A 144,179-nucleotide genomic window follows, 5' to 3' on the forward strand; every position below is an offset into this window, starting at 1 on the left:
AATTGGTTGGACCAGCTCTTATTTAGGGGTTTCATACCTATGCACACTCCAGATTTCTGTTTTTTCATCTTAATTATTGTTTGTCTCACATTAAAAAAAATAATGTGCACCTTTAAAGTGGTAGGCATGTTGTGTAAATCAAATGGTGCTAACCTGCCAAAAATCCATTTTAATTCCAGCTTGTAATGTGACAAAACAGGACAAACACCAAGGAGGATGAATACTTTTGCAAGGCACTGTATAACCTTCCAATAAGTAGCCCAGTGAGCAACCACTTGCCCAGAGAGAAGTTCAGCATGGCCAAATCATGACGAAAGACAGTTTTCTTAATGATCTACAAATGTCCTTCAAATCCACGCATGATGACGTGCTTTGACTTTATCAAATAAGCACTTTTTTTCCCCACAGGCAGAAAGGAGGCTTGCAGAAATCGAAAAGTGCACACTGTGTTACTGTACGTTTCAGTCAAATGCTTCACAGCTGAGCCTTGTTCTGTCCAAACACATAAGATATGAAAAGTATCCACATACGATACACAAATGTTAATTCATTAAAATCGATCCTAGTCCCATCTAATGACCCATAACTGGTGTGTGTGTATACACACACGTACACACACACACACACACACGTACACACGTACGTACACAAGGCTGCTTTTGTTTATCTATAAATAATTAGGGGATACAGTATCTAACATATTTAAACATGAAGATTATTCTTAGCTGTATTTTCCCTAGAACAGTTTTGCAAGTCACCTTGCCGTTTTGTTTGTGCCAGTGTAGCCTTTATAAATAAACCCTAGTGTAAGTCTGGGCCTATTTATAGCCTCCTTGAAACTGCAATCTGTCACACCAGAGCAGAGGCATCTCTCCTGGTTCATCACTCCCTCCCTCCCTCCCTCTCACCTCTCTCGTTCTCTCTCCTCCTTCTCAAATTTCTCTCCGAGGATACGACCACTTAAGACCTCTCATGATTATCTGGAGGCACAGAAAGTGGTATGACATGGCTAGAGAAAGCAGGTTAGCATACACACACACAATTAACAGTCAGCATTTAGAGATAAACAGATCAATGCACATTAAATCCTCCTGTGTTATGGTTTTAAAATAGAAGCCATTTCCTAAACTGGAAAATGCTTGATTATTATGACCACTGTACCAGAAATAACTCTTGGTATGGTTTATATGTGCAAAAGTCTTAGGCACCCTTTTTTTTCATACAAACTTTGTTATAGATTTCTATTTTATATCATCTAGGTCACTGAGTCAGTACAAAAACATTTCAGCGTTCGTTATTTTTCCAGCACAAAATTCAACTTTACAGGGAAAAAAAAAAAGTTTGTATCTGAGCAGCATATTACAGTTGTGGTCAGAAGTTTAGAGACAGTGACATGAATGTCATCTTGGATATGAATGTCATGGCAATATTTGGGCTTTCAGTAATTTCTTCGAACTGTTCTTTTTCTGTGGCAGAATGACTGTACAGCATACATCTTTAAAAAAAACATTAGAATTTGGTGCACAAGTTTTCATTTTCTTTGGGTTTTCTGAAACCAACACAGGGTCAAAAATATACATACAGCACACCTAATATTTGGGTAAAATGTCTCTTCGTAAGAGTCACCTTGACCAAACATTTTTGTTTACCATGAACAAGCTTCTGGCAGAATTTTGGTTGGATATTTCACAACTTTTCATGGTAGAATTGGTAGAGTTCAATTAAATTTGTTTTTTTTTTCTTGGCAATGGACTCGACTTGTAAGTACGGTCCATATATTTTCAATAGGGTTGAAGTCTGGACTTGTTTTAAGCTTAATGTTAGCCTGCTTTATCCTCCACAACCAGCTCTGATGCATGTTTGGGTTCACTGTCCTGTTGTAACTCCCAAGTCATGTTCAAGTTTCTGATGGTTTATGCTGAAGAATTCTGAGGTAGTCCTCGTTCTTCATTACTCCATTCACTTTGTGCAATGAACCAGTTCCACTGGCAGCAAAACAGCCCCAGAGCAGGCCAAACAATGCAATCTTTGTCCCATCTGACCAAACAGCTATCCTCCAGAAGGCTTTTTCTTTGTCTGTGTGGTCAGCTTCAAACTTTACTTAAGCTTGAAAGTGTCAATGTTGGAGCAGTGGGTTATGTCTTGGATAGCAGCCTCTTAGTCCACGGTGATCTGAACTGTAGACCGTGATCCATCAGCTTCCAGTTCATGGCAGGGCTGTGCCATGGTGGTTCCCAGGTTGTTTCTGACCATCCAAACCAATATCCTTTCAGCTGAGGGTGACCGTTTGGGTTTCCTTGAAGCAAAGTGGCTTGGCAAAGTGACTACACCTTACAATAACTTGGATACAAATTGTTTGAACTGATCTTGGAATTTGCAGTTGTTTGGAAATGGCTCCAAGAGACATTCCGGAGTTGTATATATCTGCGATCCTCTTTCTCAGATCTGCACTGAGCTCCTTGGACTTTCCCATTTTACTGTTTGAGTTCAAAGAAATTACTGAAAGCCCAAATATTGCCATGACATTCATATCCAAGATGACATTCATGTCACTGAATGTAAGCTTCTGAACACAACTATACATAAGAGACCACGTTTCAGATTGAAAAATAAAACGCAGTGAAGGCTACTGGGTTTCGGCGCAAAATGAAGAAGTGAGTGTGACAGTCAAAGGGTCCAGAAGAACTGTGGCTGGTTCTGCAAGATGCTCAGTAAAACCTACAGCTCATTTCCTTATAAAACTGTACTCGTTGTACTTGAGACGACTAATTTTTTTTTTAAAGCAAAGGGTCGTCTCACACCAAATATTAACTGTGTTTCATTTATTATGGCTTACTGCTTATAATATTTTTGTAAATGTTGAAACATTTCATTTCATTATTTTTAAGCCATTTTTGGTCAGCATTTCTTTACACGTGCCTAAGACTTTTGCACAGCAGTGTGTGTACGTGTATGTTTTTGTGTATATATAAAATCTGTGATCTGATACCAGCAAGACGATTTATTAATCAATTTTAGTGCAACAATTTATCAGGTGTGCTTTTTCCACAGATATTAAGTATAATGCATGATAAATTCTTCTCTCAGTAGGGAGTCTTGATTAAAACCACTTTTAAATACAAGACCATGTTTACATTTCCAGTACACTCAGGGGGTTAAAAAAAAAAAAAAGAAAAGGGGGTACTAAACTAGACCACTTCTCTATACCTTTTGTATCTTTAGGCGCATATAGTGTCGTGTACCTTTAAAGCTTTACTTTAAAAGGTAATTTTATGGTCCAATTATGTACTTTAAATCTTTTTTAAAGGCACAATATCCACATTTCCACTTGAAAGATATATACAGTGCCCTCCACAATTATTGACCCCCCCCCTTGTAAAGTTTAGTAAAAAGAGTGAGAAAAAAATCCACCTTTTGGTGAAGTCACTTCATCTCACACTGACAAAAATGAGAAAATCCAACTTTTAATTGAAATAAATTTATTCAGAGAAAAACAAATCCCTCAGCAAGAAATAATTATTTTCAACAAAAACACATGTGCCACTATTATTGGCACCCCTGGATTTAATACTTTGTGCAACCTCCCTTTGCCAGTAAAACAGCACTGAGTCTCTCCTGTAACATTTTATAAGGTTGGAGATACAGAACAGGGCATCTGAGACTGTTCCTCGACTTTACACAATCTCTCCAGATCATCCAAGGTCCTCGGCTCTCTTGTCCACTCTCCTCTTCAGCTCACCCCACAGGATTTCAATGGGGTTCAGGTCAGGAGACGGGGATAGCCAGGGCAGAAGCTTGATTCTGTGGTCAGCTAAGCATTTTTGTGTTGATTTGGACATACACTACCATTCAAAAGTTTGGGGTCACTTTGAAATGTCCTTATTTTTGAAAGAAAAGCACTGTTCTTTTCAATGAAGATCACTTTAAACTAATCAGAAATCCACTCTATACATTGCTAATGTGGTAAATGACTATTCTAGCTGCAAATGTCTGGTTTTTGGTGCAATATCTCCATAGGTGTATAGAGGCCCATTTCCAGCAACTCTCACTCCAGTGTTCTAATGGTACAATGTGTTTGCTCATTGCCTCAGAAGGCTAATGGATGATTAGAAAACCCTTGTACAATCATGTTAGCACAGCTGAAAACAGTTGAGCTCTTTAGAGAAGCTATAAAACTGACCTTCCTTTGAGCAGATTGAGTTTCTGGAGCATCACATTAATTTGTGGGGTCGATTAAATGCTCAAAATGGCCAAAAAAATGTCTTGACTATATTTTTCTATTCATTTTACAACTTATGGTGGTAAATAAAAGTGTGGCTTTTCATGGAAAACACAAAATTGTCTGGGTGACCCCAAACTTTTGAACGGTAGTGTATGATTCGGATCATTGTCCTGCTGGAAGATCCAATGAGACCCAGTTTTAGTTTCCTGGCAGAGGAGCCAGATTTTTATTGAAAATGTTCTGGTATTTCATGGAGTCCATGATGCCATGTACCCTAACAAGGTTTCCAGGGGCTTTGGAGGAAAAAGTGCTCCAAAACATCACAGAACCACTATATTTTACAGTCGGGATTGGGTTCTTTTCATTATAGCCATCTTTCTTTTTATGCCAAACCCACCGCGAGTGTTTATCGCCAAAAAGCTCCATTTTTGTTTCATCAGACCACAGAACACAGTTCCAGCAAAAGCTGTCGTAGCATTTCACAAACTTCAGGTGCTTACATTTGTGGTTAACTTGAACAAAAAGGCTTTTTTTCTGCCAAACCTTCCAAATAATCTGTTGGCACTGGGGTTGGTGTCTGATGGTGGTTTTGGAGACTTGGAAACTACAAGATTTTACTTTTTCTCGTAATTCACCAACAGTTATCCTTGGGGATTTTTTTTGCCTCTCTTACCCTCCTCACTGTACATGGGGAAAAATAAACTTCAGTCCTCTTCCAGGCAGGTTTCTAACAGTTCCAGTTGGTGTCCAATTTTTTATTATTGCTCTAACAGTAGAAATGGATATTTTCAGGCAAGTCATTTAAAAAAAAAAAAAAATCACCATTCCCTGACTTATGAAGGTTAACACACTTCTCCCTCATTTGGTTTGTGTGTTCTCTTATCTTTCCCATGTAGATGGATGACTAAGGGAATTTGGCCTCTGTGTCACCTCATATTTGTTCCCCAGTTTATCAGGAAGTCATGGATTACAGCTTGAAAGTTCCTACACACTCCAATCAACTCAAATACTGTACAATTTAAATGGGAAACATTCTTCAGTTACATTGTGTTCACGATCATTTCCGGGGTGCCAATAATAGTGGCACATGTATTTTTGTTGAAAATTATTATTTCTTGATGAGGAATTTTTCTCGAAATAAATTTGTTTCAATTAAAGCTTGGATTTTTCTCATTTTTTACAGTGTGAGACGAAGCGACTTCACCAAAAGGTGGATTTTTTTCTGACCCTTTTTTAGTCATCTTTTCAAGGGGTGCCAATAATTGTGGAGGGTACTGTATTAAGGCTACAAAAGATGAGTACCGCCCCAGCAACAGGGAAAAATCCAGTTTAGTACCCCCCTTTTTTTTTTTTCTTCGAGTGTGGACCATAAATAACGTTAACTTGTTGTACACTGCCGACAGTAAATATATTTTGCTTCACATATGAAAATGTAAAATGTTAAAATTTTACATTTTCATACGTGAAGCAAAATGTATTGACTGTCAGGAGTGTAAAAGAAGTTAACGCTGTGAAAATAAAAATTCATATGCATATAAACCTTCTAAAACCACTGTTTAAAAAAAGGTTTCTTGAAATAAAATCCATATTTTTATTCAAGTTTCAGTTGCTGGGGCACTGTTTGAACTAAATACAGAATGTTGCATAAAATTTTTTTTTTCAGGACATGAGTACTATATCAAAGGCGTCAGAGGGGCATAATAGCAATTTTCATGGTATAGGACATATTTCTTGGCAATGTTGTGCTGTCCTTCAGGATGGAAAATGAGGTCGAGTTGAAATTGAGCTTCATATTATAGAAGAATAAAATTTGAATCCCCTTGTTTGCGAAGGCCCTGGTGAACTCTATTATATGATTCGCTGACCGACTTCCTGCTCTGACATTTCATTTGGGAGTGAAATTAGGACATATTTCATGCCTTGTCGTACAACACGATGTTTCTGAATCGCGCCTGAACAGGTTGGTCCTAACATGGAAGTATCCACTGTGCGTACACATACGTTTATTTGTGCTCGTGTTATTCACCCGTGTGTCTTACAGCCACACAATCAGCCATGATGACAGAAACACACTTTTGCTCAGCCGAACTGGAAGATTCATCAGTGCATCATATGCCCGAGATAAAAAGCAGAACTGGGCTTCTTAAAGCAGTCCCAGCATAAACACATGATTTGCATTTCAGCAACACGATATTAAAGCTGATTTTTGAGACTTCAGTCATTGTTGAGATGTTTCACTCAGCCCGTTTCGTGGACAAGCGGCATCTGGGGATTCCTCTTGGCATCAGAAAGCAGTTTGTGTGAACAGAAGACACATTTCTCCTCAGTGAAACATCCACGACAGGATTCCTTGGCTAGAAGGCAACCCAAGCTCATTATCACAGCTATAGCGAGATTTCTTCTTGAACCAAGTGAGACATCGTGACGAGCTCAGAGCTCACATGAGAGCGCAGCGCTCTCTCCTCAGCGCTCTCTGAAACCGTACAGTAGCGTGCATGTGTTTACAGCGGGCACAGCCTACGCTCCGCAAAGCCTCACCGAACAGCAGCAAAATGTGCCAGTTGAACTTGGCAGAGCACTCCACATAGCCGCACTTCCAGCTCTTACGCACCAAATCGGAGACGTTGTGGCGAGGGATGACCCGGCCTCGCTGAAGATCGCGTTTGTTGCCTACGATCAGGATCGGCGTCTCTGTTGCACCCATCATCCTGTGGAAACCCAAAACAAACACACAGTAATATAATAGAGACTAAAACACAATGAGTGATGTGCAAACAGTTTACACCAGTGTTGTAGTCGAGTCACTAAACCACGAGTCCGAGTCCAGTCTCGAGTCCCCACTGTTCAAGTCATTAAAGAACATTTCGAGCACCATTTGACGGTGGCTGTTGCTGCCTTTATGTGAAACCATCTCTACTACTGTGTTAGACTAACGTTATTGCTCGACTGCCCCATTTTAGTGAACAGGCTACAGATAAAAAGCTTGTTCATTGCTCAGCAAGACCCGCCCACTATCAACAGAGAGAGGGTGAACACTAGCTATTTCAACTCTCAGCAAGCAAGCCCTGCCCACTATCAACAGGGCAATGAACATCGTGCGTCACTTCCTTCTCTGGGTGGAGTCCTGCTAAATGACGATTGAAGCTCGAGGTTGTCCCCGTCATCTCCTCGATAGTTCTTCTATATATGGAACACACAGCAGTGCATTTTTTTCCCACTGCACAAGAAGTCTGTATAAGCAAACCGGACAATCCTAGGGGCTTCTCTCCAGGCATTTTAGCGCTGTTAACGTTAGTTTGTTCCTGAATGTGAATGAATGAATGAATGAATGAATGAATGAATGAACCCTTTATTGTCACTGTTACCAGTGAAATTGACCATCAACCTGTCCTTACAGAGGGGGAACAGGACAGGAAGACAGGGATAAAAGAAAAAGAAAAGAAGGAAAGATGAGGAAAAAAGAACCCCCCCCCCCCACTATGCTCCTATCAGGAGTACAGTGTGGGAACATTTAAAAACCTCCGCAAAGCACACAATAACACAAGTACACTTTGAAACATGGGACTTGAGGGGGGGAAGGGGGGCAATCAGGGGTGGGGGGAAGGGGCTAGGAGGGGAGGGGAGGAGGTAGAGGTAACCCAGCGCAAGCAAGCAGCCGTCCGCTCCTGCAGCCATGCAAACGGCGCTGGTCACGCACCCGCTTGTCACACTGGGGGTGAAAAACGGCGACCTCAGAAAATTGGGGAAGGGCGAGAGTGTCTCCCAGCAGTGACCTTCTGGGGGAATGTTACCCCAGCAATGGCCTTGATCAAGGCCAGTGCTGTTCAGGGAGCCGAATGTCGATAAATGTGACGTATGAATGTGACGTATGAACAGGTGAATGTGCATTCTCTTGCACGAAATTAGCATAAAAATTAATGTGGATATAAATATCTTGCCAAATTATTATGGCATGTTACAAAAAAATACGAGTCCTCGTCTCCAATTTACGAATCCGAATGCAGTTAATGCACAAGTCCAATCCAAGTCATGAGTCCTTAAAATCAGGGCACGAGTCGGACTTGAGTACTACAAGCCTGTGTATTCAATTTAACATTCATACTGTAGGGTAAAACTAAATATGACGCTACCACCACCATGTTTCACTAGTGATAAGCAGTGTTTGGTTTCTGTTCTAACATTACAAAATGTGAAAAGGTTCAAAGGGGTGAATACTTATTCAAGCATTTGTTAAGGTATAATCCTGGAAGAAGAATGAATCATTGCTAGAGTAACTTTTTCTGCGAAATGCGGGGGTTTTTTCATCGTTTTTCAAAGGAGGTGGTTAGCAATGCCGTCTCACAGCAGGAAGGTTCTGGGTTCGAGACCAGTGGCCGACGGGGGCCTTTCTGTGTGGAGTTTGCATGTTCTCCCCGGGTGCTCCGGTTTCCCCAACAGTCCAAAAGCATGCAGGTTAGGTTAACTGGTGGCTCTAAATTGACCGTAGGTGTGACTGCGAGTATGAATGGTTGTTTGTCTCTATGTGTCAGCCCTGTGGTGATCTGGTGACTTGTCCAGGGTGTACCCCGCCTTTCGCCCATAGTCAGCTCGGATAGGCTCCAGCTTGCCAGCAACCCTGCACACGATAAGCGGTTACGGATAATGGATGGATGGGACTAAGAGGCTCAAACTTGTTCCAGCATGACAATGCCCCTGTGCACAAACAAAGTTTATGGTGTGCCAAGTTTGGTGTGGAAGAGCTTGAGTGTCTTGCACACAGCCCTGACCTCAACCCCATGAAATACCTTTTGGGATGAACTGGAATACCGACTGTGCACCAGGCCTCCTCGCCCAACATCAGTGCCTGACCTCACTAATGCTCTTGTTGCTAAATGAGTACAAATCTAGTGGAAAGCCTTCCCAGAAGAGTGGATGTTGCCAGCAACCCTGCACAGGATAAGCGGTTATAGATAATGGATGGATGGATGGATTTTTCAAAGGAGTCTCCAGTGTCCGTACTTTTGTAACCATCAGAGGTCGATCCGTACCTGTAAGTTTTCTGAAAGTCTTCAGAATGGAGGGATTTGTTTCTTTGTAACATGACAAGGTTCATTTTTTTCATCCCAGTGGATGTTTTTTGTTTGTTTTTAGGTGAGTTGGCTGATTTCTGATTTAGAAATTTGCAGACAAACCCAATAGAGTTCTGTCAGAAAACATTACACCCCGGTTGGAAATTTTGTGCAGGATCGAATAAGGCAGTCCAGGTTTTCTAAGGATTACTTCCTGTGCACTACCTCCCTGCAGACTGGGTTAACGGAGTGCTGCAGTGTTGAACTGTGAAAGAGAGAAATGCTAGTAATTGGGGAAGAAATGGCTGACCTGTGAGCAGTCACTGGCGTCTGCCACATAGTGAGAGAACACTCCACTTACGTCTTTCACAGTAAATCACTCTGACAGTTTGTGAGGAAAAGGATTTTCCCTCTCACAGAAACACCAGAGAGATAAAAGAGGACCAAAAGAAAAATAGCTCAAATTAGTGTTTTGTTTTAATTAGAACCTCTGAGTGGAATTTCAATGCTTAGTTTAATTTCGCTTGAGCAAAGATGTTAATTAATAACATGACCCGGTCATCCAAGCTAATTTATCTTAATCTGCGAGTGTGCACTCTGTGAGAGAATGTGTCTAAGGGTGTGTGTGTGTTAAGAAAGCCTGATCTCATTAGACTCGAGCTTCCCTGCTGTCAATCAGCGCAGGGTGTCGGGGTCTTAGTGAGCAAGGTGGCCGAGCTTTGCTCATCCATCACAAGCTGTGACAGTCTGCAGCCTCTGATCTCTACACATCTGCTACGTCTTACCATCTCCGCCACAATGACAAGAGAACAAGTGATCTGGATGTTTGCTGTGTTTATTTACAGCACTTTTGAATTGGTTTACTTGTCTTTACTGTTGCTGTTACTCTGTGACTAATACGACAAAATGTACATTTTTGATGCCAGGAGGCAGAATATTGGTATAATGGACGCATTAAACGTACTTTATATGTTTCTTTTTATATGTTCACTTTATTTGTGATTTATCAGTCAGTAAACAGCTATAAATACAGGCCTTGCATGAACATTAACCCTGTTTGAACTTTTCCCCATTTTGTCCGGTTACAACCTGGAACTGAAAGGGATTTGGGTTATGCATCTACACAAAACAGCCCACAAAATTTGGGGGTGGGGGGTAGGAGTCGTCAATGAACAGCTATGGAGGACATTAGTCAGAGAAGCAACCAAACAGAGATCAAGAGTAAAGCTAAATACGATGCTACCGCCACCATGTTTCACTAGTGATAAGCAGTGTTTGATTTCTGCCAAACATAGCACTTTGTTGGAACACTGCAAAATATTCAATGGAGTGAATATTCAAGTTATTCCACGAAATCAAGTCGTACATGAGCTGATAGCCGACGAGGCGCGTAGCCATGTACGACGAGATTGAGTTCTATTCTATCCACATTCACTGGATTTTGAGAAAGAGCATTTTTATTTTTTGCAAATTCGATGAATAAAAACTTTATACAAAATGTCCGACAAAATCATTTCACCTTTGAATGTGAAAAAGGCTATAATAATAATAATAATAATAATAATAATAATGCTTGAAAAATAAAAAAAAGATATATGTTCTTATCATCAAATACTTTCATTCCATATTTTGTTGCTTTTTTGGGGGGGGGGGGGGGGTTTGTTTTCAAGTAGAGTTTTTATTTCGCCCTCGGTTGGTTCAGCAACATGCTCCGCCATTTTGTTTTTCTCTACTCAACGTATATGAGCTGATATCCTAGTAGTAGAGTAGCCAATCCGAGCATGCGATTGCTCATATCCAGTGAATGTGGATAGAATAATTATACTTATTCAAGGCACTACACTTGTTGAGGTGTAAACCCTGAATTTGAAGGTGTGTACAAAATTTAAGTGAATTATAACAACATTGTAGGTCAAATCACTTTCAGTAAACGAAAAGCAAAAAAAAAAAAAAACCCACGTATTCAAAAGACATACTTGGAATGAGCACAGTGTTTTAAAAAGACGATCCACTGTGTTTTTAAAATACCTTAAAACACAGTGGATCCATGCTGTAGCTATTCAATAGATCATAGTTTTTTTTCTTCATTTGAAGCTTCTACATTTTTTCCAGTCTAGAAATTAGCTTCACTACCAACTGGAACAGAGCTGCTCAGCTCTGACCTTCCTAAAATGCAACCGCTGAGGCATATATAAAAAAAAAAAAAAAAAAAAAGGTTATGAAATCAGTTACTGATGTTTTCAGTGTAATTGACCTTTCATGATGCAGAGGGCTCTAAAAATTACAGCTAAAAATTAATGAGCCCTTCTTTTATGTAGTAACGTACGTGCTTATTAAAGGAACGGGTGAATAAGTAAGTCTAATCTCTGTTCACTCCCTCGGTCAGTAATTTGCTGACCATCATGCTCATGTTATTGGTTGGTTTATTGATGCATTAATCTGTTCAGTAATGCACAAAGTCAGAACATTCATTAGCCCTACCTTAGATATAATTCTACATTTGATTAAGAGTTGTAAAGCATGTACAGTGGATATGAAAAGTGTACACACCCCGTTAAAATGATCGGTTTTTCTGATGTAAAAAAATGAGACCACAATAAATAATTTCAAAACTTTTCCCACCTTTCATGTGACCTATAACCTGTACAATTCAATTGAAAAACAAATCCGTTCGGGGGAAAAACATAAAAAAAAAAAAGAAGTATAATAAGCTGGTTGCACAAGTGTGCACACCCTTAAACTAATACTTTCTTGAAGCACCTTTTGATTTAATTACAGCATTTGGTATTTTTTGGGTCGGAGTCTATCAGCCTGCCGCATCTAAACTTGGCAATATTTGCCCACTCTTCCTTGCAAAAGCACTCCAAATCTGTCTGATTGCGAGGGCATCTCTTGTGCACAGCCCTCTTCAGGTCACCCCACAGATTTTCAATTGGATTTAGGTCTGGGCTCTGGCTGGGCCATTCCAAAACTTTTTTGGGGTCATCGTCATGCTAAAAGATGAAATTCATCTTTTATTCGCAGACACCTGAAGGTTTTGGGCCAAAATTGACTGGTATTTAGAACTGTTCATAATTCCCTCCACCTTGACTAAAGCCCCTGGTTCCAGCTGAAGAAAAACAACCCCAAAACATGATGCTGCCACCACCATGCTTCACCGCGGGTATGGGGTTCTTTTGGTGATGCGCAGTGTTGGTTTTGCGCCAAACATACCTTTTGGAATTGTGGCCAAAAAGTTCAACCTTGGTTTCATCAGACCATAACATATTTTCCCACATGCTTTTGGGTGAGTGGATGTATTTTTTTTTTTTTGCAAAATTTAGCCGGGCCTGGATGTTTTTCTTTGACCCTACCTTATAGTCCAGACATATGGAGAATACGGGAGATTGTTGTCACATGTAGTACACAACCAATACTTGCCAGAAATTCCTGCAGCTCCTTCAGTGTTGCTGTAGGCCTCTCGGCAGCCTCCCTGACCAGTTTTCGTCTCATCTTTTCATCAATTTTGGAGGGACGTCCAGTTCTCGGTAATGTCACCGTTGTCCCATATTTTCTCCACTTCTTGATGACAGTCTTCACTGTGCTCCATGGTACAGTGGTGCTTGAAAGTTTGTGAACCCTTTAGAATTTTCTACATTTCTGCATAAATATGACCTAAAACATAATCAGTTTTTCACACAAGTCCTAAAAGTAGATAAAGAGAACCCAGTTAGGAGTAGAGCCAAAGTTTCTACATTCTACCCTAATGTGGATAACAGATGTATTAGATGTCATATAGAAGTGGCAAATTTGACACATATGTTCTGGTCATGCCATAAACTGGTAGGATATTGGTCAACTGTTTTCGATGTTTTGTCTAATGTTCTTGGAGTGAGTTTAAGGCCTTGTGCTTTAATTGCAATATTTGGTGTACCGGATGACTTGAATCTGACGAAAAAACAGCTCAATGTTATAGCTTTTGTAACTTTACTAGCACGAAGGCAAATTTTACTCCATTGGAAATCAAGTGCCCCACCCACTGCAGCACGGTGGTTACAGGATGTGATGCTCTTTTTACATCTGGAAAAGATCAAATTTAATACAAGAGGTTCAAATAAGTTCATCTCAGTGTGGGAACCTCTATTGTCATACTTTAATGGTCTTCAAGCACTCCCCATATAACAATTGGTTACATAATTTTTATCTAATGTATAATGCACCAAGCTACAACATTAATCATAATGATGTATCATGGTTAATCTTACTGTTCTATTGTTGTAATGTCCCTCAATGAAATGGTATTTCTGTACATTGATTTGGAATGAGAATTTTTTTTTTTTTAATTTAAAAGGTCCAGTCAGGTGGGGTAGGGTGGGATGGGAGGGAGGAGGGGTGGTAGGTTTGTGTTTAAAAACAAAAAAAGTAAGGTCTCTCAATTCATGTCCTTTTTCATGGTCTCTTTTTCAATAAAAAGTTAAAAAAAGAGAACCCAGTTAAGCAAATGAGACAAAAATATTATACTTGGTCATTTATTTATTGAGGAAAATGATCCAGTATTACATATCTGTGAGTGGCAAAAGTATGTGAACCTTTGCTTTCAGTATCTGGTGTGACCCCCTTGTGCAGCAATAACTGCAACTAAACGTTTGCAGTAACTGTTGATCAGTCCTGCACACCGGCTTGGAGGAATTTTAGCCCGTTCCTCCGTACAGAACAGCTTCAACTCTGGGATGTTGGTGGGTTTCCTCACATGAACTGCTCGCTTCAGGTCCTTCCACAACATTTCGATTGGATTAAGGTCAGGACTTTGACTTGGCCATTCCAAAATATTAACTTTATTCTTCTTTAACCATTCTTTGGCAGAACGACTTGTGTGCTTAGGGTCATTGTCTTGCTGCATGACCCACCTTCTCTTGAGATTCAGTTCATGGACAGATGTCCTGACATTTTCCTTTAGAATTCGCTGGTATAATTCAAAATTCATTGTTCCATCAATAATGGCAAGCTGTCCTGGCCCAGATGCAGCAAAACAGGCCCAAACCATGATACTACCACCACCATGTTTCACAGATGGGATAAGGTTCTTATGCTGGAATGCAGTGTTTTCCTTTCTCCAAACATAATATTCTCATTTAAACCAAAAAGTTCTATTTTGGTCTCATCTGTCCACAAGACATTTTTCCAATAGCCTTCTGATTTGTCCACGTGATCTTTAGCAAACTGCAGACAAGCAGCAATGTTCTTTTTGAGAGCAGTGGCTTTCTCCTTGCAACACTGCCATGCAAACCATTGCTGTTCAGTGTTCTCCTGATGGTGGACTCATGAACATTAATGTTAGCCAATGTGAGAGAGGCCTTCAGTTGCTTAGAAGTTAACCATTACACGCCTTGCTCTTGGAGTGATCTTTGTTGGTCGACCACTCCTGGGGAGGATAACAATGGTCTTGAATTTCCTCCATTTGTACACAATCTGTCTGACTGTGGATTGGTGGAGTCCAAACTCTTTAGAGATGGTTTTGTAACCTTTTCCAGCCTGATGAGCATCAACAACGCTTTTTCTGAGGTCCTCAGAAATCTCCTTTGTTCGTGCCATGATGCACTTCCACAAACATGTGTTGTGAAGATCAGACTTTGATAGATCCCTGGTCTTTAAATAAAACAGGGTGCCCACTCACACCTGATTGTCATCCCATTGATTGAAAACACCTGACTCTAATTTCACCTTCAAATTAACTGCTAATCCTAGAGGTTCACATACTTTTGCCACTCACAAATATGTAATATTGGATCATTTTCCTCAATAAATAAATGACCAAGTATAATATCTTTGTCTCATTTGTTTAACTGGGTTCTCTTTGTTTAATTTTAGGACTTGTGTGAAAATCTGATGTTTTAGGTCATAGTTATGCAGAAATATAGAAAATTCTAAAGGGTTCACAAACTTTCAAGCACCATCTAATGGCGTGGAAATGTTTTTGTACTCTTCTCCTGACTGATACCTTTCAACAATGAGATCCCTTTGATGCTTTGTAAGCTCTCTGTGAACACTGGCTTTTGCTGGAGGATGATACTGAGTCAATGTCTGAACTTTATTTGGGGTTAATCAGGGTCGTTTTAACTGATGGCAGGTGTGAACCCAAAAAGACTGAATGCTGTAGTTAAACCAAAAAGTGCTTCAACAAAGTATTAGTTTAAGGGTGTGCACACTTACGTAACCAGCTTATTGTATGTTTAAAAAAAAAAAAAAAAAGTTTTCCCCCCCTAACAGATTTGTTTGTTTTTCTATTAAATTCTACAGGCTATAGGTCACATTAAAGGTGGGAAAAGTTTTGAAATTATTTATCGTGGTCTCGTGTGTGTGTGTGTATATATATATATATATATATATATATATATATATATATATATATATATTTATTTTTTTTTTTTTTACATCAGAAAAACCTATTATTTTAACGGGGTGTGTACACTTTTTATGTCCACTGTATAGTCCAAACAGGGTCATAAATCCAGAAAAATGTGGCACAATATGATGTAGCACTGGCCACTTTATTGGGAACACCCCTACATACACCTGCTGTTTTATGCAGTTCTCTAAATCATCCGATCCCTTGACAGCAGCACAATGCATAAAATCACGCAGATACAAATCAAGAGCTTCAGATAATTAATGTTCAAACATCAGAATGGGAAAAATTGTGATCTCAAAGTGTGACTTTCTTTCTTTCTTTCACTGTGGCATGGGTGTTGGTTTGAGCCAGATGGACTGGTTTGAGGATTTCAGAAACTGCTGATCTCCTGGGGTTTTCGCACCACAGCAGTCTCGAGTTTACACAGAATGGTGCGAAAAACAAAGTGCGCGAGTGACAGTTCTGTGGGTGGAAACAAACACCCTGTTGATAAGAGAGGTCAGAGGAAAATGGACAGATTGGTTTGATTTTTTTTTTGCCAGGAAGGATAGAGCAACTCTTTACAACCGTGCTGATCAGAAAAGCATCTCAGCATGCAACAGCAGAACACCACATTGGGTTCCGCTCCTGCAGCCAAGAACAGGAATCTTAGAATCAAGAACAAGTTCCTATTAAAGTGGCCGGTGAGTGTATATGCTTTATGATGTGAAAACCTTTCCACATAGCCTATGCAAAAACACCATCACCACTATGTTTTAATACTTATTATTTTACCAGCTCAAAATATTTATAAGGGAAAAAAAAAAAAAACATGCTTTTGGCCCTGTTTTGAGTCCATATTGATTTTATCGTGGTGAGAGAGGAGCAGGTGTTGGCACATTGTCTTCCTACAAATCCACACAGCAACCAAACAGGCTTAGACTTAAGAAGTGGGATTTGTGGTAAAAGAACAACTTGGATAAAATTGTTTTTAACTTGAACAATTAATTAAACACCATAATCCCTGAAACAGGAACTGTTCTCTCAGGCGTCCTATCAGCCAACCAGCTGTTGGCTGACTTTGCTAATTCTTTCATCGATAATCATATATTACTCCAGTATGGATGCATGTATATACATGAGAGAGGGAGAGCGAGCAGTTGGCTTGAGAGATTGGAGGAATTGCCAGCAATCCTTTGACGCAATCAAAATGTGACAGCTGATGCCGGCGCTCCCAGTTAATCACCATACCAATGACAGATGCACGCGACCATGTAGACCAAATGTTAACGGTGTTGACAAACACTTGTCAGTCCATTCATAAAAACACCCACGCACAGTCTCATACTTCAGGTTCCACGACCAGGGTGCCATTTGTGGACCACTTTTATGTATGTAAATAAAGATACAAGACACTTCACAACAAACTATCTGTGATTTTTCGTTCAGTAAGTGGATGTAAATACAGTGCCTTGAATTGGTACTCACCATCCTCCACATTATAGAGTGGAACAATTTGGAGCTGATACAGTCATATCTGAGATTATATGTGATTACATTATTACTAGATTGTATTATATATATATTGTGTGTTTGTGTATGGGAGGGGTGGGTCAGTGACAAGATGATGAAGTCAGAGAAGCAACGAAGGCCAAGGATCACTCTAAAACATGATGCTACCACCATCATGTTTCAACCTTTCAGGTTGAAAATCCAATGAAAGCCAAGGGTCCTTTTGTTTTTACTTCTAACTTTAAGCTCAAAACTCACTCATTAAAGAGCAAGATCCCAGAATAAAAACTTATAAAACTGATACTGTTACCGAACATATTTTTGAATGATTAAACACGTTTTCTTAGACTCAGTGTTGAAGTTTAATATTGAAAAGTTACAGGGCTTAAACAACTCGACAATTATTTCATTCTGGAAGTTTAACTATGGTTTATGTTAAATCCCCTCTTTGTTTGGTACAGTAATGCAAGTATTTAATAGGCTTTGTGTGTATATCCCAAACCACACCCACATACGGACACACAACTGTCCGATTCCTGTATTTACATTCAGAAACCTTAAAGTGCAGATCACGGGGAAAATTCAGGAGCAAGATCAATGCAATTCTCCTATTTTATATTAAACTTTGGTCAAATATGTGTCACATTTTGCATTTTGTGCAATTTTTTTTTACGTTGTGCAATACCAGAAAAATTCAGTTGAAATCAAGCCATTTGAGGTGAATTGGTCCGCCTCTGAAAAAACTTGGCATTTGGATTTCCCAGGAAACATTGATTTTCGTGACGTCACGTGCGGGACGCCTCCGTCTGAATCCTACGTCAGCACTGGTTTGTTTATGAGAAAACGACCTGGTGGTTTTCTGCAAATTTCTTCAACGTTATCGCGTAATTATTAAAATGGTTAAACAGATGTATCGTAGGAGGGTGTAGCAACACCAATCTTGATGGGATTAGTACTCATCATTTCCCATGTTGCGCTCAGGTGAAAATTCCATATTTCGATGCAAAATCGCTAGCTGCTAAACTTGGTCTACACGGCCTGTGAACTGAAACCGTGCAAAGCTCTCGCAGCCTGCTGGCGCTTCCGCAGGTGACGTCACGAATCTGGCTCCAGACTCCCTTGGGATTTTTCCAGACGCATTTTATTTTATTTTTTTCTGCTGTAGACAGATGGCCTTGTGCAAAATTACCCTTCTGGATGAGCGTGTAAAGGGACATTCTTTCATATTAAAAAAAATGAATTTGGTCCAGGATATGCACTTTAAGTCATCATGACTTATCAGCGGCTAGCTGCATTTGCACACAAACTGCTATGCTTCCTTAACACTAAGTCGTCTTTGTAGCTGCCTCTGTTTCTCTGTGATTTATTGATCAAAACTAACAAGGCTTGTTGTCTCTGGGTAGCAAATTTTGTCATGGAAGTGTTGCCTCCAGCTCGCAATTAGCACTGAAAGATTTTGGAAAGTTAAATGAAGGCCATTTCAAACTGCATGGCCTGGATCCGAAATCACATCCCCTATTCGGTTACCATTAACCCCTTGCTTTAACCTCCTAAGACCCAAGCTGTTTTTTTTTACGTGCATTTTTTATTTCTTTTTGCTATTTGGGCTTATTAGAACCTGATTAGAATAAAAACTAAGCATCATCTTTGATAAGATGTACTTTTTGGGAAAAAGTATGTCCACATATGTGGATTCTTGTTCTGAATTTCTAAAAAGTGCTGTCCACGTATGTGACCGCTAGGCCCTAGGAGGTTAAAGGTGCAGTCAGTAATTTAAGTGACAGCACCCTTGTAATATTTTTCTTCACATTTTGGCAGCCACGAATACGGTATACAAAGACAGAGAGGAACAATTCTGATCTTCGTGATGAGGCAGGTTGTGTAAACAGAAATGAAACAAACAATGCTAGTCACCAACGTCTAAACAATAAGCATCTCTACATGAAGGTTAATATTGTTATATTGTTAAGTTAAAGCTCCTCCTCTTGCTTTAGCATCCAGGCAAAGCGGTTGTAGCCTTTAAGTCTCAAAAATAAATAAATAAAAACGTATTTAAGGTGACTGTAGATGTGACGGAGGAGCAGTTGAGAATGGCGAACTGACATGAAATGACCATTGTGTGATTACATCTGGAAAACCATTCATTAGAGGACTCGCACAAGATAACGAGAGAAAAAGGCAGCGAGCATGAGATCCTCAGAGTGTCATGAGAATATATAGGACTGCGAGAAAGGGTGTGTTTGTTTATACGTGCAACAGCAAAGACTAGTCGCTACACCTAAAATTACATAATTACACTAATTAGAGCGTAACTGTAGGAGGCTATCTACATTATCTATCTATTTCATTTCATACTACCACGCCAAATAGAAATAACATGCCACTGATGAATTTAAGACATTTGAAGGTGATCAAACTATTACCTAGCGCAATATACATCTTAATATATATATTTTTAAAAAATCTTCATGTTTGTAGCTATTTGTGGTGAAAAATTAGCTGCAACTGGGACATTCACTTTTGGCTATGTTTAAGTTCTCAAAATAGTATAATGGTAGGTTCTACATAGTATGTACCGGGTCTCCAGGATCTGCTGACGCATCGTCTTGACGTACTCGAAGCTGTCGAAGCAGCAGATGTCGTAAACCAAGATGTAGACATGGGCACTGCGAATGCCTCGACAACAAACGTCGGACCATTCCTGAGTGACAAAAGGACATATGGGGTTAAAAGTGAGTGTTACTTTAAATTCTGTGAAAATATGAGAATAGTACATTATTATTTTTCACAATATTCCAACCCAAAGACAATCAGTGAAACCAGGACATGCTTCTATTGACTATTTTCATATAACTATGTTACTGTACAGTGGGGCAAAAAAGTATTTAGTCAGCCACCAATTGTGCAAGTTCTCCCACTTAAAAAGATGAGAGGCGCCTGTAATTTTCATCATAGGTACACTTCAACTATGAGAGAGAGAATGGGGGGAAAGAATCCAGGAAATCACATTGTCTGATTTTTAATGAATTAATTGGTAAATTCCTCGGTAAAATAAGTATTTGGTCACCTACAAACAAGCAAGATTTCTGGCTCTCACAGACCTGTAACAACTTCTTTAAGAGTCTCCTCTGTCCTCCACTCGTTACCTGTATTAATGGCACCTGTTTGAACTCGTTATCAGTATAAAAGACACCTGTCCACAATCTCAAACAGTCACACTCCAAACTCCACTATGGCCAAGACCAAAGAGCTGTCAAAGGACACCAGAAACAAAATTGTAGACCTGCACCAGGCTGGGAAGACTGAATCTGCAATAGGTAAGCAGCTTGGTGTGAAGAAATCAACTGTGGGAGCAATTATTAGAAAATGGAAGACATACAAGACCACTGATAATCTCCCTCGATCTGGGGCTCCATGCAAGATCTCACCCCGTGGGGTCAAAATGATCACAAGAACGGTGAGCAAAAATCCCAGAACCACACGGGGGGACCTAGTGAATGACCTGCAGAGAGCTGGGACCAAAGTAACAAAGGCTACCATCAGCAACACTACGCCGCCAGGAACTCAAATCCTGCAGTGCCAGACGTGTCCCCCTGCTTAAGCCAGTACATATCCAGGCCCGTCTGAAGTTTGCTAAAGAGCATTTGGATGATCCAGAAGAGGACTAGGAGAATGTCATATGGTCAGATGAAACCAAAATAGAACTTTTTGGTAAAAACTCAACTTGTCATGTTTGGAGGAGAAAGAATGCTGAGTTGCATCCAAAGAACACCATACCTACTGTGAAGCATGGGGGTGGAAACATCATGCTTTGGGGCTGTTTTTCTGCAAAGGGACCAGGACGACTGATCCGTGTAAAGGAAAGAATGAATGGGGCCATGTATCGTGAGATTTTGAGTGAAAACCTCCTTCCATCAGCAAGGGCATTGAAGATGAAACGTGGCTGGGTCTTTCAGCATGACAATGATCCCAAACACACCACCCGGGCAACGAAGGAGTGGCTTCGTAAGAAGCATTTCAAGGTCCTGGAGTGGCCTAGCCAGTCTCCAGATCTCAACCCCATAGAAAATCTTTGGAGGGAGTTGAAAGTCCGTGTTGCCCAGCGACAGCCCCAAAACATCACTGCTCTCGAGGAGATCTGCATGGAGGAATGGGCCAAAATACCAGCAACAGTGTGTGAAAACCTTGTGAAGACTTACAGAAAACCTCTGTCATTGCCAACAAAGGGTATATAACAAAGTATTGAGATGAACTTTTGTTATTGACCAAATACTTATTTTCCACCATAATTTGCAAATAAATTCTTTAAAAATCAGACAGACAATGTGATTTTCTGGATTTTTTTTTCTCATTCTGTCTCTCATAGTTGAAGTGTACCTATGATGAAAATTACAGGCCTCTCTCATCTTTTTAAGTGGGAGAACTTGCACAATTGGTGACTGACTAAATACTTTTTTGCCCCACTGTATATGTTTATCCATTTATAGTTACATTTATTTGTCCATGAAATAAGCAAATTCCGGGTACAGCATACAGTGGTGCTTGAAAGTTTGTGAACCCTTTAGAATTTTCTATATTGCTGCATAAATATGACCTGAAACATCATCAGATTTTCACACAAGTCCTAAAAGTAGATAAAGAGAACCCAGTTAAACAAATGAGACAAAAATATTGTACTTCGTTATTTATTTATTAAGGAAAATGATCCATTATTACATATCTGTGAGTGGCAAAAGTATATGAACCTCTAGGATTAGCAGTTAATTTGAAGGCGAAATTAGAGTCAGGTGTTTTCAATCAATGGGATGACAAATCAGGTGTGAGTGGGCACCCTGTTTTATTTAAAGAACAGGGATCTATCAAAGTCTGATCTTCACAACACGTTTGTGGAAGTGTATCATGGCATGAACAAAGGAGGACCCTCCCCAGGAGTGGTCGACCAACAAAGATCACTCCAAGAGCAAGGCGTATAATAGTCGGCAAGGTCACAAAGGACCCCAGGGTAACTTCTAAGCAACTGAAGGCCTCTTTCACATTGGCTAATGTTAATGTTCATGAGTCCACCATCAGGAGAACACTGAACAACAATGGTGTGCATGGCAGACAGGGGTCACACCAGATACTGAAAGCAAAGGTTCACATACTTTTGCCACTCACAGATATGTAATACTGGATCATTTTCCTCAATAAATAAATGACCAAGTATAATATTTTTGTCTCATTTGTTTAACTGGGTTCTCTTTATCTACTTTTAGGACTTGTGTGAAAATCTGATGTTTTAGGTCATATTTATGCAGAAATATAGAAATTTCTAAAGGGTTCACAAACTTTCAAGGGTGATGTGACATTCCCTTATTTAATGACATAGACCTTGTACAAATGTGATGTAATGTATGAGTGATTACCACAAACACAAATTCTCTCTCAGTTATACAGTATGTTGAATATACTGTCAAGTGGAGCTGTGAGTGAATAAAACAATGAACTCTCGGAAACCATTAAAGGGGATATAATATGAAAATCTAATTTTTTCAGTGCTTGTGCTTATACATTTGGGTATCTAGTGCCTACTAACGCACAAACTCTGAAATAAGACAGTCAGTCAGTTTCTTTTGTGCTGCCTATTTCAGAAAACATGAACTGTTCAAATTTGACCCCACTTTCTATGTCATGAGAAAGGAGCTCATTAGAATAATCCCACCCCCTCATCTGAGTAGCTCCACTCATGGCTTGAGAATTGCCATTGAACATGAATATTCATCAGGAAAATGCTACCTGGTTGGCTGAGCAGTGGTTCATTATCATTTAAAGGAGCAGGCACTCAAATTCACTTGTTTTGAACAGGGCATTTAGACAAGGTGAGAAGGGAGCTGTGGGGCTTTGTCTTTGTGGTATTTTGACCAAAGTATGTCACAGACATTTCATTAAGACCTTACGGAACTGGGTTAACTTGTGGAAAAGGGGTGTAATACGTCACCTTTAATACTACTACTTTCAAAGGGGCAAATGTTAGAACCATTACGCCAGTTCTCTCGAGGAAGTGAAACAACATTTATTTACAGTAAAATTAGTCTCTCTCTCTCTAAAAAATAAATGTATTTGTCTGTGGTAATACTTGGTCTATAGAGAAAAGTGTCGGAAAAAAAAAACCGTACAAATATACTCATGCGCTACCATTAATATTCACATTTCACACTTTTTCCTTCCGTTCCTTTCTACATATTCAGCTAATATTCATTGAGGAAAGAAAGCGAGGGCGGTAACAGGAGATGGATGTGCCAAGACCAGCTGAGCCACATCTCTCCTGTCATGCTGGGGTGAGAATGAACTGCCTCTCAGGAAAAAAAACAAACAAAAAAAAACATCATGTCTTTCACCATAAACAGTTGTTTTTAAGATGAGGTTTGTGAACAAGTGTCTGATGAACTTATCTCCACCCTGGAAAAGAGTACACGCTCATTAGCCCTGAGGAACACCGTATTAATGAATATCAATCACGTTTTAGAAATCAGGAGAATGGTATTTTGTTCAGTAACGTCAGTCAGTCAAAACAAATTCGGTTGAAATATCAAGGTAGGAGGATGGGGGAGGGGCGAGTTTACCTCAGAAGCTACCTCAAAAGCCTGCTGATGTAATACAGGACTTTTACTGTGATCCTTGAGAGTACTATCTGTAAGGGTTTGCTATCTGTAAGGGTTTGCTCACTGCAGTAAAACAAACAAAAAGACCTCGTGCAGTATGATGGCGCTGATGGGCTTAAAACACGTCTCGATGAATTCCTTGACACTTTTGTGCTAATCTGAAACTCATTTTGCACAAGTTTTTTTTTTTTTTAATCAGTATAGAAACCAAACCTATAATATTTTTCTAAATGATTGAAATGAACACAGTTCATACATTTGAAATGGCGTCTTCAGAAGCAGATGATTAAAGCGAGGACTGAAATAGCCCTAGTTCAGCCGAAGCAGGATTATATCATATCATATATCTCATCATATCCTGCTTTGCTTGTTAAAAATGACGCCATTGGACCCCCGTTATAAAATTGAATCATGATGATCACAGAGATGACACAACCTCAGTCTTACAGCAATTTTGTTGTGTTGGGCAGTCAATAAACATAAATGTGAAATAAGTATTTGTATACTTTCACAGATTTTTTTCATGATCATGCTCTAAAGCTGTATTCAGAGACTGGGCTACATTTCCAGAAGGAAGAATTTGGGGTTACAAACCTATTCAATGGAACTCAAAGTAAATACAAACCTATGTAATTTCCACTTGAATGTGAGCAGATATTGGAAAAAAAAATGTTCAAGGTTATAGTTTTGAATTTGAACATTTATTGATGGAACTCAACATTATAAGTGAATTTTGAGCAAACAACTAAGTTTATGTTCTGAATCAGTTCAGGAAAACATGTCGGAGATGGTCGATAGGGGTGAGGTTGTTGGAGTATTCCTTTAGTAGAGCATTATAAATAAATACATTTCAAAATACTCCCCACACTCAAAGCCCCAAACAGCTATGGCCATACCTGGAGAGAGCTACCAGGGAAGCTGCTGATGGCCGGGTAATCGGTGATCTGCAGGTCATGCACGTGGCCATTGAGCACAGCGGCGGACAGATGCACCCGGCGTGTGCAGCTTGACGAGGCCGTGTCACTGTAGTCATCGTGGAGGAAGCGCTGCACAATGGCCGTCTTGCCCACACCCTGTGCGCCCAGCACCGCTATCCGGAACGGAGGGGGCATAGCACCACGTCCTCCTCGGCCTCGGTGGGCCCCACCGCCCTCCCTGCTCTCGCAAACCATTGGCCAGTGCATTCAGGAGGGTACCAGGGCCCTGCATAGTCCTGACCAGGGCACGGGTCGCTGAGCTGGGCACAGCACAGCCCCATTCATAGGACGACTAAACCGGGGACCCTAAAGATGAAGGGCAAGTGAGTGTGCTGTGCTTTGTGAGATCCATGTGAAGGTACAGAACAGCAAGTATGCTTATTTGAAGATCAGACAGACTTTTATAAATATGATACATCATACATTTACAGCAGTAAAACAACCACTGAAATGATATTTAGTGGTGGTGACGCGTCTGATTACGATTACAAACCTTGGGCCTGCTGACAGGTTAACGTTCCCTTGGGCAAATGTTGGTTCTTGCCTACCCAGGGCTCTAAAGGATCAAACCTCACACCTCCTAATAAAGTACTTCGCAACTTTATATCCATACAGATCGCAAAAACACATGAGCTTGGAAGCACTGCATCCGGAACCTACAGATATGGCTCAGCGGTTAAAGCTGAGTGGGTGTGAGTTACCCTTAACTGGCTCAGGTGTATCCGGACCTTCACTGCAGAAAACATTTCCCAAAGACTGAATTATAGGCTGCAAGCACTTTCATACACTAATTATGTACGAACACTGGATACAACCTGGACCGGCTTGTGGAAATGGTACAAGCAGTCATGATTGTAACTTCGAAACCAAACAAATGTAAACAGATGGATAGAAAATGCCTTATAGGATTTGGAAATCGAAATATATCCAGATGCATAACTCGAAAAGAAATATTTTTATTTTATATGCCCCACCCTGACATGGCTGGATATTATGTAGCTATGTAAGATGCAGATCTGGTTATCCTAAAGACAGGGGTTTTGTTGTTTTTCATGCATAGGTACCTCGTAGGAAGCTCGATTCTGCGCCACGAGGAACAAACCGACCAGCCGACTTTTCACGACTTCCCGACTCGTCCAATGCGCAGGAATTCCAGGTGCCTCCAACAGCAGCAGGAACGCTCCGGAAGGGACATCCTCCGGTTTCTGGCGGTGCAGCCCTCCCATGCAATGAATGAATGAATAAATAAATGCATACAAATAAAAACAGGTCCTGATGGTCGCGCGTGCCAATGAGAAGAAGAAAGAAAAACCCACAAAAGTACCGTACGCACGCGACCGGAACCCTGCAGCTCACACGGAGGGCTCGCGCTCTTATAAGACGCAGACTGACTTGCAAAGAAAAAAATAAAATGCATGTTGGTCAGTCAGCAATCCCTCCCTCCCTCCTTCCATCCCTCCATCATGCCACACAGACCCGAAATAATAATACAGATGTATTGCAGATGTTCGGAGCGCGAGCTGCATCAGTGCACGAGGAGCATGAACACGCACGCGCCTCTCTTTGCACACTTTACTGTACAGTGCACGCGCTGCACGATGCTTCCTTTTGCGATACTCGACTCCGGTTGCATTTCTGTCTGCTTAAAGGAAAGCCACTCGGATCTCTCTCAGGATGCGATTTGTTGCTGCTTTACTACTGAACATGTGTGCATCCTGCGTGCAGTAGTAAGTAAGGAGGCTGTTACTTAGCAACCCAGACTCCCCCTCCTCCCCCCACTCCTTGTTGCTAAGTAACCACGTGGTCCATACCTGTCCACGCGTTACTTAGACACTCAGGGCCAGATGTGTCCAGGTGCGCCAGTGAGGTTCCCATCTGCTGGAGTCGGGGTTATTAAAGGCTTTGAAGCTACTTTTTTTTTTTTTAATAAATAAATAAATTTCAACCCAAAGATTTTATTTCAAAAATCAGTTCAATTAAAGCCATACCGCCTTTCAGATTTTTCACCTTTAGGTCATTTTTAAAAAAAAAATAATTATATATATATATATATTTTCCTCCGACACCCAGTTATTTTTTCAGTGACCCGAAAGCGACTGAACTTGAATCACAGACTTCCAATTGTACTTAAAGAACAATTAATGAATTTAAGGCCACGTGGCCCTAAATTCTCTGCTATTTTTTTCCTGCTACATCATGCATGACATGCCAGGCTTTACCCGGTCGCTCAAGGCATTGAGGATGCAAAAAAAAAAAAAAGTGAAAGACCGACTACTGTTAAAGTATGTTAAAGCTATACACACACACACACAACCTTTCAGATCTTTCACGTTTAGGTCATAAAAATAATTTTCCCGACAGAGTTATTTTTGTTTAGTGGACCGAAAGCAACTGAATTCGAATCACAGACTTCCAATTTTATTAGTTTTTTCGCCCCTGAAAAGAACAATTAATGAATTTAAGGCCACGTGGCCCTAAATTCTCTGCTATTTTTTTCCTGCTACATCATGCATGGGGCGGCACGGTGGTGTAGTGGTTAGCGCTGTCACCTCACAGCAAGAAGGTCCTGGGTTCGAGCCCCGGGGCCGGCGAGGGCCTTTCTATGCGGAGTTTGCATGTTCTCCCCGTGTCCGCGTGGGTTTCCTCCGGGTGCTCCGGTTTCCCCCACAGTCCAAAGACATGCAGGTTAGGTTAACTGGTGACTCTAAATTGACCGTAGATGTGAGTGTGAATGGTTGTCTGTGTCTATGTGTCAGCCCTGTTATGACCTGGCGACTTGTCCAGGGTGTACCCCGCCTTTCGCCCGTAGTCAGCTGGGATAGGCTCCAGCTTGCCTGCGACCCTGTAGAAGGATAAAGCCGCTACAGATAATGAGATGAGATGAGACATCATGCATGACGTGCCAGGCTTTCCCCGGTCGCTCAAGGCATTGAGAATGCAAAAAAAAAAAAAAAAAGTGAAAGACCGACTACTGTTAAAGTACGTTAAAGCTATATATACACACACACACACACACCACCTTTCAGATCTTTCACGTTTAGGTCATAAAAATAATTTTCCCGACAGAGTTATTTTTGTTTAGTGGACCGAAAGCGACTGAATTCGAATCACAGACTTCCAATTTTATTAGTTCCCCCCCCCCCGAATAGAACAATTAATGAATTTAAGGCCACGTGGCCCTAAATTCTCTATTTTTTTCCTGCTACATCATGCATGACGTGCCAGGCTTTCCCCGGTCGCTCAAGGCATTGTGGGATACAAATTTGAAACAGGAGAGGAAAATTGAGGAGGCTAATGAAATGTGAAAGATCAACTAAAGTACGTTAAAGCTCTCTCTCTCTCTCATATTATATATATTACACACACAACCTTTCAGATCTTTCACATTTAGGTCATAAAAATAATTTTCCCAACAAAGTTATTTTTGTTTAGTGGACCGAAAGCGACCGAATTCGAATCACAGACTTCCAATTTTATTTATAGTTTTTTCCCCTAAAAAGAACAATTAATGAATTTAGGGCCACATTGCCCTAAATTCCCCACCATTTTTTCCTGCTTCACCATGACCTCATTCAAAATGCTACGCTATGCATGACATTGTGGGCTTTCCCTGTTCGCTCAAGGCATTGTGGGATACAAATTTGAAACAGGAGAGGAAAATGGAGGATGCGAATGAAACGTGAAAGACCAACTACAGTAACAAAGCGAGAAGAGAAAAGACGTTATGTTCTATACGAAGGAAAGGAAACGCAAGACCAAACTAATAAATATCAGCGGTCAGCGAGCATCTCTGCTCGTTTAGCGACAGAATGATGGAACTGTCAGTGCACGCTCAAAGGTAAACCTGTAGACGGCAGTAATGCAACACTGGATGCCAGCTGCCGTAAAACCCAACGATGACGACGACTCCGCGTGCGCACACAGACTTCCTCCGTTTGCTTGACTGCACATTATTTGCTCAGGAATCCTCTCGAATTAAATAACTTCCCAGCCACAGAATGGCCTGTTTTTTTTATTTTTAGACATTACAGAAATAAAATCACGATGACCAAATTTCAAGAAATTGAAAAGCTGTCCACTCTTAATCAGTCAGTCATTCTGATTAATCAGAAGATGCTGGTTTGTTTAACAGAATGGCTCGGACTGTAGTTCCAGCTACAAGGCAAATCATGTACTAGGTTTAAAGAGTACATTTGTTGTAATACGTTATCCTTTCAACTTGGAGGGAATTACATAGAGGAAGGACTCTCCAAGGTCAGTGTAAGCTGCAACTTTGTTTTCGAAGTCTTCAGGACAGAGAACCTCCACTCCTTACTCTTTGTGGTTTGTCAGTAAATGTGAAAAGCTGCGTTTTTAACTCCAAGAGCCAAACAGGCTGGTGGCATAAGAGGAATTTAAAAAAAAAAAAAAAAAAAAAAGACTTGGTGCTCGAGTGTAATCACTTTTCATGTTGGTGATAACTCCTTTTTTGTATTGGGCTCCATCCCATCCCAGCCCTGTCATCTATTTTATAGATTACTGAGCAAGATGGTGGAAAAGACTGCTTTCATACTGAAACAGCTTTTACTGCCAAGCTTGTTTGGCCTGTCAAGCTCTTTTCAGTATTCAGCTGTAATAAAAAGTGGAAAGATTACAGGCTGGTACATGCGTCATCAGGATCATCTCCAAATCCAAGAGAAACACAAAACACACTACGATCAGGGACTTTTTTTTTTTTTATTAGATTTATTCAAAAATGATCATAGATGAAGCAAAATCGTTGGTAACAAGAGTCACGGTGAGGAATGACTAAAGAAGGTGGAATGACTGAGGAAGTGTCATCTGTGGTACCTTGAAATATGGTGGACAGGAAGACTGCCTTCTGTTTTAACATCTAGACAATTTTTCGAAAGAAAAGAAATTTTTCCCCACAACAGATGCAATTTAACTACTTTTCCTACAGTCTGAGGATTACTCATGCGCATTATAATAACTAATGTAGATGAATGCACTACTGCACGTCACGTGATGCTAAGCTGATCTTAAAATGTTAAGGAGGTAACATTTATATTAGCCAGAATCTACAGCATGGGAGTTTCAGAGTACGAGTAATGCTTCCATGGGAGGAGACGTTGACATTTATCCTTACTACATTGTAAGAATGACAGCGCTACTCCGTTGATCACCAACATAAAGTGCTACAAAAAAAAGTTCAGGAGCTAGCACGTACGCCGGTAGCGGAGGAGCAAATTCTAATATCCATAAGCATGATACTTGATGTGAATCACAGTACACAATCACTGCATGGAATCATACAAGGATAGCCATAGGAAGATAAAATGGGAGAAAATCTGACTGCTTTCGGTCCAGGAACCAAAAAAAAAGTACTTGAAACAGAAAGCAAACACGTGGCCAAATATCTGCATACTTAACAATAACTGCTAGCTGCTTTATGGCAGTGGTTGTAATATGGAGTGTAATTGGGATTGAACAACGTATATAGTTTGTTAGTGTGCACGAGTGAACAAGGTATGCAAAGCATATTTTACATCCATAAAGTTTTTTTTTTTTTTTTTTAAACTAAAGGCAAAAGGATTAAATACCCCACAAGCACGATTAAAATCCTCCACCGAGTGACTGAATAGTGGTTCTGAATTGAAGACTCAAAGACGTGCCTTGTCTCATTCGGAGATATCACGGCCACAAAACCTCAGCTTGTGGCACCGATTCTGCCTGAGAACGTCTAACTGAAATTGCACTGAAACCGCCTGACCTCGCTGAATTGTTTTTGATTTCGGAATTGGAAAAAAAAAAAAAAAAAACCATAGCATGTACAAGTTTATACAAGGAACAATAGTTACACTCCATTCATGGACATTTTCATAATAGTAGGTATAGAATAAATGCGGCCGAGAGGCACAATGCACCACCTACAACTTTTATCCACAACACAGACGACATTTTGGCTCAAGCATATGGCTGCTACCAGAACACTAGAGAGCAGAACAATAATACAAGATCCTAGAAACAAGAAATGGGAAGGAAGAGGTGGTGTAGTAGGTTTGTTCTTGTACCACAGGAATAACTGGAGGAAAGGCTGTTTGTGGAGAGGCTGCCAAAAAAAAAAAAAAAATCTTCAGTTCTTCAGCACGGCGTCATACATCTGGTACACATACTGAGACACCTCTGGAGCTCGGCACTTCAGGGAGAGCTGGGAAGTGGGGGGGAAAAGAGAAAAAAAAAAAAGTGTCAATGACTGAAACATGTTTCAATTATCCAAATTCAAAAGCTAGCAGACGATTAAAACCATCGCAAAGGTCAGGATGAGATCTGCTCACTCTAATTGTCCAACTTTACCTGTCATTTTAACCATTTAATTCTAATTAGCAGGAATGTGATAAAATGTGTTTAGCAACGAAAAGCTGTTGTATGTTGATAAAACCCTGTGTACTCCACTCAAGATCACTTATACTGTGTGTGTGAGAGAGCTCAGCTGAACAGTCCGTCCTTACCTCGTGTTTAACCAATGGATAATCTGCCATTCGCTTCAGGGAGTCCTGAACAAAAAGCGCCCACTTGCGTAGCTACATGTCTCTTGCTTGATACCACAATGCATTTCCCACGTTTACACAATATTCAATTAGGCGCGCTAGTGTAGAAAAGCGCTACCTACACACCAAACAGTAGATCAGGGGTATTCAAGTAAAATGCATCAAAGGATCTGTTACACAAGCATTCCTTGCATACAGCTCGCTTGACTGAATGAAGCAGTTCATGGCTAGAAGACGGTTTGAAATGGTCGTTTTGTTAAACATGCGCTTCGACGCTTCAAGCTATTGACTTGTCTAGCTGACATGGACTCACTCAGTGCGTTTACATGCACATCCAAATCGAGCTGCTGTCGGTAATCGAGCCAAGGGTCCCAGCAGGGGTGCCAGAGAAATCCAATCCTACATGCACACAAGGAAATCGAGCTATTGTGTGAGGTACATTGTGCACCCGAGCCACAGGTGGCGCTACACGCCCCATCGTGTTGGTACACTTCCGGTTGTCGTCATGAAGAAGAGCTATTCAAGAGTGTAAACAAAGTTATCAGTTCCGTGTTCACAAGAAGAACAACGACAAGGACAGCAACATCGAGAGATGTTGTTCCTCCTGACCTCTTCTGCTGCTCGCTACTACTACTGTTGTCATGCCAACCGAGGCTGTTGTGTTTCCTGCTTGTGGTCTCGTCACTCCCGGAAGGGGCAGTGCTGAAGTAAGTAGCCCGACTACGTAGCTCGATAGGGTTTACATGCACCAAGTAGCTCGGCTACAAATCGCATAATCTAGGTCGCGTAGCTCGATTATAAGAAATCCAGTTCGGTTCGATTTCAGCCGAGCTACGGCAGAAATTCGATTTTCTCTATGTGCATGTAAACGCACTGATTGATTTCATGAAAGACATGCTTGCAAAAAAAAAAAAAAAAAATGAGCATACTGAATGTGTACTTTGTTGTTCAGTAAACAGGTCGAATAAACTTCCCAGATACACACAAATCATATCCACCAACAATGTCAAAAGGTTGTGCACCAACATAAAATCAAATGGTTGCTTGGTTTGCCAGAGTCTTTTGCACTTCATATCTAAGCAGAATAGAACACCGACCCTCCCACATTGGCCAAATCTATGAACGACGAGCTTGATGGAACGGTGTGATCATTTGATCGGCTTGCTGGACTACCGTCCCATAGAAAATCCCATGTATGGAATAATCTGGACCAGAAGGCGAAACGCCACAGTAGGTACCAGTGAACTTTACCCAGTTAGTTATGCCGCTTTTCCACTACAAACGCGGCTGAGTCGGGCTGAGCCGTGCCGTGCTGAGTCGGGCTGAGTGGGGCTATTGAAGTTGCATTTCGACTACAACCGCGCTGAACCGTGCTGGCTGGAAGTGGGTGGACACTTTGGGTGGAGTTAGTGAAAGTGAGTGGACGTCACGTGATGTCGTTAAGCGGCGCAAACAGTGACATCAGTGAGCTTTTAAGCGGTAGTCTCACGACCCGGATAGTAAACAATAAACATGGAGTCGTTAGTGTTGCTGGTCTTGGTGCTGTGGCTTGTCACCGACAACGCGGACAGATACTGGCAAGAGCGTATAGATGAGGCGAGGCGCATAAGGCTTCAGAAATTCTCGTAATTCTCCTTCTTCCGGGTTTCTTCAGTCCAAAGCAGAGCATTATCGGGTCCAAAAATGGATGAGGGTCAAAAACCTACTCGATTGTTTTAGTTTCCATTCATTGGTCAGAAATATGGTGAAAGAAAAACAATGCTGCAACCCAAAAACACATCCGGCAGTTGAGTCGATTCAGAAGCTGTGTCCGAAACAGAAAGGTTGCTGCCTTGTTGCCTCGCTGCCGCAACAGATAATGGCCTTTTAAGGCAGGAGTTTTAGTCCGGCTGTTAAGCAAGGGGAAAAAAAAAAAAAAAAAAATCCACACATTGTTTTTTTGTGACAGAAGTGTGAAATTTGGCACACTAGATCAAATTGACATACACTACTGTTCAAAAGTTTGGGGTCACTTTGAAATGTCCTTATTTTTGAAAGAAAAGCACTGTTCTTTTCAATGAAAATCACTTTAAACTAATCAGAAATCCACTCTATACATTGCTAATGTGCTAAATGACTATTCTCGCTGCAAATGTCTGGTTTTTGGTGCAATATCTCCATAGGTGTATAGAGGCCCATTTCCAGCAACTCTCACTCCAGTGTTCTAATGGTACAATGTGTTTGCTCATTGCCTCAGAAGGCTAATGGATGATTAGAAAACCCTTGTACAATCATGTTAGCACAGCTGAAAACAGTTGAGCTCTTTAGAGAAGCTATAAAACTGACCTTCCTTTGAGCAGATTGAGTTTCTGGAGCATCACATTAATTTGTGGGGTCGATTAAATGCTCAAAATGGCCAGAAAAAGGTCTTGACTATATTTTCTATTCATTTTACAACTTATGGTGGTAAATAAAAGTGTGACTTTTCATGGAAAACACACAAAATTGTCTGGGTGACCCCAAACTTTTGAACAGTAGTGTATATAATAATTCTAAAAATACAGGGGCGTTTCAAATTCAGCTTCCAAACCCTGGAACACATGCGCAAAATCGACTCCAACATGAAAACTACACTAAAGAAATTTTTTTTGTTCCAAGGTATAAGACTGCTTTCAATAACACTACGTTCAGACTGCAACCTTAAACGATCCATATCTGATTTGTTGTGAAATCCGATTTTTTTGTTAGGCCGTTCACATTACCAATTATATGAGACTTGGATGCGATCTCCAATATGAACGGAAAACGACCCAAAAGTGTCCCGCATGCGCAAATTGACACGTAATAAGCACATCTACGTAATACGTAAACAACAAAAAAAGTGCACTCTTCAAGTTTGCAAGTAAAGCATGGAGATGAGGCGAGACCTGGCGATGTGGTTTTTGTGGCGGCGGCGGAACTCGCACAATAATCTGATTAATATGGGCAGCAGACTGATGAGACCGAAGGTGTCAAATTACTGGAGATTTCCAGAACAATCTTATAATCTTGTAATACAGGATGGTTTAAGTTATAAATCAGTTATAGAAACTTTTATTTAATCAGGCTAACAGATCAACATCCAGGTCCCTACCAAATCCACCATTAGCTTGATCAATTCTATAAAAGTCTATTTAAATTCTGAAAACTGTACAAATGTTGTTGTTTTCCACCAAAGAGGCGGGATTAGCCAACGCAGAATAGTGACGTTTGTCTCTTGTTGATGACGTGTAGGTCGCATGAATGCGACCTGTCTGGTCAGACTGCAGTCGCATGTGAAAATAACGGATATGCATCGGAATTAGGACCACATATCCAAGCGGCCTGGGTCGCATGTGAAAAAAAAATCTGATCTGTGTCGTTCAGATTGTCAATAACAAATCGGATACAGGTCGCATATGGGCAAAAAAAAATTGGATATGGGTCGTTTCAGGGTGCAGTCTGAACGTAGTCTAAATGATACATTGACCAGCTGTCTACCTCAGATAGAGGACTTTGTTTTTCAAAACATGTCACGTGACTTAGAGAAAATATACATCACACTGAAAGGCGTTTCCAAGTTTAAACGCCATTAGTAAAAGGAGTAAATCGAGAGGCTATTTTGGTAGTTGTTGGTCAATGCTGGGCAAAATTCACAGCATTGCACACTGGAGTGAACATTTGTGATAAAGATTGCTCATGAACACTGGTGCCATCTTGAAAACGCTACTCGCCGTTTTCAAGATGGTGACGCTCGTGGGTGGACATGGTGGAAAGTTGCTTCACTACAATGACTGAAATTTCCAAAGTATTTCGCTGATTGAATTAATAAATGCACACATTTATTCATAGAAATCAATGTTTATGATTAAATAAGTCGTTGCTTTGGGGCATGTAGAACAATTAAAAAAAAAAAAAAAAAAAAAATGTACGTAGCAGTATTTCAACTGAAGGCATCCGAAGACATTTGGTTCAAACGACCTTTTAATATTTACAGTAACGTTCGACCTCAGCAGGCCGTGTAACTAAGTGGAGGGAGAGAAAAACAAAAAACCCAAAATGTACATTTGTATACAAAAAGCACTTTTCTGTGAAGTTTAGTCTGCCACTTTTTTTATTTTTATTTATATTTTTCTCCATTGGCAGCTTCAAGCTGGGTAATAGGCAGCATCGAGGTTACATCAACGTTGCCTTCAATTTTGAGAGATTCGAATGCACATTAGAAGATGGCGAATGAGAGTTTGATCCGTTTCAAATGGTCCATGATGCCTCGCTGTCTCGTTAGGCATCCTTCCTGTTTCGAACACACCCAAAATCAAATCGCTTTTTTTTTTAAAAAGCCTTGCTTTCTGGAGTTCACTTGGAACCAGAGTGAACGTGAATTCTTCACCCTCTTCCACTCCTACTTCCAACTGGCGAGATGTGCGAGTGCAGTGTGTTCTGTACCAGTCAGTCTAAATCTTTATCACTTGCTCCTGACTGCAAAGCCAGCTGGACAGTCTCTATTATTAATCCAAAGTCTAGCTATGCCAACACGGTCAAGAAAAGCAAAACTAGATTCCTATTAAAACCAATTACATCAAGGCTGGCTCAGTCTCAAGCTGGCTCGGGGATTACAGGTAATCAGGCCTTGTGGCGATGAATGAACAGATGTGCGCTAGAAAAGCTTGAAAGGTCAGTGCTCTAATCAAAAGATTATGGCTGCGTGTCAGCGTTTGCATTAAAAATGATTCGCGACTCTGGGAGCGAGACCTGTGCAAATAGAAATACATTTTCAGTATAAAAGCACATGCAGAGCCTAATCTAGGAATTTGAAAATAGGGGACAGATCCCTCACTAGTTGTAGAAACAGGGGACAGAAAATATTAACATGGGTAAAAATATCCCTCATTTGTTCCAGTTAGTGGGGACAGAAAAATAAGTAATACATTGGTAGATATTTTCAAGAGTACATCTATAAACAGAACAGTTTTATTAATCTTTACTTTTAGAATATCATTAACATAATACTAAATTGAACTTAACAAGAAAACTTAAACAAATTACTCAAAAAAACAACAACTAGCAAATCATGTAGAATGTGTAAGATTACCAGGACTACAAAAATGCAGAAAAATAGGCTTTACTTATCCAAATGCACCTGTTGGTTCAAAAGTTAAAATGCAGAGAACCTCACAGCACAACATTTGAAGTTACCTTAAAATATAATATAAATGCCTCAGCTTTCATGTAAGAAAAAAAACTATTAATACTAGTACTGTGTGCAGGCAGTCTCTCCTGAAGACTAAATTAAAAAATAATTATAAACTAATAAAATAAATGGCTCAGGCTTCATAGAAGAAAAAAACCCCAATTTGAACAGAATCTCACAGTATGATGCTGAAGCTGCCTAAACAATGGAAAATAAAATACCATTTTGGCAAAAATGTTGGCATCCATTAATTTCTTGTATTAAGTAAAAAAAAAAAAAAGTGCACAGTGCTTCACTGTAAACATAACACTTTCAGTAACAGAATTTAAGCCTACATAAACACTGACTCGCACATCATGCAACGTTGCCAGATACTGCTGACGTTTTCCAGCCTAAATATGTTCAAAAGCCGCCAAAATCCACTTAAAACCGCCCAATCTGGCAACACTGCGCACATGCTGCTTCTCTTGAACGTGTACACGGAAGTAAGGCGGAAGGTAGTTTGTCGACGTCACTGCAAGACGACGCCAACGATTGGTCAAATTTGCGGGAAAGTTGCGGTGATTGGATAGAATTGCAGCACCGCCATGAACTCGCGGGGATTGGTTGAATTTGCGTTGATGTTACAAATCGCGAAATCCTGGAGGGTCTGAATGTTATGTTTGGATGAGACCGAACGATATGCCATGTGCTTTTGGGTATTTTTAAAACACTTCACACGATTGGTTGAGATACACTGTCTTCCGGTTCAGTGACCAATGATATAATAGTTCACAAAACTGTTTTACCCGCTAAATAAACCATTCGGAATACTTCGGTCCTTTCCGATTGGTGTGTAAACGCTATATTTACCGCAGTGCTTGCTAGCGAGTGCGGACAAATTGATACGCACAAGATTCAGTAAAACGCGACTACACGCTCTCTACTTATAAACACGCGACAAAATGAATAGATACGCGAGATCACTCTCGTGCCCAAAAAGTGGATGTGCGACAGACAGATAAAAAACGCGCATTATCGCGTATTACGCGCCCTAGATTAGGCTCATGTCTGGCTCTTGGTTAACTTGTCAGACCCAACACCCACCGCTAAGTGATGTTTAAGATCATGAAATTTCGCCAGGGTGTGCTAGGATGTGCACTGAAAACACCACGTTCTCTTAATTCTAATAAAAATGTTCCATCCTTGACAAATGTCCTTCAGTGGAGCTGCTGCAGTAGGTTGTGCGCGCGCGCGCATTACTGCAAAACGAAGGCCACTCTCCCTTCTCCTCTCATGAGGGACACAAGTTATTTCAATGCAACGTCTCACGTGGCCAAAAGCAGTCCAGGTACATATTACAGTTTATAAATATTCATCATTACTGCAGCATATCAAGTGCTTCGTTTACATAAGAGACCTGGAAAGGACGAGGAATTTAAAAAAAAAAAAAAAAAAGGCCCCCTCTGGCATTCAGTGAAAAGCGTTTTTACAATCCAGAACCTTGGAACGCACAATGCTCTGAGAAGGTGAAACAAAGTCTTTATAATGTCCTGTCAGAGAGCACCTTGGAGGTCAAGGCACTCTGTAAGCTTTAACCTGTTAACAACGCTCACTAGCCAGTTTATTAGGAACACCCCTACATCCACCTGCTGTTTTTCTAAATCAGCAGCACAATGCATCAAATCCCATCGATACAAATCGAACCAAAAGCTTCAGATAATGTTCATGTCGAAAATCAGAAATTGGGGGGGGGAGATAATAATAATAATAAAATCGTGATGTCAAAAGTGTGATCACTGCAGCATGGGTGTTGGGCTGAGCCAGATGGCCTGGTTTGAGGATTTCAGAAACCGTCAAGTTTATTTTTACAGCGCTTTTAACAACGGACATTGTCGCAAAGCAGCTTTACAGAATTTGACTTGAAACATGAGCTAATTTTATCCCTAATCTATGCCCGATGAGCAAGCCCGTAGCGACGGTGGCAAGGAAAAACTCGCTCGGGCGACACCTTGAGAGGAACCAGACTCAAAAGGGAACCCATCCTGGATCATTTGGGTGATCGACAACGTGAGAACATTTTTAACATGAAGTCAGCTTCGTTGATGTTATAACTCTTCACTGATGGAAACTTTAGCGCAAAACTGTTCATGAGAACTGCTGATCTCCTGGGGTTGTCTCTACACAGACTGGTGCAAAAAACAAAAACACCACGCGAGTACGTGACAGTTCTGTAAGTGGAAACAAACGCCTTGCTGATAGAGCTCAGAGGAAAAATGGCCAGATTGGGTCGATCAGCCAGGAAGGATATAGCAACTCTTTACAACCGTGCTGAGCAGAAAAGCATCTCAACACGCGACAGCAGAAAACCACGTTGGGTTCCGCTCCTGCAGCCAAGAACATGTTCCTATTAAAGTGGCCAGTAAGTGTATTCAGGTCTTCTGACCTTCCTGCACACAAACTGCATAGGATTGCCGAGTCTCCCAGAAAGGCCTTTGAGCGCCAACATTAAAAGGCAAACGCGACAGGAAAGTGTGTGTGTGTGTGGAAATGTTATTATTATTTTTTTTTGGGGGGGCTTTTTTCACCTTTATTGGATAGGGACCGTGTAGAGACAGGAAATGAGCGGGAGAGAGAGACAGGGAGGGATCGGGAAATGACCTCGGGTCGGAATCGAACCCGGGTCCCCGGATTTATGGTATGGCACCTTATCCACCTGAGCCACGAATGTTTGTCAAAATTTTTTTTCTTGGAATATCTGCTTAGAGAGAATCTTCATACTACATCAAAACACACTGCTGTTGACGTTGCATCTAAATAAAAGGTAGATGTGCACTGCCTGCAGCATTTAGAGTCATTGTTTTAGAGTTATTCCTCACACATCAAGTTACAAAAGGCCTTTACCGTGTAGTTGGGGGTTGCCAGGTTGGATGCGGAGCTCGGCGAGGATCCAGATGCCGTTAGTGAGTTTCAGGGACTGGTAGAGCATGTCCTGGCCCTCTACGTTCCGCTTGGCGATGGTGTAGATGTTGTTGTTCTGCAGCTTGCCTGACACGGTGTCTGTTGGGGCACACACACACACACACACAGTCACACGTTGTTTGATCATATGAACTCCTGTCCGGATAATTGCAATCTGTCCACGCAAAAAAAAAAAAAAAGGGGGGGGGGGGGGGGGGGGGGGAATACAGGAATAGCACACAAGCTCCATCAGGCTCCAAGTGGTCCTCGCTAGTTTTAATGCAGTGCGAGATGCTAGAATGGGATGCGACACCACTATGTAGCATTAAGTAACGAAGCTGTAATCTAAACTCTAATCTGTAAACCACACCACGTCCTACAGGTCTGCTTTTTTTTTCTGGCTGACATTTGTTCTCTTCACACTTTAAATGTGACTCATCTGTAAAAGGGCAGATCTTTCGGTCTTGACTTTGCTCAATTTTGCGAAATCATACAAACACAGCATCAAACTGCACTAAGAAGTGAAGCCATCCATTTTCCTACAGATCAGTTATCGGATTTATCGTGCTGTGTCTGAAACTGAAGATGAAAAAGGCAGCGCAGATTTATTAGCCATTTACTAATGGAGCAATAGAACATTTTTCACATGTCAGACACTTCAACGTGGTAGAAGCAGGGATCCTGCTGGGTTCTGATAAATATTCCCCACCTTTTTTTCCTTGAAGTATTCATTTTCTTTTTTTGCTTCAATTAGTCTGTATTTTTTTTTTTTTTTTAGTCCTCGACTTAATACAGGTTTATACCGACCAAACTGGCACAATTCAAATATTTGTCCAGATGTAGCTCGGCCTCTCCAGTACATATCAAAATTTGGGCTCCGTTCCAGCCTCTAATAAGAAAAGACTTGACTTTGGGCACCCTGTGCACTATCAAGCTAAAATAAACGTCTTGAGCTTATTTTAGCATGGAATTCTTCACAAAGAGGTATTAGGACTCCCTTTAGCCTTTACTTGAACACACAACTTGTTGTACAATTGAACAGAGCAGAGAAGAATCTTGGAACAAACCAAACATTACGAACCGAACACAGAAGGACGCCGCGTTTTCCATCATACGTTAGCCATGAGAACTTCGCACACCATGCCACCCGAAACATAGCTCCCTTCAGTCGCTTGCCGACTGACAACACGTTGGCTTTTTTTTTTATACGGACCCCTGTACTACTGAAACTATCCGATGTGCTCGGGGCTCCGAGTGTGCCTCGCCCGTGGCTGTTTCAGCCCTTGAATCATCTTCAGCGCTTGAAGAAATCCGCCCAAAAAAACCCGTTCCACCAGCTTAGACTGCACCACTGTTTGATTCATGCAAATTACACCACCACACCAAGCACTGCGATTGGTCAAACGCTTGGCGCTCATTATGTGTAGTCGATTTTTATTGGTCACAAGCACGTGCTCATTGTTTACACTCTGGCTGCCTGCTGTCTCTTCACCGTGGTTGGATTTCTAGAAAAGATGACAAACGCTAGTAAATTCTCTCTTGGTCACTGATGTTCGTCAGTGACGAGCGCCAGAGGGAACCCTGGGTAGAAGGTGATCACTTAACATTTTCATATTAGCACAAAGCGCTAGAACGCAAACGATGCTCATCATCTTTACAGTGAAGCATGGTGGCGGGAGCATCACATTGAGTGCTGACCTTGATTTCTTTGTTGCTTCTCTGACTAAACAGGCTCCTGACTCAGATGCTGATTTTTAGTAGATGACCACCTCGAAGCAAACTCAGAGTTGGGCCGGATTCTTTGTTTTAATGCCGTTCGACAGGATCGTGAATATTTGGGGGATTTAAAAAACAAACAAACAAAACCCCCCAAACGACCACATTTGTAAAGCGTGGCGTTGTGGTCATATTTTTCCTACACCCAGACAACATCTGGAAGTGCAAGAAGGCTCCACAGTCTTGTATCAATTCCACCAGACAGTATCACTAAAGTCCTGACCCCTGAAGGATTAATATGGGGGGGCTGAGGCAGCAGCTGTAACAGTGAACTGATGGTCGACAGACTGAGATCAGATGGAGGCCTGGCAGGGGATCAGAAATTGCATGGGAGGGGAGGAGAGGAGAGAGAAAGAAAAAAAAAAAAAAAAAACACCACAAGAAGAGGATGATGACACCAAGGGCAACTGAGCTTTAAAAAAAAAAAAAAAAAAAAAAGATTAGGAATTAGTGTGGGATTGAAATAGACGGAGGCTGAGAAAATGAGCGAGTGATAGACAGGCGAAACAAGAGTGTTAGAAATTAAAACCTCAGTATGAGAAATCAACCATGTTGCTTAACATTTTCCCATAACAGCGTCCTAATTCCTGAGACACCACGGGAATTTATACATTTTAATTAAAGAACGATCCACATTCAGAAGATACTGACGCGTCGGACTGACAGAGCGCAGTTAGACAGGCAGGCAGCCTAGTCACATGGTTGCATAACCTCCGAAAATCATTACTCCTGTCAAAACAGACTCGCAGTCAAATGAACCACAGCCTGAATGTGCATGTTTCAATAACACTGTTCTTACTGAGGAGACGGAGGGAGGGAGCGAGCGAGCGAGCAAGGGTGCAAGACAGTGCTACAACCCTGATTGCTGAGCCGAGCTTCAGGTCAAATGAGGAGGAGAACAACAATAAATAATAAATTAGATCTTTTTCTAAATTGAAAATCATGGCATGCTGTTTTTGAAGACCGGCTGCAGGGGCAAGTGAGTCATGCTAAACAGAGGTCCTGTCTTATCAAAAGATAATGGCAAGGCAAGAAGAAGAAGAGCCTTTCACAAGCAAGGAGTGGTCGTTTCAAATGAGTCACAAATGGAAATGTGAGGTGTGAAAGGGAATCATCAACTTGTCTCCCCTCAGTGCAAAAGACCTCAAACGGAGCAGTGTGATTATTCGTAGCTGGAGGCGATCTATTTAAATATAAATACACATTCTACACCTGCAGGTTTGTTAGTTATTTGACATTTTTTTCCCCCCATCAGGCTACGAAGAAAACGACACACTCTCCAAGCCAAGTCTGTCTCACAAATGTCTAAAACGAGAGTGAAGCAGTCGATCAGCACTCGAGCGCGGAGTGATGAGGAAAAACACCATACTGCAATAACCAGTGAGATTTTTTCCCCCCATTATCTGAAGCTCTACAAAACCACACCTACATTTTCAACACTGATGGAGGTGGAAGCGATGCAGTCAAGGTCAGCATGAGTCAGTCAGAGATGATACATTTTCTCAAAAGATACCAAACTGTACTTTTCCTTGTTGCTACCATCAAGTCTACATCTTTTTGTATCATCAGTATGCACCTTTCACCTTTAAAGTAACTATAGGTACATAACTGGACCTTAAAAAGGTGCATTTACTAAGATTAGTCTTTTTTTTTTTTTTTAAATCAAAACTAGGTCTTGAACAGTTATCCAAGTTGGTTGATGTTGGATTCCTTCCTACGTGCATAAATCTCTGCCCTCAGGATCTACGATGGCCTGTAGAACGTGTATGAAAAGGACCGACAGAAGGCCCATCCAAACACGAGCATTCGTTTGTTTTCTCAGTCAATTTGTACACTTGTGCTGAAGTCAGAACTTAAAATCAATTATTTTTTTCGTGGTCCAAATCCTGCACTCTGATTGGCTGGCGAGCGGGTCCGTATTCTACGGTACGGACCCCGGTTACGGACCTCTGGCGACTCGCTCGTTCACAACAAAAACACAGTAGCATTTTTTGTCAACATTTATCTTTTTTTTTTTTTTAATAAGATTATCAAAAATCTTATAAATTTTTGCCAGCATTTCTCAGGAGAACAGCATTAATTTTACAGCATGGACAGCGATAATGACAGTGTTCACAGCGAAAGCGAGTTTTACTACCCTGAGAAAGAAGAAATAAAAGAAGACATTTCAGGAGAAAGCTAAAACCTGTAACTTGCTAACGCCGAGCAAAAACATTGCTGAATCCTGAATGACTCTTATTTGTATAAATAGGGGACTACATAGGCGGCAAAATGTAGTTGTTTTTTTTTCCTGCCATGGAAGTGCACTTGTATACTGAGGAGGAAGCCATTTGCATTACAGCCGTGAATGAGGATTCAAAATAGTATTAATTTTACAGCATGGATAGCGATAACGACAGTGTTCACAGTGAAAGCGAGTTTTACTACCCTGAGGAAGAAGAAATAAAAGAAAACATTTCAGGAGAAAGCTAAAAACCTCCAACTTGCTAACAGTTTGATCTCATTAGTTAATGAGGCCCATTTTGGACCATGTTATCCTCATACATAATATTACATTAGGTAAAAACTTTAAACCAGTACAATCTCTTCTTCAAAGTTTCACCAAATGGCTTTATTTATGCAATATAAAAGGTCATAATACTGTATAACTTTGGTCGAGCAAAAACATGGCTGAATCCTGAATGACTCAACTTTGTATAAATAGGGGACTACATAGGTGGCAAAATGTAGTGATTTTCCTGCCATGGAAGTGCACTTGTATACCGAGGAGAAAGCAATTTGCATTACAGCCATGAATGAGGATTCAAAATGGCGGCTCGGCTCGGTTTTCCCTTTCGGGCACTCTCGTTTTCTGTTAGAATTTCGTCTCATCTCGTCTTCTTCTGCTTTATCCGGGACCGGGTCGCAGAGGCAGCAGTCTAAGCATGGAAGCCCAAACTTCCCTTTCCCCAGACACCTTGGCCAGCTCCTCGGGAAGAACACCGAGGCGTTCCCAGGCCAGCCGAGAGACATAGTCCCTCCAGCGTGTCCTGGGTCTTCCCCGGGGCCTCCTCCAGGGGGGACATGCCTGGAACACCTCCCCAGGGAGGCGTCCAGGAGGCATCCAAAAAAGATGCCCGAGCCACCTAAGCTGATTCCTCTCGATGTGGAGGAGCAGCGGCTCTACTCCGAGCTCCTCCCGAGTGACTGTGCTTCTCACCCTATCTCTAAGGGAGCGCCCAGCCACCCTGCGAAGAAAACTCATTTCGGCCGCTTGTATCCGCGATCTTGTTCTTTCAGTCATTACCCAAAGCTCATGGCCATAGGGGCCCGGCCGGGCTCAGCCCGAAGAGGTGACGTGGGTTCACCACCCACAGAGGTAGCAGTAGGGGGCTGGTGCAGTGTGGATTGGGTGGCAGTCGAAGGCAGGGGCCTCGACGACCTGATCCCCGGACACAGCGGCTAGCTGTTAGAATTTGGTAAAGAAAAAATAAATATATTATTTACCAGCTTAAGGTCGGTCCATATGGTGAAATACCGTGACCTCGGCCTTGAACACTGACCAAGGCCCTCTTTCAAGACCTCGGTCACGGTATTTCACGACACGGACCTCCCAGCTGGTAAATAACATTTATTTTTTACCATGTTTAAAATATCAAGGTTATTCAACAATGCTTACACCTCCGAGGGAAGAAACAAAAACACTCAAGTCACAAAAGATGTACCATTGATCATACCACCCCACGTGTAGCTCCTTTATGTGTGACAATGTGTCGGTGTGAAATATTCAGCTACACTCCTGACCGACTTTTGAAAAAGTGGAGATTTTTCTTTCAAAATTGCACAAGTAAAATGTCAAGAAAAAAAAAAAACCTTTATTTAAATACAGCATTTTACATCTACATCCACGCATTTAGTGTCTCCTTATTTCTTCAGAAGTCGAAATTTCACAGATTCACATGCTGCGAAATGAATATAAACCCGCTCTGAGGCACCTTCTGACCAATCGGATTTGGAGAATTGTAAAGCGCTGTGGTATTGGATGCTGTACTTTTATCTGAGATGTTAAGGGTGTCATGTCTATTATCTGACTGAATCCACTGATAAAACACTTTGGACATGCTTTCAGCGCTTCAGTTCTGCCAGCACCGAGCGCTGCCGAGAGCGTTCGCAAGTCGAGTCGGTTAAAGCGGCGAGTCAAACACAATGCAAAGAACTTTCTGATTTTTGTAAAAGGATTAAGGTAGGAGGGGCACTTACCGGCGTTTAAGTGGCACTCCTTGATTTGGTACTGCAGCTCGTTCTCATTGGGAATGTCCTTCCATGTTGCCAAGAAGACCTGGCGCTCTGCGGAGACGAAAAACAATAATTACACTCGCCTTTTCAGCCAGTCCAACACAGAGGGGCACAACTGTTTACTGCTCCTTAGGTGCCAGCAGGGCATCTTATTTCATTTCTGCTTGGCTTGAGTACCAAAATAGGCCAGACCACCAACAAAGTAAGGCCCGGGACAATTTATTTATTTTACCCATTTTGCCATCCTCGACGAAGAAGACGTTGAGCGGAATAAGCACGCTGAAGTAGAAGACGTCGATGTTGTTTTTCACAGCCACCTGAAGGACAGAAGAATGTGAAGGTCAAATTTTATTCATTTATTTATGTTAAATCTTCACATCTCTTTGTAAACTTGTAAGTGATAACTCGATGATACCTAATTTTAAAAAGGAACTAAACAAATTAAAATCGCAGACTTGGTCTTAATTAGGGCTGTCGAAGTTAACGCAATAATAACGCATTAACGCGATCTCAGTTTATCGCGATTAAAAAAAAAAAAAAAAGTGCTGTTAACGCAAATTCTAATTTGGCCCTGCGAGTCACCTGTAGTTCCTGTTGAGGCTTGTCGCGTGCTGCTTCAATAAGAGCAAGTGTGAGTGATGGAGAAAGGTCTGTTAAACGGGAAGTTTCATTTCAAAAGTTTCATTTCAAAAGTAGAGCGTGATTGAGTTGGTTTTGGTATGCACTTTGCAGTTCTAAAATACTTTTGTAAAGTGAGATTTCAGTATGCTGTAGCACTGTGATACGACACTAAATGTCTTTATTGAAGTCCAACTGCAATTTATTTTTGTTTGCACAGCACTGAAGTCCTACAGGCTGTGACTGAATACAATTCCAGCACAGTTGAAGTTTTATTTCATTTTTATTTTCTTTTGTCACACGTCTGAACTGAGACACAGTAGTATGTGACTACATTTTATATTTGAGACTACAGCTCCCTAATCCATCACAAAATCCAATTTTGTGTTTTGTATGTTCAGTACTGCCTAGTACGTGAGTGAATAAACTCCCTTACCATTTTCTCTTGTCCCAGCAGTTTTTAAACAAGTACTTTTAGCATAAAATGTGTTCACCATTTTAAAGACCCACTGACACAACTTTTTACACCACGTAATGTGTATTTATTGTTTTATTGCTGCATTGTGAAATAAAATATCCAAAACTCAACTTGAATAAAGGGTCGTCTTTGTAGAAAATCAAGAATTTCAGAGCCGATTGTGTGTTTTTTGCCACGGCTTCTACAAGCGCCATGAGCCGTTTGCCCGTTTTTGCCGCTAGGGCGAGTGACGTCACATCAGTGTATGTCGTTCTGGATTGCATGAAAACAAAACATGAAGCAGGGAAGCTATCGAGATTGTCTGCCCTCACGTCTATTAAAGATTCTGTTTAAACAGCATAATGTCTTAAACATATGGTCCTGGTCACGTCACACTATTGGTCCCACTCCAAAAAACATCATGTCTAAGCTCCTGTTAGATCATGTTAGATACAGTAGCTACCAGAAGTTTAGGTCATATTTATGCAGAAATATCAAAAACTCTAAAGGGTTCACAAACTTTCAAAACATGCCGGATGACATCTTATATCCATCACTCCACACATATATCATGTATATTATCCTAACTAAATATCAGGGATGCAAACAGCGCGCCTTTTGGCGGATGGCGCCTTTTTCACGGCTGAATCGCACAGATCTGAATTTTTTTTTGGGGGGGGGGGGGGGGGGGGGGGGGCGTTGGAGTGTCTGATTATAATTTCAAAGTAAATTCTGTATTAAAATGACTAAATAAGCAAATCCGTTACAGTCCATGAAACAGGAAGTATAAGGATGAGGAAAAAACAGTTTAAATCGGGAAGCTGCGCACATTTGCGCAGTCCTGCCGCTCAGGCTGCACAAATGTGCGCAGCTTCCCGATTTAAACTGTTTTTTCCTCATCCTTATACTTCCTGTTTCATGGACTGTAACGGATTTGCTTATTTAGTCATTTTAATACAGAATTTACTTTGAAATTATAATCAGACACTCCAAGGCCCCCCCCAAAAAAATTCAGATCTGTGCGATTCAGCCGTGAAAAAGGCGCCATCCGCCAAAAGGCGCGCTGTTTGCATCCCTGAAATATATGAAACAAGGTATTGGCCTTTCAGCTGTTGTACATTACTGGTATTAGCTGCTTTGGCCTATTGATAAGTAACATGCAATGGTATAAGACGCATTTGTGACGTTACAACAAATTTTAAACAACATACATGTATTGAATAACAACACATAGCCACGTACCCTGGCTCGTTCTCTTTTGGCAAAGGCACCACCGGACTTTCGCTTTTTGACCGCCCCTTCGGGGGTCTGCTGTCATCTGTTTCTCTTTTGACAGATTGATTCGGCCCGGGCCTGTCAAACAACGTCGGCACAGCTGACTCCTCCAACACCAGTGGATAAGTTGGATCAAACGTTCGAGTTCTGGACGACAAAGTGAAACAGTGCTCCTCGAAATGTGCTGAACAGAGACGTGACCATTTTGTTGACTTCCAGTTCGCACCTGTTTTGGAAACGTTTCTTTCCCACTCTTTTGCTATTTCAGGGTGTTTTTTTCCAAGGAAAGGAATGGAGTTTCACTCCTTCCGACGTGGTGTTAGAACACCCGTAAGCCACACATATAATCCCTTTTCGGTTAGACGCCATTTAACTTTTTCACGCAAGGAAATCACAACAAAACCACAGCTCAATATCACAAGACTTGTGAGAACTGAACCAACATAGTGACTTGTAAACAAAAACGACACACCGATGTGACGTCACTTCCGGCATCTGTGAATGAGCCCAGTTCATATCCAGGTCAATCTCCCTGCGCGAAATTTTAAATTACTTCTGATGTTTAAAACGGACAGTTAAACCAAGAATTAAAACCAGAATTTATCTTTGGAGTCATATATTGTTTGTTTACAAATTAATACGAAATGACTGTCAGTGGGTCTTTAATTGTAACATTTCACTTTAAAAGCCTTATTCATTTACATAGATTTAAAAAAAAAAATGCGATTAACTATATGAAATTCTGAGATTAATCGCGATTAAATTTAATCGTTTGACAGCCCTAGTCTTAATGCATGATCAGATTTAGGGCGTATTCACACCTACGTTGTTTGGTCCGGACCAAACGAACCAAATTTCCCTTGGTCCGGACCTTTTGGGTTGGTCTGAATACAAACCACCGAACTCTGGTCTGGACCAAACAAGCGGACCGAGAGTGAGCTGCAAGGTCGGACTCGGTCCGGACCAAAGGAACTCTGGTGCGGATCTTTTGGAGGTGTGAAAGCAGACCGGACCTAATCCGACAGTTTTGCTTTTTTGTACCTCGGGAGCTTCCGTCGTTTGTCGAGCATTATGGGAAACAGAGTCTTGACACTCCACCGCAAAGTGCAAACACTGTTTCGGTTGTCAAGGGAACCTTACAACAGTCGTTCAGTCATTCAGACCAGTGGTAGGCTAGACTACAGAGTACAAAAAATGAGTAGGGGCAAACGTGGGCCGAGGAAGAAACGCGTACCCTTGTGGATATATGGGCAGATGTCCACATATCTGAGCTTTTGGAGAGAACACACAAAAATGCCGACGTGTTTGCTGTATTCAGTGAGAAAATGAAGGAGAAGGGGTTCACGCGCTCCCCAGAACAATGTCGGCTAAAAGTGAAGAAACTCCGTCAGACCTACATTAAAATCAGGGACATTCTTTCAAAAAGTGGCGGTACTAGCGACGCAAAAAAGAAATTCATCTATTACGATGACCTGGATACTATTCTGGGGTCAAAATATAATTTTGTTGACAGATTTTGGTCCGCTTACTAAAATGTACAGTGTGAAAGCGAACCGCACCAAAATGAGGAAAAAAAAAAAAAAAACCACACATTTGGTTCTGACCAAAGCAAGTGAACTATCGAACTATCCTGGTCTGAATACACCCTTAGACACAGTAGCTTCTCAGCGCTGGTTTGGTTCTGGTCAGCAACGCCATGCTCTTCTCCAAGTTTGATAGATGTGTGTGATACAAAGTGCTCAGAGTGGCAGCAGTGTAACTGAAGAACTGCAAACACAATCGAATTATACACCGTGACTCACTGTGAAACCGTGACACGGATGTGACGACCCTACGCTAAACCACAGAATTACATTTCCATAGTTTTGTGAATATGCTTGAGGATAGCAACTCGCAGGTCAAGAGTGCAAAAAGACCAGAACAAATGAGCACCAGTGAAAGATAATCCACATATATGCGTGATACAGAGCTGCTATTGTGCGTTTCATAAGATTTAATCGTGTTACAATTCCGATAATAACCAGGATGGCATTCAATTTTCATAGAAAGAAATAGCTCAACCGAAATGAAATGACTCACAACAGCAGTCATATTGCTAGTGGAAATACTTCGGGGGGTCATGTGTCACAGTAGCACTATTTGATTAAAAGGTGAGTTGAGGGATATTTATGGCATTAATATTTCTCCTTACAGCCCCACAACCATCAATAAAATATTGATTCAGAAGAAAAACACTCTGCACGGAAATGAGAGAAGGGGGGGAAAAAAAAAAACAAACAAAAAAAAACACGACTTGTAATTGACTCGTTTGCCTGTCCTGTCAATCATACCGACTGTCAAATGATTCCTGTTCCTAGTTTTCAGACCCTTTTTTTCAGGTGTGCCTTTACAGAGAACGCCACAATACCGCAGTACGCTGATTTTCAAAAACAGATGTCCACCAAAACTGCTGACGATCCCTTTATTAAGCGTCCTGCTGCATTTCTTCTGCATGATTATACACAGGCTTGGGTTTTGTGTGCTTACAGCTACAAGGAGAACGCTGAAAGTTGTTGAAAATGCCAATTCCAAAATTAAGCATGGTGAAAGTTGGCACCTAAAATCAATAAAATTTCTGGAAGAGGAGGGAAAAAAAGTGCACAAAGAAAGGCATCAAGAGAAGATAAGGGTCTGTGTCAGAAAATGGGTACTGTGGGGGTCCCCCACTAAATAAATAAATGTGCACAAATAATAATACAGATAAAACTAAATCTTTGATGTGAATACTCTTCAGAATTTGGCAAAAACTCTGCAAATTTGTGGAAAAATGGCGGCTTGATCTGGGACATGATAAATGGTTGACGACATCGCATTCCCTTAAAAAGGTTGTAGTCCACTGAAAAGTCTACAGTTATCACTAACTGTATTTTAAGTTGTAACTTTATCCACCTAAGGATTGGTGCGCTCACAGAATAATCATAACCGTAATAAAACATCATGCAAAATATTTGATCACTGTTGTAACTCCATTTTCCGCAAACCCAAAACCAATACGATCGTGTGTTTTGATCTAAACGGAAAGCCTCAGGGTCGAGGTCACTACCTCACCAAAAGCAGTAACTTAAAATCACTACGCCATATAAAAATTGAGTTATAAATCTGCGATTTTGTTTTTTAAAACGAAAGCTGAAAGTTGGGTATAGAATGTGTTTCTTACAGAATATGTTACGATGGTAGCTGGTCTTATATGAATTTCTGAGCTATAAAATGAGTTGTGGTGTATTTTTTACCGTAGCGTGTTGTGTGCACAGGGAAGGACACACATTAACAATTTGCATGTGTAGAATGGAATTCTCCACTCCAACAGAAGTTGATCATGCTTCCATTTGCGGTCTTTCTGTTACGCGAGTGATCTGTTCGGACGTTATCACTGAAAAGGTGAGTTGAGAGTTTTATTTTGTTTTAGTCTTGCAGTATAAGGCAATAGAATGTTTCTTTTTCATCTTACTTTCATGTTTCGTAGTGTTTGTGTATTTTTGGCCAATATTTTGCAACCACGGTCAATTTAGATCGAACTTTTGATAGAATCTACGGCCAGTCTGATAGAATCTACGTGCTCCGTCTGGTGCGGTAGTGATGTCCCGTTGCTCGCGCGCCCTTCAGCCGGTACAGTCGCTGTTCTTCTCATCTTTCCGGTGTGTTCTTGATTTTTCCATTGTGTCCTATTTTCTCTCACTCAAGTTTATTTGTACAGCGCTTTTAACAATAAACATTGTTGCAAAGCAGCTTTACAGAATTTGAACGACTTAAAACATGAGCTAATTTTATCCCTAATCTATCCCTAATCTATCCCCAGTGAGCAAGCCTGTGGCGACGGTGGCAAGGAAAAACTCCCTCAGACGACATGAGGAAGAAACCTCGAGAGGAACCAGACTCAAAAGGGAACCCATCCTCATTTGGGCAACAACAGACAGCCTGACTATAATATTAACAGTTTTAACGTGAAGACAGTTTCGTTGATGTTACAAACGCTTCATTGATGGAAACTTGAGTGCAAAACTGTTCATGACAACTGCCTGTCCTAAAGTGAGCAAGTCAACTGTAGTCCTCAGCCATAAAAGCATTACTGTAAGAGTCCAGAGCGTCCTCCAGGTATAACCCTCAACTGTCCTCATGGGGCCGTCCTCCACAGGAGCGATGCGATAAAACTCCGACCAGACACAGGGCACCAGATGGATCAAGCAGGTCCGAGGAGCAGAAGAGGCCAGCATCTCAATCCCAGGACCAACAATTTGATATTTCGCCATATCAAATCCCCAAAATGTATCATATTATTCATATTTATGTGAATAATCAATTCAGTCATCATAACTTGGCATTTTTAACCCAAGCAATCAAAAAGAGGAAGTTTATTCAATATTTTCACTCCTCTGTGAAGGAGGGGCTTTAATTCATGATGTTATTTTATATGGAAATCAATTTTACAAAAGCAGTGTTTTCCCGAGAAAAAAATTAAAGCCCTAAATTCCGGCATGATAAAACACAGACAATTGAGCGTCAACAGCGTGAAGTGAAACTAGGGGGGTCCGGGGGTATGCCCCCCTGGAAAATTTTTTGAAAATAGATGCTCTCAGGTGCATTTTCAGGGTCTCAGAGGTTTTAGATACATTATAGGATAGATTTTAGAAGCGTTTCAATGATTTCCGACCTAAATAGTATTAATGTATACACATTTGAAATTTCACCTTAAAAGTTCAACATGCAAGTTAAACTGTTTTGTTATTAGATTACTTAGGTATAAGATAGATTTTCAAATCTACGGGGATCCCTTAAAGGAACAGTCCACCGTACTTCCATAATGAAATATGCTCTTATCTGAATTGAGACGAGCTGCTCCGTACCTCTCCGAGCTTTGCGCGACCTCCCAGTCAGTCAGACGCAGTCAGACACGCTGTCACTCCTGTTAGCAATGTAGCTAGGCTCAGTATGGCCAATGGTATTTTTTGGGGCTGTAGTTAGATGCGACCAAACTCTTCCGCATTTTTCCTGTTTACATAGGTTTATATGACCAGTGATATGAAGCAAGTTCAGTTACACAAATTGAAACGTAGCGATTTTCTATGCTATGGAAAGTCCGCACTATAATGACAGGCGTACTAACACCTTCTGCGCGCTTCGGCAGCGCACTGATATCTGAGCTCCGTATCAGTGCACTGTCGAAGCGCGCAGAAGGTGTTAGTACGCCTGTCATTATAGTGCGGACTTTCCATAGCATAGAAAATCGCTACGTTTCAATTTGTGTAACTGAACTTGTTTCATGTCACTGGTCATATAAACCTATGTAAACAGGAAAAACGCGGAAGAGTTTGGTCGCATCTAACTACAGCCCCGAAAAATACCATTGGCCATGCTGAGCCTAGCTACATTGCTAACAGGCGTGACAGCGCGTCTGACTGACTGGGAGGTCGCACAAAGCTCGGAGAGGTATGGAACAGCTCGTCTCAATTCAGATAAGGGCATATTTCATTATGGAAGTACGGTGGACTGTTCCTTTAATTATCTATGATCAAGTAGTGTTGTAACAAAAATGTGCATGAAAAGATGAACAGTGGTTTGCTCCATCTTATGCAATCCAATGAAGAGAATCGATCATCATGACCTCCTGTTGATCACAAAGGGATCTGAACCCAAGAACTGCCACCTTAAAATAGGTTGCTGTGTTACGATAACTGTAATGATTTAGAATGTTTCTGATGCAATTACCATAATGTATGTAGAACTAAGATGCACTGGAAAGAAAAGTAAGGCAACTGCATATTATAAAGTTTAAATTTTGGCACTTTATTAAAATGGACTAGATTAAGATTAAAAAACATATTTAAAGGAAAAGAAAACTTAATTCATACATTTAAGTTTGCAGAAAGATTATTTATTTATAAACATTCATGAAGAGATTGTGTTAAGTGTCAAATGTAGCATAATTTCAAATAATAATGATAAGGCCATCCTTAAAAAAAAAAATAATAATATCTGTTTCCTGTCCACCAGGTGAGCAAAAAAATTCAGTCGGGAGGGAGGGATTTTTTTTTTTTTTTTTATATGGATGGATAAGAAATCGCAATGCTGTGTTTGCTTTTTCTTTCAGTACTTTATTACAAAAGCAGACATATTTAATAAAATGACAGTTTAATCAACTGAAACTTGTACAAAAACTTTAAGTTAGCATTTTAAATGCTGACTGCAACATTTGCAAAACTTTTACAAAGGTACTTAAAATGTCCGACACACGGACTTTTTGTAGTTCTAAATCGAGCGTTAGGCCTAGTTCGGATGAAATTACACTATTAAAATGATCACTGAATGATTTGTTTCTCTGAATCTTTACTATTTTGTTGTTCGCTAGAATACCATTTTGCAATTTCACACTTAAGCAAATGTTTGAAAACTCCGGATCTGCTTCCTTCATGGTGGCTGACATTTTTTTGTGCCGCACGGTGCATGCGCAGAGCTGATTCAGTTCTATATTCTGCGCGGAATGCAGGGCTTTCCACAAGCGCCGGCTGCCGGCCATACAGCCGACTACACAATTAAGTCCAGCCGGCTACTTTAATGACTTATTTTTGTAGCCCACAGGCTCTAAATATTAATTTTCGATTTTAATGAAATTAAATGTTTATCTAACGGACTGAGAATAATGTCAAACTGAGCCGCACTCACTTAAGTTGTGATTTGCGCTGTTTGTACCGATAATAACCACAAATTCCCCGCAGACTTCATTGATCAGGGGAGAGTAACTCATCCGCGGCCCCGACATGCGGTGTGCGCGCGTGCACTCGGCGGAGGCAGTAGTGTGTCGGGGCCGTCGGAGGGAACAGAAGCAGAGAGAACGGTTATTTTGTCTCCGGTAAACCAGTCTTCTCTCGTTCAATTACGTGCTGGCATCAAAAGACACCGTTGGTTGTAAATGAACCCAAACTGAGTGGTTGGAGTGTATTTTCATACACAAATGGAGAAATGTTCGCTGAGTGTGTAATTGTGTAGCCCCACTGCAGACCGTTGTCATTGTTAATTCATAGCATGCTCAGCTGCGTGAATGTGTCATGCACCGAAAATAAGAGATTTACAAGCCAGGAACGCCTCATGATGCAATACGCAAGAAAAGAAAGAAGATTTACTGCCATTTTACTTTGTATTTGAGTAAAGTGAATAAATAAATGGTCTGTGGAAAATACATTTAATCCTGGGAACTGCATGCACAGGAGTTTATTTTGTGTTTACTCCCCCCCCCCCCCTCGGCTGGCTACTTATTTGTCATGGCTGGCTAGTATGAGCCTTATGGCCCTTTTCCACTACCCTTTTTCAGCTCACTTCAGCCCAACACGGCTCGTGTTTCGACTACCTCAGAGCAGCACGACTGAGCTCACTTCAGCCCTACTCAGCACCCAAAACTCGCACGGTTTTGGCGTGGGGCTGAAGTGAGCCCAACCGAGCCAAGTGGGGCTAGGGGCGTGAGGAGACACTCCCCTGTGCACTGATTGGTGAGGAGGAGTGTCCTCACATGCCCACACACACCCCGCGAGCACGCTGGGATCTGTAAACACCGTAAACCCGGAAGAAGAATTACGACAAAGATAATGTTCAGAAAACTAGAAGATGGAAGACCAACCCAAGCGAGGAAAGGCCAGCCAGTGGTCCATTGTGGAGACACAGACGTTTCTCTGTGTTGTGGCTGAGGAGCACATTCAGAAAAATCTCGACGCCTAACGACATCACGTGACGCCCACCCACTTTCGCTAACTCCACCCACTTCCAGCCAGCACAGTTCAGCGCGGTTGTAGTCGAAATGCAACCCCAACAGCCCCACTCAGCCCCGCACGGCTCAGCCCAACTCAGCCGCGTTGGTAGTGGAAAAGCCCCATTAGTGGAAAGCCCTGGGAATGCGTAAATGTCAAGTTCGATTTTAGATTTACGAACCCGAAAAAAATGTCGAAAAACCGGCGTTAAAAAAAAAAAAAAATTCAACCGCACAAACGGCACTCACCCGGCCGGTGGACCGGAAACAGAACATTTTTTAATAATGGCCCTAGCATATTTGGCAGTGTGATGTCACTGTGAGCCTTTAACAAAAGAATAATCCGGAGCCTTCTTCTGTTAAATGGATCCCAGTGACATCACACTGCCAAAAATGCTTATGATTATTATTTGAAATTATGCTGTATGAGACACATTTGGACAGCTTCACTTCGTGAGAGTGTTTATAAGTACTTAATCTTTCTGCAAACCCAAACTAATGAATTAAGTTTTCTACTCCTTTAAAGCAGATTAATTCTCCTTGGCCCAGTGTTGGGCGACCCTCTCATAGTCCATCTCGCTGTCATCCATGCTGATGTGGATCAAATTGTCCAGCGAGTCTTCTCCTAGCTTATTAAAATCAGTCGGCTTTGTCCGTCTGGTGCGGGACTAGCCTGGGCCCGCCCATCCTAAGCGTGACGCAACACGAGGGCCTGTTGCGAGCTTAGTCTGGCCAGCCAAGCTATCTACAGCTCTTCCAAGCTCCCGAAAAATCGGGAACCAAATCAACTTTGAGCATCTCCAACGGCCCTGGATAGAGGCGTGTTCAAGGCACTGACGTAGTAGAACTGCGACCGGAAGCCATAGATTGTTTACAGAATCTATGTCGGAAGCGCTTCATTCACGCTTCCGTATCTATTACGCGTAGATGCTGTATTGAAAGCATTCAACGGGAAGTTCTCATTGAAAACGGAGCAAAGAGCAGCCCTGGAGGTATTTATTGAAAGGAAGGACGTTTTCGCCTTGCTCCCAACCGGCTGCGGTAAGAGTTTAATCTACCAGTTAGCCCCGTTGCGTCGCATACGTCAGAGGAAAGAGTGATGTGATTGGTTTAAGCTTCGTCACAGCCTTTTCTGGCTTCGACCAGTAGCAAACTGAGGCATTTCAGGGAGGCGGGTCAACCACGGGCTCTGGGAAACGTTTGGGCTTAATATCTTGGCCAGACCAATAGCTCGTAGAGCTTTGTCACGTTAGCCAGACTAGTGCGGGACAACATCGGCAGCCAATGAGATTGCTTATAATTGGATTAGATACGATTTTAAAAATCGTATCTAATCCAAGCTGGACAAATCCCTCCAACCAAACCAGAGTGGATTTAGACTGGGCAGATCAACTACACCACACACCCTCGATCAACCTTCATAAGGCAAGGATATCAAAAGCCATAACAAGAAAGCGATCAATCAACTCTGTCGACTTAAAAAAAAAATCTTTTGATTTCATACATCGAGGAATAATGGTGAAAACTTTGAAAGCATATGACGTACCACACAGACTAGTGCCATCTGCACAATATATGAAAAATGCCAAAGCCAGAGTTGATGACCCCAGATGGGGAAACAAAGTTCTTTAATCTCACTGCTGGTGCATTACAAGGTGATACAATGGAAGGGAAGAGGAACTTGGCCTTCAGCTACACAAAAGAAGAAACCGGAGAGTGGCACCTGTAACAGGCCTAGATTTCACAGATGATCTCGCCATAGTAGCAGATGAAATTCTATTCAGCCTAGAAACTGAAGACTTCATCATAAAAGCTAAAGATGAAACAACCGTTGAAGTTGTTTAAAAAATTTCAAGTACCTCAGCTTTTGGACAGACAGCACAGAAAGAGACTTTTCTGTATGAAAAGCTCTTGCGCCTGGAACGTCTGTCATAAACTGAGAAAAACACGGTCTTCCAAACGCTCAAGAAAACTGAAGATTAGATTAATCGCTGCTACAGTAGAAACCGCACTGTTCTACGGTGCCGAAACCTGGACAATGTCAAAATCATTGAAAAAGCAAATGGATGGCTGCTACACACAAATGGAGATCTCCCAACTGCATCTACGAAGAACGCGCTTGGCAGGACACCTTGCACGCCACAGTGACGAAGCCGCAAACAAGCTCGTACTGTGGCAGAAGACGTATGACGTACAATCGACGACACGGGATGTGAAAGTGTACAGGATCTAAAAGCCATCATGATGGACCGCTCAGTCTGGATTAACCGTGCCAAAGATGTAGGGCGTCCCATGGGACAGAATTCTGAGGAACAGTAGGACTTTTACTCCGCCCTTTCTCGATATGGGACATGGGTTTCTGTTTGAGCAAAACATTGAGTTCCTTCTTAATTCTCTCCAAGAAGGACCAGCTTCGTTTTAGGAAACAAGCAATGCTCATTGCAGTCAGTTAAAAGAAAAACCAAAAAAAAAAAAAAAACACCAGTGTTTAAAAGTGAATGAATATACGAGACAAGCCTGTACTGTGATACCTAAATGAGTCATCGTTTTTACTTTTTTCCTTTCACTGTCAAGAGGGAATGTGGTAGCAGAAAATCAAATGCTTAAAGGAAAAGGCAACTTTTGTACAAAATCACCACAAATAGATAGATAAATATATAAAGTAATCGATCATGGAATTTATAGAGAAAGAACAGACCGCATAACAGTATCTTAACTTTTAATAATATGGGCTTGCGCTGAGCTCAGCGAAGATGTGTTCCGCCATATTGATCTACTGCGTGACGTCATGCGGCCCGCCACTGAAAAGAACTCTTCAGTGCTTCATGGTAATAAGGTAAAAAACCAGTACAATCGCTTCTTCAAAAAGTTTCACCAAATGGTTTTATTTATGCAACTTAAAGCTCATAATACTGTATAACTTTGGTCGAGTAAAAACACGGAGCAAAAACATGGCTGAATCCTGAATGACTCCTATTTGGATTTGTCCTACCAAGCCTACTGCGCATGCGCGAAGCGGCTCGGCTCGGTTTTCCCTTTCGGGCGCTCTCGTTTTCTGTTAGAACTTGGTAAAGAAAAAAAATAAATATTATTTACCAGCTTACCGGGTCCATAAACATAAATCTGACAGCTGACAAGGTCGGGATATAAACGAATCGAATACAAGCCACCCGCCGGGACTCCTTACTGTCACAGTGATCTCTCTGTAAACACTGTTTTCATGGGCCCAGTGACATCACAGATCAGAGGGAGGCGCATTAACGAAAGATTCTGATTGGTTTATAGTTGCCCACAATCTCAAAATGGCTGCCTCCTCCAACTTCGGCTCCTCTGTGTCGATTCATGATTTCAAAGTTAAAAATATTTTTTCATGTTCGATATATAATGGAAATAATTAACGGACTTGATTACGTACTTTTTTTTCTCCTATTACACACACTGTACAAAAGTTGCCTTATCCTTTAAGGGGGGGGGGAAAGTGCGCGCACTCCAGGGGGGGATTTGGAAATGAAATCATACCAGCAGAAGTGATTCAAGAGAATACATCCATGGCTGTATTGGAGCGATCTTCTACTGACAAACATGCCAAATTACAAAAAAAAAAAAAAAATCCTGCATACCTTGAGTTTTCTGGGGGGGGAAAAAAAAAAAAAAAAAAAAAAAGTCAAAGCTGTGAAATTCTCCTTCAGCTTCCAGATCGGGGTGGGGGGGTGGGGGGGGGGGGATGTCTGAAATGAAGCACAAGTCCACTGAACAGCTCCACTGTGACGGTGCTCTTCTTGAAACATGGATGCAAACGGCGCACCTTTTGGCGGATGCCGCCTTTTTCACGGCTGTCTTGGGGACTTGTGTGAATCGTGCAGATCCGATGAGTTTGTTTTTTTTTTTTTTTTGGGGGGGGGGGGGGGGCGTTGAAGTGTCTGATTATAATTTCATCAAAGTAAATTCTGTATTAAAATTACTAAATAAGCAAATGCCGTTACAGTCCATGAAACATAGGAAGTATAAGTATGAGAAGAAAACAGTAAATCAGAAAGCTGCGCACGTAAAGCCAGTTGGCTGCGCGCCATTATCTGCTGCTGGCTGCACTTCACTGCACGCGCAAGGATTTCCATCAATCCAACGTAACTTACGCAAGTTACATAATTGGCTTTACGTGCGCAGCTTTCTGATTTACTGTTTTCTTCTCATACTTATACTTCCTATGTTTCATGGACTGTAACGGCATTTGCTTATTTAGTCATTTTAATACAGAATTTACTTTGATGAAATTATAATCAGACACTTCAATGCACCCCCCCGCCAAAAAAAAAACAAAAACAAAAAAAAAACGACTCATCGGATCTGCATGATTCACACAAATCCCCCAGACAGCCGTGAAAAAGGCGGCATCCGCCAAAAGGCGCGCCGTTTGCATCCATGTTGAAAACGAATCAGCGCTTTCAGACTGAAGAACTCAACAGTGCTGTGGTGTAAAAGACTAAACAGTAAATGACGCTGCTAGGTTGTTGTCCTGTAACAAAGGACACTGGGACTTTATTAAACTCCGTCTTGGCAAGCTTCTCCATGGACGATGGGGGATTTTTTTCCCCCCCCCACACAGGCCTGCCCTTCCAAACAACTGTCTTGTAAACAATCTCTGCTGGAGCTTTGCTTACTGCTGAATGAACAGGTGCAAGTGCCATTTATACCTCGTGTTCAGAAAGACACGTGGAATACAAGAAGATGGAGAAGGGGGGAAAAAAAAAAATCCCACCATTGGAAAGATGATGTGAACACATTTATTGGCTCACCAGGGAGCCGCTGGAAGAGATTTCACAGATCATTATGGCGTGGAGGGTAAAGCCAGAGCATGCTGTGCACAGCCCTCACAGCTGGGTTTCACCACATCAGCTATTCCTCAAGCTGCTTCCTGCCTGAGCGGGAGACTGTCCAATCCCAGAGGGGAGGCGGCAATTTCCGAGCGAACCGCACTTTGGCTCGGAGCGAGAACGGCGAACGCAGGGCTGATGGATTAGCTCACGAGAGCTGCCGCCGCCAGCAAGAGCTCGCTACCGTTGCGCTTTTTAAACAGCGTTCATTATATCGATGAGGATTCTTGACAGAACTAATGAATCTCATGAGCGGTGGAGGGGGTTGGTTTGGTGGCGATTACGTAATCTGGTTTAAATTGTGAGAAAAATGAGCTGAATTGAGAGCTGCAGGGTGGGATTGGTACAGAATAATGAAGACTTAAAAAGAGAACACTGATGGTCTCGTGTCCTACCTGCAGGTTGTTGAGAGGGTCCATCTTCATAACTGGTCCAATGGTATTGAGAGGCAGGGAGATGTCGATGTTTTGGTTCGGCATTAGAGGCGTGTGAATGGGTAAAGGGGTTGTAGGAATCACTCCGAAACTGCACAGGAGACAAGGATTAGAAACATGAACTCTATGAGGAGTAATATTTAAAAAAAAAAAAAGTTATGAGGCGATACCTGTTCTTATTAAACTGGATGGCAAAGTCAGTCATGTGCTGCAGGGCTTTGTTGGTGAAAGTCATGTCCATGTACATGTGACCCTGGCGGCGGGAGAACGTTCCGGAAATTTCCAACCCTTTCGCCTTGACTGCTGGTAACCACACCTGAAAAGAGAAGTGCTGCGTTAGGACACACTGCTCTCCTCAACTCGATGTGCTTGTAGGCAAAAATTCAGCGCTGCCAATCTTTGGAGAAATTCAAGCTGGCACTCATTAGGCATCAAACCTCCACTTCCCTTACGGTCCTAACCCAGTTCGGTCTCCGCGTTAGGCTCAGCTCGGGGAGTTCGTTAACGAAGCTGTTTGCGGTATTCCCGAATGAGCCGTACTCTTTAGATATATCCGGAGTCTCCAAGAACGAGACACGGCAACAGCAGAGTTAGAATAAATCAAGCAAAAATCCCCAAGAGCCACACCACACATGACCTAAATGTGGATGAGCGAGTATTATAGGATGGATGGAGTTACACTCCAAGTGCTGAATTCTCGACTCTGATCGGTCAGAAGGTGTTCTCTGACAGCAGCTCAGATTTATACAAATGCACTTGTTTCTATAGTAAAACACAGAAACTTGTGGGGCGTGCTGTATGCAATTCAAGTCTAAAAGTAGATGGATTTGAAAAACCGTCACTATAAATGGATACAAAAGAACGCAAACACTTGTTAATAAAACAAGAGCGCTCTGAGAGCACAAGATCCCCCGCCGGCAACTAGGCCATAACTCTGGTAAAATGCAACACAGCATGTGTATTACCAACATACATCACAAAGAATCCTGACAAGTTTTGTAAAATTTCTCCAAAAACTGTGAGAGGAGTTGATTTCAGAAGGCGAGTACCCTTCCCGGGACGGACATCGCCACGACATAAGGCCCCTTCGGCCAGCGGGGGATAATAAAAATTGTGAGGGAAGTTGATTTCAGAAAGCAAGCACACCTTGACGAAACCGTCAAAGTACAAGTTTGTTAATAATCAAGGGCGTAACTCTGGTCAGATTTTCACAAATGAAATTAAATCGCAATATTCATATTGCTGTCATATAACAAAGCCTTTTACCAAGCTTCGAGAAACTCGTCCAAAAATTGAGAGGAGAGTTGATTTCAGAAGGCAAGCACACCTTCATGAAAATTATCAAATTATCTCATCTCATTATCTCTAGCCGCTTTATCCTTCTACAGGGTCGCAGGCAAGCTGGAGCCTATCCCAGCTGACTACGGGCGAAAGGCGGGGTACACCCTGGACAAGTCGCCAGGTCATCACAGGGCTGACACATAGACACAGACAACCATTCACACTCACATTCACACCTACGCTCAATTTAGAGTCACCAGTTAACCTAACCTGCATGTCTTTGGACTGTGGGGGAAACTGGAGCACCCGGAGGAAACCCACGCGGACATGGGGAGAACATGCAAACTCCACACAGAAAGGCCCTCGCCGGCCACGGGGCTCGAACCCGGACCTTCTTGCTGTGAGGCGACAGCGCTAACCACTACACCACCGTGCCGCCCATTATCAAATTATAATAATTGTTAAAATCAAGAGCCACAACTCTGGTAAAACGTGACCGAATTGAACAAAAATAACGTGTTTTACCGACATATAACAAGGCCATTTGCCAAGTTTCGTGAAATTCCTCCAAAAATTGTGAGAGGAATTGATTTCAGAAGGTGAGCACCCTTGTCAGGATGGACGCTCATCGCCACGACATCATCCCCCTTCGGGTCTTTTGGCCAGCGGGGGATAAAAGACTGTTACAGTTGGACATTTGCACAGTAGGAATAAAACTACCGCGTTATAGGAAAATAAACTGATGGTGACAGTTTATGCCCCTCCAGTCCAAAAGGGACAGCGGTTTGAGCAATAGTGCGCTTTCTTGGTTTAACTGCACACGGATTCAAACGATTTCTTGTGCTGATCAAAAGTGAGAGTCAGAATGAACCCCAGCTTGGACTTGTGCACTGAGAACTCCGGCACTCTTGTAGGGATATTTGCGTGAGGGCTGTAAAAGATACAGGTGATGAAAGTGGTGCACTTACAGCTTTAGGTGCAACGTAACCTCCAGTATTGATGGCCATGCTTGTGGAAAGTTCAAACAGGTCATTTAGGCCGCTGCTGATGGGTGCTGGAGTAGGAGATGGAGCAAATGTGTTGGGCACTGAAGATGGAATGAAGTTCTGGCCAACCTGGGAGGAAAAAACCCACGCAGACATTCTAGTGAACACAAGTAAACTAGATCTAGTAAAATACTAAAAATCACACCTGCTGCAACACTGTAGTGTAGGCATGCTAAAAAAAATAAATAAATAAAAATCATTACACGGTAGGAATGTAACAATGTCACGGGACAAAAATCGCAATACAAACTTGAGGCGATTTGAATCGAAAAAAGAATTGATTCTCATCAGGCTGCGTAATCTTAGTTCCCCCCCCACACACACAACAACGTACAATAGCAGGAATACACGTGACTTCACAGTAGGCAGAAGTAACAGCTCTAACGCTGCCAAAATACAAAAACGGATCTAAATTGGGAAAGAGCTGCTGTGTGACTGACTGTACAAATGGATTTAACAAGAAACCATAGTTCTCTTTACACACTGCTGAAAGCCAAAGAAGAGAGATGCAAATTGAGGTAGTAAAATTTTCATAAAAGTTTATAAGAAAAGGCCTACTCATTATTAACCTTTTCATTTTTAATGAAAAGAAGATTTTAGTTAAAGAGCCATTATATTTTACTCCAACCTTTGCAAATGCGGGGAAGTGATTATTGTTGGTTATTAAGAATGGTTTTTAAAATTTAACAAAAAGGAACATTTAAGTCGATAAATTTGAGTAATAAAATTCTCCATTTAATATTTTTTCAAAAATATTGTGCGTGTATTGAATCGTGAACCCAATATTGTGAAATGAGTGAATCTTGGATGCCTTTTACGTGGCTCATTCGAATACTCGATCCTGACTGAGGCCATCCTTTAAAAAAAAATCCGTTTCCTGTCCACCGGGTGAGCAAAAAAAATGTTCAGTCGGGAGGGAGGGATTTTTTTTTTAATTTTATTTATATTATATATATATATATATATATATATATATATATATATATATATATATATATATATGAATGGATAAGAAATCGCAATGCTGTTTGTTTTTCTTTCAGTACTTGTTTAATTACAAAAGCAGACACATTTAATAAAATGACAGAAATCAACTGAAACTTGTACAAAAACTAAGTTAGCATTTTAAATGCTGACTGCAACATTTGCAAAACTTTTACAAAGGTACTTAAAATGTCCGACACGCGGACTTTTTGTAGTTCTAAATCGACCGTTAGGCCTAGTTCGGATGAAGTTACACTATTAAAATGATCACTGAATGATTTGTTTTTCTGAATCTTTACTATTTTGTTGTTCGCTAGAATACCATTTTGCGATTTCACACTTAAGCAAATGTTTGAAAACTCCGGATCTCCTTCCTTCATGGTGGCTGCCATTTTTTTGTGACGCATGGCGCATGCGCAGAGCTGATTCGATTCTATATTCTGCATGAAATGCAGGGCTTTCCACAAGCGCCGGCTGCCGGCCATACAGCCGACTACACAATTAAGTCCAGCCGGCTACTTTAATGACTTATTTTTGTAGCCCACAGGCTCTAAATATTAATTTTTGATTTTAATAAAATTAAATGTTTATCTAACGGACTGACAATAATGTCAAACTGAAACGCACTCATTTAAGTTGTGATTCGCGCTGTTTGTACCGATAATAACCACAAATTCCCCGCCGACTTCGTTGATCAAGGGAGAGTAACTCATCCGCGGCCCCGACATGCGGTGTGTGTGCGCGCACTCAGCGGAGGCAGTAGTGTGTCGGAGGGAACAGAAGCCGAGATGATGCTTATTTTGTCTCCGGTAAACCAGTCTTCTCTCGTTCAATTACGTGCTGGCATCAAAAGACACCGTTGGTTGTAAATGAACCCAAACTGAGTGGTTGGAGTGTATTTTCATACACAAATGAAGAAATGTTGGCTGAGTGTGTAATTGTGTAGCCCCACTGCAGACCGTTGTCGTTGTTAATTCATAGCATGCTCAGCTGCGTGAATGTGTCATGCACCGAAAATAAGAGATTTACAAGCCAGGAACGCCTCATGATGCAATACGCAAGAAAAGAAAGAAGATTTACTGCCATTTTACTTTGTATTTGAGTAAAGTGAATAAATAAATGGTCTGTGGAAAATGCATTTAATCCTGGGAACTGCGTGCACAGGAGTTTATTTTGTGTTTACTCCCCCCCGGCTGGCTACTTATGTCATGGCTGGCTAGTATGAGCCTTAGTGGAAAGCCCTGGGAATGCGTAAATGTCAAGTTCGATTTTAGATTTACGAACCCGAAAAAAATGTCGAAAAACCTGCGTTAAAAATAAATAAATAAATTAATTTCAACTGCACAAACAGCACTCACTCGGCCGGTGGACCGGAAACAGAACATTTTTTAATAATGGCCTGATCAACTCGGCATTCAGTGGTCCGTTATTACCGTCATAACGGACTGTTGCTATTAACGGAAAATGATTATTGCAAAATAAACCTCTTCAGGTTGATTCGAGACCCCTCCAGTTTGTCTTGGAGTCCTGCATCATTTCGCGATAAAGGCCGACTGTACACAATTTCGTCATTAGGAGCGCAAACCTCACACAGTGTCGGATGCTTTGCGCAAGGCAAGAATTACGATGGCGCTATTAAGACAGCTGGTTTGACTCCACGGCCACTTAAAATGTTAACCAACAGGCTCATTTGAAATATTTGAGTTTTACAACACAGTCAGTCAAAGTTAATACAGTCTACTTACTGCAGGACTGCCTCCAACACCACCTCCAAGATCTCCTCCGAGCTACAATAAAGAAAAGTTCAGACTTAATATGTTGAAAAGGATGAACACAAGAGCACTCTAAACATTCTTCTACAGTCAGCGGAGTAGAAACCAGAACTAATTACAGTCATATTTATTTCTGTGTTGAAATTTATTCATTATTTTCATCTAAAACTCACCGGCAGAGAAAATGCTCATAATAATGAGCATAAAGATTAAAAAAGTGCTCATCTCAGTACCTAGGAGGATTTTGGGTTCCCCCCTTTTCCGCTTTTTACTCAGTCAAACCTTAACAAACATACAAGTAATAATCACCCACTGGAAATCCTGAACCTCAGCAGAAAGCTGTTGACTTAGCTGGGCAGTCAACAGCTTCTCCGCCAACTTCGTAGCTCCGTATCATGGCCGTCAACCTTCATAACGGTTAGGTAGGGTGTTCCAGGAGGTTCACACGTTTCAGGCTTCGTCAGGTGACGGAAGCGGAGCTGGGACGTTTCGAGCAGGACGGAAAGGGAAAGCGTTATAGTGATGGCAGTGCAAGAAAAATCTCGAGAGGGGTTTGTTGTAGCCGAGTGTCTTGTATTGAGGTATTTCACCTGACGTCACAGGGTCACGTGATGCCCTGGTGTCCGCCATTTTGAAGGTCAAGCTAGCTAATGTCAACAACACAGTAGCTAGTATGTTACTGTAGCAATGTTTACGTTCAGTCATTTGGATGACTCTTAAAACCTTTCAGTCTCAAGTTTTTCCTTTACTGTATTTACTAGCTTACTGTAATTATGATCCGGCAGCTATTTACACCGGATCTAGTGTAAATAGCTGCCGGAGCGCGCTCCGGCTTGCTCCCCCTCAAATTAAGCAGCATGCTCCGGCTTGCTCCCGGAGTGCTCCGGCCAAGGTTCCGGAGCGCGCTCCGGCTTGCTCCCCCTCAAATTAAGCAGCGCGCTCCAGCTTGCTCCCGGAGTGCTCTGGCCGAGGTTCCCGGAGCGTGCGCGCCGGCTTGCTCCCCCTCAAATTAAGCAGCGCGCTCCCGCTTGCTCCTGGAGTGCTCCGGGAGCAAGCCGGAGCGCGCTGCTTAATTTGAGGGGGAGCAAGCCAGAGCGCGCTCCGGCAGCTATTTACACTGGATCCAGTGTAAATAGCTGCCGGATCATAATTACAGTAAACTAGTAAATACAGTAAAGGAAAAACTTGAGACTGAAAGGTTTTAACAGTCATCCAAATGACTGAACGTAAACATTGCTACAGTAACATACTAGCTACTATGTTGTTGACATTAGCTAGTGCTAACAGCTAGCTGCTAGTACACTGCTACAACACAGACACCGACCCTAATAATACAGTCCTTGGTCACTGCCTGGTAACAGCAAATTTATAACGGGCCATGTCTCAACAGACTAAGAAGTTATTTCAATGACATTTAATAACATTTTGTTTATCCTGAGGACCGAAAGTAAATGAAAATGTGAACAAACCTTAGCTGTAATAAGATGGTGACCACCGGCTCCAGGGACGACCCGCTGATGTAGGCATGTTACCCAGCCTGACACAATATTTGTAGGCATCCAAACTCTTATACGCTTTCAGATCAATACCCGTGTATGGCGATGGGTTTTTAACGACATAGGTATACAGATCATGTGGGCCGAAGTCAGGTAAAGACGAGGGCTTCGTGTACTTCCGTACGTCAGTGAACAATCCTGGTGGAAGCAGGGAAACGTCGTTCTCTAAGCCTGCTAACCTCAATTTTTGCAAATACCTCTCCCTCTGCTCGCCCTGTAAATGCCCTACGTCGCTGGATAGTGAAGGTGTTTTCTGCATCTCGCTCCTTTTTCTTTTATGTTTTTCGTTTGTCGTCTTCCTCGCATTCAAACTGATTCGAGCCGTGACGTCCAAAATGGCAGCCTAACGATGCATCACATGACTTGGTCACGTGGGTGAAAAACCTCAATACCCATTTCATCTTTCTCAGCAATGGGAATATTTTAACATCCCTTTTCTTTTCTCTGCTAATGGTGAATACAATGCCAAGCAAGTAAACAAAATGCTGATCCCGTGAGAAATTCTCATATAGTCGGAAGTGCAATTACTCAACCATTTTTCCTGCGCTGATTTATGATTACACGCTAATAGGGGTTAGTCGGAGGAAATAGGTTTGGAATAATACACCCAGTATCGCCATCTTTTCTAGCAATTAATCACAGCAAGCGCAACCACTGAGCATGTAATTAAAATGGCGTTAAGTGGCTTCCAGCAGCTTTCGCTCCCTTTTAGCGGTGATGTACATCTTTAATGCGTGGTTGCTGATTGAGGTTTTAAAGGGTAAAAGAATTTCGACCAATTCCACCAGAAAGTTTCACAATAAAATAAGTCATTTAAATTAAACTACAGTGACACTAAACAGGATAAAAAAACATTTACTGGAAATAAACTAATACAGTAAACGTGTCGCACGACCACCCCGCCACTTCCAATCAATTAAATCAGCTCGCATGGTAAATCAACATAGCCTCTCTTTATTCTGCGAGTTTCATCTGACCAACTGCATTTATGGAAAAAAAAAAAAAAAAAGCCTCACTCGTGTGGCTTTCAGCAGGAATCCAGCCATCCAAACACCACAGATATCATGTGTACTTTATAAGGCATGGAGAATGCGTGTACTTGCATTACAATTAATGCAGCCAGCGGCTCCGTAGACAACGCAGGGCTCTACGTTAACTTTTGAAACCACTTGTTCTGTCGGGCAAGTTGAAAGGAAATTTACTTGTCCGAATGTGAAGTTGACTTGTCCGAAGAAATATTTGAAAGAAAAAAAAAAAAAAAAACCTAACTATTTGTAACCCAACAATCTTTATTGCATTTGTTTCCAAATTCACAACACATCAGTCCCCCCAGGATTTCGCGGGCCTTTTTTGTGATTGTTGCGGGCTAAAATGTCCGATGTTGCGGGGGGTTTTCCAAAAAAAAAAAAAATCGCGAAGAAAGTTGCGGTGTTTAGGTTTTTGTTGCGATTACATTGCGGGAGGAAGTGAAAGTTGCGAGAAATTGTTGCGATTTTCTCTTCGTGATTAAAATTGAGTGATATGTTAAATATTAAGTTATTACTGAAAAAACTATTGATTAAAAAAAAACAGACACTGAGAAATGGTCCTATAAACAACTTTACCAGGACTACAAAAATGCAGAAAAATAGGCTTTACTTATCCAAATGCACCTGTTGGTTCAAAAGTTCAGGTGCACAGAACCTCACAGCACAACATGAAGTTACCTTAAAATATAATATAAATGCCTCAGCTTTCATGCAAGAAAAAAAAAAAAACTATTAATACTAGTACTGTGTGCAGGCAGTCTCTCCTGAAGACTAAATTAAACAATAATTATAAACTAATAAAATAAATGGCTCAGGCTTCATAGAAGAAAAAAAAAAATTTGAACAGAATCTCACAGTATGATGCTGAAGCTGCCTAAACAATGGAAAATAAAATACCATTTTGGCAAAAATGTTGGCATCCATTAATTTCTTGTATTAAGTTAAAAAAAAAAAAAAAAAGTGCACACAGTCCTTCACTGTAAACATAACACACTTTCAGTAACAGAATTTAAGCCGACATCAACACTGACTCGCACATGCAGTGTTGCCAGATACTGCTGACGTTTTCCAGCCCAAAATATGTTCAAAACCTGCCAAAATGCACTTAAAACTGCCCAATCTGGCAACACTGCGCACATGCTGCTTCTCTTGAACGTATACACGGAAGTAAGGCGGAAGGTAGTTTGTCGACGTCACCTCAAGACGACGCCAACGATTGGTCAAATTTGCGGGAAAGTTACAGTGATTGCAATTATATCCAACATGCCCTGAATTCGCGGGGATTGGTTGAATTTGCGTTGAAGTTGCAAATCGCAACATCACGAAATCCTGGAGGGTCTGACATATGCATATCATCTATGAATCAAAAGTAATCAATACTTGACAAACTGAGGTAAAAGTTCAAAAATATAGTAAAAAACAGACTGATTGATACCATAATTCACCAATTATTATGCTGAAGTTCAGAAGCAATATATTCCAATAGAGTAGAAGTTATGAACATAAAATTTTAAGAACAAAATATCACGTCAACAAATCCACGTGTATGACACGATTACAGACATCCCAACCTGCAGAAACTCATTTCAGGGAGATGCCACATGACCCATCGGGGGGTGGGGGGTGGGGGGGCGCCTGCAGGTTGGGATGTCTGTAAACCAATCAGGATGCTCTTTGTCTAGCATGCGCTACATGAACAGGCACACACGCAGTCTCTCTCGCGCACTCCGTCATATGTGCGATGCAGACATTAATGTTTCGCGTGCACGCTCTTGCTCGCTTGCTCTAGATTCCAGGAGATATTATCCAATTTGCGGGCATCAGGGAGCCACTATCAATATGCGGGAGACTCCCGGAACTTCCGGGAGACTTGGGATGTCTGCGATTAAAACCAATCATAAACGACCGTTTACTTTTCAGCTCAAATACACGAAGCGGTATTGGCCGGTTTCACAAGTGAAATATTGCGCATGCGCACATCGCTCTTTCCGAATAGAAACATCCAGCGATTCATCAAAAAAAATGTAGTGAGATGCTTCGGAAATCATGTGAATAAACTGATAAATTTGATATGTAACCCAAATATCGGCGTATTTTGGCACTTGTCCGATCGGACAAGTAACTGAGACGATGAACTTGTCCGACAAAGCATCACTTGTCCCGGACAAGCGTTAATGTCGAGCCCTGCAATGGGACCCGTTCTGGATCCGTACACATTTTTATGCATAGTGCAGCAAGCAATCGTGTTCTCCACTCCATAAACCAACCACAATGATTCATGTCCAGGTAGATATTAGATGGTAATTTAATAGTCTCTGCAGGATATTACATCGCCACGATACCAGCCACATTGTACACACAGGCGCCTGAATTTAAGACTGCTGTACTGTATAATACTACAAGTTACGTTACATGGCGTTTAGCAGACGCTCTTATCCAGAGCGACATACATTACCCAGAGCAGCCTGGGGAGCAGTTGGGGGTTAGATGCCGTGCTCAAGGGCACTTCAGCCATTCCTGCTGGTCCAGGGAATCAAACTGGCGACCTTTTCAAAACATTAAGCCATGGTTACCCCTCAAACACACCAAAAGTAGTCTCTTTGCTTCGCGATAAAAACGGGAAGTGTCGACACAATCTGGAATGAATTTTGGACTACTGAAAGCCCCACCCCTTTCCAACTATATTCCATGCTCTTGACTGGACGAGTAGTGTTCCGTCACATTCGGTCATGTTAAAAAATCCCTCCCAACACACGTTTGACTTTTGAATCTATTATTTGATCGTTTTTTTAATCAGCGCGCTAGTGAAAGGGCTCTCACGACCAAATCACCACCATGCACGTGCTACTGAGCCACAAGGTGTGTCAAGTTGTTGCACAACACCAGACGGGTTGTAAAATGGAGAAAGTCCTGCCATTTTTGACTTCTTATGCGTGCTACCTCAAACCTACATTCATCTCCAAATCCATCTGACCAGTTCAACCATCCAAACCTGAATAAACTTGCCAATCAAAGTCCAACTTGCAAAAAATCTGAAATCTCTCAACCTTCTAAGCAGCAGCTTCATTATTCCTGTGCCTTTCAGACCATGCCTTTCATTAAAATTGTCCCGAGTCAAGTCAATCGCTCTAATGGGTTTCTCCGAGGTCCTGAGAAGTTAAAGACCTTTATTCTTTTAAGTCTTAATGAGAGGAGAAGCTTTTAAAGCAGCAGGTGAGAAAGAGTAGCTTAAAAAACTGCCTGAGCAAAAGATTTGATACTTAATCCTTTTAATGAGTCTTGGATATCAAAAAGGTCAGATATCAAAATGTCGCTCAAGGCGGATTCCAGACTTCGAGCCCCCAGTGTGTCGATAGCCGTGTCTGACTTGGTTATTCTCAATTGGCATATCAAAATGTCATTTTTGATCATGCAGCTCAAAGTTTCCACCTCAGGTCAGAAGAAGCAGCAGCGACACGGCTCATTTTGAGTGGTGTCGGAGGCAGTATTTTTCAGCGACAGCTCCTCTGGAATACCGATCCGGAGAAAGCAATTATGGTTTTATCAGGGATGTGATTTGGGGCTGGTGAAATTATCTGAAAATTTTAGCCGGGGGTCTGGGGTTTTCTGACTTAAAAATTGTACTAAAATGGCAAGCAAACACACAAGAAAAAAAAACTTGTCATGATTAACAAATTCAAGCCAATTTAATGGTCAACATGCAACTCTGAGCCCCTATGGACCCTTTTCACGTGACGTCACGACAAACGCGGCCGCCATTTTGGACATGTACTACCAGTAGTTTACCACAGCCAGCATTGAGGAACGGCAGCAAAGAAAGTGTTTATTTTCAGCAAGACTTCCATCATGCCACTATATTGTTGTGCACCTGGATGTAGTAACCATCAACAAACAAGGCAAGGTTTATCATTTTATCGGATCCCGACGGAGAAGATGGATAGCGGCCATTAACAGATTGGCAGCCCTCGGCATACCAGCGCTTGTGTAGTGACCACTTTGTTGGAGGTAAGACGAATAAAATTAGCCAGAAAAGGCATTACATTGCTGTTAACATTCTGTGGCGGCGAGTGTGTAACCAAATAGGCTAAAATAACCCATTGTAACCTCTTTGTTCTTCTGTAGTAGCTATTAGCTAACGACATTAGCTAGTGTTGTGTTCCTTTGCTGTTGGTAGACTGTAGGACAGATCAGAGGCAGTGTCCTACAAACAGCGCTTAATTTGAGGGGGAGCAAGCCGGAGCGCGCTCCGGAACCTCGGGCGTTGGCTCCGGCAGCTATTTACACTGGATCCAGTGATCCGACACCTCTCTTGACTATGTAACAAAAAAAAAAAAAAAAAAAAAAAACGATTGTCTTTAGGCTTGCCATCCTTCCACTTGCGAGTGGTAAGTGATGTGCGCTGGGATCACACACACAGCGGCTCAGTCCCGAATCGTGGCTCGTGCGCTTCACTCGCGCGCTCTGTGAGCTGCGCAGGGCCGGAGTGCGCACCCTCCAGAGGGCACTCGCTGTTCAGGGCGGAGTGATTTGGAGCGCAGGATGCCTGCGGAGCCGAGTGTATCCGTGTATTGGTGTTGCTGTGTGCAGACGAATCGTGTATTGGTGTTGCTGTGTGCACACTAATCGCTTTTAAAAACGTTAATCTGATGATTCGCTGATACGGTCTAATGTAAACATGGGCTAAGTGTTCAAAACAAGAGGAACATGTATTTGTCTCTTAAATCCAGGCCGTTCCCTGTAATCTCTAACAACGGTTGGAGAAATAGTGAGTGCACAAACCGTAGAAGGTAAACTGTACACAGCGCCAGGGCAGTGTGATGGTATGTCTACTTTTAGATTGTGTTAGCTTATCAATGAACACACTCGTCACTCGACGAGTTTCACGTCTTTACGACGGATACTTAAATGTGTGTTAGGTATTATTGTTGCAGTCTAAGCAGTCATTGTAGCAGCTAGATGAGCGAGAACCGAAAGGGTCTGTGCCATAAACCGTTATTTCTGTACGGCGTTGCTAATGTGTCGTTACTGTTGTTATTTCTCCCTCTGCTCGCCCTGTAAATGCCCTACGTCGCTGGATAGCGAAGGTGTTTTCTGCATCTCGCTCCTTTTTCTTCTATGTTCTCCGTTTGTCGCCTTCCTCACATTCAAACCAATTCGAGCCGAAGTCCGCTACATGTCCAAAATGGTGGTCGCGTTTACGAAGGTCACGTGACTGAAAAGGGTCTATAGTAAATTCAGTGATTCTTAACTGACAAAAAGCCAAAACATGAAACCTAAAAATGTGTCATTCTAAATTAAATCATCTGCATTAGAATTAGTGCTGTCAAAAATGTCGCATTATTAACGCGTTAACTTGACTCAATTTTAACAGCGATAATTTTTTTATCGCGAGATTAACGCTCTGTGACATGATGTAGGTTTTTCATAAGCTTTTGAAACTGCCAGGAACTTGGAACAGAGACTTTGCTTAGAAAAACGATAGCAGCTAGACTGTAATGCCCCACACAGCCAAAGTCCTCTGCCCTCCCCCCAAAGAACCAGCGCGGGCAGGGCGCGCTAGTAGAGATGGGATTTATGGCTCTTCGATGGGATCCGCATCTTTGTGATCCGTTCTTTGAAAAGAGCCGTTCAAAAGACTGGTTCATTTGGCTCTTTTTAAATATTTATTCAGTTTTAAGAAGACAGCGTCTAAAGAAGCCAGATCCCTCTGAACTGTAAACTCAATGCTATCCCAGAAATCCTTCCTGTAATATGCAAATTTGGCCGCCTCTGATTGGACAGCGCGACGCATCAACAGGCAGAAAGTGTAAAAGTACAAAATGTGTTAAGTGAGCTGAAACAGTAAAGATCAGATTCAATGCAATATTTATCAACGAACAACTTAAACTTAATATAATAGTGTACTTTATATTATAATCAAGCATGTCAAGCCTACCGTCACTGTATAACCTGTCTCTCTGATTAGAGTTGTAGACTAACTCAAGCAGTAGATCACTTCACTCATGGTTCTCTTGCTAGCCCCAGTGCTCGGCTTAGGTTTCACTTTGCAGTGGCTGTGTCAAGACGTGTTATGCTTTGCAATACAAAGCAAGCCCATTCACTTTATGCTGATAAGAAAATTACAATGGTTTTTCATGTGAAAAATGTGCGATTAAATTGCGATTAATTGCGAGTTAACTATGACAGTCGTGACATTAATCGCGACATTAAATATTTTAATCGCTTGACAGCACTAATTAGAATAAATAGAAAATTGTATAAGGAAAAACAAAATTTATACTTTCAATTACTGTAGAAGTTGAACATACCCAAATGTGCCTTTTCAAACAAACATGATGCAACATAAGAATTCATCCACCATTATTTATTAAACTCTATTGCTCCTGGTAGTCTCCCGGTTTGCTTCTTATGTATGGCAACTTCTAATATTTGATTAAGTTACTGCACACCCCGTTTAGACAGGGTAACAGGATTGACACAAAAAAAATTAGTCATACATAGACTACTTACCAAAACTGAAATTAAGTAAATATTCTCAGATTCAGTTCATTCTGCCATCCATATAAAAAGTGAGAATATGTAGATCCTTGGCAACAAATAAGAGCCTTCCCAGCACGATCGATCTTCCGAACGAAATCGCTGAACAAATGTCTCACAGTCTTATGTCCAACGTCTGTAGCAACCTCTTTCTCCAACCATTCCCAGCGGAACCTGTTTTTCACTATTCTGTCGATTTCTTTAACTCGATTTGCATCTTTACGCTCGATCACGGAGGCTGCCATCTTTCAACTCTTTGTTTGAAGTGAGCTTACGTACAGCTATCGAACAAGCGCGTTCACTGGTTGTTACAGAGCGATGGGCCAATCACGTACCTCGTTTCATCTCAATGACGGAATTACTGAAAGTCGGAATGAATAGGATACGAATGCGGATTTTTGAGCGAAAAATCGGAAAAAATTTTCAAATTTTGAGATGAAAAAAGCGGAATTCCGCAAATTCGCGGAAAAAAAAAAAAAAAAAAATCACATCCCTGCTTTATGTGGAGCAAGCAGCTGAATAGTGATCTGGGTCCACTGTTACAACATTATGGCTCGAGTTTAATAATGCAAGAAATTCATTTGACAGAATATCAATCGAACCAGTTTTACACCATATGCACTTCCTGACGCAACCCTCCCCAACCTATTTGGGCTTGGGACTGGCCCGAAGTACACGCTGGCTTGCGCGGAGTATTTTCTGCTTTCTTGTGCCAGGAGACTTAAAAAGGGAAAACTTTACTTCTCACAGTGTTACAAAACTCCATCCAAAACATTTCACAGAAACCAGAAACCACCTGCTGACCAAATCAGCAGTCAAAAGTTTTCCTCAGCATCGCTTAGGTAGAACAAAACACACCCCTCAGGTACTGAAATAACATAGCTTAAAGTGCTAGTCTTAGGAAAAATGACATCACTCCTGGAAATCATACCTTATAAAACTAGACATGTTAAATAGTTTACTGTCTAAATCGTACTTTAATACGAGACCAGGAACATGTTCTATTTAGCTGGTAAAGTTTGGCTCCGAGTCCGCCATTACACGAACACCTTCCTGGTAAGTTAATTCAAAGGAAGTGACGTCATATGCGCAATGCTTGAAAGTTTGCGGCATTTCTGGCTTCGTCTGCTTTGAAAGCGTAGGACGTTTTTAATGATTTTTTTTTTTTTTTTTTTAATCCAAAACAAAATTAGAATCCAAAAGCATGCCTCCTAAGTGTGTCGTTCAAGGCTGTTCAAATGTAGCCGTTTATTTAATTTAAAAAAAAAAAGGGGGGGGGGGGGGCAGAATTTTAAATCCATTATAACCCAAAGTCAGCAGGACACTTAGAGAACGAACGGGCTCGATTTGTAGACAAAGAGAGGCAGCTTCAAGCCAACAGGATGGTTTGGTGTCTGCTCCATACATTTTAAAAAATACATTTGAGGCAAATTCACATTTGATTTGAGCGAGGTCTGGTATGCGGATCAGTTCCTACGACCTAGAAACAAAAAAGTCATGGCTTTCATTGGGAGCGCCATCCCAAAGAGCTCGCCGCACAGCAAGGTGTCGAGCTTGTGTTCGGCACCTTTGCTTTCAGCGCTGGAGCCAGGAGAAACAGGCGATGCGTTGCGCCATTTGTTAGGGTTAACCTCCAAAACCAAGCTGCTGCTCATAAAACTACAACCTTTCTGGTTCTAACAGTGCCAATTAGGACCATGTAGACCCTTTCTATTTTGTGCTACAACATTAGGTGGAGGTGGGGAGGGTGTCAGCGTTTTTGGATTTTTACTGAGGAGGGAAAAAAAAAAAAAAGTCACCGTACCTCTGCAACCGTAAGAGATTTGTATAAAGCTAGCCGCACACTACGGCGATCCACGCGGTACCGAACCGACCCATTTCAGAGCCGACTCCCGACAGGGCACGCACATATCCCCCGACTGTTGACGAGTGCAGTCGCGATTGAAGCGACACGTGACAACTTAATAGCTTTGTGATTGGCTATTGGATATAGTTACTGTTAAATCCAACACTTGAAGATGCTACAGGCTGAATTACAAATGACACAACATGGAATATGTAGCGCACTATCTAGGCTGCATGAGCTATTATTTCTAACCTTAAATAGTGCACTTATACAGGGGAGTTAAAGCGATTTGGAATTCAGCCACACAACTTGAGCAGAGTGGCTTTCCAGCCCACTGTGTCTATGGATAAAGCTTCAGTCTATGGAATTACAGTATATACCTGCATTAGGTGCTACCAACACGTATTTCTCGCGCTAGAAATTGCGTTTAATGATGTCACGTGTTATATGCGAAAGATATGATTGGCTATTGCTAGCGACTCTCGCCGATCAGTCTGGCTCCCGATTAGTTTTTCGAATCGGCTGCGAGACGAGTCGGTACCATCGAAAACTAGTCTTTACGCCTGACTCGCGACTTCAGTTGGCTCGGTACGCTGAAAATCGGCGTAGTGTGCGGCTAGCTAAACTCCGCTCTCTTGTTCAAGTACTTTTGCAACTTTCACTCCAGACTTTACAAGACAACCATTATCATAAAGTACACCTCTTTCCTCTGATTTACAGTGTGATAACTGGCTAACTCTGAAATCGGATAAAGCTCTGCAGTCCAAAATTAAACGCCTGGAACTTAAAGTAAAAGAAAACACAAACCAGTCAAATCACAGCAACTGGGTGAACACATTTAAAAATAAAACCATGGTTGATTCTCCAATAAACTGTTCCAGCACGTACATGTACAGGTTTTATTTCTGCCATTTCCTTTATTGAACCAGACGTCAAATCCATTGCATTCTTAAAGGAGATGCGCAGCACCATGGCCTCACTTTTTGTTTATAAATGCCTTGAGACCTCAAGAATGGCACAGGAATAGTTTTAAGTGTTAACAATAAATCTAATATAGTAATTTTTACGATTAAAATTATTCGTGTGCCGTTTGAGTGAATGACCTTGGCATCTGTGACGTCGCCGCAGGAAGGCGATTGGTCTCGTCGCCATTTCCGCTATACTAAAAAACAGAGCTGACTGCAACTTCAAGCTTCCACCTTGAGCTAATTTAGCGCCATGCGATGTAGGTGTGTTGCTGGCGGGTGCATCAACATGACAGAAGGTGGATTTATGTTGCATTCATGGCTCAAGAATGTTCAAACTGCAAAGATTTGGACGCGTTTTGCGAGAAATTCATGGATTGGGTGTCTATGAAGTGGTCTCCCCTCTGCACATTTTACTGAGGACTTGTACGAGACCTCCGAGATCTCTTCAGGAGTGTTGGCTATATTGAAAGAGGGTGCAGTACCAACAATTAAAGGGAAAGAAAACTACAATAAAAGGAAAGCAAGTTCAGTTACACCGGTTCTCCCGGAGTGTGAGCTGAGCAGTAATGGCGGAGTACTCCGTATGGAGAAAACGGAGAACGAGTGGACCAATTGTCAGATTTCTCCGCTGGATATGCTTGCCTCAGCAGCAATATGGTATCTCGCCCTTACGTGGAAGAAGCAAATGAATGAAGAACTGAAAGTCAGATTATTTCAAAAACAAACAATCAGCCACAAGCTCGGTCTTCAAGAAGCGAGAACACAGATGGGTAAGATGCGACTCTCATTTGGTTACATCACAACATTTGTTTACCTGCATTTAGTTTAAATACATGTAACTTGTATTGGTGTTTAAGTTACCGGTATAAGATTATTTAATTTGCTTCAGAATGTGATAGTCTCAGTTCATCTGATTATTTAATTAGCCTTTTATCAATGAAAATTCACGCATGTACATGCAAGTCTATCCTGTTTTAATGAGAGTCACACGAGACTATCAGTTTCCATCCAATTCTCTAGACGGCTTTGCTCTCTGGCTTTATTTCATAAGGTGGAGCCTCCGTGGCCGACGTGTTACTAGCGGATTCACTTTCCGATGGTTCGAACTGATACGGTTCTGTGTATAGCAGTAGTATGTACGCACACTCCAATTTCAGGACCATCACAGTCAGATGTATTACTATCTGAGGAATCCGAAGAATCTCCAATAAATCTGAACGAAGAGGCCATTGCAACCAGTCTCGCCTGCCAAGTCTGGCTTTGGTCTATAGCTGTCAAAGGCCTCGGCCTTAAAACCGGTTACTGCAGCGACATCACGCACTCAGGGCTGGCTGGCTCAACGGAGCAGCTCAAATGCCAACTTTGTGGTCAATTTTAACTCTCAAAATATATTCCCAATTATGCAGCATATAAGAATCAAGGACGGAGATACTATCCACTCAAACGTATTTAAAAATAAAAGGTTCTGCATATCTCGTTTAAGAATGTAATGGATCTGGTGTGCTGAAAACAGCACTCAATATTCCCTACTATAGGCTCCTAAAATAAAATGATAAAATATAATTATTGGCACTTGTGTACCATCCTCTTGTAGCTTTCGTCATCTTTGTCAAAAGAAAAAGTCTCAAGAACACACGATGTTGCAGAGATTATTCTAGAGCCAGTGTGGACACAAAAAGAAGGCCGTGGGGCAGATGACGTCACACATGCAGCACTGCTGACCTATACAGGGATCAATAGAGGAATGTAAGAAACTATCACCGGGCGGCACGGTGGTGTAGGCTAGTGGTTAGCGCTGTCGCCTCACAGCAAGAAGGTCCGGGATCGAGCCCCGTGGCCGGCGAGGGCCTTTCTGTGCGGAGTTTGTATGTTCTCCCCGTGTCCGTGTGGGTTTCCTCCGGGTGCTCCGGTTTCCCCCACAGTCCAAAGACATGCAGGTTAGGTTAACTGGTGACTCTAAATTGAGTGTAGGTGTGAATGTGAGTGTGAATGGTTGTCTGTGTGTCAGCCCTGTGATGACCTGGCGACTTGTCCAGGGTGTACCCCGCCTTTCACCCGTAGTCAGCTGGGATAGGCTCCAGCTCGCCTGCGACCCTGTAGAAGGATAAAGCGGCTAGAGATAATGAGATGAGAAACTATCAGCAGGGGTCAAGGGGGCTGCCTGAAGCTGTTGAGATTTTAACATTTAAAGATGCTATAGAACACATTTTTTACATCGATTTAACATAGAACAGCAACAGAATTTAACCATAATGTGTATCTATTTGATGCCATATTTTGTAATCAATGACATAAGTGGCAAAAAAAAATATATATATATAAATTAGACGAAAATGTAGCTTTGAAGAATATACTTGCCTAAATATTCCACTGATTTTGTTATAACAATAGTATCCATAGTTCATCTCATTTGTTTATTTTTTTTTGTTTCAAGTTGATGTCAAAACTAGTCTAATATAAGCCACATTCATTTTTCAAAAATCATCAATATGAGCAGAAATCAATGATTCAGTAATATTAGATATATACATATGTACAGCAAATACTGGAGATATTTGATTTAAACCTCTCTTTTTGAAAGGTTTCACTGCAAAGGAATTTAATGCTCTTTTCTGGGGTGCATTCTGTCTTTCCTCCAGTTTTCTCTGATCTTTCCTTCTGCTTTTCTGATGTTCCCGCAGTGCTCTGAATCAAGTTCAACGCATTAGAAACAAAAGCACGAACGGAGTTAAAACATGTTTTCTAGCAAATGGGCGCAGCCATATTGTTTTCTCGTTCTATCGCGTACAGTCTCGCGGTCAGTGTTGCCAGATACTCCTGATGTTTGCCAGCCCAAACTATGTTCAAAACCCGCCAAAATGCACTTGAAACCCCCCAACTGGGCGGAGAACCGCGCAATCTGGCAACACTGCTCGCGGTATTTACATCAATTTAACTTCCGAGTGTTCCCGAATGTCAACGAGAACAAACGAAGCCGACGAAAACCTCGCTAAACAAGCAAACCAAATCAGAACGTATTCTGCTGGTCATTTTACTTAAACATATTTTTAATGGATATACAAGAGATTTTAAAAACAAAACAAAACAAAAAAAAACACACACACACACCACTTTCGCTAGAAAATAGCGGAATTCCGCTAAATAGCGGACGTCTGGGATCCCTGCCTATAAATCACAGCGATCCGACAACGGCGGACAAGCTTTCAGTCATTTTTGGAGCAGAACTCGGACGCAAAATCCACCCCCGCTTGAACCAATTTTTGTATTTAATCGGTGAACTTAACCTATTTGAGCACACACAGAAAACCTGAAAGTTTATGATGTCACTTTCGTAAGACTAGCACTTTAAAAATGATGCAAAAAAAAAAAAAAAGGGGGGGGCGCGCACACTTTCAGCAAGCGCAAACCTCAGATACAAAATGTCAGTCTCCTTGCTGTGGGCAAGGTTTTGTTACACTTCCATTAATTTAACCCAAAGCCTCTGGGGAGACATGTGACCATGGTAAGCAGCAGCAAAATGCAGTAATCTCTTGCATACTGAAATGCATGCGCGGTCGGGTCTTAGTTCAAGACGCGATTTGAGTGGACGAAGACACTCAAAATCGTTCACGGGTTTAGCACGTAACCAAACAAATCTAATAATCTCTGTAACGTCTGCTATTGAGAAACAGAAGATCTTTGAAAACGTTTCATTGATAATGCAGATTTTAAAGATGCAAAAAAAGGTGCTCACCAGGCTGTCGAGACCACCTCCTAGAAGGTCCACGGCTCCCATTTGCATGGATGAGACCTGTGGCACGTTGACTGGAGGACCCAGGTCGAGATTGAGAAGGTCACCCAGGAGGTCACCTTGAGATGGAATAACCTGGGGCTGGTCGATAGTGGAAGTCGGGCCGCTGCTAACCGGGCTCTCGCCGGTGTCGATGCTGTTCGAGAAGAGAAAACAGGACACGGTGTGAGAACAGGATGACTGGAGTTAGAAACAGTCAGCCATTTTCTGTCGAGGCGACCTTTTCTTGTAAAGGCTCACAACAGCATCCAGAATACAATTTAAAAAAAAAAAAAAAGCCTAGTGGGTCATTTTTGTAAACTGGCTATGATTTAAATGTGACGGATTGTGCGTCTTTGACTTTCTCATGGATGCAAACGGCGTGCCTTTTTCACGGCTGTCTGGGGGGACTTGTGTGAATCGTGCAGATCCGATGAGTTTTTTTTTTTTTTTTGGGGGGGGGGGGGGGGGGGGGCGCATTGGAGTGTCTGGTTATAATTTCATCAAAGTAAATTCTGTATTAAAATTACTAAATAAGCAAATGCCCTTACAGTCCATGAAACATAGGAAGTACAAGTATGAGAAGAAAACAGTAAATCAGAAAGCTGCGCACGTAAAGCCAATTACGTAACTTACGTTGGACTGATGGAAATCCTTGTGCGTGCAGTGAAGTGCAGCCAGCAGCAGATAATGGCGCGCAGCCAATTGGCTTTATGTGCGCAGCTTTCTGATTTACTGTTTTCTTCTCATACTTGTACTTCCTATGTTTTCATGGACTGTAACGGCATTTGCTTATTTAGTAATTTTAATACAGAATTTACTTTGATGAAATTATAATCAGACACTCCAACGCCCCCCCCAAAAAAAAAAAAAAAACAACTCATCGGATCTGCACGATTCACACAAGTCCCCCAGACAGCCGTGAAAAAGGCGGCATCCACCAAAAGGCGCGCCGTTTGCATCTATGCTTTCTGTAACTTTCTATATTGCTAGAAACAGAAGGAGAACTAGTGGAGCCGTCGGGGAAACACAGCATGGGTGAAAAAAAAAAAAAAAGGATTTTAATCAGAATATTATAAGTGGCACGCTGTGCTCGACTGAAACGGTTTTTCTCCCCCCCCCACAAACACATCACCTTGAGGGCAATCTAATTTAATACAGATGATGTATCCTGTAACACTTAAACACACACACAGAGAAAAAGCTATTCCACTCAGTTTCCTCGAAGCCCTTTACCTGCCGTGCTGGATGGGCAGGTGCTTGCGGTGGATGCCGTGACTGCCCTCTACGAAAGCGTTCGGTGGTTTGTGGTAGACGGAGGCCAGTGAGCCGATGTGGCAAATGAGCTCGTCCAGCAGCGTGGGCTCGATCAGGTCCGTCTCCTCCGAGATCAGTGGCTTCTCCGAGAGCACCACCTCTTTCGCCGTCACCGGGTCAGTGGACAGCAGGCGCCAGTAGATGTAGCCGCGATCTCGCAGGTCAGGGTTATCAGAGTCCTGTGGAAAGCAGTAAGGAAGACCAGCAGGTTTTAAGGTCTGGAGTATAAATAAATAAATAAATAAATAAAAAGGCTACATAAATTAAAAGTTGTGCCATGAAACGGCAACAAATCCCACCTGAGTGGCCAAGCTGAGAACTTGCTGCACCAGCTCCTGTGTCTCTGAAGGCTTCTTCAGGAACAGCTTCACTATAGCCGTCAGCAAGGTGAGCTGAACCTGCAGGCAAACGGAACGACACGTGAAACCTTGCGAATTTAAAACCCAAATCATACCAGGCACCACGGTAATCGGTATTAAATAGATAGACCGGTTTCCGTCTGGATCGCGCCATTTTGTGTGACGGCTGCTCGGAGCGTCAGACCTGAGTGCTTTCGTCGTGGAAGCCCTCCAGGAAGCTTTCCAGAAGCTCATCGGCGTTGTCGATTCTCTCTGCGTATTCGCCCACGATCCAAATCATGGCGGCACGAGCGTCCGGCTCGTCCAGAGAGTCCAGGTTCTCGCACAGAGTCGCGATGATGCTCTCGTACCTACATGAGGTCACAGAATTTCATCCAAGCAACAGTTACTGTAAAAATCAAAAAGGATGACGTCACTCAGGTCTAACTGTTCACAACTGGACAAACAGTCCAGAGACACACTGACTTGTTGGGGTACTTGCGGAAGATGTCTCGGATCACCACAATGGCCTCCTGCACGACGTAGTTCACTTTTGTCTGGATGAGGTCCAGGAGGGTGCTCACACAGCGCTCAGCTGATTGCTAGCGTACACACAGACACAGAGAGAGAGAGAGATTTTCCTATAACAGCACATCATCCTGAAGCGTCTATCAAAATTGAATGCTTTCCTGTAACAGTAATAACGATAAAGGGAATTAAAGCCTGCTTAATAGCATTAACATACCTCTACTTTTATAGCGCAGCGCCCGATGGCACGAACCGCCTTGCGCACAAAGTCCACATCCACCTCGGTGGCGTACTCTTTCAGCTCAGCCAGTACCTAAGAGCAAAAAACATGACCTTTTCATTCCACCTACAGCATGTTGACTAACCTTATCCAGGAACTCGCTATTTTCATACCAGTTCTGCTGAAAGTCATCATAGTAGGAGGAGAAGAAGAAAAAGGGGGGAAAGAAAAAAGGAAAAAAAAAGCCATGCCATATAAACAGGGATATTGCGCCGCCTCACATTTCTGACATTAATTCTTTCACGCTCATGTTGGGAGACGTGTAACTTCTAGACAAGAGACAGGTTTTTCCCACAGGGAGGAAAAAATAAAATGGTTTACTGTTCAGTGCCTGCGCTAGGATTCAGATTTTACTCCATTAACACCGGACGTGTCTGAGCATGCCTGTGCTTACAGGGATTTTCTGGCAGCTCTTGAACAGCCTGTGGCTCAGACGGTGAAGCTGTTACGCGAGCTCCCGTTGGGCTTTGTGCGACTGTTGCAGTGGACAGAATGCTTTGTGCAAGTGGGGAAAGTAGCAAGAAAAATCACATTTAAAGCAATTAGAATTAAAAAAAAAAAAAGCCAATATGGAAGTCCTGAATTGTCACTGCTCTTTTAAACTTTCTTTGATCCTGAATACATTAACAGGTAGGCGTGTAAGAATGTCGCAATACGGATTCGAATTACTGAAATGGGATCGGGACACTTTGTCCAACAGCTAAGACATTTCGCCCAAAGCCTTTTTCATACACACAATTATTTTATACACTACCGTTCAAAAGTTTGAGGTCACTTTGAAATGTCCTTATTTTTGAAAGAAAAGCACTGTTCTTTTCAATGAAGATCACTTTAAACTAATCAGAAATCCACTCTGTACACTGCTAATGTGGTAAATGACTATTCTAGCTGCAAATGTCTGGTTTTTGGTGCAATATCTCCATAGGTGTATAGAGACCCATTTCCAGCAACTATCACTCCAGTGTTCTAATTAGGGATGGCGAAAACTAAAAATAAAAAAAAATCTTGACCGACCACCGAGCCTCATTAGCCGGTTAACCTACGAGTTTAAACAGGGATGCAAACGGCGCACCTTTTGGCGGATGCCGCCTTTTTCACGACTGAATCGTGCAGATCCGATTTTTTTTTTTTTTTGGGGGGGGGGGGGGGGGGCGTTGGAGTGTCTGAATAATTTCATCAGAGTAAATTCTGTATTAAAATTACTACATAAGCAAATGCCGTTACAGTCCATGAAACATAGGAAGTATGAGAAGAAAACAGAATGCACTGGCCAAGGCAGGACTAAACTCGATGTGCCTTCTAATAATAATAATTTTTTTAAAAAAATAGTAATTTGTAAGCTAAAAAGCCTGCGTCTACACTTGTTTCTTTCGCCGAGTGGCAGCTGTGTTCAACTGGGGCGGGACATGACTGAATGGGTGTTTCTGATTTGTCAGCTGTCGTCCTTATACCGCATGGCATGCCCCAAGCGTTTACAACACAGAATCCCAGGTTCTCCGCTCCAAAATCGGCAGCTTCAAAACGATTGATTTTTTTTTTTTAACCGACAACCAAAAAAAAAAAAAATTAACCAGTTGACGTTAATTCGGTCAACCACCGGTCAAACGGTCATCGGTTAACATCCCTAGTTCTAATGGTACAATGTGTTTGCTCATTGCCTCAGAAGGCTAATGGATGATTAGAAAACCCTTGTACAATCATGTTAGCACAGCTGAAAACAGTTGAGCTCTTTAGAGAAGCTATAAAACTGACCTTCCTTTGAGCAGATTGAGTTTCTGGAGCATCACATTAATTTGTGGGGTCGATTAAATGCTCAAAATGGCCAGAAAAAGGTCTCGACTATATTTTCTATTCATTTTACAACTTATGGTGGGAAATAAAAGTGTGACTTTTCATGGAAAACACAAAATTGTCTGGGTGACCCCAAACTTTTGAACGGTAGTGTACGTGGTGACAATATGTGCGACAAGATTGAGGGGGGGAAAAAAAAAAACAAACAAACAGGATCGGAAAAACAGGGAATCTACATGGGAGAACGTGTCTCAGTGATACCTCGCACTCAATGTGCATTTTCTCAGGTCTTGATATAGGCACGCTGATGCCTCTTGATTATGTGCAGGTGAGCCTCATTAACAGCGCACGTGCACCAAAGTGCACAGGACTGACACCCACAATAGTTGAGGCCCCAAAGTATAGGTTTATGTAATTTGGTCTATTAAAAACAATCCCTACCTCTCCACAAGCGTCCCCAGCTGAACACGCCGATTCCTATCATTTCCAGTTTCGTTTTGCAATGGCGGCCCCCGACGTGCGCGAGGAAGGAGTTCTTGTTGAATATTTCTTGGATTTTACATGAATACTAGGTAGGAACCCATCGCTTTGACCACACTCGCCGAGAAAGGAGAGTCTGAGGCGATCTTTACTCGCCATTTGATTTCGCAACTCGCGTTTCATGAGTGGTTAAACTACACGCTGCAAAAATGTTCTTTGCTTTGATGAAATTCCACTGAGAATTCCTCCCCCCCCCCCTCGAACAAATACCTGAAAACGCATATGAAAAAGGCTTTGGATGAAATGTCCTGTCTCATCTCATTATCTGTAGCCGCTTTATCCTGTTCTACAGGGTCGCAAGCAAGCTGGAGCCTATCCCAGCTGACTACGGGCGAAAGGCGGGGTACACCCTGGACAAGTCGCCAGGTCATCACAGGGCTGACACATAGATACAGACAACCATTCACACTCACATTCACACCTACGGTCAATTTAGAGTCACCAGTTAACCTAACCTGCATGTCTTTGGACTGTGGGGGAAACCGGAGCACCCGGAGGAAACCCACGCGGACACGGGGAGAACATGCAAACTCCGCACAGAAAGGCCCTCGCCGGCCCCGGGGCTCGAACCCAGGACCTTCTTGCTGTGAGGCGACAGCGCTAACCACTACACCACCGTGCCGCCCTGAAATGTCCTGTATCCATCGAAATAAATGAAAATCACAAATATCAGGCTGCTTAGTCTACTTTTCCAAGCTGCAATTGTGTTCTTTAGACAGCAGTAGACATACAATAGCAGGAATACACGCGACTTCACTGTAGGCGGAAGTAACACAGCTAACACCTCAAGCGCACAAAAGCCGATCTAAAATGGGAAAGAGCTGCGGTGTGATTGACTAGAAATAGACTTAACACAAAACTGGAGCCCTCTTTTTACAGACTGCAGAAAGATAAAAAGAAAAGAGAAGCAGATAGAGGTAGTACATGGCTTATATTTAAAAAGTTTATTCAGAAAAGACCTATTGGTAACTTTTTTTCATTTTTTAAACAGGGAATATTTAAGAAAAGAACATGCTGCTTTTTTGCAATACATTTTTCATTTAATTTTGCAAAAATACTGTGGGAAAATTGAATCGTGAACCAAATATCGTAAATCGTTACATGCTTAGTAACAGGGTGTTGACTGAGGCAGTCGTACCTGGGCGATGTTGGCCTGAGAGGCCAAGCGGATCATGATGTCCAGTTTCTCCAGCTTGACATAGATGGGATCGTTGTACTTCACAAAGAACACTTTGATCTCCTGTTTCAGGATCTCAGGTCTGGCAAAGAGAACAAAATATAAAATGTTCATTTCCAAAAAAACAACCCTAGTGTACAGCGAGCTACAGCACTGAACTGGCCCAAGTTTCCAAAAAGCATCGCAGCACAAAGATCGAGTGGTAGAGCGAGCAGCACACTGGACACTCACTCTCCTAGTTAAGAAGCTTTTGGGAAACCCACCCCAGTTAGTAGTTTCTCTGCTCTACTAAACCCGATTCAAATCTTTTCGATGAGACGACCAGCTCAGTCCCAAATTTGAAATAATCTACAAGTAAACATGGTTTGAACAGGAATATGTTAGGACGGAGATGTAATCTATTCATACTGCATTACATTCAGCTCCATCGTGCTTTCTGACTGAATGAAACATGAACAAGGCAATTACATTATGCTTTAGGTTGAGTACAAGAAACGCCAGTCAAAAGATTTTGAGGCGAGCATTAAGTATGACGTTTTGTGTCATTTAACATGACAAAGGTAGTCAGTGAAGAAAAATACAGGCTTTGCTACTCATTTGCTGAAAATCTCCCTCCCTCGCTCATAAAAAAAGGTATTCTTGAGCTCTTGTGCATTCAAAGGTCTAAATTAGGCCATTATTAAAAAATGTTCTGTTTCCGGTCCACCGGCCGGGTGAGTGCCGTTTGTGTGGTTGAAGGGTTTTTTGACATTTTTTTCGACTTCGTAAATCTAAAATCGAACTTGACATTTACGCATTCCCAGGGCTTTCCACTAAGGCTCATACTAGCCAGCCATGACAAATAAGTAGCCAGCCGGGGGGGAGTAAACACAAAATAAACTCCTGTGCACGCAGTTCCCAGGATTAAATGTATTTTCCACAGACCATTTATTTATTCACTTTACTCAAATACAAAGTAAAATGGCAGTAAATCTTCTTTCTTTTCTTGCGTATTGCATCATGAGGCGTTCCTGGCTTGTAAATCTCTTATTTTCGGTGCATGACACATTCACGCAGCTGAGCATGCTATGAATTAACAACGACAACGGTCTGCAGTGGGGCTACACAATTACACACTCAGTGAACATTTCTCCATTTGTGTATGAAAATACACTCCAACCACTCAGTTTGGTTTCATTTACAACCAACGGTGTCTTCTGATGCCAGCACGTAATTGAACGAGAGAAGACTGGTTTACCGGAGACAAAATAAGAATTATCTCGGCTTCTGTTCCCTCCGACACACTACTGCCTCCACCGAGTGCGCGCGCGCACACCGCATGTCGGGGCCGCAGATGAGTTACTCTCCCTTGATCAACGAGTCTGCGGGGAATTTGTGGTTATTATCGGTACAAACAGCGCGAATCACAACTTAAATGAGTGCGGTTCAGTTTGACATTATTGTCAGTCCGTTAGATAAACATTTAATTTTATTAAAATTGAAAATTAATATTTAGAGCCTGTGGGCTACAAAAATAAGTCATTAAAGTAGCCGGCTGGACTTAATTGTGTAGTCGGCTGTATGGCCGGCAGCCGGCGCTTGTGGAAAGCTCTGCATTGCGCGCAGAATATAGAATTGAATCAGCTCTGCGCATGCGCCGTGCGGCACAAAATAATGTCAGCCACCATGAAGGAAGCAGATCCGGAGTTTTCAAACATTTGCTTAAGTGTGAAATCGCAAAATGGTATTCTAGCGAACAACAAAATAGTAAAGATTCAGAAAAACAAATCATTCAGTGATCATTTTAATAGTGTAATTTCATCCGAACTAGGCCTAACGCTCGATTTAGAACTACAAAAAGTCCGTGTGTCGGACATTTTAAGTACCTTTGTAAAAGTTCTGCAAATGTTGCAGTCAGCATTTAAAATGCTAACTTAGTTTTTGTACAAGTTTCAGTTGATTAAACTGTCATATTTTATTAAATGTGTCTGCTTTTGTAATAAAGTACTGAAAGAAAAACAAACAGCATTGCGATTTCTTATCCATCCATATAAAAAAAAAAAAAATCCCTCCCTCCCAACTGAAAATTTTTTTGCTCACCCGGTGGACAGGAAATGGATTTTTTTTTTTAAGGATGGCCTTAAGCAGCATTTCAAACTATAACGCATATAGTATTAACGTTAGCTTTATGCTAGTGTTTGATGTTTCCGAATTTACGGTGAGGGCTATAGTTATGGATGAAAAAGTATAACCGATTTAAACGAAACTGAATTTCAGACTACAAGGTCTGGCGTACAATGAGGGGTGAGCTGTAGAGTAATACTGCCATCTAGTGGCATCACTTGTATAGCCTTACTTTGCCTTTTCGTCCGTGCAGGAAAACTAAAATATGATGCGTCTAATTTATTAAAAAGTAATTTGATAAGTATTGGTGAATGATGTTTGCACTCTGACCTCTTCTGGACAATGAGGTTGATGTTCCTGAGAGCCACGTACTGGACCTCAGGCTCGCCGGAGAGCAGCGTTACTAGAGGAGGAGAGAGCTTCTTCAGCAGGGTGTTGTAATAGTCCGAGTCCTTCGGCAGCAGCTCCAGGAATTTCATCAGGACCTTGACGGCTGACAACACGACAGCCGAGTTGGCGTGCGAAAGCCGTGGGGTCACGCGCTCGCAGATGCTACAGCAATGAGAAAAATGCAACATTGAATACTTGGAAGTGCGACACCACTCGTATTCAATAGCTTGAAGCTTTTATATATATATATATATATATATATATATATATATATATATATATATATATATATATACACAAACTTTTCACAATGTGACTGGTGACTGCTGTGCTTTGCAATCCATTGACCAAGTAAAGACTTTTCTTTCCATAGTTAAAACAAAGACTCAAGGCAATAAAGTCAAGACTAAATAAAAGTCCTTATCTGGACATCAGGCTGTGATGGATAGACGGGTTTAGTCATAAATGTCTGGAAAATTACTGGGAAAGTTCATCCTGTTCCCCTCTCAGGCCACAAATCATTCCCCTCATCCTCCTCTACGTTTAAACAGAACTGGACTGTTGTTACTTTGCCCTCAATCTGTTCTCTTACCTCTGGGCTTCACGCTCATCTTTAGGATTGTAGTTGGACAAGCAGTCCAGGATGAAGATCTGTCCCCACTCAGTGCACTCGTTCAGGGCCGTGAGCAGCTTGTTGATGTTCTGAGGGTTCAGGTCCAGCAGATTGCTGTTGGGATGAGACTCGCTGATCTCAGACAGCGCTGCCACGGCATTAGCTACAACCTGGGGAAAGAAAACAGGGACGTTTCCTTAAAAACCATTTTAAAACGGAGTTTAAAAAAAAAAAAAACCCTGTGAAACCTTCCGTCATGAACACTGAATAAATCTTTGTAAATGGGATATAAAAGAGTGAGTGGAGTCCCACATCACCACCTTTTCATCAGGACGGAAAGACATGTACATAAAAATAAGAAATGAAGGTAAGAAATGAAAGGAAGGAAAAGAAAAACAAAGAATGCAAAGAAAAATTAAATGAAGGAATAAAAATAAGGAGAAAGGAAATAAATTTCTGCAGAGAAAATGCAAAAAAAGTGTGCTTGCTTAGCTGTAGCAGAACAGAAGAAAAAAAAAAGGAAAAGACGAGTGCAGGTCAGACCAGATTGTATGAATGTGTCAGGGGAGTTAGCCTGAAGTATCACATGAAGTTTGGTGTGTCTCGGACGGAGCGTGTCCAAGTAGGACGACTCGATTCGTGTGCCCTATTCATTCTCTATAGGGAAGAAAAACCCCGAATGACAAGAACGACAGAATGGGTGCGTCGATCCAAAAGCTGTATACAAGCACACTACACCAGTGGATACAGTATGTGGTGAAATGTTACTGAGCAAAACTCCACTCATTTGAATGGGGCCAAAAATCAATGGAGGCCTGTGGAGGGAAAAAAGGATGCATGAAAACCAAGGAAAAGACTAGTGCAGGTCTCAGATGAGGGGATGAATACGTGCGAGGACTTGCCCTGAGGCATCATGAGAAGTTTCATCACTTGGTTCAAAAAAATTTGATGGCGTGAAAGCCCCCCCCCGAAACGGCATTCATTTTTGATGGGGCCAAAAATGAATGGAAGTGAATGGGTGAAAAAGTGGGGCACGAAAACAAAGGAAAAAAAACGAGTGCGGGTCAGAATTGGCCTGAGGTATCACATGAGGTTTGGTGCATCTGCGATGAAGCGTGTCAGAGCAGGACAATTTGATTTGTGAGCCCTATTCATTCTCTATGGGGGGGGGGGACAAAAATGACAAGAGAGAGAAAAAACAGGCGAGTCAATCCAAAAGCTGTATACAAGGCACGCTACACCGCTTCAGGATGAACGTTTCTGATTTAGAACGGTGTTGGGATCTCAAAAGCTGTAGCAGGACTAGCAGCTCCAAAAAACAGGTGTACAGGAATAATAGCGTAAACTTAAAGCAGATACGCAGAACCATGGCCTCACTTTTTGTTTATAAATGCCTTGAGACCCCAAGAATAGCGCAGCAACCGTTTTAAGCGTCAACAATAAATCTAATATAGTAATTTTTACGATAAAACTATTCATACAGGTAGCAGTCTGAGTGAATGACCTTGACATCTGTGACATCACCGCGGTAAGGCTATCGGTCTCGTCGCCATTTCCGCTATACTAAAACACAGCTGACTGCAACTCCGATCCTCTGTTCTGGATGCGTTTTGTGAGAAGTTCAAGGGCACGCTGGGCGCCTACGAAGTGGTCTCTCCTCTGCACATTTTACTGAAGACTCGTACGAGACCTCTGATCTGTTGAGGAGCGTTGGCTATAAGCCTGTATTGAAAGAGGCTGCAGTACCAACAATTAAAGGAAAAGAAAACTATAAGAAAAGGAAAGCAAGTTCAGTTGCACCAGTTCTCCCAGAGTGTGAACCGAGGGTTGTTTGTAAAACCCGGGACGAAACGCGACACGTTATCGCTCGGGCAGTGACCTCCCCGCGGTTGTTGCCAAGACCGGTGACATCCCGTCCCGGGTTTTAGTAATTGCCTGAGCCGAGCAGTAATGGCGGAGTACTCAGTATGGAGAAAATGGAGAATGAGTGGACCAGCTGTCTGATTTCTCCACTGGACGTGTTTGCCTCAGCAGCAATATCTCACCCTTACGTGGAAAAAGCGAATGAATGGAGAACTGAAAGTCAGATTGTTTCAATACAATCAGCCACAAGAAGCGAGAACACAGACGGGCAAGACGCGACTCATTTGGATACAAAACACCACTCGTTGTTTACCTGCATTTCGATTAATACATGTAACTTGTATTGTGTGTTTAAGTTACCGGTATAAGATTATTTAATTTGCTTCAGAATGTGATTGTCTCAGTTCATCTGATTATTTAATTAGCCTTTTACGTTTTATCAGTGAAAATGCATGCATGTTGCTTAAGTTATAACATCCATCCTGTTTTAATGAGAGTCAACCAACAGTCAGTGAAGTCAAAATCAGTCTTAGTTGAGCAAGTCAGTAATGGCATTTCTTACTTTCAATGTAAATTTATTTATTTTTTTTTAATTTATAGGACTTTGGTGTATAGCTGTAAAAGGCCTCGGCCTTAAAATCGGTCAACGCTGTGACTTCATGCACTCAGGGCTGGCTGGCTCAGCAGGGCAGCTCAAATGCCAACTTTGCGGTCGATTTTAACTCTCAAATATACATTTTTTATTCCCATTTATGCAGCATACAACAGTAAAGGATGGCAATACTATCCACTCAGAAGTTTAATTAAAAATAAAAAGGTTCTGCGTATCTGCTTTAAGAACAACAGTGTGCTTGCTAAAGCACACTAATTAAGGAAGGAAGAAAAAAAGAGAAGCAGAGTTAACAGTGAACAGGACAGGGTGGTCATACTGTTTGAACTTTTTTTTTTTTTAGTAAGATGTGACTGAAACCAATCAGTAATCATCTCTCTCACTGCTGGACTTCCTTCAGCCAGCTCTTATCTCAGGGATGGAGCTGAAACCCCTCTTAACTCAACACCCTGATACACACCATAGGGTTGGAGTCGGCGATCAAGTCCCTGAGGGAATCCAGAAAGCCCTGATCCTCCACCATCTGCGCGTTGATGTCATGCAGCTTGGCCACGCACACGGCTGCCGTCTTCCTCACATATGGGTCCTCGTCCTTTAGACACTTCCTCAGAGGCTCACACAGGTACTCCGTGATCTTGTCCACGCGAATGCAGCCCATAGTGCGCACGGCCAGGGCACGAATCAGAGGGTTGGGATCTTCACAGTCCTGAGAGACAAAGACACACGTAAAGTTAAACACTGTGTCGGACAAAAAACCCTCCGAGCGTCTCCTTTTCTACTGATCGCGCTCATTCTTCAGTCGCCTGATACAACAGTTTACACGCCGCTTGATCACCATGTTCCAGATTACTTGAACACCAGGAGACACACTTGCCTTCACAAAACTGTTGACGGCCATGATGGCCATGTCCGGCTGACTCTTGGCATAGTTCATCAGGTACAGATAGACCAGCTTCTTCAGCTCCAGGTTATCAGTCTGCATGCAGTTCACCACATCTGGAAACAAAGAGCTGAAGAGGGAAAAGACGACCTTTACATCACCACACCATCATTATCCAAACCAACACCTGCTTACAGTTAGGGGTGGAAGGAAGGAAGGAAGGAAGGAAGAGAAAAAAGGAAGGAGAGAGAAAAAGGGAAAGGAAGAAAGGAGGGAGAAAGAAAGGACAAAGGAAAAGAACAAAGGAAGGAAGGCATGCAGGCAGGAGAGAGAAAAAAAGAAGAGGAAAGAAAGAGAAAGAAAAAGAAAGGAAGGAGAGAAAAAGAAAAAGGGAAAGGAAGGAGAGAGAAAGAAAGGACAGAAAGGAAGGCAGGAAGGAAGGAAAGAAAAGAAAAAAGGAAGGAAGGAGAGAGAAAAAGGGAAAGGAAGAAAAAAGGGAAAGGAAGGAAGGAGGGAGAAAGAAAGGACAAAGGAAAAGAACAAAGGAAGGAAGGCAGGCAGGCAGGAGAGAGAAAAAAGAAAAGAGGAAGGAAAGAGAAAGAACAAGAGAAAGAAAAAGGAAGGAAGGAGAGAAAAAGAAAAAGGGAAAGGAAGGAGGGAGAAAGAAAGGACAGAAAGGAAAAGAACAAAGGAAGACAGGAAGGAGAGAGAAAGAGAGAAGAGGAAGGAAAGAAAGAAAGAAAAAGGAAAAAAGAAAGAAAGAAGGAAGGAGATATAAAGGGAAAAGAAAAAGGAAGGAAGGAAGGAAGGAAGGAAGGAAGGAAGGGAGAAAGAAAAAAGGAAGGAAAAAGAGAAAAAAGGAAAGAAAAAGGAAGGAAAAGAAAGAAAGGAAGATGAGAGAAAGGGAGAACAGAAAGAAAAAATGAGATGAAAGGAAGGGAGATGGCAAAAGAAAGAAAAAAGGAAACGAAAGAAAGGTGCTCATCGGCTCAAATGGAAGAAAGGACACTTAAGGGATCTGGAAACGAGACGCACTTCTGGTTAGTTATATGTTTAAAATACACAGGTCTGTTTAGCGTACTGAAGGCTCGTCAGAACTGAAAATGCTGACCGGCTACTAAATTTACCAAACGATTCGATACAACAGCTGGAGAGCAACAAAAGGTCAATGTCAATGCCCTAACTGCAACAATAAAGGAAAAGGCTTTGAGCTTGAACTTGATCCTTAGCCTGGAGCAAAGAAATGACTGACAATCAATCTCATCATACCTCACATCCTTGCCTACGGTCATGGCAGCAATAACCTTTTTCACCGCTTCCTTCCTCTTTTCTTTCTTCTCATTGTTCAACTCGGCTTTCAGTTCAAATATCTCTCCTGGAACAGAACAGCATGATTAAAACACCTTTAAGCTTCACTAACAGTTTGTCTCACATTCTGAATAGGCCATTCATGAGTTCTAATGCAATGAATAGATATACAGTGGATATTTAAAAAAAAAAAAAAAAGCCTACACACCCTGTTAAAACAGCAGGTTTTTGCAATGCAAACAAAATGAAACTAAGATCAATCTTTAACGTGATCTTGCAAAACAACGAAATTCAAAAGGTCTTTATGGTCTGATGAGATCAAGGTAGAATTTTTTGGGAATAATCCTAAGAGATATGTTTGATGCAAAAACAAGACCAAAAAACACAATCCACACTTTAAAAGGATAATGGCTATATGTATATAGTTTACACAGAAAAAAAAAATTCCAACCAAAAATAAATCTCTCACACACACACTCCGCAAACAAAGCACATCATTGTACCTTTAGAGGTACAACAGCTTGTCACTGGGACAGTAATGGCCCTTTTCCACTACTCTTTTTCAGCTCACTTCAGCCCGACACGGCTCGCGTTTCGACTACCAAAGAACAGCACAACTCGGCTCGCTTCAGCCCTGCTTAGCCCCTAAAACTCGCACCGTTTTGGAGTGGGGCTGAAGCGAGCCAAAGCGAGCTGAGTGAGGCTGGGGGCGTGAGCAGACACTCCCCTGTGCACTGATTGGTGAGGAGGAGTGTCCTCACATGCCCACACACGCCCCGCGAGCACGCTGGGATCTGTAAACACCGTAAACCCGGAAGAAGAATAATTACGAGAATTTCTGAAGCCTTTTGCGCCTCGTCTCATCTATATGCTCTTGCCAGTATCTGTTGGCGCTGTCGGTGACAACAAGCCACAGCACCAAGACCAGCAACACTAACGACTCCATGTTTATTGTTTACTATTTGGGTCGTGAGACTACCGCTTAAAAGATCACTGATGTCACTGTTTGTGCTGCTTAACGACATCACGTGACGTCCACCCACTTTCGCTAACGCCACCCAATGTGTCCACCCACTTCCAGCCAGCACGGTTCAGCGCGGTTGTAGTCAAAATGCAACTCCAACAGCCCCACTCAGCTCGACTCAGCCCAACTCAGCATGGCACGGCTCAGCCGCGTTTGTAGTGGAAAAGCGGCATAAGGTACTCATCTATACCCTTTATACACTGCTTGGGAACATGTACCGTTTTGACCCTGAAAAGGGACACATCGTTACCCTGAAGTCCAATAATGAGCCCTTGGGAGTACATTAGTGGAGATGGACTCTTACTGTACCCCTATTTCTGAAAGTATACAGCGAGCATGACCCGATTACATGACCAGAGGAACTCCCGCATGGCATGGCAGAATCTCCCAGTCGGTCCTGAGTTAAATTTTTATTCCAGAGTTTTGAAAAAAAAAAAAAACACACATGATGGCTGCGCATGGTGAAACATGGTGACGGTAGCATCAAGCTCTCTCACTCACAAAAATCTGATTTTTCCTTTTTAAAACAGAGGTGTGTAGACTTCGAGATCACTGAATGTACGCATTACCTTTCTTGTTTGTGGTGAAGTACTTGGAGTCGGTCATTCTGAGTGGTTTTTAAGTTTAGCTGCGGGGAAAAAGGCGACATTATTATCACCCAGAATACAACACAATAATAATAATAATAATAATAATTATTATTATTATTAAATAAATAAATGTACAATATTGACACGTATAATAATTTAGAAACCACATGAACGACAATATACAGGACTAATCTTTATTTTATATAAAAGAATCCTGTGAATGTTGTTACTTATTTCAAACAAACAAACAAACACGCCTATTAAACGTTAACGTAGACATAACCAGCCAGCTAACACTAGCAACGTCAGCCAATTATGAGTCAAACAAACAAAACATTTTCATTTAAAATACCTGCAAAATTTGTGTACTAAACTGTATGGTCGCTCTGTAATTTTATTTTGCATTAAAAAAAAAAAAGTTAGCCGAGTGTTGCTGCTAACACCAAGCTAACACAGCTGCTAGCCGCTAAGCTAACATATCGATTAAATATATCTGGAACTATTGACAGCAAGCAAACACAAACCTCACCTTGGGTACAGAAATAGCGAAATTAGAAAATATATAAATATATACAAAATACAAACTCTAATTCCTATCCCAGTGGGTTGGAGTGTAATTCTGCTTTTCCCCGTTTTCAGGCCACAGCTGCAGATGGTGGGAAAAGATGGAGCACCTCCCGGAAAAAACCTCAATGACACCGGAACTGAGTTTAAACAGAATTTGCGGAAACACGGAGCGATTATAATGTAGCACGAGATGTTTCTATTATTACTTCGCCATATTGGCTCAGTGTATGTGTAGAATAGTTATAAATATATACCATGCTTCGCTTAGTTCTACGAAAAACACATATTTCTTTGAGGCGGTGTCTGCTTGCTAATTAAAGTATAAATTGCACTGTGAATCCACCACGATGGCGGAACGAGGAGCACATCTGACCACAGCAGCAGCTGAAGGCAGACCATCTATTTTTGAGGTTTTAGCTCAGGACTCTTTGATGAACGCAGTTAAACCTGCACTTGAGCACGCTGTTAAAGTAAGTCATCTAAAATGATTCTTCTAGTCTTGCTGAAATGGAATCACACCCACTGATCAGACTGTCAAAGTCTTCTTGATCTTCAACATCTAGTCAAGTCAACTTTGTCAAATATGCTGTACATGCTCGACATACAGCACAGATGAAATTTCAGTCCTCTCTGACTCACGGTGCAAACAAGCAATGCAATAAATAAAAATAGAATAATTGAGAAAACAAACAAACAATATAAACAGTATAAACACTCTAGATAGGAACTAGACATAGACTAAACACTCAGACAAACAATATAAGCAGTATAAATAAACAGTATAAACACTAGATAAGAAGAACTAGACAGACTAAACACTCAGACAATATAAAGTAAGAACTAGACAAAGACTAAACACTCAGACAATATAAACAGTATAAACACTAGATATGAACTAGACAGACTAAACACTCAAACAATAAGCAGTATAAATAAACAGTATAAACACTAGATAAGAAGAACTAGACAGACTAAACACTCAGACAATATAAACAGTGTAAACACTAGATAAGAACTAGACAAAGACTAAACACTCAAACAGACAATATAAACACTAGATAGGAACTAGACATAGACTAAACACTCAGACAAACAATATACGCAGTATAAACACTAGATAAGAACTAGACAAAGACTAAACACTCAGACAATATAAACAGTGTAAACACTAGATAAGAACTAGACAAAGACTAAACACTCAAACAGACAATATAAACAGTATAAACACTAGATAGGAACTAGACATAGACTAAACACTCAAACAATATAAGCAGTATAAATAAACAGTATAAACACTAGATAAGAAGAACTAGACAGACTAAACACTCAGACAATATAAACAGTGTAAACACTAGATAAGAACTAGACAAAGACTAAACACTCAAACAGACAATATAAACACTAGATAGGAACTAGACATAGACTAAACACTCAGACAAACAATATAAGCAGTATAAACACTAGATAAGAAGAACTAGACAAAGACTAAACACTCAGACAATATAAACAGTGTAAACACTAGATATGAACTAGACATAGACTAAACACTCAAACAATATAAGCAGTATAAATAAACAGTATAAACACTAGATAAGAAGAACTAGACATGGACTAAACACTCAGACAATATAAACAGTGTAAACACTAGATAAGAACTAGACAAAGACTAAACACTTAAACAGATAATATAAACAGTATAAACACTAGATAGGAACTAGACAAACTAAACACTCAAACAATATAAACAGTATAAACACTAGATAAGAAGAACTAGACATAGACTAAACACTCAGACAATATAAACAGTGTAAACACTAGATAAGAACTAGACAAAGACTAAACACTCATATATACATACATATATACACACACACAAATTGGTTCAAATAAACAAACAGTCAAGAGCACTTGAGGTATAGCAGGTAAACATGAAATAAGCAGTATAAACAAACTAGCAGCTGTTAAGATGAGGTAGTGCGGAATAGTGCAATCTGCCTTATCCATGCAATTATTCAATCAGCCAACCACGTGACAGCAGTGCAATTCATAAAATCATACAGCTTCAGTCAGTGTGTTATATCAGAATAAAGGAAATATGACTTGTCATATGGATGACTGGTTTGAGGATTAGAGTGGTGTGGAAAAACAAAAACCATCCACTGGGCATCAGTTGTATAGGCAGACACCTTGTTGTTGTTGAGAGAAATCAGAGAAGAACAGGCAGCTTGGTTCAACCTGACAGTGTCAGGAAGGCTACAGGAACTCGAATAACCACTCTTTAAAACCGTGGTGAGCAGAAAAGCATCTCAGAATGTATAACATGTAGAACCTTGAGGCAGATGGGTTACAAAAGCAGAAGCAAGTACACAAGTCAGTGAAAGATGAACTACAGAGTTAAACAAATGCAACAACTGATTCTTACAACCAAAACGTTTATGGGTCCGTCTCAGAAACTGGTCTCTCATTTGGGACATTATGGTCAAAAAATAAATTTTCTAATTTTCCTTTTTTTTTTTTTTGCATTTACCTAACACTCAATGCTTCTTTTGTCATGTTTAATAAGAATAAAGATAGCATCTTGCTTTATCTGGCCTCCACTGTGGAAAATATTTTTGATTACAATTCAAATGCTTTTGTAAAATTGATTTCCATATAAAATAACTACAACATGAAGAATTAAAGCCCCTCCTTCACAGATGAGTGAAAATATTGAATAAATTTCCTCTTTTTGATTGCTTGCGTTAAAAAAGCCAAGTTATGATGACTGAATTGATTATTCACTTAAATATGAATAATATGATACATTTTGGGGATTTGATATGGCGAAATAGGACACAATGGAAAACTCAAGAACACACTGGAAAGATGAGAATAACGGCGGCGCTAAAAGAACAGCGACTGTACTGGCTGAAGGGCGCGCGAACAACGGGACATCACTACCGTACCGGACGGAGCACGAGGCGGGGGCGGGGCAAAATGACTGGTCGTAGATTCTATCCAAAGTTCGATCTAAATTGACCGTGGTTGCAAAATATTGGCCAAAAATACGCAAACACTACGAAATATGAAAGCAAGATGAAAAAGAAACATTCTATTGCTTTATACTGCAAGACTAAAACAAAATAAAACTGTCAAAACTCACCTTTTCAGCGATAACGTCCGAACGGATCACTCGCGTAACAGAAAGACCGCAAATGGAAGCACGATCAACTTCTAACTGTTGGAGTGGAAAATTCCATTCTACACATGCAAATTGTTAATGTGTGTCCTTCCCCGCACACAAATAACACGCTACGGTAAAAAATACACCACAACTCATTTTATAGCTCAGAAATTCATACAAGACCAGCTACCATCGTAACATATTCTGTAAGAAACATATTCTATACCGAACTTTCAGCTTTCATTTTAAAAAACAAAATCGCAGATTTATAACTCAATTTTTATATGGCGTAGTGATTTTAAGTTACTGCTTTTGGTGAGGTAGTGACCTCGACCCTGAGGCTTTCCGTTTAGATCAAAACACACGATCGTATTGGTTTTGGGTTTGTGGAAAATGGAGTTACAACGGTGATCAAATATTTTGCATGATGTTTTATTACGGTTATGATTATTCTGTGAGCGCACCAATCCTTAGGTGGATAAAGTTACAACTTAAAATACAATTAGTGATAACTGTAGACTTTTCAGTGGACTACAACCTTTTTAAGGGAATGCGATGTAGTCGACCGTTTATCATGTCCCAGATCAAGCCGCCATTTTTCCACAAATTTGCAGAATTTTTGCCAAATTCTGATTCTAATTCACGTCAAAGATTGTTTTATCTGTGGCCCACTTTACACGGGGACGGTATAAAACAAAAACGCAAAAGTCCGTTTTCGTTCTCACTTTTTTCCGCGTCTACACGACCGTTTTCAAGGAGGAAATCTGCGTCTATACGGTGACGCATAAATGTCTCCGCTATGTCTGCACGCATGCGCAACGTCTTCCGTCTTGTCTGATCTGCACATCTGCGCCGCTGTTCTGTCAAGTTATCCTACCAAGCCTACTACGCATGCGCGAAATCCAGGACGGTAGGAAAATTCAGCAGTAGTTTTGTCCCACCGATCAGCTGGGCTGATAGAAAATCGGTGAGAATTTCACGCATTTGCCGATTTTTATGTTTTGTGCGTATTGGTCGAGTCTTTGGCCGAGTCAAATAATTTGTAATGACTTGTTTTGAATAATAAAACGGTCTGTATGAGAACTTGCTAGGATAACTTTACAGAACACCGGTCCGGCTGAGGTACTGTAGTGCTCGAGGGAGGAGCAGGAGCAAACCGAAACTCTTTTAATCTGCCTTTATTAAGTAACACTCACTCTTCTTTCGGTGAAGAAGAGAAAAGGCAGTGTCCATCTCAGCAAAATAAATCCGTTCGGCTGCTAGTTTTGTTTTCAGTCTTGGGTTTATGGTTTCACGAGCGGCTTGAATAGGCGGCGCGTGCGTGCGTGTGTGTGTAACTTGGCGACACCAAACTGAGGAGCTCCAGCTGGGCGAGTGAGCAGGAAAACACATCTACTGCATTAAAACACAGAGCAGCTTGAAGGTCCGTTAGATCGATGTAATCAGACATGCTCTTACTTTTTTACTTACTTTCTTACTTCCCGGGCTGGCATGTGCAGTATATGACACATGTATGACGTAAACGCGTACCCAACGTGAGCAGATCCGAGCAGAGTTTCGCGTATTGGGTAGTTTAGACGGATACGCAACGGGGGCCGTTTTTAAACTTATCCACTTTGGAAGGCGTTTTCAATTTTATCCGTTTTTCAGCCTCGGAAATGCCGTCCTCGTGTAAACGAAAGGCACTTCTGATAAAATATTTAGTCGTTTTTACCTGACAGCGTCCTTGTGTAAACGGGCCCTGTATTATTTCTTTCATCATTTTATTTCAAAACCAACATCACCATTCAAAACTGTATAGTTTATTGACTGTGAGTATATTTAGTGGGGGACCCCCACAGTACCCAGTTTCTGAGACAGACCCTTATACAAATAAATGGTGTGAAGTAAACCGTATGACAACCTATGTAAAAAAAAAAAAACAACTAAAAGATTTCATTACTAATTTCATCGTTGGCTGACTACACTACTGCTTTTCTATGACACACATTACTGTTCATGATGCGTCCATAGATTCTGGCTGAATCCAACCCTGCTCGCTATGGAGTCCTCTGGAGGAAGTTTGATGAGATTTACGCCATCCTTGACCTTCTGCTGCAGCACCACTTCCTGCTGCATACCAGCTCCTCCTTTTCCGAGAACTTCTACGGGCTAAAGCGTGTAGGTCCAGACGACAGCAGACGTGCGCATCATGGCCTCGGCCACAGACGACACCTGCGCTCTCTGCTTCTCCTAGTGCTCCTCCCTTACCTCCGAACCAAACTGGAGAAGGTTCTGGCTCGTCAGAGAGACGAGGACGACTTCTCGATACGGATGCCCCAGTCCCTTGCTCAGAAGATGTACAGGGCCTTCTTGGCTGCCTATCCTTATGTTTGTATGGTGTGGGATGGCTGGAGTTTTTGCCATCAACTGCTGTACGTTTTTGGCAATGCGCGCACACATTCGCCCCTGCTATGGCTGGCAGGAGTTAGATTGTCCCATTTGACAGTTCAGGACATTCACAGCTTGGATCTTAAGCCAGTGGGGCGAGCACTGACCTCGAGCCAAAGGTGAGGAAAAATCCACAGTGAACGAGTTGTATAGTAATCGTTATAATTAATAATATGATCTTCAGGTAGCAGCCATGATTCATTTTGTAACAAATTCTGACTTTAACAATTTCCTCCATTACCCATAATGCTGTTCAACTACAGTACCTACTATTAGTCTCTTCCACCTCTACCTGAAGAGATACCCACCGTTGACACGGTGCATCTCTCATGAGTTGGCTTTTAAGGAAAAGGGGGTGGCGCTAAACAGATTTGCTGACTATGTAACTTATTTCTGGCCCTGAAAACCTATAAACAAAATCCTAAAATGAGCAAAAATCGCAAGATTTAAAGCACGGCAACATTGCCCGGTACATCTTTCCCCAGTGTTCTTTGATATTCTATGATTATTCTGGATCTCGAAACATTTTGTAAAATTACAAACTGCACCTTTAAAGTGTATGGAATGCCTTATTGTAATGCTTTAAAATGAATATCATTATTAATGACCAAAATGAATTCATAAACCAGGGGGGAAAATAATATTATTTTATTATCAAGCACAAAACTATCAATAAATCGCGGCGTCCGGATCCTGGAAAAAGGCAGCCTTGCCTCGGGGCTAATCTCGCATGATGTCACGCGTGGAACTCCGGTTATCTGGGTCGTTTCGGTTCATCTAACTCTGTGCTTGTTTACTCACTGAAATTGGATATTGTTGTTGGAATCTTACAAAAATAACTCCGCGCTTTCCTGTTGTTGTGTTTGGATGTTCAAATCCATATCCAACAGGACATTCGTTTCACGAATTTCCCAGAAATGATACTAATCTAAAGCGACAGTAGGTGAGGTTTGTGCAAACGAAGCGGGCAGATTTCGTGTTGCCTACTAATAATAAATCCGATTCATCAAGTGTTCACCACCACCAGAACGACCACATGGGAATTATTGGAGCAAAAAAAAAAAGAAACCCATTTATTTAATAAATGACATTTGATCTGACATTTGGACAGTTCGTCGATTCCCCTATTATTGCCCACTTCATATTTTCTTTCAGTAATTATGCTGAATAAGTGTACGTTTTAAAGATTATATTCCTGCATTTATTGAGGTACATGTAAATATTTTCCATATATTTTGCAGCAGCCAGCTTAGAATAAAAATCCACAAACCAATCTGTGTTTCCAATTCTTTCTGGCTGGTGGTGCGCTATCGGCGGTGAGTGGGACTGTCGTGAACTGAGTAAACTGGCATCTGTTTCTCATCTTGGGGGCTTGAAAAGATAATCATTTACTCCGGAATATCCTTGATAATCATCTGCCCCTTCATCCGACAATATAAGGGTGTATTCAGACCAGGATAGTTCACTTGCTTTGGTCCGAACCAAATGTTTATTTTTTCATTTTGGTGCGGTTTGCTTTCACACTGTACATTTTAGTAAGCGGACCAAAATCTGTCAACAAAGCCACGCGCCCTGAGGTCGTTCAGCTATTGGTCAGAGACGACACGCGCACAAAGCGCTGTTCTGGGGAGCGCGTGAACCCCTTCTCCTTCATTTTCTCACTGAATACAGCAAACACGTCAGTATTTTTGTGTGTTCTCTCCAAAAGCTCAGATATGTGGACATCTGCCCATATATCCACAAGGGTACGCGTTTCTTCCTCGGCCCATGTTTGCCCCCTACTCATTTTTTGTACTCTGTAGTCTAGCCTACCACTGGTCTGAATGACTGAACGACTGTTGTAAGGTTCCCTTGACAACCGAAACAGTGTTTGCACTTTGCGGTGGAGTGTCAAGACTCTGTTTCCCATAATGCTCGACAAACGACGGAAGCTCCCGAGGTACAAAAAAGCAAAACTGTCGGATTAGGTCCGGTCTGCTTTCACACCTCCAAAAGGTCCGCACCAGGGTTCCTTTGGTCCGGACCGAGTCCGACCTTGCAGCTCGGTCTCGGTCCACTTGTTTGGTCCGGACCAGAGTTTGGTGGTTTGTATTCAGACCAACCCAAAAGGTCCGGACCAAGGGAAATTTGGTTCGTTTGGTCCGGACCAAACAACGTAGGTGTGAATACGCCCTAAGAATCTCAATCACTATCAGAATTCTCTCCAAAACACGATTCCATATCGAGACTGGTCTAACAGCTGCTGCGCACGGGAACGAAATTGATACCTGAATTGTTACACGTGTGATGTCACGCACGCCTTCAGGATCTTCCAGTTCAGTCTCGGCAGATTCCGTGAAAATTGGCTGATCTTATTGATTTTCCGTTAATTTATGGCCTTTTGGATCAGCTATGGTTCGAAAACACATGGTCAATCAACATAATGATTGTTGCTTTGTACAAGGAAAAAAGTGGGGTTTAATTTAGGGACATTAAGTTCACTTTAATATGTTCCTGAGCATATCACTCTGGAAAAGCATAAACACTATTTTTTTCCCCTGTCTCTCTTCTTCCTCAGCTTTGGAGGACGGCTACAGCGCGTCTTTTCCACAGTGGTTGGCAACGTTGCCATGTCCCTCTCCACTGGTCTGTCTATGGGAGTGTTTTTCCTGCAGTTCTTAGAGTGGTGGTACTCCTCAGAGAACCAGACCACCATGAAGTCTCTCACCTCTCTCCCTACACCTCCACCCCCACTTCACCTGGAGGACCAGGACGCTGCACCAATGCACAGCAAAGTGTGCCCGCTTTGTAGGAAAGTGCGCAGTAATGACACGGCCCTGGCCACCTCGGGCTACGTTTTCTGTTACCGTTGCATTTATACGCACGTGAAGACTAACCACAGGTGTCCGCTAACAGGCTACCCGTCTGAACTCCAGCACTTAATCAAGCTCTATTCTCCAGAGGCGTAGACCAAACTGATCATGTGACCACACCTGCTGGGAATTTTTTTTTTTAAGTGAGTCCGATCATATGACTCATTTTTAAATAAACCCGACAAAGTTTGATATTATGATTAGTCATTGTCCATCTTTGACTAGTCGTTTCATTGTTTAGTGAAATATCTTTTAGTTAACTTTTACATATGCGATTATGAGCCTGAATCAGAAATGTATTCCACACATGCACTGATAAAACAGTAAGTGTCCCTGAATTGTCTTTGTTCTAGATTTATGTTGATTAATTCTGATAACTGATCACATCCGATAATACACTTATAGATTCCACCACTAATTTTAAAGCATTCCAAGACCTCTAATTTGCCTACAATCGCAGTTTTTATCCCCCGCTGGCTGAAAGGCCCGAAGGGGGATTATGTCGTGGCGACGTCCATCCATCCATCCATCCTGGGAAGGGTACTCACCTTCTGAAATCAACTCCTCTCACAATTTTTTGAGGAATTTCACGCAACTTGGCAGGATTCTTTGTTATATGTCGGTAATACGCATATTGTAATTTTGTTAAATTGGGTCAAATTTTACGAGCGTTACAGCCCTTGATTAACAAAAGTATACTTTGACTATTTCCTCAGTGTGTGTTTTCCTTCTGAAATCAACTCCTCTCACAGTTTGTGGCGGAATTTCACCAAACTTGGCAAAAGGCTTTGTTATATGACAGTTATACGCATATTGAAATTTCGTTGAAGTTGGGCGCATTTTACCAGAGTTATTCCCTCGATTATTAACAAACTTATACTTTGGCAATTTCATCAAGGCGTGCTTGCTTTCTGAAATCAACTTCCCTCATAATTTTCATCCCCCGCTGGCTGAAAGGCCCGAAGGGGGATTATGTCTTGGCGATGTCAATCCGTCCGTCCCGGGAAGGGTACTCTCCTTCCGAAATCAACTCCTCTCTCAATTTTTGGAGGAATTTCACAAAACTTGGCAGGATTCTTTGTTACATGTCAGTAATATGCATATTGTAATTTTGTTCAATTCAGTCGCGTTTTACCAGAGTTATGGCCTCGTCGCCAGCAGGGGATATTATGCTCTCGGAGCACTTGTCCGAGATGTCGTGGCGATGTCCGTTCATCCAGCCGTCTGTCCCAGGAAGGGTACTCACCAAAGTACACTTGGTTGTATCTGTTACAATATTCACAGTGTGTAAGTAATATAGGAGGCCCAAACAAAGTTGACACTGTTTTACAAGTGCCTTCTTGGAGACAGTTTACTTTTAAATGTTTGGCTAATGAGTGTGTACGGAAAAGTCCACACCGGTTAGTTGCATGAATAAACAAGACGCGATATTTGGGGATTATGGAAGTTCAGTTCTCATAATAGTTAACTAGAAGGGCACTGGGTAGAGTGCATATGGTACCTCCGTCAAGCCACCTATTATCAACATCAAAATCAAGTCACTTGAACCTAGGGTCATATTAAAGCTGTCTACCAAATTTCATCCAAATCTGTTCACTACTTTTTGAGTTACATTGGGAACAGACAAACGTAGGCGAAAACATACCTCCACCAACTATACTGGACGAGGTTAATGTCAATAATGAGAATTTTCTTATAATTATGACTTTTTTCTAATAATTATGAGATCCGATTATTTTATAATCTCATAAGAATGAAATCCTATATCGTAATTATGACTTGCTATCACATATCTATTTTTGCACATTCTGGACATACTGTACAGCTTGGACTTCAACAACTCATGCAAATACCTCTTAAATATGTCCACTTTTCACATTTGTATATTTCAGATTCTTCTGGGTTTTTTTTTATTCAATGTATATGGCTACTTTTTATCCCTCGCTGGCCAAAAGGCCTGAAGGGGGATTATGTCGTGGCGATGTATGTCCGTCCATCTCGGGAAGGGTACTCACCTTCTGAAATCAACTCCTCTTACAGTTTTTGGAGGAATTTCATGAAACTTGGAAGGATTCTCTGTTATAGGTTGGTAATACACATTTTTAAATTTCGTTAAATTGGGTCACACTTCACCAGAGTTACAGCCCTTGCTTAACAAAATTATTCTTTGACAATTTCATGAGTGTGTGTTTTCCTTCTGAAATCAACTCCTCTCACAATTTGTGGAGGAATTTTACCAAACTTGGCAAAAGGCTTTGTTATATGTTGGGACTACGCATATTGTAATTTCGTTCAATTCGGTCGCATTTTACCAGAGTTACAGCCCTTGCTGTACAACCTTGTACTTTCACAAAGGTGTGCTTGCCTTCTGACATCAATTTTTGGAGGAATTTCATGTAATTTGGCAGAAAGTTGTTGTTTTTTTTAATCCCCTGCTCGTCGAAAGGCTCGAAGGGGGATTATGTCGTTGCGCTGTCCGTCCCAGGAAGGGTACTCACCTTCTGACATCAACTCCTCCTACAATTTTTGGAGGTATTTTATGAATCTTGGCCGGATTCTTTGTTATATGTTGGTAACTCGCATATTATAATTTCGTTCAATTCAGTCACATTTTATCACTTATGATCTAGTTGTTAGCGGGGGATGTTGTGCTCTCAGAGCACACTTTTTTTTCCCCCCTTCTTATTAGCACAAATTCTGCTGAACAGTATTGCGAGAGCCACAACAGGAAGTTGTGTCTTTCACCAACCTGCATTCATTAACCAAATAAGCAAGCCTGTGCGTTGCTAAGGATGGAAGAGTAAACATTTGGGAAGGCATTTTATTCAATTTAATCCAACACAGAGGCCAAAGAATGCATTTCCCCCTTAATATTAAGGGTTTTTTTTTTAAAATCCCCAAACATACTTAAGGCTCGGAGGAGTGAAAATAAATAAATTCGAGACGTAAGCAGGAGGGTGGTAGAGATCAGAAACGGAAAGTCATCCAAGTTGAAGGTTCATGCAGACGTCTAAAAATACATTTGTTCCCAGATCCATGACCGCATGGCCTGCTGTATTCAGAGGTTCATAGCAAGAGCCTTCCGAGAGACTGATGTTTGGTTTAGAAAGGACCAGAAAAAGAAGAAGAATGATGGGGAAACCCCACACACACAACTCTGCAGCTGAAGATTAAACAAAATTAAAGCCTGCTCAGAGATACCCAAAGATACCGATACTAATTCATGATGTGTTTCTCATCGTAGCTGCCGCATGGCACCTTTGGTTGACAAAAATAAACCCGGTTTTGTGCAGCATGCAAAGCGAGCATTGAAGTGCACAACCAGATTTGTTTAATGTGCAAATACAGACAGTCAGGCAGACAACTAGTGTCTTTAAAAACACCTGCAGGTTGAAGCAATGAAGTAGATGTACAACCAATTTAAAGACTTGTTAGATAATGATGATCAAGAACGCTAAAACAGATAAAGGCCTTCGAAATTTCCTTTTAAACAGGAAGCTCATGGTCTGTGGCTGAAATCACTCACTATATACACTGAGTGCAGAATTATTAGGCAAGTTGTATTTTTGAGGATTAGTTTTATTATTAAACAACAACTATGTTCTCAATCAACCAAAAAGACTCATAAATATCAAAGCTGAATATGTATGGAAGTTAGAGTGGGGCGTTTTTAGTTTTGGCCATTTTAGGAGAATATGTATGTGTTCAGGGGCAATTCTATGTAAATGTCAACCTCACAGGAGATCCCAAATTTCAAACTAAACAAACTAAATAAATAAATATTTTGATCACCTAATATGTCACTGTCAGTCTTTCTTATAATGTAAACCCCAAGCTAAAATCAACTTTGATCATGTACAATTCTATATTATTGCCACAAGCCACAGAAATGTATGCTAAAATCCACAAAACAGCAAAACAATAGCCATCCTAAATATTATTTAAGAACTTTGATAGTTTTAGCTGATATTTAGAGAGTTTTTCAAAGGGTTATGGTGGTTAAATTGCTGATTTTCTAAACATATGCCATGTCTATTTCAGACGTGTCACATCCATAACGGAATTTCGTCACATCCATAACGCTGACTTTTCCTTCCGAAACTCTGCATGAAATACAAAATATTTTAAACGAAGATTTTGTAATATTCACCTTGGACCCCTCTATCAAATGGATATCTCCATTTCGACATTAGGTTTACAATTTCACAGAGTTTGATAAAAATGTACAGTCACCCAAGAAAAGTGATACTTTTTCTGTCACATCCATAACGCATCTTTTATTGGCATTTTCTGGCATGCCCTAGATGTACTATGGGAATTGTTCTTGTTCTATCACTTCTCCAGTATGGTACAGCCTTAAAATATGCAACACCTGTTTAAATACTGGGAGACAATAAAACATGCACTGGGTCATTTGTTGCCATTTTGAGTTCAAGTGTCACATCCATAACGCTGGAATTGCTCTCAGGTAACTTTCACTGTGCAGAATTATTAGGCAACTTAATAAAAACCAAATATGGAGCCATTTCACTTATTTATTTTCACCAGGTACACTGATATGACAACTCCAGATTTGCAAATAAACATATCTGACATTCAAACACGAAACAAAAACAAATCAGTGACCAATATAGCCACCCTTCTTCATGAGGACACTCAAAAGCCTTCCATCCATAGATTCTGTCAATTTCTTTATCTGTTCACGACCAACATTGTGTGCAGCAGCAACCACGGCCTCCCAGACGCTGTTCAGAGAGGTGTACTGTTTTCCCTCTTTGTAGACCTCACGTTTTATAATGGACCACAGGTTCTCTATGGGGTTTAGGTCAGGTGAACAAGGGGGCCATGTCATTATTTTTTCACCTTTCAGGCCTTTACTGGCTAGCCACGCAGTGGAGTATTTGGACGCATGAGACGGAGCATTATCCTGCATGAAAATCAAGTTCTTCTTGAAAGATGCTGACTTTTTCCTATACCACTGCTTGAAGAAGGTTTCTTCAGGGAACTGGCAGTAGGTCTGGGAGTTGAGTTTGAGGCCATCCTCAACTCGAAAAGGTCCAACAAGCTCGTCTTTGATGATACCAGCCCATAGCAGTACTCCACCTCCACCTTGCTGGCGTCTGAGTCGGAGTGGAGCTCTGTGCCCATTACTGATCCAGCCACAGGCCCATCCATCTGGCCCATCAAGAGTCACTCTCATCTCATCAGACCACAGCACCTTAGAAAAATCAGTCTTAAGATATTTCTTGGCCCAGTCTTGACGTTTTATCTTGTGTGCCTTACTCAGCGGTGGTCGTTTTTCAGCCTTCCTTACCTTGGCCATGTCCCTCAGTATTGCACACCTTGTACTCTGACACTCCAGGAATGTTGCAACTCTGGAATATGGCAGAACTGGATGCTAATGGCTGCTTGTTAGCTTCACGCTTGATTTTCCGCAGATCATGTGCAGTTATTTTGCGCCTTTTTTTTTCCCCCCACACGCTTCTTTCGACCCTGTTGACTATTTGCAACGAAACGCTTGATTGTTCGGTGATCACGTTTCAACATCTTCGCAATTTCAAGAGTGCTGCATCCGTCTGCAAGACATCTCACAATTTTAGACTTTTCAAAGTCTGTCAGATCTCTCTTCTGACCCATTTTGCCAGAGGAAAAGAGGTTGCCTAATAATTATGCACACCTGATATAGGGTGTTGATGTCATTAGACCACACCCCCTCTCATTACACAGATGCACAGCACCTGATATACTTAATTGGTAGTAGGCTTTCAAGCCTAAACAGCTTGGAGTGGGACAACATGCATTAAAAGGATGTTGTGGTCAAAATACTCACTTGCCTAATAATTCTGCACTCAGTGTAGTGAGCTCGGCATTTTGTAGTTGGGGTGAATGGACGGAGCAAGAAACACATTATAAACGGACATTCAAGTACAATTTTAAAAAAGTAAGAGAATAGAATAAAACAGGGGAATAAAACTCAGAGTGCGGAGGAAGGAATTAATCAAAAGCCTCAAATTTGATTGAATAAAAGGCAGCGGCGAAGAAGAAAGTATTAATCCTTGATTTAAAAGAACTGAAAGATACAGCAGACACAAAGTACTTTGGATTTATTTATTAATGTGGGAAATCCGCTCAGTATAATACGGATTTATCACAAAAAAAATAAAATAAAATTACATGACTTTGAAAACCCACCAGCGTTTTAATTGTGCGACAGTAATGACGTAAATAACAGCGCAGTGGAGTAGTGTCCGAAAGTGTTTTTCATTTTACCAGTGAGCTCACTATAGATGACTTGCAACCACGTGATCAAAACGTGCTACGTCATGAGCGTCCGCCACGATGGTGGATACAAACGCAAAGCAATTAGGATGGCGGCCGCTGAAAGCGTGTCTGTAAACAATGGTGAATTTTCTCAGTGTTACCACGGTTTGAACGCTCGACAGAAGATATATGTAGTTTTGACCCATATTACTGAAAAAAGTCAGACTTTTCTGAAGATAGTGGGGCTTGAAAGTTTGTGAACCCTTTAGGAATTTCTATATTTCTGCATAAATATGACCTAAAACATCAGATTTTCACACAAGTCCTAAAAGTAGATAAAGAGAACCCAGTTAAACAAATGAGACAAAAATATCATACTTGGTCATTTATTTATTGAGGAAAATGATCCAATATGACATATGTGAGTGGCAAAAGTACAGTGGTATGCAAAAGTTTGGGCACCCCTGGTCAAAATTGCTGTTACTGTGAACAGTTAAGCAAGTTGAAGATGAAATGATCTCTAAAAGGCATAAAGTTAAAGATGACTCATTCCCTTTATATTTCAAGCAAAAACTTTATTTTCATCTTTTACATTTTCAAAATGACAAAAAAAGGAAAAGGGCCCGAAGCAAAAAAGTTTGGGCACCCTGCATGGGGAGTACCTAGTAACACCCCCTTTGGCAAGTATCACAGCTTGTAAACACTTTTTGTAGCCAGCTAATAATCTTTCAGTTCTTACCTGGGGGATTTTCACACGTTCGTCCTTGCAAAAGGCTTCCAGTTCTACAAGTTTCCTGGGCTGTCTTGCATGCACTGCTCTTTTGAGATCTATCTACAGATTTTCAATGATTTTTAGGTCAGGGGACTGTGAGGGCCAGGGCAAAACCTTCAGCTTGGGCCTCTTGAGGTATTCCATTGTAGATTTTGAGGTGTGTTTTGGATCATCGTCTTATTGTAGGACCCATCCTCTTTTTAACTTCAACTTTTTTTTTTACAGATGGTGTGATGTTTGCTTCCAGAATTTGCTGGTATTTATTCGAATCCATGCTTCCCTCGACCAGTGAAATGTGCCCTGTGCCACTGGCTGCAACACAACCCCAAAGCATGATCGATCCACACCCATGCTTCAGAGTTGGAGAGGTGTTCTTTTCCTGGAATTTGGCACCCTTTTTTTCTCCCAACATGCCTTTGCACATTGTGGCCAAAAAGTTCTATTTTGATTTCATCAGTCCACAGGACTTGTTTCCAAAATGCATCAGACTTATTTGGATGTTCATTTGCAAACTTCAGACGCTGAATTTTGTGGCAAGGACACAGGAAAGTTTTTTTTCTGATGACTGTCCCATGAAGGTCATATTTGTTCAGGTGTCGCTGCATAGTAAAACAGTGCACCACCAGTCCAGGGTCTGCTCAATCTTTCTGAAGGTCTTTTGCAGTCAAACGGGATTTTATTTGTCTTTCTAGCAATCCAACGAGCAGTTCTTTCAGAAAGTTTTCTTCATCTTCCAGGCCTCACCTTGATCTCCACTGTTTCTGTTAACTGCCATTTCTTAATAACATTACGATCTGAGGAAACGGCTACCTGAAAACACTTTGCTATGTTCTTGTAGCCTTCTCCTGCTTTGAGAGCATCAATTATTTTATTATTCAGAATGCGAGCGAGTTGCTTAGAAGAGCCCATGGCTGTTGATTTTAGGGACAAGTTTGAGGAGTCAGAGAATTTATACAGCTTTGAAATCTGCATCATCTGACCTTTCCTAACGAAGAATTTGAACAAGCCACAGCTCAATAAGCTAATTAAGGTCTGGAACCTTGGTAAAAGTTACCTGAGAACTCAAATGTATTGGGGTGCCCAAACTTTCGCATGGTGTTCCTTTTCTTTTTTCACTCTCCAATTTTACAAAACAAAAATACACAAATCTTGCAGAAAACACTGAAAAGAAATGTCGTCTTTACCTTTATGCCTTTTGGTGATCAGTTCATCTTCTGCTCACTTAACTATTCACAGTAACAGACATTTTCAGTAAGGGTGCCCAAACTTTTGCATGCCATTGTATGTGAACCTCAAGGATTAGCAGTTAATTTGAAGGTGAAATTAGAGAGTCAGATGTTTTCAAATTAATGGGATGACAATCAGGTGTGAGTGGGCACCCTGTTTTATTTAAAGAACAGGGATCTATCAAAGTCTGAGCTTCACAACACATGTTTGTGGAAGTGTATCATGGCACGAACAAAGGAGATTTCTGAGGACCTCAGAAAAAGCGTTGTTGATGCACAGTTACAAAACCGTCTTTCAAGAGTTTGGACTCTACCAATCCACAGTCAGGCACATTGTGAACAAATGGAGGAAATTCAAGACCATTGTTACCCTCCCCAGGAGTGGTCGACCAACAAAGATCACTCCAAGAGCAAGGCATGTAATAGTCGGCGAGCTCACAAAAGGACCCCAGGGTAACTTCTAAGCAACTGAAGGCCTCTCTCACATTGGCTAATGTTAATGTTCATGAGTCCACCATCAGGAGAACACTGAACAACAACGGTGTGCATGGCAGGGTTGCAAGGAGAAAGCCACTGCTCTCCAAAAAGAACATTGCTACTCGTCTGCAGTTTGCTGAAGATCACGTGGACAAGCCAGAAAGCTATTGGAAAAATGTTTTGTGGACAGATGAGACCAAAATAGAACTTTTTGGTTTAAATGAGAAGCGTTCGGGGGCGTCGTGGCTCGGGTGGATGGGGTGCCGCGCCGTGGGTCCGGGGACCCGGGTTCGGTTCCAGCCCGGGGTCGTTTCCTGGTCCCTCCACATCTCTCTCTCCTGCTCGTTTCCTGTCTCTGCACTGTCCTATCCAATAAAGGTGAAAAAAAGCCCAAAAAAAATCTTTAAAAAAAAAAAAAAGCGTTCTGTTTGGAGAAAGGAAAACACTGCATTCCAGCATAAGAACCTTATCCCATCTGTGAAACATGGTGGTGGTAGTATCATGGTTTGGGCTTGTTTTGCTGAATCTGGGCCAGGATGGCTTGCCATTAATTATGGAACAATGAATTCTGAATTATACCAGCGAATTCTAAAGGAAAATGTCAGGACATCTGTCCATGAGCTGAATCTCAAGAGAAGGTGGGTCATGCAGCAAGACAACAACCCTAAGCACACAAGTCGTTCTGCCAAAGAATGGTTAAAGAAGAATAAAGTTAATGTTTTGGAATGGCCAAGTCAAAGTCCTGACCTTAATCCAATGGAAATGTTGTGGAAGGACCTGAAGCGAGCAGTTCATGTGAGGAAACCCACCAACATCCCAGAGTTGAAGCTGTTCTGTACGGAGGAACGGGCTAAAATTCCTCCAAGCCGGTGTGCAGGACTGATCAACAGTTACTGCAAACGTTTAGTTGCAGTTATTGCTGCACAAGGGGGTCACACCAGATACTGAAAGCAAAGGTTCACGTACTTTTGCCACTCACATGTGTATTATTGGATCATTTTCCTCAATAAATAAATGACCAAGTATAATATTTTTGTTGCATTTGTTTAACTGGGTTCTCTTTATCTACTTTTCAGACTTGTGTGAAAATCTGATGTTTTAGGTCATTTATGCAGAAATATAGAAAATTCTAAAGGGCTCACAAACTTTCAAGCACCACTGTATGTTTCCAGCTGGATCACAGTAAATCTTCAGGTGTGGAGCAGTGCTCTCACGGGGGCTTCGTTCGCGAATACAAAATAATTGATAGCGCGTATGAAAAAGGCTTTGGACTAAACAACTTAACTATTGGACGAAGTGTCCTGATCCCGTTGCCTCCTCTCCATACTAAGCCTCAGAGTTTCCTTGCCCTTTTTCCAAATCGCGGACAGAATTCTAAAAAAAAAAAAAAATCAGAACATGCTATGGTCACGAGTCCGGTTATGACCACAACCATACACTACCGTTCAAAAGTTTGGGGTCACTTTGAAATGTCCTTATTTTTGAAAGAAAAGCACTGTTCTTTTCAATGAAGATCACTTTAAACTAATCAGAAATCCACTCTATACATTGCTAATGTGGTAAATGACTATTCTCGCTGCAAATGTCTGGTTTTTGGTGCAATATCTCTATAGGTGTATAGAGGCCCATTTCCAGCAACTATCACTCCAGTGTTCTAATGGTACAATGTGTTTGCTCATTGCCTCAGAAGGCTAATGGATGATTAGAAAACCCTTGTACAATCATGTTAGCACAGCTGAACACAGTTGAGCTCTTTAGAGAAGCTATAAAACTGACCTTCCTTTGAGCAGATTGAGTTTCTGGAGCATCACATTAATTTGTGGGGTCGATTAAATGCTCAAAATGGCCAGAAAAAGGTCTTGACTATATTTTCTATTCATTTTACAACTTATGGTGGTAAATAAAAGTGTGACTTTTCATGGAAAACACAAAATTGTCTGGGTGACCCCAAAACTTTTGAACGGTATTGTATACAGCATAGCTAAGAGAACGCTTAAAGCAGTGGAAAAACAGAGTTGCGCACGCGTGACTGTTTTGTACGGAATGAAACTTGACCCCGTGCTTGTATATCCACCAACATGGCCGACATCCGGGTTTCGATTTTGTTTTGACATCACTTGCAAGCCTCTATACAGTAATTCCCTAGATAGTGAGTAGTGAAGCAGAGTGATTTCGGACACAGCCATGGAGTCACTCTCCCTCATTAAAGCTTCACCTGACGATAATTAGTGACTAATTAAGCCACTGGCTGTAACAGAAACGAGCAAAATTACCATTTTGGCGATTGTATTCATTCTTAATGTGGAACAGTGACGCTTTTTGTAACCTATAAATATAATTTAATGGCTTGTGAAGTTTCACTCAAGTTTCTGCATTACATTTTTTTATACCACACACTTAAAACAAAACTTACCATGGGCTTTTACACAACCAGCACTCAAAGTGGTGGTTATATATTGCTTCGGTCAAGTTTAGCCCTCTTGTTCTGGCTTGCCGTAAAAACAACAAGGCAGAATAAACAAGTTTTCTAAATTTATCTGAATTATCGGTCATGAGATGTGGAAATGTTGATTGGTCATTCAACTCAGGAACACCCGATGAACCCTGTGACCAGGTGGTACCAAGTCAACAGATGTCCCTTTGTAAGTTTAGATTCGTAACAAAGATGAACAAGACTTCAAGTGCAGTCTTCTCCTGCCTCAAGGTTTGACACGTTGTGCGTCCCGACATGCTTGTCTGCTCACCACAGATGTCAAGAGCACTTATGCTCCCTACTGCTGCTCATGAGAGTGTTTTTTTTTTGGACCGTTCTGTATAAAACAACTACAATGGATATAATTTAAAATATATATATATGAGACCATGATAATTTCAAAACTTTTCCCACCTTTAATGTGACCGATAACCTGTACAATTCAATTGAAAAACAAATCTGTTCGGGGGAGTGTGCACACCCTTAAACTAATACTTTGTTGAAGCACCTTTTGATTTAATTACAGCATTCAGTCTTTTTGGGTTCACACCCACCATCAGTTAAAATGACTCTGATTAACCCCAAATAAAGTTCAGACATTTACTCAGTTGCATCCTCCAGCAAAAGCCAGGGTTCACAGAGAGCTTACAAAGCATCAAAGGGATCTCATTGTTGAAAGGTATCAGTCAGGAGAAGGGTACAAAAACATTTCCACGGCCTTAGATATACCATGGAGCACAGTGAAGACCGTCATCAAGAAGTGGAGAAAATATGGGACAACAGTGACATTACCGAGAACTGGACGTCCCTCCAAAATTGATGAAAAGACGAGACGAAAACTGGTCAGGGAGGCTGCCGAGAGGCCTACAGCAACACTGAAGGAGCTGCAGGAATTTCTGCCAAGTACTGGTTGTGTACTACATGTGACAACAATCTCCCGTATTCTCCATATGTCTGGACTATGAGGTAGGGTCAAAGAAAGACATTCAGGCCTGGGTAAATTTTGCAAAAGAAAAAAAAAAAAAAACCCAGAAACCATCAACTCTCCCAAAAGCATGTGGGAAAATGTGTTATGGTCTGATGAAACCAAGGTTGAACTTTTTGGCCACAATTCCAAAAGGTCTGTTTGGCGCAAAAACAACTCTGCGCATCACCAAAAGGACACCATACCCACGGTGAAGCATGGTGGTGGCAGCATCATGTTTTGGGGTTGTTTTTCTTCAGCTGGAACAGGGGCTTTAGTCAAGGTGGAGGGAATTATGACCCGTTCTAAATACCAGTCAATTTGGCCCAAAACCTTCAGGTGCCTGCTAGAAACCTGAAGAGGAATTTCATTTTTCAGCATGGCAGTGACCCCAAAAAGTTTTGGAACGGCCCAGCCAGAGCCCCGACCTAAATCCAATTGAAAATCTGTGGGGTGACCTGAAGAGGGCTGCGCACAAGAGACGCCCTCGCAATCGGACAGATTTGGAGCGCTTTTGCAAGGAAGAGTGGGCAAATATTGCCAAGTCTAGATGTGGCAGGCTGATAGACTCTGACCCAAAAAATACCGAATGCTGTAATTAAATCAAAAGGTGCTTCAAGAAAGTATTAGTTTAAGGGTGTGCACACTTACGCAACCAGCTTATTGTACCTTTTGGATTTTTCCCCACTAACAAATTGTTTTTCAATTGAATTGTACAGGTTATAGATCAGATTAAAGGTGGGAAAAGTTTTGAAATTATTTATCGTGGTCTCTTTTTTTTTTTTTTACATCAGAAAAACCGATCATTTTAACAGGGTGCGTACATTTTTTATATCCACTGTGTGAAAAATCCGAGATCTACAGCTTCTTAAAAGACTCAAACGAGCCCATCTTTTAGCAGCTTAAAAAACCAGGACGAGAATCAAGGTACTTTGTCGATAATCTGAATGCACCAGCTTCGAGCTGAAAATGAAGGAGAACTTGATTCGGTCTCCTTGGAGACAGGAGTTTTTCATGCATACAGAGTGACGCCGCTTTCGCTGCGCCAGCTGTCTCAGTGCCAGGCTCAGCTGTTACATTTGATTTCAAATACACCGAGGGATCAATACGAGAACCTGACGACTCGGCTCATCGATTTTAGACCTAGTCTCTATACTCATAATAATAAACCAAGAACAGCAAATACACCAACCTAAGGAATATAGGATAGAAATAAACAAAATAAGGTGTTTATTTGACATGAAATACAATTACCTTACATGTTTGTTGACAATGTATAACAGACATGCACGGACAAAAACATTACGTTTGGTTATAGATTGTGCGCAAGAAGTGCGTGTATGTGTGTGTCCACTTTGACAGGACGTCCATCATCACGATGTATGATGACGTATTAGGGCTGTGGGGGTTGTAGATTTACAAGGAAAAAAAAACAAAAGAAAAAAAAAAAAAAACACCTCAGATATTCCCCGAGATTATAGTCACAAATCTTGGGGGGGGGGGGACACCTGTTCAAAGAAAGCCCAATATCATCTCATTACAGACGCCATGGCTGAGCTGAGTGTTTTTGGAAATTTAGTCTTCCCTTCTCCATCCTGCAGTAAACCGCCAAGAGATCTTTAGTTGTATTTCTCAGGAAGCATGTGAGCGATTGTTGCGCATCCTGGACGCAACAGGAAGTGAATGTATAAATCACACAGGTTTGTTTATCGGTGTATAATTATCATCATGTAAGAGCACTTTTTTTTTTTTGTTAAAAGACCCTTCTCATGTCTTCAGTCTTTCCTCCTTGATTGCACAAGAAGAAAAGTGCTAGGGGTGTCGTGGCTCAGGTGGATAAGGCGCCATACCATAAATCCAGGGACCCGGGTTCGATTCCGACCCGAGGTCATTTCCCGATCCCTCCCCGTCTCTCTCTCCCGCTCATTTCCTGTCTCTACACTGTCCTATCCAATAAAAAGGCCAAAAAAAAATCTTTTAAAAAGTGCTAAAAGATTTAACTACACTTCCCAGAATGCACAGCAGCCAGGAAGCATATGACTTTATAATCTCGGAGAATATCCCCCTAATACGCCGTTGTACTTTGTGAAGTGCTTGATAAAACCCACAAGATTTTCTTCATTTTGTACTGTTTATTTTGGTCAAGGATTCCTCTTGGGGGGCCGTCGGCACAACGTGGACACCAAGTGATTCCTGGAGTTTTAACAACGGGCAGAGTACATACGAGTTTGTGCAACCCAACAGTAACATTCTGACAACGGAGTGACGCACGCATTTCTACCAGACCTTCGTGTATCGTAAACACGTTTTATGAAACATGACTCGATCCCACTACACTACAAGTGCACTTTCGTATCCTGTATTTGAGATAAGGCAGGCAGTTGTTGGTCAAAACACTTTGGAATGTTGTCCTCGTATCTTCCTGTTATGTAAACAGCATCCGGAAGTTCAGAAGCGGCGTCTCGATCATGAAGACGACCCTGGTGTTGTTCAGTCACTTGGATCGGTGAAGTAACAGAGCCAGTTTAACATGGGATGCTTTGATTCATATAATGACGCCGGGCACAAAATGTTTAATCACTTCCTAATGCACTCGCTCTCTCTCACACACACAGATTCTGGTTTGTGCTTCAAAACTGCTTATAAATACTGAAAATGTGCACTTTTTTTTTTTTTTTTATACAGAGCTGTAACTGTTAAGGAGGTTAAGACTATTAGCGTACAAGTCGTTATGAAATGGCCGTTAAAAGTCATTCCAAAGGAAACATGGACTGTAACGTTTACATGTCGTGAGCTAGAAAAATAACCCGACAGTACGTCGTTCGCAAAACGAGCGGAAGCTCAGACGACACACACACACACACACACGCGCGCGCGATTTATCATTCTTGCATATCGGACACACTTCGGCAGTGAGCCTACATAGCTTTGCTTGTTACCGTAACGACAACTCCTGCATTCTTTGTAGCCGTACGTATTCTTGGATCCATTTTGGCATGCCTATAACAAACCGGGCTGGACGAATCAGGAACCCAGGCCAAGCGGATTTCATGGTTTTCGAGGGACGTCGGGATTTTCGCTTGCGATCTCGGAGCCGAAGCGCTGGCTGAACAACTTGCTGAAGGAGTAAAGACGATGTACTACACGATCAAACTCTTGGTCGACACACAGCTAGCAAAAGAGGAAAATACAGACCAACTCCTGGGTCGTGAAGCACGGCAATAGAAGCTGATAGGAACTTTTAAACCATTAGAAAAATCTAAACAAGCCGAAGGGAAAAAAAAAAAAAAAAAAATAGCCCTTGCTGCAATTCTGTAAACATGCCACACGAGACTTTGTCCAAGATCGTTGCATTTGCTTTCGAAAGAAAGCTGCAAGAAAAGAATAACCATGAGCGAAGTTAAAGGCGCAAAGATAGCGTGCTGCCAAAGCAAGCAAGAAGCAAAAGTAATAAGAATAAATATCCCTGAAGATCAGACGGCTTGTAAGCCGCGCTCATGGCCATCCAGCTGCACCTTGATCTTGTGCAGCTCCTCGATCTCCTGGTCATGGCGCTTGGTCTTGTGGCGCACCAGCGAGCGATAGAAGTGCACAGTGAATATGACAAAGATGAGCCCCACGGGCACCATGATTATCGTCGAGGCGAGTGCCGCCTGCCAGCCGCTGTGACCCGCTTCCCGTTTCTGAACCGTCGTCACCGTCACTTCTGAGTCCACGGGCAGGAACTTGATCCAGCAGAGCAGGACGACCTCAGCGAGGAAGAGTAAGATGCCGAGCGCCGTCGAGAATCCCCAGGCCAGCTCAATGTAGTAGTGCATGCGCTCGTGTGGCGACTCGCACACCGAGTTCAGGTTGTGGATGTTGCTCACCGCCTCCACGTTGGGCAGGATGCACGTGCTGATGAGCAGCGCGAACAGGTGAACAGCCACCAGCACTGTGGTACACACGCTGAACGCCACCAGCAGAGCGCGCGGGTAGGTGTACTGCATCTCCAGCTGCACCTCCACCATGGCGACCTGCGGCGAGTGGACAGAAAACTTCAGTCAAACCTTCCGGCGTGTTCTCATGCACTCGAATTACTGTCATGTGAGATGAATGAATGACTGACTTGTTTTCACAGTCTTGTATGAGACCCCGTGCTAATCTCATGACTACACTGCAAAAAAAATGGCCTTTCAAAAATAAGAAATAAAAGATTAAAACAGAGCATATTTGCTGGAATCAGGTGAAAAAAATCTGCCAATGGAGCTAGTCAAATTTGACTTGGTAAGATTTCTTAAAAGTAAGATGAAAAATCGAACCTGTTTTTAGATGAAATAATTCCAAACTAAGATTGGGGAACTTATTATGCGAGATCTGATTAACCCAAAATAGTTCTTATAACAAGATCGTACTTCTTATATTTAGCCATTCAAGTCATTTTTATTTATTTCATTTTAAGGGTATTTCACTTAAATTCACGACAAAGTCTTAGCAGTAAAAACTGAATTTAAGATAAATATACTAATATTAGGATTGTTAAATTCTACAACTAAGCATTGCTAGCTTAAAAGATTCTCCTTTTGTGACCTGTAATTAGTAAAATACTCTAGATATGAGACCAGAGACTATCTTGAATCAAGTTGACGACACATGTAGCATTGCAACAAGTTTTTTTTTTCCCCCATTTCAACATTCAAACATTAAAACATCTCTTAAGATTCCACTTCCCCAGGACCTCAGGCACCAAAAAAAAAAAAAGTCTACGCATTTTGACTTACAGTGCTTACACAACGCCAAAGCAACAGTGCATTTTGGGGGCACTGACTATTCATGTGTACGAGGGGTTTACAAGATCAGGCACAAAAAAAACTTAAAGGAACAGTCCACCGTACTTCCATAATGAAATATGTTCTTCTCTGAATTGAGACGAGCTGCTCCGTACCTCTCCGAGCTTTGCGCGACCTCCCAGTCAGTCAGACGCGCTGTCACTCCTGTTAGCAATGTAGCTAGGTTCAGCATGGCCAACGGTATTTTTTGGAGCTGTAGTTAGATGCGACCAAACTCTTCCATGTTTTTCCTGTTTACATAGGTTTATATGACCAGTGATATGAAACAAGTTCAGTCACACAAACTGAAACGTAGCGATTTTCTATGCTATGGAAAGTCCGCACTATAATGACAGGCGTACTAACACCTTCTGCGCGCTTCGGCAGCGCATTGATACCTTCACTCCTCTTCGGGCACGGCCAGGCGGGCGAATGCCCTGGTCTGTCCGCCCTGTCTAAAAAAACGGTACAACTCGAGCCCCATGGTAAAATTAGGACTTTGTCATTTTTCCGCATGAGGCCCATGGTAAAACCACACTTCCAGGAGGGGCTGCCGTCTGCCTCCGAAGCCGGCCGAGAGCGCTCCTCGTCGGGCACGGCCAGGCAGGTGAATGCCCTGGTCCGTCCGCCCTGTCTAAAAAATAATGATACAACTCCGAGTGAAGGTATCAGTGCGCTGCCGAAGCGCGCAGAAGGTGTTAGTACGCCTGTCATTATAGTGCAGACTTTCCATAGCATAGAAAATCACTACGTTTCAATTTGTGTAACTGAACTTGTTTCATATCACTGGTCATATAAACCTATGTAAACAGGAAAAACGCGGAAGAGTTTGGTCGCATCTAACTACAGCCCCAAAAAATACCATTGGCCATGCTGAGCCTAGCTACATTGCTAACAGGAGTGACAGCGCGTCTGACTGACTGGGAGGTCGCACAAAGCTGGGAGAGGTACGGAGCAGCTCGTCTCAATTCAGAGAACAACATATTTCATTATGGAAGTACGGTGGACTGTTCCTTTAACTCCCAGCATTCCAAAAAGCCCTCACTAAAACGCCCTCCACTCACTCATAGCCTTTTTGAAGGCACTTGTCTGGTCTAGAGTATGTACCGTACAGCATCTAGAAGGAGCTCACTCTGAATGACTGAGAAAACAGTCGCAGTAAACTTAGGATCTGTAAGGTGGAGTTGAATTGTAATGAAAGATTCAAAAGATTTCAGTAAAGTTCATTTATTCCCAAAACAAGCATACTTTGGTTTTTTTTTCTTGAAACAAGATGAACCGCATTTGACAAATGTCCAAAATGTACTTACTTGTTTTTAAAAAAAAAAAAAAAAACTTTTTATTTTCAAAGCTGCTCCAAATAAGACTTTTTCAAGACATTTTGTCTATACAAGATTTTCAAGATGGACTGTCTAAAAACTAGCCTTTCTAGCTAAATGAGGTTTTGCTTGTTGGGCAATTATGCCTTATAATAAGGGTGGCTAGATGTTTTGACTTGAAAATAGACAAACTTCCTAAGATTTTTATTTTTTGCAGTGTAAAACATTTCCAGACAGCTGCTTTTATTCTTTTAAAGGTCCCATGGCATGAAATTTTCACTTTGAGGTTTTTTAACGTTAAAATGAGTTCCTCTGACCTTCTTAAGTCACCCCAGTGGCTAGAAATTTCATAATGTGTAAACCAAACTATGCCCAACATTTGAGAATGGCGCGTCAAAACGGCGCGTTGATAAGCTCTTCCCTTTACTACGTCAGCAAGGGAGATGATCCCCACGCCCCCCCTCTGGATTCCCACCCACTGTATGGATTGCCCCGCCCAGCTCAAAAGTTGCCACCAAACATGGAAGTTGCGCTGTACATGGATGTGACAACACAGAAAGGAGTCTGTTTTTACTGCCGACGGGAGAGCCCCTGAAGACGCAGTGGCTTAATTTTATTTACTCCAATAATACGCCGTCGAGTCTACTTAAGACGGTGTATGTTTGTCGGAAGCATTTTCCTGATGAATGTTTCCACAACTTGGGACAGTACAGGGCAGGTTTTGCACATCAGCTGTCACTGAAGCCTGGGTCCGTACCAAGCATCCCTGCCGCATCAGCCACAAACACCGAACAAGTAAGTGTATAACTGTTAAGTCGTTTTGCCGTGTTTTAAAATCGGTGCCACGTTAGCCTTGCAATGGCTACATTAGCTGTGCAGCTAACCGCTTCCTGCAGTTAGCCAGGTACTCTGCGCTACAAAACCAAAAAGCATGCAGCATGCTCTGTTATAATAGCCAATCAAAACAGCTTTTACAAAGACACCCACATTCTTTTTTTTAAGTCACTTGTTCATTTTGTTTGTTCAGTAAAAACCCAAACATTTGTTGAATTTATTTTATTTCCTCGCGTCGCACCTTAATGACGTCAGCGCGCGGTATTTTTCCCTTCGCGGTTTGTTCCTTCTCCCTCACCATAGTAAGACACCCACATCCGCTTGTTCTGACCCACTGGAGGTAGCGTCACAGTGCTGTTAGCCAATCAGAGGTAACACGTTTACATGTCATGAATATTAATGATAAGACCCGCCCCCACCCTCTACCCTTCCCCGCCTCCTGCTTCTCATTAGCAAAATGACGCACTGGGAAAAGCGCTGAAATGGGGCTTTCTCCCAGGAGGCTATATCTACGTGCCGAGGGTTCATTTCGAGAAAGGATGCGGATATAATATCCGGAAACTTCCACGAGCCCGTTTAAAGCATCAACAAACCACCATGCCATGGGACCTTTAAAGAATGTAAGAAAATTCTCAAATAAAATAGCTGGATCTCGTTTGCTTACATTGTTCTAGTCACGAGAAAGTGAGTTGATGGAAGCGCCACTGGCGTCCTCCATGCTTCCACATATCGGATTAGCTGTTGTAGATTTGAACGCGTGTGTGAATGGTGCTCTGTGATGGAACGGGCATCCCAATCAGAGATCAAGTCTGGATTTGGTGCAACGCTGACCAGGATAAAGCGCTTACTGAAGATGAAGGATGAGGTTGAAGCCGGACACGGATTCTTTCTGGAATACTGTTTACCGACAACGACGTCATTTAAAACGCAAGTGAGTCAGCTTGTTACAAACGTTAGCGGTAAATGTAACAAGAAGCGTTAATTTCGCAGTAGTAAGAAAGTGCTTCATGGTACGGCGCAAGTCAGACGCTTCTAGAAATTATTGCTGATAACCTGATTATCTGAACAGGCACATTTGTATAGCTTACAAAAGCAAGACTGGCTCCTCTCATTAGATTTAAAAATTGCAGCGTGGCTACTGACCATGGCGAAACCGGAGAGCAAAGCCGATGTGCGGCTGGACGCTTTGAGCTTGGCCCTGCTCAGGTAGAGCTTCCTCCAGGACAGCGCCTGCACGGAGTGATGGTTGGACGTCACCAGCTCTAGATAGCTGCGCCGGACCCAGTCCCGATAATCCATCCCGCCTCCGTCCTGGAGCCGATCGGACATCCCGACTGTGGACGAGGCCACAGGAACGTTCAGTTCGCTGTTCATGGCCACTATGCAGAAAGCACAAACAAGGAAGAGAGCTTGACTTATGCTATAGTCTACTATCATGGTTACTCACTCAGGGCTCGACATTAACTTTTAAACCCACTTGCCCTGGTGGGAAAGCGGGTTTAAATTTCCACTTGACCGCCCCCAATATTATCACTTTCCCCCTATTTTGCGAGCACTACTTTTATTTTAGGAAAACCAGACAACAGTTGTGAATTGCAACATAAAATGAAGACCACACATTGAGTTGAAGTTTGGTTATTCATCTCATCTCATTATCTGTAGCCGCTTTATCCTTCTACAGGGTCGCAGGCAAGCTGGAGCCTATCCCAGCTGACTACGGGCGAAAGGCGGGGTACACCCTGGACAAGTCGCCAGGTCATCACAGGGCTGACACATAGACACAGACAACCATTCACACTCACATTCACACTTACGCTCAATTTAGAGTCACCAGTTAACCTAACCTGCATGTCTTTGGACTGTGGGGGAAACCGGAGCACCCGGAGGAAACCCACGCGGACACGGGGAGAACATGCAAACTCCACACAGAAAGGCCCTCGTCGGCCCCGGGGCTCGAACCCAGGACCTTCTTGCTGTGAGGCGACAGCGCTAACCACTACACCACCGTGCCGCCAGTTTGGTTATTGATCAAGTTTATTATTAAGTTTGGTTACTGGTTACTTTTTACGGACAATAATTATTTTATCCAAAATAGTTTATCCCTGCCTTAGTCGATTTATTTCCATTTCACATGCATGCAGCTGTTGTAAAGTTCAACAGAGTGTTTGTCTAGAACTCTCTCGGACTGTAGGTACTCGATAATGTAGAAATCATTAAAAAAAAAAAAGAAATCTATAACAAAATGTTTGCATGAAGAAAACTACTTACTGTGTTCGAGAATATATATCGGGTTTTTTTTTTGTTTGTTATATCATCCACCTCTAGGTCTATAAAAATCCTGCGCTGCATCATGACAGACAGGATAACGTTTGAGTTTAAAATTGTTTAGTGTGTACGTTGTGGGCGTTTTATACAGATTTGGCAACCTGTAACTGGATCAGTGCAGCCGATTTGTCATGAAGCAGCGAGGGTTTTTTTGTTTTTTGTTTTTAAATAAGCCAGGACTATGTTCCTCTGATAACAGAAATGAAGATCCAGCTCTCTCTGCTCTTAATCTGTTCTTTTCTTTCAGGATTTATAGTGCATTTCACTCGTTGCAGAGGTTTTTTTTTTTTTATGCCCGAGTTGTTTGAAACCAATCTGGGTTTTCTGTGTCGAATAAGGAAGCGGCTTCACCTGTAAGAAAATCAAACACTTTCATGAAGGCGCTAACTCGAATGCGAGCAGAAAAAAAATAAAACGAGATTCTTCAGCAAACTCTTCCATCCTCACTTCCGACTTTGTTTTCGTAAAATACATTTTAAACACAACCGCGAATTACTCTGGAGTTTTCAGGCTGAGCTCCTCTCGTCGTATTCTTTAACCACTCATTTCCTCATTGTTCTTGAAGCATTTGCTTCTATTCGTTAACATTTTTCTTGACAGCGGCGAGACGGTAATGCCTTTTATCTTTTTCTCTGTTTGAGCAAGCAAAAACAGCACAAAAATTAACCATAACAAAGACAGATTAAGCCTTGCTTGCATGAAAGACGGTGTCTGTCTGACCCCAGCTGTACAGTAATTATTATACATGATGCGTGACGTCGTGCACACAGGGTCTATAAACAGTACGTGTACCATACTACAACAGCAGGGGGGATATCAAATAACTTGCAAAGCAGTAAATGAAACCGAGACTAAGAAAACAGCCAAGACATAATGGCGGATACGTAGTGAGGGACGCTTTTATATATGGATATAAAATAACTTTATTTTGCTTAAGTTATTGAACTTATTTAATTTTTTTTTTCAGACAATTTTATCTTCTATTTTTAGACATGTTTACTTCTTTGATTTAGGAGCTTGGTAGCAATCTGTGGTTGGTAGAAGAGAGCAACTGGACTTGCTTGAAGACGTTTCGCCTCTCATCTGAAAGGCATCCTCAGTTCTGTCTGACTAATAGGGAGTATCCAGTATTTATCCTCTCATGGATCATCATAGAATCCGAATCAGAATGCTGACGGCTGCATTGTAGGTGGCTGATAAAAGATGTCTTAGACACCCACCTCTGTTCAGTGATGGTCGTTCCAGGTTGACCAAAATGAACGATCCTCTCTGGCTAAGATGTCTGCCAGTTTTTCTGGAAGTCCTCTCATACTCCCGCACCAGTCGAAGGGATCTCATCCCAAAGTGCGTAGAAACATATCTGTGAAGATACTCAGTCATCCAGGTACATAGTAATCTGTGGTTGGTACAAGAGAGCAACTACGCACTTTGGGATGAGATCCCTTCGACTGGTGCAGGAGTATGAGAGGACTTCCAGAAAACTGGCGGACATCTTAGCCAGAGAGGATCGTTCATTTTTGTCAACCTGCAACGACCATCACTGAACAGAGCTTGGTAGCAAATTTTAAATTCCCTCTGGGAAGTAATTCTGATTCTAGGAACTGAAATAAAAGATCAAAAAGCCTAATTTTTGTGGTGCTAGTTCGTAATATATGGACGTTTCGCTTTCCCCAGGCAATCGGGCAGTCCTTAATGTCGAGCCCTGTCACTTCACATGTAATATATGCAATTGAGAGTTGACAACATGCGATACGTTTGTTCAGCTGTGTTTGATACAGCAGATGCACACGTGTTTTCCACTCAACGGATGACATGAAATACATCCTAGACACATTACACGTTGCCTTTTTTTTTTTGGTCAAAATATAGATTTCATTCTGATCATTTCAGTTCACTGGTCTTTTTTCCATAGAGGAGTGAGAGCATGGGGCAGCGTGAGTCCCACCCCAGTGGGCCTCTCACTTGCATATGACGTCACAGTCGATCCAGATTGTGACAGACGCCATCTTGTCGGTCAAACGCCATATTTCCGCCTTCTACTTCTGGTTCTACTAATACCTTTTCTTCTGGAAAACCCTACTATATACAATTCTACTACAACGGCTGCGGCTACAAGCTCTCCCTACCTGTGCACGTTTTTTATGTTTTTTGTGTGTATTTTTGCATGTTGTTCGTCTGTATCGGACTTCAATATCCACTACAACCGTATGGACTTGCTGGACATTGGTTTCCAGCAGAAAATGACGGTTTGTAGCGATTTCCATCGCATGCACATCATTCTGGACGAGATAGCGAGACCAGCGGGGTCTCCGTGGATTGTTATCGGGTCTGGCAGGCGAAGGCGGCGGGAGCGGAAGCAAAAGCAAGGCTGCAGAGCCGGCCTGTTGACTAAGCTCAGAAAACAGCCACTCAAATCTCCACTGCCAAGCCTCTACCTCTCCAACGCCAGATCCATGGTAAACAAGACAGACGATTTGGAATTACAGCTGGAATTACCTTATTCTATTCTATAATCAGCTGGTCAGTGCTATACTCAATACTTAAGTGACTTACCCATCCGATGAGGATTGTTATTTTCTTGTTTACAAGATGCCACATCCGAGTTGCTGACAAATCCTGAATTTCTGTAAAGATAACTGTCCAGAGATTTATAAGCACGCAGTGCTTCACCACTGAACAGCGAGGGAAAGTTAATGAGGTAATTATACACGTCTGGGTATTCCACCTCTGTCAGTTCAAAATCCACCGACATGGTCGTGAAAACTACGTCCGGTAATCGATAAGGGTCACTAATCTGTAGGTCGTTTATTTTAGACATATATCTAGTTATCTGTTCATTAGAAAAATGAGCCGTGTAGTCCGTCGGTTGAAACTGATCCATTCTGTACACGAGTGCAGCAGTATTCAGCGGTGTTTTTTACCGACAAGATGGCGGCTGTTTACATTCCGGTCACGTGACTGCAAGATCTCTATTGGCATTTCCCACTGTTTTTGACCACTGACGTTGTACAACATCTAGAACTTAACGTTGATTTGTTCAATGGAATTTTTGGTTATGAACGAGAACTTGATGAAGATTAAACTTCGATCTTGGCTGATCGAAATAAACCATCAAAAGGGTGTTTGGATTCGAGGTCTTGAAGAGCGGACAGGTTCTAAGAGAAGTAGTTCAAGCTTCAATTATTACTTCACGTTCTTTCAGAAGATCTGACGGAGTCTGAAGTTGATACTTACATGGTTGGGTTTCCCCGCCTTTACCAATGGCTTTCATTGCACATCTCTGGTTGGAACAACAGAAAAAGGAAATGTCAAAAAATGGTTTCTTATGAAGGAGAAGATTAATATAAAACCCCAAGCAGTGACATTTTCAAAAACACGCTGCCAAGAGAAAAGTGAGGGGTGAATTAGAGACAATATTAAATTAAACACACTAGTTTGAAATTATTTGTCAAAAGAGACACTTTTCTAAAATATATGAAGAAAACTTCACACACAAAAAACAACTAGATATCTAGTTAGTCAGAATTACTATCCTATAACAACATCCAGGTTTACATTTTTAACTCTAAAAACAAAAACAAGGCTCTTCTTCAACTTGAGGTAATTCAATAATGTCATGTTATGAAGTGAGGGATTAGCAAAGCTACACAGGTTAACCTAACATCACAACAGAAAGCCACCACATCGGCGGTGTCCGAAATACCCTCCTCACTCCCTATACACGCTCCCTATAGTTTAAGAAATTGCGTATCCCTTTACACCCTACGTAGAATTACTAGGACTAAAAGACACCCAGCCCAGCCTCATCAAGATGCTTCGTTTCCAGTTTTTCCTGCCAGTGACTCACTCACCTTCTGCTCGGTGTCCGCCGAAAAGTCTTCGTGTTCACGGTTCCGACGCAGAAAAACAAACGAGCTGTTTTTCTTTACTATTTATTTATTTACTTGCTTGCTTCCAAGTCAGACGTGGAGCTGCACAGTGAATCCGGCAACACCGAATCGACCTGCGATATTTTTGTTTCCGTCATATAGCTCCTCCTCCTTTTGGGCTTCGACAGGTCACGTGACGAGCGTGCGGCCATCTTGAGTTTCTGAGGAAATCCCTGCTTTTGAAAACGCGCATGCGTGTTAAGGTTCGAGGACTTGCTCATGAGTCAGGCGTTTTCTTCTTCTGTTGTGTTTCACTTTGTTTGGAAAATAAATGTGCGTAAATAAAAAGAGACTCTTTCATAATTACCATATACTACTGTGTTTCATAATCATGACTCACTATTTCATCAGAATGAGCACGTTTTTTCCTCAACATTATGACTTAAAGTGCCATTCCACCATTGGATGTATTCTTTGGCATAAAATACAATATATTTTATGACAACATGACTAGACAGAGAAATCTTTTAGCTTCAAAATGATATATCAAACATAATTTTTTGACAACGACAAGTATATTAATTTTGCGACCAAAGTCACCTACCCTTTTAATTTCCGCGCGGTAGTGAAACGTGATGTCATCGGCAGGTTCCCCTTCTTGTGTACCACGTGTCGGTCTATTTTTAGACCAGGAAACCCCCAAAGTGAGAGAGTCATTTCTCCTCGTATATGGGGGCCAAAAAAATTGCGAAAAATTTTGAGTTAATCTTTCAGTTAGCTAGATTTATTGGTATTAGCTAGATTTATTGGTATTATTTTTATCGCGTTCTATCTGCCATTGCTGATAATATGTGCCACGTCACACGTCACGTGGTACACAAGAAGGGGAACCTGCCGATGACATCACGCGCGGAAATTAAAAGGGTAGGTGACTTTGGTCGCAAAATTAATATACTTGTCATTGTCAAAAAATTATGTTTGATATATCATCTCATCTCATCATCTGTAGCCGCTTTATCCTGTTCTACAGGGTCGCAGGCGAGCTGGAGCCTATCCCAGCTGACTACGGGCGAAAGGCGGGGTACACCCTGGACAAGTCGCCAGGTCATCACAGGGCTGACACATATGCCGTTTTTCCACTACAAACGCGGCTGAGCCGAGCCGTGCCGTGCCGAGTCGAGCTGAGCGGGGCTGTTGGAGTTGCATTTCGACTACAACCGCGCTGAACCGTGCTGGCTGGAAGTGGGTGGACACATTGGGTGGAGTTAGCGAAAGCGAGTGGACGTCACGTGATGTCGTTAAGCAGCGCAAACAGTGACATCAGTGACAGTGGCGGAACAAGTCAGAGCCGGGCCGGGGGCGGGGCAAATGACCGGGCCCTTTATTTATTTTTTTTTTAGATATATTTTTTTGGGCTTTTTGCACCTTTATTGGATAGGACAGTGTAGAGACAGGAAATGAGCGGGAGAGAGACGGGAAGGGATCGGGAAATGACCTCGGGCCGGAATCGAACCCGGGTCGCCCGCATTCATGGTATGGCGCCTTAACCACCTGAGCCACGACGCCCCCAACCGGGCCCTTTATTAAAGCTTATCATAACATCATTTTAGGCTACAAAATGTCCGCAACTGCGGTGTTTACCAATTTCAACACTACCGGGTGCAACTATGTTATTTAGTACATCAAGTCCTTCAAACGAACATGTAACTCAGAAACAAAAAACATTAGGATACTGTACATGGCTCATAATAAAACATCAGTAGCCTATACTGCGCACATTATTTGAAGGGCATACGAATGAGCGCTCAGAGGTTGCAACGGTGACAGGAAGAGTCAGAAATAAAAGGAGGGCGGTGCAAACCTCACTGAATGCACTGTGTTTACCAATTTCAACACTACGGGGTGCAACTATGTTATTTTGTACATTAAGTCCTTCAAACGAACATGTAACTCAGAAACAAAAAAACATTAGGCGACATACTGTACATGACTCATAATAAAACATCAATAGCCTACTGCGCGCATTATTTGAAGGGCATACGACGAGCCTTGCGCTCCGCGAACTCGTCCACGATGCTCTGTATGTCACTGATTCAGTGAGCTTTTAAGCGGTAGTCTCACGACCCGAATAGTAAACAATAAACATGGAGGACATGGAGTCGTTAGTGTTGCTGGTCTTGGTGCTGTGGCTTGTTGTCACCGACAACGCGGACAGATACTGGCAAGAGCGTATAGATGAGGCGAGGCGCATAAGGCTTCAGAAATTCTCGTAATTCGTAATTCTTCTCCTTCCGGGTTTGCGGTGTTTACAGATCCCAGCGCGCTCGCGAGGCGTGTGTGGGCATGTGAGGACACTCCTCCTCACCAATCAGTGCACAGGGGAGTGTCTGCTCACGCCCCCAACCTCACTCGGCACGGCTTGGCTCGCTTCAGCCCCACTCCAAAACGGTGCGAGTTTTAGGGGCTAAGCAGGGCTGAAACGAGCTGAGTCGTGCTGGTTTTTGGTAGTCGAAACGCGAGCCGTGTCGGGCTGAAGTGAGCTGAAGCGAGCTGAAGTGAGCTGAAAAAGGGTAGTGGAAAAGGGCCAATAGACACAGACAACCATTCACACTCACATTCACACCTACGGTCAAAGAGTCACCAGTTAACCTAACCTGCATGTCTTTGGACTGTGGGGGAAACCAGAGTACCCGGAGGAAACCCATACGGACACGGGGAGAACATGCAAACTCCGCATAGAAAGGCCCTTGTCAGCCACGGGGCTTGAACTTGGACCTTCTTGCTGTGAGGCGACAGCGCTAACCACTACACCATTGCATTACACTACTCCATTTTGCATGCCTGTCAGGGTCCCGTGGCAGCCTACTGTCAAGTGTATGTGAGCATCATGGGTTTCCCACACTTGAAAGGGAAGGACTCGGACACAGGATTCCACTCGTCTTATGTTTTATTGATTTTCAGTGGAGTTAACGTTGTAGTAGAATTGTAGTATATAGTAGGGTTTTCCAGAAGAAAAGGTAGAAGTAGAACCAGAAGCAGAAGGCGAAAATATGGCGTTTGACCGACAAGATGGCGTCTGTTTACAATCTGGATCGGCTGTGACGTCACATGAAAGTGGTCCCATAGATCTATGAGTGGTCCATACCAGGATGTTTAATGGGGTTCCCCACTGATGTGCACAGGGGCACACACACACACACACACACAATCCCTATGATAGAACGTGGATTCGTTTATATTGCTAATATAATTTATTGCTAATATTAATACAAGCATTATACTATTTATAGCCTGCTCTAAACATACACACAAACATTAATCATGTTAATCAATAGCATGTTAGCATGCTACCCATTGCAAATCAACTTCAACTTAGTGGCCACGTTATTAGGAACACTTGCGTTCGGACACACACTTTATATTACACACACACACACACACACACACACACACGCATCTCAAAAAATTAGAATACCATGAAAAAGTTCCTTTTTTCATAATTTAATTCAAAAAGGTAAACTTTCACATATTCTATATTCATTACATGTAAAGTGAAATATTTAAAGCCTTTTTTGTTTTAATTTTGATGATTATGGCTTATAGCTCATGAAAATCAGAAATCCAGTATCTCAAATTATTAGAATATTCCCTAAGATCAATCAAAAAAAGGATTTACAATACAGAAATGTCCAACTTCTGAAAAGTATATTCATTTATACACTCAATACTTGGTTGGGGCTCCTTTACCATGAATTACTGTATCAATGTGGTGTGGCATGGAGGTGATCAGTCTGTGGCACTGCTGAGGTGTTATTGAAGCCCAGGTTGCTTTGATAGTGGCCTTTAGCGTATCTGTATTTTTGGGTCGGGTGTTTCTAATCTTCCTCTTGACAATACCCCATAGATTCTCTATGGGGTTCAGGTCAGGCAAGTTGGCTGGCCAATCAAACACGGTAATATCATGGTCGGCAAACCATTTGGTAGTAGTTTTGGCACTGTGGGTAGGTGCTAAGTCCTGCTGGAAAAGGAAATCAGCATCTCCAAAAAGCTCGTCAGCAGGTGGAAGCATGAAGTGCTCTAAAATCTCCTGGTAGATGGCTGTGTTGACTTTGGACTTGATAAAATACAGTGGACCAACACCAGCAGATGACATGGCACCCCAAATCATCACAGACTGTGGAAACTTCACACTGGGCTTCAAACACCTTGGATTCTGTGCCTCTCCACTCTTCCTCCAGACTCTAGAACCGTGATTTCCAAATTAAATGCAAAATGTACTTTCATCTGAAAAGAGGACTTTGGACCACTGAGCAACAGTCCATTTCTTTCTCTCCTTAGCTCAGATAAGACACTTCTGACATTGTCTCTGGCTCAGGAGTAGCTTGATATGTGAAAGTTGTATCCCCTTTCTTGAAGATGTCTGTTCGTGATGGGTCTTGATACACTGACACCAGCCTCAGTCCACTCCTTGTGAAGCTCTTCCAAGTTCTTGAATCAACTTTTCTTGACAATCCTCTCAAGACTGCAGCCATCCCTGTTGCTTGTGCACCTTTTCCAGCCACCCTTTTCAGCAATGACCTTTTGTGGCTTACCCTCCTTGTGGAGGGCATCAGTGATCATCTTCTGGACAACAGTCAAGTCAGCAGTCTTCCCCATGATTGTGGTTGTGTGTACTGAACTAGACCGAGAGATACACTGTGTTCATACTGTTTCCCCCAACTCGAAATGAAATATTCTAATATTTTGAGATGGGTTTTTTTTATGTTTTTGTACTGTATGCCATACTGATTAAAATTAAAATAGAAAAATGCTTGAAACATTTTAGTTTATGTGTAATGAGTATAATATATAAACATTTTCACTTTCTTAAATAACTGATGGAAAATATTGAATTTTCACAATATTCTAATTTTTTGAGATGCACTTATATATCATGTTAGCATGCTGGCAGGTCGCCATGACAAACTATCCCTTTAGTCTCATTTCCACAATGACTGTACAGGATCCCTCAGGATTCTTTACTTGAAAAATTGCAAGCAAAGGGAAAAATGTTTATCTCCAATTTTCTCCTTTTTGCTTGAGCGTTGCTGGTCCGTTTCTTCTTTGACTGCTTTTGTGCTCGAATTTTGTTGGAACAGCGTCAGGTTTGAGCTTCTCTGTCCGACACTGACACCTCAACTCTCCAACAGATGAGGATTCTTCAGAAATGAATTGTCGTCAAAGTGATCGGAGCTCAGAGCGGCGCACAATCCACTCTCTCCGCCTCTTCCGGAAAAAGGTAAAAACTTCATCCTGAACCGGTCCTGTTGTTGCAGTTCACTGCACAACAATAAGGCATGGGGTTTTTCTTTGGAAATTCCCGAACGCACGTCTGCACTCAAGCCAAACGGCAATGTAAGTAAACGGAAGTGGACTCAACTCAAGAGGTTTGTTTGGCTTAAATGACGTCACGCGCCGAGTGGTCACGAAAATCGCCGAACGGAAATTTGTCACGATCCGCACTAACTTATTTTAATTATTACTTATTAACAATACTTCTTGGGACCAGAAGAAAATTACAGAGGGTTTTTTTAATGTATAAAGTTTCAAATGTGCATAAAATTAAAACCGTTGCCTATGAGCTTTAATGCCTTATTATGAGAACCTAATAATGAGAGCTTAATACAGTATTATCAGAATCAAGTTTATTGCCAAGTATGTTCTCACGTACAAGGAATTTGCTTTAGTGATTGGTGCTTGAACAGTTAAAATAGAAGAATTTAACAAAGACAACAAGAGCGTTCGGGCGGCACGGTGGTGTAGTGGTTAGCACTGTCGCCTCACAGCAAAGTGGTCCTGGGTTCGAGCCCAATGGCCGGCGAGGGCCTTTCTGTGTGGAGTTTGCATGTTCTCCCCGTGTCCGCGTGGGTTTCCTCCAGGTGCTCCGGTTTCCCCCATAGTCCAAAGACATGCAGGTTAGGCTAATTGGTGGCTCTAAATTGACCATGAGTGTGAATGTGAGTGTGAATGGTTGTCTGTGTCTATGTATCAGCCCTGCGATGATCTGGCGACTTGTCCAGGGTGTACCCTGCCTTTCGCCCATAGTCAGCTGGGATAGGCTCCAGATTGCCTGCGACCCTGTAGGACAGGATAAGCGGCTACGGATAATGGATGGATGGACAAGAGCGCTCTGAGAGCACAATATCCCCTGCTGGCAACTTGGCCATAACTCTGATGAAACGCGACTGAATTGAACGAAATTGCAATATGCGTATTACCGACGTATAACAAAGAATCCTGCCAAGTTTTGAGTAATTCCTCCAAAAAAACTGTGAGAGGAGTTGATGTTAGAAGGTGAGTACCCTCCCCGGGACGGACACACATCACCACAACATAATCCCCCTTCAGGGCTTTCGGCCAGCGGTAGATAAAAGGGTTAGATAAAAGATAAAAATAAAAGATAAAAATAAAGATAATTTTTTTAAAAAAAAAACCCACTTTCTGCCAAATTACATGAAATTCCTCTGAATATTGTGAAAGGAGTTGATGTCTGAAGGCAAGCACACCTTCATGAAATTGTTAAAGTACCAGCTTGTACATCAAGGGCCAAAACTTTGGTAAAATATGACCGAATTGAACGAAATTACAATATGTGTAGTACCGACATATAACAAGGCCTTTTGCCAAGATTGGTGAAATTCCTCCACAGCTTGTGAGAGGAGTTGATTTCAAAAGGAGAAAAAAAAAACACAATTGTCAAATTATAATTTTGTTAATCAAGGGCTGTAACTGGTAAAACGTGACCAAATTTAACAAAATTACAATATACGTATTACTGACGTATAACAAAGATTCCTGCCAAGTTTGGTGAAATTCCTCCAAAAATTGTAAGAGGAGTTGATTTCAGAAGGTGAGTACCCTTCCCGGGATGGACAGACGGACGGACATACATCGCCATGCCATAATCCCCCTTCAGGCCTTTTGCCCAGCAAGGGATAAAAAGTAGCTATACATATATTGAATAAAAAAACCCCAGAAGAATCTGAAATATACAAATGTGAAAAGTGGACATATTTAAGAGGTATTTGCATGAGTTGTTGAAGTCCAAGCTGTACAGTATGTGCTGGAATGTGCAAAAATAGATATGTGATAGCAAGTCATAATTACAAGACAGGATTTCATTCTTATGAGATTATAAAATAATAGGATCTCATAATTATCAGAAAAAAAGACATCATTATAAGAAAATTCTCATTACTGACTTTACCTCCATCAACCATCTTGGACGAGGTTATGTTTTCACCTACGTTTGTCTGTTCCCAACATAACTCAAAAAGTAGAGAACAGATTTGGACGAAAGGTGAACCACAGGCCAAGGAACAATTGATTACATGTTGATGTAAATCCAGATATGTATATGAATCCAGGATCATTTTATCTATTCCCAACACAACTCAAAAAGTAGTGAACAGATTTGGATGAAATTTGGTGGACAGCTTTAATATGGGCGGCATGGTGGTGTAGTGGTTAGCACTGTCGCCTCACAGCAAGAAGGTCCGGGTTCGAGCCCCGTGGCTGGCGAGGGCCTTTCTGTGCGGAGTTTGCATGTTCTCCCCGTGTCCGCGTGGGTTTCCTCCGGGTGCTCCGGTTTCCTCCACAGTCCAAAGACATGCAGGTTAGGTTAACTGGTGACTCTAAATTGACCGTAGGTGTGAATGTGAGTGTGAATGGTTGTCTGTGTCTATGTGTCAGCCCTGTGATGACCTGGCGACTTGTCCAGGGTGTACCCTGCCTTTCGCCCGTAGTCAGCTGGGATAGGCTCCAGCTTGCCTGCGACCCTGTAGAACAGGATAAAGCGGCTAGAGGTAATGAGATGAGATGAGCTTTAATATGACCCTAGGTTCAAGTGACTTGATTTTGATGTTGATAGTAGGTGGCTTCACGGAGGTACAATATGCACTCTACCCAGTGCCCTTCTAGTTAACTACAACCCCAATACCAAAAAAGATGGGATGCTGTGTAAACTGTAAATAAAAACAGATTGTGATCTGCAAATCTCAGAAACCCTATATTTCATTGACAATAGTACAAAGACAACATATCAAATGTTGAAACTGAGATACTTTATTGTTCTTTGAAAATATATGCTTATTTTGAATTTGATGTCAGTAACATTTCAAAAAAGTTGGGACAGGGGCATGTTTACCACTGTGTTGCATCACCTCTACTATTAACAACACTGTAAACTTCTGTGAACTGAGGAGACCAACTGCTATAGTTTGGAAAGAGAAATGTCCCATTCTTGCCTGATATGCAATTTCAGTTGCTCAACAGTTCGAGGTCTCCTTTGCTGTATTTTGCGCTTCATAATGTGCCAAATGTTTTAAATGGGAGACAGGTCTGGACTGCAAGCAGGCCAGTTTAGCACCTGGACTCTTATTACAGCGCCATGTAGTTTTAATATGTGCAGAAAGTGGTTTGGCATTGTTTTGCTAAACGAAGGCCTTCCCTGAAAAATATTTTGTCTGGATGGCAGCATATTGCTCTGAAACGTGTATACATCATTCAGCATTAATCATACCTTCCCTGATGTACAAGCTACTCATGTCATGTGCACTAATGCACCCTCATACCATCACAGATGCTGGCTCTTGAACTGTGCACTGGTAAGTCGGATGGTCCCTCTCCTCTTTAGCCTGGAGGACGTGATGTCCATGATTTCTAAAAAGAATTTCTACTTTTGATTCCTCAGACCTCGGGATAATTTTCCGCTTCGCCTCAGGCCATCGTAGAAGAGCTCATACCAAGAGAAGGTGACATTATATCTGGTTTTAACTTGCATTTGTGGATGCAGTAATGAACTGTTTTCACAGACGATGGTTTTCTGAAGTGTTCCTGAGCCCATACAGTGATTTCCATTAGACACGTCTGCTTTTAATGCAGTGTCGCCTGAGGGTCTGAAGATCACAGGCATCCAATGTCAGTTTTCAGCCTTGTCTCTTGCATACAGAGATTTCTCCAGATTCTCTGAATCTTTTGATATTATGTGCCATGGATGATGTGATCCCCAAATTCTTTGCAATTTAATATTGAGGAATGTTATTCTTAAATTGTTGCACTGTTTGCCCATGCAGTCTTTCACAGAGCAGTGAACCCCTCCCCATCTTTACTTTCTTTTTATACCCAATCTTGTTACTGACCTGTTGCCAATTAACCAAATTAGTTTTCTTTTGTTTGTTTAGCATTACACTTTCCAGTCTTTTGTTACCCCGTCCCAACTTATCTGAAACGTGTTGCTGACATCGACATCAAATTCAAAATGAGCATACATTTTTCAAAAAAAATAACATTTCTCAGTTTTAACATTTGATATGTTGTCTTTGTACTATTTTCAATGAAATATAGGGTTTCCATGATTTGCAAATTATCGCATTCTGTTTTTATTTACAGTTTACATAGCATCCCAACTTTTTTTGGAATTGGGGTTGTATTAGGAGAACTGAACTTCCGTAATCCCCAAATATCACGTCTTGTTTATTCATGCAACTATACGGTGTAGACTTTTCCCTACACACTCATTAGCCAAACATTTAAAAGAAAACGGTCTACAAGAGGGCACTTGTAAAAAACAGTGTCAGCTTTGTTCAGGCCTCCTATATTAATTACTTACGCCCTGAATATTGTAAACAGATACAACTGGACATAGTGTGCATCTTTCAAGCAAATACATCCAAGCTGCATAGGCTTAAAAACCATTTCAAAGTATAAACAAAAGGATCCAAGCCTCAAGGCTGAAAATGTGGCTGCGTCCCATTTTAAAATTAGATCTACTCCTTATGTGGAAAGCTTGCAGAACTGAACTCCTTCCCATGTTCAATTTTGAGATACTGAGAAAATACTTTCAAGTTACTCAGTTTCAGGGAGGTGCAATTATAGTCTATAGCAACAGCACAGACGGTGTCGAAAGCCGCATGGCAAGTCACGTTTATATTAAAACGTGCTATTGCTTGCACATTAACTTCCACAGAGACTTGTAAGGTAATCTTCAATATGAAGTTTTCTAGGAAGAGATGTTTAGCATTTTGGAAGGAATTTCAGTGTCTGTACTTTGTAAACCCTGAGGCATAGCTGTTCCTGGACATACAGTACTGAAGAACTCTGAGTCATTTGTGGTTTCTCAAGATTATCACAACCGCAGGATAACAGTACCTCCAGTTCATGTAGTGGATTACATTCCTGGAACAGCACATTCCAGTCCCACCCCCCCTTACATGAAAAATACATCCACATGCTTTGTAACAAGATTTGGTGAAGAAAAACTACAGGTGAGGCAGGTGGTTGCGTAATCAGGATTTTTATAATGCGCAAGAAACTATTTAGATTTGGCCTCTAGAGAGGAGGGGGCGCTACATACAAAAACCCTAATAAAATGACCCCGTCCTTGACACTTCACGCCATCATATACATATATTTACAAAAGGAATTTGTGGTACGATGTACCGATCAGACCATAACTTTGTACACAATATTACATGTAATGCAATACATCGCTTCTTTCGAGCGTAGGTTAATACTAGTCTTTACCCTGTAGGAGGGCAAACCCCAACACCCCACACACACACACACCCTTTGACGCGTCATTTCGCTGAGGCCATTTCTCAAAAAAATCCACCACAGGTACAAATCCGTTACATACTATAGTCATGTGGCGTTAATACAGCAACGAGCAACCTGCTGTAGTGAACAGGAAATCTTTATTGAAGTTATTAAATCTAACTGAACTCAAAAACGTACTATCTTCACAGCTGATGCCGACTGGAATGTGAGTTGTACCGGGCCACACATGCAGGACGACAGGTGAAGAATATCTTCCAATATGAATAAAATGTTAGTAAAATATACACCTTTAATAATCTAAATCCTGGACAGATTAACAAACAAAACACCATGACTTTTAAAAAACAAACAAACTGAGCATTCTGTAGCCAATCTGCTTTGCCCAGGAAACCGACATAAAACCAAAACCTTGTTTTGGGAAACAAGTTTTCAAAAACAATTAGGATTACACGCTGGGCATGACGACTGACCCAAACGCGGAGTTATTGTTTCTGTAAGGCAGTTAGATCGGAACGTACTATGCAAGATCATTCATAACTGCTATGATGAGCCTTTCACTCAGCAGGAGTCACCGAAGAGAGCTCGGAGCCCTTTAGGAGTTCAATTATCCTTAGACAGCTTCATCCAGGAGCTTTATAAGAGTCTAGCTTTAGTAACTTAGGAGACTTCTCTAATACTTCATGCTTTTTCTTCCTTTCCCTCAGACACTTTCATGCAGAGAAATAACGTTTAAAAAAAAAAAAACCCCGAGAAAAGACAGGAAGCAATGTCTGAAGATGTGAGCAGTGAAGCTTCCAGGCCTTGGTGAAAATATGAAACGCTCAACATGACTGGCAGAATTGGCCACTGGGTCACACTCTGAAGCTCTCTCCTTTCCCGTCAATATGGCGCAGACGCAGGTAGACGTCTGTGCCGATTCCCTGCATCGACTGGATAGCCAACGAGCCGCCCAGATATTCAGCATATGCCCTCGAGGTGGGCAGACCAAAACCAAACCTAGAGACAGATAATAAACAAGGTTTGGGGGGGGGGGGGGGGGGGGGGGGGGAGAAGAGAAATACACGCACACACCAGGTTAAATGCGCAGTAATCAGTTTTGAAAGAAAGTCTTAAAATAAAAGTATGAGAGAGCTAGCCAAAATACATCATGCAAGCTGAACAGATAATGTGTTCCAAGATATGAAATACAGACAAAACAGGTTTTTTTTTTTTTTTAAAGAAAGCTAGCCAGGAAAAAAAAAAAAAGATTTTTACCATCATACTCAAACCATTGGGTTTAGAATTTCGGGCTATATTTAAAAAAAAAAAAATAATTAAAAAAAAAACCCCTGCTCGTTTCAGCTGCTTTCCCAACTTCCCAACATGGATCATTTTCCTACAGCACTCGTCAACATACTTCCTAATACACATTTCACTTGAGCTCAACTGTGGTGAAAAATGAACCATAAAAGGCCACAACAGCTAAACTTCAACGGAACTCTGTAGTGAAATGATTTTTTAAATCAGGGTAGGCCACGATCACGAGAAGACAGACTGCAGACACACATTACATCATGGAAACGCTCATGAGGTGAGTCAGTGCTGACCTGTGTGGTTTTTACTTCAGAGTCATGCGTTTAGAAAGGCTTACAGTAAGGGGGCAGTGTTGTGACAGCATACCAAAGCCCTTGCAGTTAAACCTGGCCTGTACCGGATTGGGTTGGCCTGAAATGGCCCTTTTCCACTACCCTTTTTCAGCTCACTTCAGCCCGACACGGCTCGCGTTTCGACTACCTCAGAGCAGCACGACTCAGCTCGCTTCAGCCTTACTCAGCACCCAAAACTTGCACGGTTTTGGAGTAGGGCTGAAGCGAGCCAAACCGAGCCGAGTGGGGCTAGGGGCGTGAGGAGACACTCCCCTGTGCACTGACTGGTGAGGAGGAGTGTCCTCACACGCCCACACACGCCCCGCGAGCACGCTGGGATCTGTAAACACCGTAAACCCGGAAGAAGACGAATTACGAGAATTTCTGAAGCCTTATGCGCCCCGCCTCATCTATACGCTCTTGCCAGTATCTGTTGGCGTTGTCGGTGACAACAAGCCACAGCACCAAGACCAGCAACACTAACGACTCCATGTCCTCCATGTTTATTGTTTACTATCCGGGTCGTGAGACTACCGCTTAAAAGGTCACTGATGTCACTGTTTGCGCTGCCTAACGA

General features: G+C 41.8%; 5 protein-coding genes across 5 annotated transcripts in view; 1 reads left to right on the plus strand and 4 right to left on the minus strand.

Moving 5' to 3' along the window:
• Positions 1-6,191: 6,191 nt before the first annotated feature.
• LOC132875385 (ras-like protein family member 10B) lies at positions 6,192-25,874 on the minus strand. The gene is made up of 4 exons (XM_060912157.1): positions 25,832-25,874; positions 24,687-25,073; positions 19,726-19,850; positions 6,192-6,930 (listed from the first exon to the last, which is right to left on the minus strand). Exons 2-4 carry the CDS (start codon positions 24,972-24,974, stop codon positions 6,660-6,662), a joined length of 684 nt encoding a protein of 227 aa, XP_060768140.1. The 5' UTR covers positions 24,975-25,073; positions 25,832-25,874; the 3' UTR covers positions 6,192-6,659.
• A 3,597-nt stretch (positions 25,875-29,471) lies between these two features.
• ap2b1 (adaptor related protein complex 2 subunit beta 1) lies at positions 29,472-97,738 on the minus strand. The gene is given in 23 exon segments (XM_060912824.1): positions 29,472-30,957; positions 39,369-39,380; positions 39,382-39,524; positions 45,441-45,527; positions 45,709-45,793; positions 60,864-60,993; positions 61,073-61,218; positions 63,152-63,298; positions 65,959-66,000; positions 81,654-81,846; positions 82,926-83,185; positions 83,306-83,404; positions 83,550-83,715; positions 83,831-83,946; positions 84,090-84,185; positions 87,622-87,742; positions 90,094-90,315; positions 90,746-90,936; positions 93,700-93,945; positions 94,114-94,249; positions 95,389-95,494; positions 97,021-97,079; positions 97,571-97,738. Coding segments are annotated over 22 exon segments (2,856 nt in total). The 5' UTR covers positions 97,058-97,079; positions 97,571-97,738; the 3' UTR covers positions 29,472-30,882.
• Positions 97,739-97,778: 40 nt separating this feature from the next.
• pex12 (peroxisomal biogenesis factor 12) lies at positions 97,779-106,757 on the plus strand. Its single transcript, XM_060912823.1, has 3 exons — positions 97,779-98,078; positions 102,785-103,320; positions 105,759-106,757. Exons 1-3 carry the CDS (start codon positions 97,956-97,958, stop codon positions 106,147-106,149), a joined length of 1,050 nt encoding a protein of 349 aa, XP_060768806.1. The 5' UTR covers positions 97,779-97,955; the 3' UTR covers positions 106,150-106,757.
• Positions 106,758-119,428: 12,671 nt separating this feature from the next.
• Positions 119,429-131,553, minus strand: orai2 (ORAI calcium release-activated calcium modulator 2). Its single transcript, XM_060912248.1, has 4 exons — positions 131,364-131,553; positions 130,747-130,792; positions 126,331-126,566; positions 119,429-122,242 (listed from the first exon to the last, which is right to left on the minus strand). Exons 2-4 carry the CDS (start codon positions 130,781-130,783, stop codon positions 121,700-121,702), a joined length of 816 nt encoding a protein of 271 aa, XP_060768231.1. The 5' UTR covers positions 130,784-130,792; positions 131,364-131,553; the 3' UTR covers positions 119,429-121,699.
• A 10,145-nt stretch (positions 131,554-141,698) lies between these two features.
• bckdk (branched chain ketoacid dehydrogenase kinase) overlaps positions 141,699-144,179 on the minus strand; it is a 79,019-nt gene continuing 76,538 nt past the window's right edge. Inside the window, exon 11 of the mRNA XM_060913131.1 lies at positions 141,699-142,973. Within this exon, the coding sequence (XP_060769114.1) occupies positions 142,829-142,973 (145 nt within the window). The 3' untranslated portion in view covers positions 141,699-142,828. The remainder of the gene's footprint in view (positions 142,974-144,179) is intronic.

The sequence above is a fragment of the Neoarius graeffei genome, chromosome 28 (assembly GCF_027579695.1).
Source record: "Neoarius graeffei isolate fNeoGra1 chromosome 28, fNeoGra1.pri, whole genome shotgun sequence".
Classification (NCBI taxonomy): Eukaryota; Metazoa; Chordata; class Actinopteri; order Siluriformes; family Ariidae; genus Neoarius; species Neoarius graeffei.

What these genes read in the sequence shown, in the direction of transcription:
- LOC132875385 (XM_060912157.1), bottom strand. Translation starts at nt 24,974, where the DNA reads ATGCACTGGCCAATGGTTTGCGAGAGCAGGGAGGGCGGTGGGGCCCAC. An exon ending in TCCCTGGTAGCTCTCTCCAG is followed by an intron (nt 19,851 to 24,686) that starts GTATGGCCATAG and finishes TTTGTCACTCAG; the next exon opens with GAATGGTCCGACGTTTGTTG. An exon ending in CAGCAGATCCTGGAGACCCG is followed by an intron (nt 6,931 to 19,725) that starts GTACATACTATG and finishes GGGTTTCCACAG; the next exon opens with GATGATGGGTGCAACAGAGA.
- pex12 (XM_060912823.1), top strand. Translation starts at nt 97,956, where the DNA reads ATGGCGGAACGAGGAGCACATCTGACCACAGCAGCAGCTGAAGGCAGA. An exon ending in CACTTGAGCACGCTGTTAAA is followed by an intron (nt 98,079 to 102,784) that starts GTAAGTCATCTA and finishes ATGCGTCCATAG; the next exon opens with ATTCTGGCTGAATCCAACCC. An exon ending in GCACTGACCTCGAGCCAAAG is followed by an intron (nt 103,321 to 105,758) that starts GTGAGGAAAAAT and finishes CTTCTTCCTCAG; the next exon opens with CTTTGGAGGACGGCTACAGC.
- orai2 (XM_060912248.1), bottom strand. Translation starts at nt 130,783, where the DNA reads ATGAAAGCCATTGGTAAAGGCGGGGAAACCCAACCAT. An exon ending in AGGCGGGGAAACCCAACCAT is followed by an intron (nt 126,567 to 130,746) that starts GTAAGTATCAAC and finishes CTTTCTGCATAG; the next exon opens with TGGCCATGAACAGCGAACTG. An exon ending in TGCTCTCCGGTTTCGCCATG is followed by an intron (nt 122,243 to 126,330) that starts GTCAGTAGCCAC and finishes CACTCGCCGCAG; the next exon opens with GTCGCCATGGTGGAGGTGCA.